Source organism: Abramis brama (assembly GCF_963993115.1).
Source record: "Abramis brama genome assembly, chromosome: 8".
Classification (NCBI taxonomy): Eukaryota; Metazoa; Chordata; class Actinopteri; order Cypriniformes; family Leuciscidae; genus Abramis; species Abramis brama.
In genome coordinates this window covers 6,604,696-6,737,091 of record NC_139970.1, presented here as the reverse complement: position 1 = coordinate 6,737,091, position 132,396 = coordinate 6,604,696, and the positions used below count along the sequence as shown (strand labels likewise).

At 38.9% G+C, this 132,396-nt stretch overlaps 4 protein-coding genes across 5 annotated transcripts; 1 reads left to right on the top strand and 3 right to left on the bottom strand.

The window, feature by feature from the left end:
* Positions 1–25,005: 25,005 nt before the first annotated feature.
* LOC311088929 (sacsin-like) lies at positions 25,006–60,247 on the bottom strand. The gene is made up of 8 exons (XM_084123314.1): positions 59,720–60,247; positions 58,048–58,102; positions 52,378–52,465; positions 52,148–52,259; positions 51,004–51,150; positions 36,557–37,982; positions 36,371–36,459; positions 25,006–36,265 (listed from the first exon to the last, which is right to left on the bottom strand). Exons 2-8 carry the CDS (start codon positions 58,080–58,082, stop codon positions 25,392–25,394), a joined length of 12,771 nt encoding a protein of 4,256 aa, XP_083979440.1. The 5' UTR covers positions 58,083–58,102; positions 59,720–60,247; the 3' UTR covers positions 25,006–25,391.
* Positions 60,248–60,394: 147 nt separating this feature from the next.
* LOC311088930 (uncharacterized protein) lies at positions 60,395–65,484 on the top strand. Its single transcript, XM_084123315.1, has 2 exons — positions 60,395–60,522; positions 62,477–65,484. The coding sequence occupies exon 2, from the start codon at positions 62,504–62,506 to the stop codon at positions 63,512–63,514; it is 1,011 nt and encodes a 336-aa protein (XP_083979441.1). The 5' UTR covers positions 60,395–60,522; positions 62,477–62,503; the 3' UTR covers positions 63,515–65,484.
* Positions 65,485–73,895: 8,411 nt separating this feature from the next.
* On the bottom strand, positions 73,896–85,701 carry cd101 (CD101 molecule). Of its 2 annotated transcripts, XM_084122197.1 has the most exons (12): positions 85,531–85,701; positions 84,251–84,616; positions 83,556–83,972; positions 82,928–83,326; positions 82,305–82,688; positions 81,786–82,160; positions 79,546–79,929; positions 78,451–78,843; positions 77,553–78,350; positions 76,997–77,380; positions 76,005–76,388; positions 73,896–75,106 (listed from the first exon to the last, which is right to left on the bottom strand). In XM_084122197.1, exons 1-12 carry the CDS (start codon positions 85,622–85,624, stop codon positions 74,895–74,897), a joined length of 4,590 nt encoding a protein of 1,529 aa, XP_083978323.1. In that variant the 5' UTR covers positions 85,625–85,701; the 3' UTR covers positions 73,896–74,894. The 2 variants fall into 2 exon arrangements, with proteins under 2 accessions (XP_083978323.1, XP_083978324.1); XM_084122198.1 differs by lacking the exon at positions 76,005–76,388 and having other exon boundaries at positions 85,531–85,687.
* Positions 85,702–93,113: 7,412 nt separating this feature from the next.
* LOC311088111 (prostaglandin F2 receptor negative regulator-like) lies at positions 93,114–130,381 on the bottom strand. The gene is made up of 8 exons (XM_084121769.1): positions 129,960–130,381; positions 123,040–123,411; positions 118,275–118,691; positions 111,948–112,370; positions 108,946–109,350; positions 107,398–107,505; positions 99,444–99,740; positions 93,114–94,746 (listed from the first exon to the last, which is right to left on the bottom strand). The coding sequence occupies exons 1-8, from the start codon at positions 130,012–130,014 to the stop codon at positions 94,580–94,582; spliced, it is 2,244 nt and encodes a 747-aa protein (XP_083977895.1). The 5' UTR covers positions 130,015–130,381; the 3' UTR covers positions 93,114–94,579.
* Positions 130,382–132,396: the final 2,015 nt, after the last annotated feature.

The window sequence follows — 132,396 nt, the reverse complement described above, 5'->3', positions numbered from 1 at the left end:
TAAATTGTGTGAAAAATACTGTGTTTTTTTTACACGCGAAACATGAACACATGTTATATTGCACACTGTAAACACAATCAAAGCTTCAAAAACACACGAAAAACGGGACCTTTAAGAATCTGTTCTTAACAGACACAGATCTAGCTTCAAGATCAATATATCAAAGAGATTGATATATCAAAGAAATAAACCAGTTTTCACTCAAAATAGCTCTGTTTTTAAATAATCCAGACACTTAAAGGGTAACTAAACCCTAAAACAACTTTTTTTTTAGTTAATGATCTGTAAGACTGGGGCTTTATTAGTGCTGTCCATTGATTCGAGTGAATTTTTTGACATTTAGGTATAAAGTGTTTTAATTCTACATTATATGGTGTAAAAACGTCTGAGTGCTGCCCTCTTCAGGTGACTACTGCAGTTGAATTTTCCTATTGGATGTTGCGGTACTGCGTGACTTAAGCAGGTACGAGCTCACCATGCACTTGGCAGCCCCTGATATAAAAGCATCTTGCTACGTCAAAACCACTGTAGCGAGTCAGGAGTTGGAATTGCGAGTATTGAAAACTATCAGGATAACGTATATTAGCATCTAGTTAGCATAGCATTTATATAGTTATTTAGATTATTTTGTGTAGCCTAGGTAAAATGGGCTTCTCCAAACAGCTAGCGCTGTAAAGCGACGCAGTGCCAAACGCTGCTCCTCCTGCATGGACTCCATCACTGCAGCGGCGTCTTGATGTGAGTGGGCATATATTTTTTATCACAATTTATGTTCCTTCCTATTAGGCTAAAGTTAACCCTCTGGGGTCGACAAACGCGCCGGCACATTTTGCTGGATTTTGTCAGTGTCACATAGCAGCAAATTAGACTTAAAATACTCTGGCATTTATGGTCAAACAGACTTATGAAATATGAGAAAAAAAAACTGTTAAATGTCTACTTTTTTATGTGTCTACTTAAAGTCGAAACAAAACATTGTGCTTTTGTAAAATAAAGAAAATAAACAGGGTGTGCTCTCTGCCTCTCCGTCTCCGTGAACTTTTTTTCTGGAGCACGTCTCTAAACTTAAAGAGGCTATATGCGTTTTTCTGAAATTTAAACTCGCGACTGACACCTGTGGCCAAAAAACAGAACTGCTCTTCCTTTCTGCTCGCTCTCGTACGTGCACACTTCACAAGTCATCTGCTGCAAGGAGGTCAACATTATGTTTACAGAGGTAAGAACAGTCAAATACATATATTGTTTGAGATAAGTGTTCTCTTACACTGATAAGAGTAAGTTTCTCCATTGCACTGCTTGTGAGTGTAGGCTACTTGCTGACTAGCGGTGGTGGCAGACAGAGTGATCTGAAACGTTTAACATGAACGCGCTTGACGTCACATCCGCAGACAGCGCGGGAAAAATCCGACCCGACAGAAAATAGGAAAAATAGGATACAGGCTTATAGGTGCACCCACTGTGAGCGGACAAGGTGTCAGTATGCTCATCAGGAGATGTTTGAGTCATAAATGGTAAAATAAAAAGGCTATTGTTACGTTTATTTTGGGGGAAAAGTTGCATATAGCCCCTTTAAAGCTACACTGTGTAATTTCTGTGTATTTTTTTTTAATATTTTTATAAACATTTAAGTCTCTGCTATTAAATTATCCAATTCAAAATGAAAACAAATATTCTCTGTTTATGTAATCTGTATTAAAAGATAGAGATGTTAGTCGTTCTCATGGCAACTCATTATCTGCTAATGTAAACATGCCTACAGAGAGCTCGTGCTTAGGGCCCTTTCACATCTACCTTGTTTGGTCCGGATTTTCGGACTTTTCAGTTTGATCCGAATCAAAACGTGAACGGGGGATAGCTCATACTTCATTAATTTGGAGAAAAGTTTGATACCAATGCCAGGAAAAGATAAGAGGTTATTAGACAACCTACGACCCATAACACTAAGCGCTTACTAAAGCACTGGTTTCTCGATTGAATACTGGAATATCGCAAATTATATGTGTGTTTCAATCAGGATTCTTAAAGGATAGGTCAATTCATAACAATATCAGGCTAATTTTTGATTTAATTGTTTATGGTCATCTAATTGAAGAAGATGGTTTCATTTTATTTTTGGATTTCTATAAGGCCTTTGACATGGTGGAACACTCTTTTATTTTTCAAACTCTTTAACACTTTGGTTGTGGTCCTACGTTTATAAATATTGTTGGAATGCTTTATAAAGACATAAACAGCTCTGTAGCTCTTACTCAAGATACATGTCCAAGATTCGAATGGCAATTACACCTAGCACTTCATTTAATCAAGATTTTCTCAGAATAAGCTTCAGGTTTAATGCTAAATATGTCAAAATGTGAGCAACTGGCCATTCATGATCATCCTAATATAACATTGTACATTATCCCAGTTAAAAATTAAGTTAAATATTTAGGTATCTGATTATCTAAGATGCAGGATAATTTAGAAACTTTTAATATTGATAAAAATTTAGAGAAATGTGGATTAATAATGAATGCTTGGCTGCAGAGAGACATAACGATTTTTGGAAGAATTTTATTGACCAAAGTAGAAAATCTTTCTAGATTAATCTATTCATGTTTCTCTCTAGCAGTTTCTGCTAAAAAGATAAAAGCAATTAACAAGTTAAATTTTGATTTGATATGGTAAAGGAAGAGTCATTATATACGTAAAAGTGAAGATTATGAAGAAGGTGGTCTTAAAAAGATTGACTTTGATATTATGAACGGGGTCATCAAACTTAAATGGTTACAATCTTTCATAAATAATGAGTCCTCGTTCTGGTTTGAGATTCCTACTGCTGTATTCAAAAATGTGGTGGCACAAGTTTTTTGTTGCAATGTGACTTCGAACTTTCTAAACTCCCTGTAAAACTATCTGCTTTTCATCAACAAGTATTATTACACTGGAAATTGATTTTCAAGCAAAATATTAGTCCACATAACTTGTCAATCTGGAACAATAGATGTATAACAGTGAACAGGAAATCTTTAACCCTAAATGTAAAGAGGTGCACTTTAAATTTTTTAAATTGAATCATATATACGCTGCAAAATAATTTTTAAGAATAAGATTTAATGTTGGGGTTTCAAATATATGTCAAATATTCAAGTTAGAGATTGAAACGGTTGAACACTCATTTTTTTGTGTAATTTGGTAAATGCATTCTGGAATGATGCATTTAGCTGGATGCAACAAAAAATACCTGTAAGACTGATACTGTCATGGGAAATTGTTAAATTCGGTTTGTTAATTAAGGATAAAAAGGTATCTTATGTAATAAATAATCTATTGAAATTTTACATACACAAATGTAAATCTTTCAAAATTCCTCCACGATTATTGTTTTTTAAATTTATTTCTAATATATTTGGAGACACTGAGTGGGATGAAAAGTCATGTCAAAGCAATGTATTAGTACTCTTTATTGGAAGACTTTGGCTTTATTTAAGGAAACAAAACAACTGTTTCACAATGTTCACTTTACAAACAGCATTTTATTTTTATTTTCTCAAATGACAAAACAAACAGTACCATTGATATTGCTGCTTAAGTTTAGTTCATACTTTCATTTGATTTCACCAAAAAGAGTCCTTGATTCACAATACGTCTCAACACAAATGAAATGGCTTTTTTTTTTCAAACTCAGTTTATTAAATTTCAACAAAAAGAAAGGGGGGGAAAAAAAACAAACAAAAAAATATCCAACAAGCGATTGGTGAGTGTGCGTGTGTATGTGTGTGTGTTGACTGCGTAAAGCAGGCTGCGTATTCTTCCGTCACTTTGCGATCACACCCGGTACTCTAAGGGCGCTTTCACACTGGCAGTTTAGTGCGGACCGGGGCACGGTACGCACTAGAGTACCGAACCCGAGACTACCTGGAGGAGGTGGTCTGAGCTCGGTTGCTCCCGAACCGTGGCGCGGTTCGCGTTAATGTGCAAGCAACACGGACTCGGGTGCGCGCTTGTTCAGGAAGTATAGTATCCCGCGCATGCGTATCACTGTCGATATCATTGTTTCCTCACACACGACAACCATGAGTGGCAGGGGAACGTTCACTGCAAACGCACCTGGGTTCGATACAACTAATTGAGTGTGAAACCAGACCAACGCTGCGGGGGGCGCCGGGAACTAGCGCACTCGGGTTCGGACCGCAGCAAACAAACCCAGTGGAAAAACGCCCTAAATGGCAGGGACTGGACTTCAGACTAACGTATGTCCCACTTAGCATGTTTTGACTTTCTTTGGGCGATGATCTCTGTCAAGCCATGAATCATGAGGAGTCACTGAGAACCAATGAACAAGTGTCTGTGGGTATTTATCTGATCTCTGATCAGTTTTATACATTTGTAGAAATTTTAATTAGACATTAGTATAATTAAAATGAATAATGGTAGATAATTCAACTGTTTCAGTGTTCCACAAAGCCTTGATCTGCCAACCACTACCTTTAACAATGAAAGCTTGAATAAACTGGGCTTATATATATATATAGGCAGAGTTAACAAGGTTAATGATACACAGCTGACAGCAATCAGAGATGATGAGTGAGTTCTGGGAAATGTAGTCCATGTTAGAATGACAATGAACAAGAGGGAAGTGCTTTCTGGTGGATATCAAGGGCACTTCAGCTGGTGGTTGTGACAACAATACTCCACTAGATGGCATTGGAATGTCACCGGCAAAACTTCTTATGGGAACAAGGTTGAAAACCAAACTGCCAACTTCTAACAAAATTGTTGAGTCGAAAAGGAAGAGGAACAATTGAGACAAAAAAAAAAAAAAAGTCAAACAGACACAGTCAAAGCAAAAAATGTACTATGACAAAAACACCAGACAGTTGTCGGAAATATCGCCAGAAGACAAAGAGAGAGTACAGCTAGGACTAATCTGAAACCCTGCACCAGTTCTGAAGAAACATGATTCGTCAAGATCACACATTCTTTGCACACCAGATGGAAATATCTACAGAAGGAACAGAAAACATCTGTTAAAGACAAAAGAACAAGAATTTCAATTAACAAGTGATCAAGATGACTTAAACAATGAGTCAAACACAAGTGCAACACTGGAGAGAGAAATGAACCCAGACTCTGTTGTGGTAAAGCAAACATGTCAAGAAGAGTCAGAGCAAGCCAATCATCATCACCACAAGATCAGGAAGAGAGGTTCAAATTCCCTCACGTTTTAGAGACTATAAAATGCACTAGATTAGTTGCTGAGTAAAATGCATCAGAGTAAATGTTTATTGACATAGTTGAGAAATAATGCTTATGTTGGTGAATGCATTATAGAATGTTGAGATAATAGTTGAATTTCAAAAAAAAAAAGAAAAAAAAAGGTGGATGTATGTATTCTACTGTAATATGTATTACGTGATAATGTAAGCTGTACAGAAGTATGTAATAAGGAAGTACGTGATATACACGTGTTGAGTGAGTGCTAGATAAAGCATGTCAGTCCAGTAACCTCCTGTGTGTCATCTGACGTATTCATGATAAAAACACAACAATGCAGATATCAGGCACAGGTACACCCCCCATAGGTGGGTACAGTTATTGCAGGACCCTTGAGTCATGCTCAGAACCAGGAAAGCCTACAGACATCCAATAACTTTCATTGGTGGTCACACAGCCTGGCTCTGTACTGAAAAGAAGAGTTTATTGTTGAAGTAACAGAGGTGACTGATGGGGGCTTAATTGAAATGAAATGAAAATCTTTTATTGTTTAATTTTATATTAAATGCAATTAGCTGAACTTTAGTGTGTGTTTTGACCCAATTAAGCAGGACTTAAGTACATATGTATATGATATATAATATGTAAATCATTTCATAATTATTTTGTCTTTAAAATATGGTTAAAGTGTGCTGCCAAATGTTACAGCTGACAAAAAGTAGACAGTAATGAAAAGGTATTAGCGTATGCCGTGTGGTTGATGTTCTCGCTAGTTGAGCAGAAATACATAATCATGTTTCTCTTGGTCTCCTCAAAGTTGCGTTGGATTTTCTCCTCAGCGTAAAGGTTAAGAGGACCATCTATCACTGTTTTACATGTTCGTAGAGTTAGTTTCTGCAGTAAATATATAGGCTATAATAGGTGTGTTTACACAGCTATTTTAAAATGGCGGATGCTGGTGTTTCACGTGCGTTCGGCCAATCAGCGAACACTAACGTCACTGTAGTTCCTGTAGTGCTGGTTAAGACCCGATTCTGAAGTAGGAGCTAAATTAGTTCCCCTAAAAGGAGTTCCTAGGACTAAAATCGCTCCTAGTTCCTGCGGTGCGAACACGCCGAAAACCGGGAACTTCCGCCAATAGTTCTAGGAACAATGAAAAGGTTCCTCCAGTGTGAAAGCCCCTAATGGCTCCGACTGCCGCACTGAAAACAGGAGAGCCTCTCAGCCTGACAAATCCTGCACCCACCTCCTCTAGCTCGTTACTATGCTTTACATTCTGAACGATAAGCAACGATATCCATTTCTGTCCGCCTGAGCCCCGTGAAGAGAACCAGTTCGGCTTCGCTGAAGAAGCCACCATTCTCTGTCCGCCTGAGCCCCGTGAAGAGAACCAGTTCAGCTTCGCTGAAGAAGTCACTATTCTCTGTCCGCCTGAGCCCTGTGAAGAGAACCAGTTCAGCTTTGCTGAAGAAGCCATCATTCTCTGTCCGCCTGAGCCCCGTGAAGAGAACCAGTTCAGCTTCGCTGAAGAAGCCACCATTCTCTGTCCGCCTGAGCCCCGTGAAGAGAACCAGTTCAGCTTCGTCGAAGAAGCCACCATTCTCTGTCCGCCAGAGCCCCGTGAAGAGAACCAGTTCAGCTTTGCAGAAGAAGTCACCATTCTCTGTCCGCCTGAGCCCCGTGGAGAGAACCAGTTCAGCTTCGCTGAAGAAGCCACCATTCTCTGTCCGCCTGAGCCCCGTGGAGAGAACCAGTTCAGCTTCGCTGAAGAAGCCACCATTCTCTGTCCGCCTGAGCCCCGTGAAGAGAACCAGTTCGGCTTCGCTGAAGAAGCCACCATTCTCTGTCCGCCAGAGCCCCGTGAAGAGAACCAGTTCAGCTTCGCTGAAGAAGCCACCATTCTCTGTCCGCCTGAGCCCCGTGAAGAGAACCAGTTCAGCTTCGCTGAAGAAGCCACCATTCTCTGTCCGCCTGAGCCCCGTGAAGAGAACCAGTTCAGCTTCGTCGAAGAAGCCACCATTCTCTGTCCGCCAGAGCCCCGTGAAGAGAACCAGTTCAGCTTTGCAGAAGAAGTCACCATTCTCTGTCCGCCTGAGCCCCGTGGAGAGAACCAGTTCGGCTTCGCTGAAGAAGCCACCATTCTCTGTCCGCCTGAGCCCCGTGGAGAGAACCAGTTCGGCTTCGCTGAAGAAGCCACCATTCTCTGTCCGCCTGAGCCCCGTGAAGAGAACCAGTTCGGCTTCGCTGAAGAAGCCACCATTCTCTGTCCGCCAGAGCCCCGTGAAGAGAACCAGTTCAGCTTTGCAGAAGAAGTCACCATTCTCTGTCCGCCTGAGCCCCGTGGAGAGAACCAGTTCAGCTTCGCTGAAGAAGCCACCATTCTCTGTCCGCCTGAGCCCCGTGAAGAGAACCAGTTCAGCTTCGCTGAAGAAGTCACCATTCTCTGTCCGCCTGAGCCCCGTGGAGAGAACCAGTTCAGCTTCGCTGAAGAAGTCACCATTCTCTGTCCACCTGAGCCCCGTGGAGAGAACCAGTTCAGCTTCGCTGAAGAAGTCACCATTCTCTGTCCGCCTGAGCCCCGTGGAGAGAACCAGTTCAGCTTCGCTGAAGAAGCCACCATTCTCTGTCCGCCTGAGCCCCGTGGAGAGAACCAGTTCAGCTTTGCAGAAGAAGTCACCATTCTCTGTCCGCCTGAGCCCCGTGGAGAGAACCAGTTCAGCTTCGCTGAAGAAGCCACCATTCTCTGTCCGCCTGAGCCCCGTGGAGAGAACCAGTTCAGCTTCGCTGAAGAAGTCACCATTCTCTGTCCGCCTGAGCCCCGTGGAGAGAACCAGTTCAGCTTCGCTGAAGAAGTCACCATTCTCTGTCCGCCTGAGCCCCGTGGAGAGAACCAGTTCAGCTTCGCTGAAGAAGTCACCATTCTCTGTCCGCCTGAGCCCCGTGGAGAGAACCAGTTCAGCTTCGCTGAAGAAGCCACCATTCTCTGTCCGCCTGAGCCCCGTGGAGAGAACCAGTTCAGCTTCGCTGAAGAAGCCACCATTCTCTGTCCGCCTGAGCCCCGTGAAGAGAACCAGTTCGGCTTCGCTGAAGAAGCCACCATTCTCTGTCCGCCAGAGCCCCGTGAAGAGAACCAGTTCAGCTTTGCAGAAGAAGTCACCATTCTCTGTCCGCCTGAGCCCCGTGGAGAGAACCAGTTCAGCTTCGCTGAAGAAGCCACCATTCTCTGTCCGCCTGAGCCCCGTGGAGAGAACCAGTTCAGCTTTGCAGAAGAAGTCACCATTCTCTGTCCGCCTGAGCCCCGTGGAGAGAACCAGTTCAGCTTCGCTGAAGAAGCCACCATTCTCTGTCCGCCTGAGCCCCGTGGAGAGAACCAGTTCAGCTTCGCTGAAGAAGTCACCATTCTCTGTCCGCCTGAGCCCCGTGGAGAGAACCAGTTCAGCTTCGCTGAAGAAGTCACCATTCTCTGTCCGCCTGAGCCCCGTGGAGAGAACCAGTTCAGCTTCGCTGAAGAAGTCACCATTCTCTGTCCGCCTGAGCCCCGTGGAGAGAACCAGTTCAGCTTCGCTGAAGAAGCCACCATTCTCTGTCCGCCTGAGCCCCGTGGAGAGAACCAGTTCAGCTTCGCTGAAGAAGCCACCATTCTCTGTCCGCCTGAGCCCCGTGAAGAGAACCAGTTCGGCTTCGCTGAAGAAGCCACCATTCTCTGTCCGCCAGAGCCCCGTGAAGAGAACCAGTTCAGCTTTGCAGAAGAAGTCACCATTCTCTGTCCGCCTGAGCCCCGTGGAGAGAACCAGTTCAGCTTCGCTGAAGAAGCCACCATTCTCTGTCCGCCTGAGCCCCGTGAAGAGAACCAGTTCAGCTTCGCTGAAGAAGTCACCATTCTCTGTCCGCCTGAGCCCCGTGGAGAGAACCAGTTCAGCTTCGCTGAAGAAGTCACCATTCTCTGTCCGCCTGAGCCCCGTGGAGAGAACCAGTTCAGCTTCGCTGAAGAAGCCACCATTCTCTGTCCGCCTGAGCCCCGTGAAGAGAACCAGTTCAGCTTCGCTGAAGAAGCCACCATTCTCTGTCCGCCTGAGCCCCGTGAAGAGAACCAGTTCAGCTTCGCTGAAGAAGTCACCATTCTCTGTCCGCCTGAGCCCCGTGGAGAGAACCAGTTCAGCTTCGCTGAAGAAGTCACTATTCTCTGTCTGTCTGCGCCCCAGCGAAGAGAAGCAAGCCAGTGCAGTGTGGGCTAGCCGCAAGAAGCCGAAACCTTCCTTATTTTTAATTAGTATTTTTCAATTAAATAAAACCTTTTTAAATCTTATTTATTTTGTTTGACCTTTGTCTGCCTGTGTGCCCGTAGTGTCGGCTCCTCACAGTGGTGTCCCAAATTCAAGAGGGGTGCGGCCGGGTCCTCTTCTTGTAGTTGCCCACCCCGACCTGTGACATATTTACTAGAATATATATATATATATATATATATATATATATATATATATATATATATATATATATATATACAGTATATATATATAAAAATGATGCATAATTACATGCAACTAATCCTACAACAATACGGAAAAGTGTAGTATGGAATTGGCTATTTAGTCCATAACAATAAAAGTCAATGAGAGTGAAGTCAGTGATATATGCAATGTCCAAGAAGTGTCCAGTCTCCACAAGCTGGTGGTCAGGTCTTCTGTAATGCTGGGTGAAACTCTGAGATGAAGGACAGCAGGATCGAGAAGCAGTAAAAGTTTTATTCAAAATAAAAATATAGATAATTCAAACCAGGAACATAATCCAAACAGGGGAACCAGGAACCAGGAACCAGGAAACCAGAAACACAAAAACAAAACATCTTTGTCATGCTGTTGATTACCACAGACAATGTGTACTTGTATTAAAATACCTGTTTATCTGGAACAAATGCTGTTGTAATTTGTCATCTGTAACCTCTAAAGAAACTTATGACAGAAAACTACATGACTACTGGCCAGTCAAACACACTACACAACAGCTGTAACACTGATAATCCCTCGTGAAAAAGAAGTATACTTTAGCATACTTTTGAAAATAGTACTTACAATAAGAACAACCTTGTGTAAACTGAATGTAATGTTTTTGGACACTTAATTGAAATTAAATGAAAATCTTTTATTGTTTAACTTTAAATTAAATGCAATTAGCTGAACTTTAGAGTGTGTTTTGACCCAATTAAGCAGGACTTAAGTACATATGTATATGATATGTGAATATATATAAATCATTTCATAATTATTTTGTCTTTAAAATATGGTTAAAGTGTGCAGCCAAATGTTGCAGCTGACAGAGTCAAATGTTAGAAAGAGTAACACAGATTTGTTTAAGTTGCATGTAAAATAGATTTGGTGGCTTGATGTAATCTAGGCGAATCAAAAACACTTTCCGCATAACACAAATGCTGTTGATCAAGCTTCACTTAATAACTGGAAGCATTCTTTAAGACTTCCTTAAGATCGTATCTTCAGTATGAATATCTTTCCGTATGAAATTTGACTAAGCACATTTGTTTCACTGGTAGATTTTGTATTTGGTTTATTTTTCCAACAGCCATATTCTGCAATGTAGATATGTTGCTTTTACTACATAAATACCAGTTGTGTTGTTTTAAAATGAGGAGGCAAAGCCTGCACAGTTTTTATATACTGTATATCAAAAGTAAATGTATGTCAGTTACACTTAATTTTCCTGGTTAAATAATCATTACAATTCTATTTAGTTTTTTTTAAAGTTTTTTTTTAAAAGAGAGATCAAATGCAATGCAATACAATTTTTTTTGCAATACCTATGTAATATTCTTTTTATTAAAACCAAGTATAAATTACATCACGTTTAATTTACGCATTTTACATTTATTCCAAAATAATAACTAAAATGTAAACAATATATTATTTGTGAACTAATGTTCAGCTTTTCTTTTTAATAGTCATCTTATTTTCAGCAGTCATCAAGCTTGAAGACTCAACACACTGGTCACAGACATGAAGATGTAACTTAAGAATAACAAATTTTAAGAATCTATTTCAGATATGCTTCCTTACATAAACCTCATGGTGAAGAATTCTGATTTTAGCATTTGAGGTTTTAATTTAGATTCCAATATAAACTGAGAAAGTTTAGTAGACTGATAACAGATGATTATTGAGTTTCCAGCCAGAGATTCCTGCCAGACCTGTTTTTCCATTGTAAAGTTAAATGAGTCAGATCACTGAGAATCTCACCTTTTGTTCTGCAAATGGCTTTCGGAGCCCAAATGGCTCTTGGAGCCAAAGTCCCAGCTCCAGACGTTGAATCGTTAGGCTGATTGGATTAGCAATGCAATAGACTGTTATGCTGATTGAATTAGGATTGGCCAGACCCTCAGTCTAGGGTGTGTTACCTAAACCTGTATACTCATTTACATGCTTTGTTTGAATTTGTCTCCAACTTCAAAAGTCCCTCCTCCTAAAATGCCTATAAGACACAATGTAAAGTTATGTTACTTTAGATTGTTGGATGACTGCAGCAACGTACAGCGAAGTTCTCAATAAAGAATAACTTCTGTTTGAACGCGATCCCAACGTCTCCTGGTCTTGCATCGATGAAGGAATAAAAAGTTCCCTACAATTTGGTGCCGTGTGACCCGGATGGAGAAAAAAGGAAACTCAACAAAGAACTTCTAGCTCAAAGATCTGAATATTGAAACTTCAAGCTCAAAGATCTGAATCTTAAAACTTAACCCTCTGAGGTCGGCAAACGCGCCGGCGCGTTTTGCTGGATTTTCTTCACATAGTAGCACAATAAACTTAAATTACTCCGTCATTTATGGTCATACAGAAAAAAGAAATATAAAAAAAGAATCTGTGATATTTCTACTTTTGTATGTGTCCACCTACAATCAAATCAAAACATTGTGCTTTTGTAAAACAAAGAAAATAAACAGGGTGTGCTTTCTGCCTCTCCGTCGCGGTGAACTTTTTTTTCTAACTGAAAACAAATATTCTCTGTTTAAGTAATTTGTATAAAACCAACAAGATGTCCAGCTTCTCAAACGCTTTCTAATTATTTTTAATTTGACCACGCCCACGAGCGCAAAAGAGATTCACATGCAAATCTCCAAATGGAACGTGAACGGGCTCATTACCTCAACAACAAAGCACGAAAAAACTTCACAAGTCTCTGCTTTTCGTCGAGTTTGAAAGGCGCACCGTGAGCTTACATTGGATTTACCTCAGAAGAAGAAGAACGCGATTTGAAGACAAGAAAGATGTAAGGTAAGAAATTCTTACATAGCCTATTAGTTTGTTATTGTTGCATAAATTTCACATTGCAGTTGAACTGTTGCTAGATATATGGTGAATATTATAATATTTAGACCCGTGTTTACTGTTACTGTGTTTGTGGATATATGCTCAAACGTAGATATGTATATGGTAACCATAATGTTTTATATTTGAGCGCGATCGCGTTTGAATGTATCATATTTTGGATCGCGATCGCGTTTGAAAAGCAAAACGCACCAAACGGCTTCATGTTTTTACTATTATCTCATTTCATATCATCATAACGAATGGAAACATTTGAAGTAACATGATAATCAATATATTTTTCTCTAGCTTAGTTGTTACTGAAATCTTTTGGAAGATTTATAGGCTGCTATAGGTTATTGTTATTATTATTTTATCCAGCACTGCGCATAGCCTATGTTTACAAGGCACAACAAACCTGGTGTTCATTATATTATATATTGTTGGAAAAATTTGTGTGTGTGTGTGTGTGTATTCTGTGAATTTTAAAAAGCAATTTTAACCAGAAAAATCTAAAATTTATTCCCAAAATCGTGCAGGCCTTTCTCTTGATATCAGTATGTTCACTTTTTTTTTTTTCAGGGCCCAGATGCCACTGAGTCCTGCTGACTTCAACATTCACATGAGTCTCTGTATATGAACATGGTAAAGTGAAAATCAAACACCTTGGAAATTAAAGGTATGTACATTGTTTTTAGGAATGGCACAAAGGTCTCTGTCTTTGGATCATTGTTTTCAATAAGTGCTTTTTTGTCATTTGTTGTGTATCTTTGGATTATGTTGTGTTGTAAATAAATCCAAACAATATAAAAGCCATTCTTTTTTAAATCTCCTCATTCTTTGTGCAAGGTTTCTCAGAATGACAGGGCCTGATAGCTCCTAATAGGGCCGTTAGGGGAGGGTCTTTGTCTTTCTCAGGTGTGAAAAGCTTACATATTAATGACCTCCCGCATAAAGCTTTCTCACACAAAACACGTCATAAATTTTTTAAATCAATATATTGTCTTATCTGAATGAGCAGTCAGGGTGATTTTCACATAGTTTTAGAGCAAATATTCTAGGCTACGTCATACAATTTTCAAAAGTCTTGTGAAGAAATAATCAGTATGGGTTTCATGGCCTTATTTCAGTGAGATTTTTTTTTTTGTATTTTCACAAACCACGCATAAATGTCATTATCTCAAAATTACAAACTTTTACATACATGCTGCTGATATATTATTGTAGCAGAGTTTGTGCTGAATACAGTGTAATTAGACTTTAGCCATGAAAATGTCACAAGTAACAGAAATAACCACAAATGTCAGAGCATGTCCGAACACCTCCAGGGCCCAGAAAACAGCTCAGACCCCAGAGGGTTAAAGCACAAAGAATCTCAAAGACTGAACTTTTCCAGACGGAATCTTCAAGAAACAAAGAATGAACTTTTCTGACTGAGTTCCAGACTGAATCTTGAAACCTCAAGACAACCACAAAAGATTTGGTGAGTTTCACTCCATTCAAAGAACCGTTGCAAACCAGTACAAATTTGTGTCATCCTCTGAGCCGTCAGAGAAGAGTTAACAGACAGCTGCAGGGTTTTGTTAACTAAGTTATCCTCTATAAGTTTGCTTTTAGAGATGAAAGCTGTCCTCTGCCAGGCAGGGAAGATTAGCATTACATGTTAATATTGTTTTATCCTCTTGCTAGAGAAGTTTTATCCTCTGTAAAGTTAGTGAAAATTTATCCTCTGCTTTATCAGGGACGGTTAGCATCATGTGCTAATATTTTGTATCCTTTGCTTTAGGCAGAGAAGGATTAGCTTTACGTGCTAGTTATTTCTGTTTATCCTCTGTTCTTGTCGGCAGGGAAGTTAAGTGTGAAGTGGTGGTAAATTTGAAAGTTTACAAGTGTACCATCTGTTGAACAGATAAGTTTAGTGTTTGTTTGTGTGGTAACAAAGAAATTCACAAAATGTTTAGGAAAAGTGCTAGACTAATCCCCACAACTGAAAAAGGTGGTCTTGCGACTCCTTTATGGACAGACAGTGAGTTCAAATCATTGTTAGGACAGCACATGGACTCCATAGTGACCAAATTGGATTTGACCAAGAAATTTGGCATTCATCCAGACAAAGTATGGTCAATTGAAGATTGTAAAAAGATACTAGGAGCAAGTATTCGCAAGAACAATGTGAAAGCCATTATCTGTTGTCACAGAGAATTTAGCTTATCCATTGCACAAGAACAAGCTCAGTGTATTGCTAAGTTAAAAGAACAAAACAAACAATTGCACACTCAAGTGTCCTGTCTCAAGAAAAAGGTGGGCCATAAGGCCTCATCCAAATGTGACTCAGAAAACCAACAGTCAGATGAAAGCTATCCTGATTTACAGTCTTTTGATAGAATAGAGGACAATGTCAATACTGGATTGATGAAAGATGTAAATGCAGTTGAAGTGTGTGGAGCAAGACAAAAGGCTCAGAGTAGGGGAAAAGGGGTTGATCCAGTTCCATCTGCAACCCCCATACAAGCAGTCAAAACATCTTTAGGTCCTAAAGATATTGAGAGATTTGTTGAAAGTTTGCCATCAGTGCAAATAAATTTTTCTGAGTTTAGGAGAGAATTGTCCAAAAAGATGCGGCTCTACGATATGTCTCTAGCTGAAGTCACCCAGCTGGTATCACAGATCTTGACTGAGTCAGAATTCAATGATTTTGAAAGTGCTGTAAACAATTCTGAGTTTCAAAATGCCAGAAAAGATGAATTGAGAGAGGGAGTTCTAAAGAGTGTTAAAGAACATTGTTGGACCGAACGTGGACTGGTCGAAGCTCACTAGTTGTTTACAGAAGAAGGGTGAAACTGTTTGTGAGTACACAGAAAGATTTTGCCAGACCGCTGCAGCTTACAGCGGGATTGCTGACACTTCAGAGAAGGTGCTATATGATAATGGTCCCCTAGTTCGCGCATGGTTTTATGGTCTTTTGTCAGAACATAAAAATGCATTGCCTTACTTAGAATTAACATGGTCCAGTAGAACCCTGCAAAACAACTTGGACAAGTTAGCTACTTGGGAAAGAGACTCTGATGTCAAGGCAAGAGAAAAATTGCAGCAGCATCCTTTAAGCTCAACACAGAGAATCAACAGAAACGCAAACGTCCTAAGAGAGAGGGCAGCTGTAATTACTGTAAAACTGGGCATTGGATGAAAGAGTGTAGGAAAAACAAAAAGTACTTTAAAGAAGTTAACAAGGTTACTCAGCTTCTGCTCAGCCTGCTTGATACTCTGAAGCAGCCCCTCCCCTCCTCGTTAAACTCATGGGGCAGCTTGATAAGGTGTTAACCATTTGGGCTGTGAGTGCTTAAATTTCCCCAGAAACAACAACAAATATGAAAGACTGATTTTTTTGTTTAACCTGTTAACCGTTGCCAGAGCGCGGACGCACTGAAGCGGTTTTATTTATATATAGTTCAAAGTTACTATCAGATTTAATGTTATACCTTGACAAACTATACATCATTAAAAAGATATAAGACTCAAGTTTCAGAATTTGACCACTATTGTATTCTGAGAAACTTATAGCGACAGTTATTTCTTAATTTGTTTCAGGAGTTATGAAATGAAAAAATTAGTCGATACCTTTGATATGAATTATGCGCGTCAGCCGCTTTCATTCATAAAAAAACTCCCGTGCCGTCGTCATGACAGCGATACACAAAACAACGTGCCTCAGGGCTTTAGCTCAAAAATGTGCAGATTTGGAGAAATATTGATATATTCTCATAGGTTTACATCAGATTTCTATAGACAGGAATAATATTTATTGAATTTATACCCAAATGCGTCGATGTAATCATTATGAGCGTTTGCATAACTCTGATACTGTGTTTTGAATTCATACCAATAGCCTGAGGGCGCCCTCGCCGCCCTGTGCACAGTATTAGAACATGAAGAAGTGCCATAATCATGTGACAATCCAGGAAGCCTCGAACACACACAAAGCTAACAAGAGATCGCGCTGTAACTATGGCTGTAACATGCAGTTTTGAAGACAATAAACATGTTTGCTATGATATTTGAGTTACCTGTGTTTTTCAATCCATGCCAGGTATTTCCATAATAATAGATTATATTTATAATGTAATGCTAATCTATATAGAATCGTTGTGCAGAACACTATCCAATAGTATATTTTCTGTCTGATTTTTTATCTGAAGCCAAATTAGATCACAAAAAATTATTTAAAATACTCGATTTGCTTTATAAAGTAAGTTTATAAGCACAAACATGGTTTTAATCTCATAAATTGTCGTGTATTGATGGTGTGCTAAGCTAACATGCTAGCTAGCCCTAGGTGCACCTGCCACCTAGAAGTTATATTTTTATTATTTTTTGAATGCTTACTGAAATGTTTCTTTATTCAAGAAATGCATTTGATACAGTTTAAAATGTAAGGGTGAACTTTAAGAAAAGAAATTAGTGACTGAAACCCTATGAATAGCCTGTGAATAGCCAGTCGTTAGTAACTATAATGCAGACAAAAGAAATGCATATTTAGAGCCATAACTAGGCTGGAGAGGTGTGAATGTGTGCAGGGGGAGACTGAGACTGAATGGGGCTCGTTTGCACCACAAAACAATAAAGACAATATACTGGATAGATGGTTAGAAGATGACAATAAACATCAGTAGCATTTTAGCGTCAAATCAAAATAAAGTCACATGACATGGTCTTGAAAAACATTTCACTAAATACAGAGTTTTGGACTTATTATCTTAAGATTTTAAACATAAAATGTTTAGACATGTGGCATTAGCTGTAGTGCATTTCTAGATTGCTCCAGTGCCAACTTCAATTTTTTTTTCATGAGGATGTTTCATAAAAAATAATTTCTAATAACTTTACAAAACTTTGAAGCTATTTATAACAATTTTTGTCATTATGACAATAATTAATTCTACATTTACAATAAACTGCCAGGTGTCAGCTTTCAAATGAGATCATACTTGTGCTTTTAGTACAAAGGGTTCATGAACTGTATCTGTTTCAGTTTGGGTATGTCATTTCTTGGGATTTTTCAAAAGTGGGGTTACAGCTTAACAGGTTAATAGATCAAAAGGAAAGTGACTGTCTCAGCCTTCTTTTGGGGAACCCTGGTTAAGTAGACTCACAGCCTTAAATGTTATACCACAGAAATATTCCAGTCAGACCCCCATCCTCTATTATGATGTCTATTATGACTGATGTTTCACTGGAGAATGGAAATGTGCCAATTTTCTCACACACTGTACAGTGTGTACACCACCTACAGCACATGTGTCAAACTCAAAGCCCGCGGGCCTATTCCGGCCCGCCACATTATTTTATATGGCCCGCGAGAGCATATGGGTGTCTTAAAATTAGGGATGCAACGAAATTGAGGTTGCCGAAAATCTTCGGCCGAAAATAACATTTTCGGTTTTTGGCCGAAAGATACTAAAAAGCCGCCGCGCCCCTCCGTGTTCGGCGATGGTTTGACTCTGGCTCAGCGTGTTTTATGACTTTGTGTGCGAGTCCGCTTCCGAAGATGCATAACTTCGAAGCGCGTTCCGCTCGGTTCCGTTGTGTGTGCGCGCTGTGCTCTCCGCTCCGTGTTCACAGCGCGTTCTGCTCAATGTTCCGCAAGCAACCTCCGTGCGTGTGTGTGTGTGTCTGTGTGTGTTTGTGTTGCGAGCTCTGCTCACGCTCACCGGAAAGGCAAAGTCCGCTAAAAAAACGTGCCGACATGAAATTTCTCTGGACTTGTTTCTTTTTCCAATAGCACTAACTTACTGTGCTGTAACGTGTATAGCCATGGTGTGTATAGCCGTGCTGGGCAACACTGGTAAAATTACACAAATCACGATCCTCTCATTCACTGGTCCTCTCCCTGCTCTGCTCATGCTCTGATAAAAATAGCTTTGTAGGACTATATTTTGACAATTGGTCAAAATATAAATCTGTTAAATCTGATTCTGCTGCATAGAACCGATTGAAGAATAATATATTGATATTTTATATTATTTTAATATAATAATATATTTATTTAAATATATTAAATAAATATATTAAATTACATAATATTTAATATAATATGTACCAGTATTATCCTTTTCACCATTTGTATCACTCCGCTTGTCTGTGTTTGCGCCACTTGCATCATTAAGCCAGTAGGTGGCGACAAGTGACTGTCTTTATGAGTGAACAATTGAACTTTAAACTGATTAGTGCCAAAAACATTGATTAACTCAGGAAAGAAACAAGTTGCTGAAATCAATCTTTAATGCTAATATAAATTGCTCATTTGCCTCTGGACACAAAAAGATTGCACTAGTTTTTGATTGAAATGTAACATCTATGCAAAATAATCCTTGAAAGATTTCTCATTTAAGGCCATTCGCCTTTGGAATATGTGATTGTGTATTGTCAACAATAAGCAGAAACATTCTGCATTTCCATTTTGTAGTGTGGATCATTCATTGCAACATTTATCCTCATTCTCATTTTTAAGAATCTGTTATCTTGACAAATAATTTATGCTACTGCCCACTGACATGCTTTTAAAGCTATTGTTATCCAAATTTTCAGAGTATTATTTGACTGTTTAGTTGAAGTTTGATTAGAATCTGAAGTGATGAAGAAATGAAAATGAGCCAATCACGGTCCTTTATCAGGCACTAATGTTTGGGTAACGACAAACTGTTATTAATCAATGGAGTTTAATGACATGTGCTGGTAGTTTTCATGCAAAATCCCTGATGAAACTGATTTGTTTCCTCTGTTGCTCTCTTTATGGATCAGAACCCACGCGTGGGATTGATCAGATTGCTGTTCTCATCGATAATCAAAGCGCGTCACGTGACACGGCTCAAATCTGCTATTTTTAACCTTTAGGATTAGCAAATACTTCAACGAGGTTACGAAGTAGAGATTGACTGCTCATAACTTAGGTCGGCTATTGATTCCAATTGTGCTCATAGAATGATTATTGTACAGGAAACGAGCCGCACATTGATTATTGGTGGATTTGGCACTGATGGATTGCTTACGCTTCTGGTTGGATCCGTTTATAGTGCGTGAAATGAGGTAAAATCACGAGAAATAGAAAATCTCAAACGCTCTTGAGTGTAAATATCGGCTCGTGCGCACTTTACTCAAGGCTTTACTGACAGTGAAGAGGATTCGTGAGATGCTGTTTAAACTGATGATCTTTTGGCTTTTTGAGTGCGCGTTACATGCAGACGGGAGCGCGAGTTGAATTTCCCGGGACTCGCAAAGGTTCACAAGAAAACTTTTTTTTTTAACTTGCCACAATAAAAACTGTTAATTGGTCAAATGTTATTTATGCTACTTTATCATTTCAATGTTGCATACAGTAAAACGGGTTTTTATTAGTGCTGTCAATCAATATTGTAATACTTTCACATGGAATCGCCAAAAATCATAGGCTATAGAAACAACAATAAAAATTGTTAATTGGTAAAAGGCTATTTATGTTTCCAAATTTTTTGGCCTTTAAACACCTTAAAATGCACATATGTAGGTCCGAGAAATCCAAATTTTATCGGGGGAGCATGTCCCCGAACCCCCCTAACTACCTCACATTTGAATACGCATGACTGTGTGGTAATGTGTGCTGGTGTGGCTACAGTGCCAAGGCTGAATTTTTGAGCCAGTTTGCCCCTGCATATATACAATATACATTATTCTCTGTATCAAATCATTATTACCCAGCCCCTGATGTTTCGGGCTCATCCCCTGATGTTTTTAAAACCTAGAAACACCCCTGCAAATGCATATACAATATTGTAACTTAAACAAGTAATAATCAAATAAAGAGACAATATATTAACATTTTAAAAGTCTTACAGTTACAATCGGCCCTTTGAGGGCAGCCATAATGCTGAAGTGGCCCTCAGTGAAAATGAGTTTGACACCCCTGACCTACAGGGACAGAATAGGACACACAGACCAGTGCGGAGCCCATGGAAGAACCGAAGTGCAACAGGCCTCGGGGGTCAGCCATGTGGTGAAGATTTCCTCATTCCCCCTCTTATCCCCACTGGTCCATAGGTGTCAAATCAATTAAGAAATAGGGAAAGAATGAAACAACAACAGCAGACTCTGAAAATGCTACAACCCTAGTGTTTGAACAAATACTGCTCTGTCGTGTTTTGTTTTCTTTCTTCCTCTGTGCAGATACCACTTGATGGCTGTCCCGAGACCCATATGCAATGACCGTCTCACATGCATATGAAGCCACAACCTCAAGAAAACAACTAGACCCACTGCCGAGCCAACCAACACAGAAGAAAAATACACAACGCAGAGACTCAGCTACGGGAACTTCAGTCATCCATCAGAGAACTTGAATAAAATACAAGACGACATTCTTGATCTTTCAACAAAATTACACCAGATGACTGAAGATAACTTTTCATGGTTCGGAAACCTGTTAGTATAAAGTGTTTCTTTCAACAAATGATGCCTCGCACGAGAAAATGACTGGTCCAACCATAAAAGAATATTACCCGTAAAATTCATGGACCATAATTGCATGTTTGTTTCTGTGTCAGCATGCAATTACAGATGAACAACACAGATCATGCTATGTGCCTGTAACTATGACACGTTACAAGAATGAACTTGCTATGTGCCTGTAACTTTTTCAAGTTACAAGAACGAACTTTTAAGTGTCTAAATTTGTATTTTGTGATAGTTTTTAAGAACTCTCAAACGGGGGACTGAAGAATAACAAATTTTAAGAATCTATTTCAGATATGCTTCCTTACATAAACCTCATGGTGAAGAATTCTGATTTTAGCATTTGAGGTTTTAATTTAGATTCCAATATAAACTGAGAAAGTTTAGTAGACTGATAACAGATGATTACTGAGTTTCCAGCCAGAGATTCCTGCCAGACCTGTTTTTCCATTGTAAAGTTAAATGAGTCAGATCACTGAGAATCTCACCTTTTGTTCTACAAATGGCTTTCGGAGTCCAAATGGCTCTTGGAGCCAAAGTCCCAGCTCCAGACGTTGAATCGTTAGGCTGATTGGATTAGCAATGCAATAGACTGTTATGCTGATTGAATTAGGATTGGCCAGACCCTCAGTCTAGGGTGTGTTACCTAAACCTGTATACTCATTTACATGCTTTGTTTGAATTTGTCTCCACCTTCAAAAGTCCCTCCTCCTAAAATGCCTATAAGACACAATGTAAAGTTATGTTACTTTAGATTGTTGGATTACTGCAGCAACGTACAGCGAAGTTCTCAATAAAGAATAACGCGATCCCAACATCTCCTGGTCTTGCTTCGATTGTAATAATTCCTGTCTTGTGTTTTCCTCGTCTTGTGTGGACTTTAGTTATTTCCTGTTCTGTGTCATGTTTTGTAGTCCTTTGTAGTTTTTCTAGTTTATTAGTATCCCCAGGTGTTTCTAATTAGCCACACCCCCTTGTTATCTTGTTTAGCTTGTTGGTCCCTGTGTATTTATAGCCCTTGTGTTTCACTTGTTACTTTGTCAGTTGTTGTACATGTAAGGGTTGCTTCTAGTCTTGTCATTCTCGTGGTTTTGTTTCTTTATCCCTGAAGTTCTTTATTATTTGTTCTATGTGTTATTTCATTAAAAACCTTGCGTTTAGATCCTCGCTTCCGCCTGCTTTCTCCGGCACATTACAGAACAACTGACCAACTATGGATCTAGCAAGTACTAGCTGGGACCCACTGAGCAAAATTTGTTCTATTTATCAAGATGATCGCAGCATCGAAAGTTATGTGGAGGAGTTCCTTTTTTATAGTCATCTCGTTCCTGGGAACGAGGCTAGGCTGAAGGACTGTTTCTGGAGTGGACTAGAACAGGACATTAGCTTAAATTTACCAGAGGAAGACCCCAGCTGGACCCTGGTACAGTACATTGACTTTGTCCTGCAGTTTTGTGGTTCCCCCTTCACTGTAGGGGAGGTGGAGAAACTTCACGCCAGTCCAGCCGAGCCTGCACTTCACGCCAGTCCAGCCGAACCTGCACACGTCATGCCAGCTGAGACTGTTCACGTCGCTTCTGCTGATCCAGAGACCGTTCATGTCGCTTCTGCTGATCCAGAGACTGTTCACGTCGCTTCTGCTGATCCAGAGACTGTTCACGTCACTTCTGCCGATACAGAGCCTTCACCGCTGGTCCTGCCCAGCTCAGAGTCCTCTTCGCCGCTGGTCCCGTCCAGCCCAGAGTCTTCACCGCTGGTCCCTTCCAGCCCAGAGCCTTCACCGCTGGTTCCGCCCAGCTCAGAGCCTTCTTCGCTGCTGGTCCCGTCCAGCACCGAGCCTTCACCGCTGGTTCCACCCAGCTCAAAGCCCTCTTCGCCGCTGGTCCTGCCCAGCTCAAGGCCCTCTTCATCGCTGGTCCAGGACTCTTTACCGGGGAGCCTCCCCAAGAAAATTTTGGGAGGGGGCAATACACCTCCGGACCAGTCTGATCCGCCAGGACTGCCAGAGGGGTGGTCTCCTGCTCCGCCCTGGACGTCCGAGGGTCCATCATCTCTGCCTTGGACGCCCGAGGGTCCTTCAGCTCCGCCCTGGCCGCCTGAGGGGTCGTCTCCGCCCTGGCCGCCTGAGGGGTCGTCTCCGCCCTGGCCGCCTGAGGGGTCGTCTCCGCCCTGGCCGCCTGAAGGGTCGTCTCCGCCCTGGCCGCCTGAAGGGTCGTCTCCGCCCTGGCCGCCTGAGGGGTCGTCTCCGCCCTGGCCGCCTGAGGGGTCGTCTCCGCCCTGGCCGCCTGAAGGTTCGTCTCCGCCTTGGCCGCCTGAAGGTTCATCTCCGCCCTGGTTGCCTGCACAGCCTGCTCTGCCCTGGTTGCCTGCACAGCCTGCTCCGCCCTGGTCGCCTGCACTGGCTGCTCCACCCTGGCCTCTCGTCCTGTCGCAGTCTCCAGGCCCTCTTCCGTTCCATGGGCCTGGCCCTCCATCCTGCCCCCGGATCCGCCTCCGACCCACCACCCTCCTGGACTATTGTTTTTCTGAGGAGTGTCTGGAATCCACTCCTTAAGTGGGGGGCTATGTAATAATTCCTGTCTTGTGTTTCCCTCGTCTTGTGTGGACTTTAGTTATTTCCTGTTCTGTGTCATGTTTTGTAGTCCTTTGTAGTTTTTCTAGTTTATTAGTATCCCCAGGTGTTTCTAATTAGCCACACCCCCTTGTTATCTTGTTTAGCTTGTTGGTCCCTGTGTATTTATAGCCCTTGTGTTTCACTTGTTACTTTGTCAGTTGTTGTACATGTAAGGGTTGCTTCTAGTCTTGTCATTCTCGTGGTTTTGTTTCTTTATCCCTGAAGTTCTTTATTATTTGTTCTATGTGTTATTTCATTAAAAACCTTGCGTTTAGATCCTCGCTTCCGCCTGCTTTCTCCGGCACATTACATCGATGAAGAAAAAAATTCCCTACAGTTGTTTACTAACTTTTTAATTAGATTTATTGCATGAACCAATCATACCCAATCATAACCGATCATATCCAATCAAAGTGCAATGGAGGCATAGACTCCTCTCATGTGACTTTCCCCCATTCATTATCAATTACCCCCCACTAAAACCACTGCACGCTTCGCCGCCTGTGGTGAAAATCCAGGTTTTAATGTTGTTTACATGTCTATGTGTTGTTTTTATAAATCTTTAAAGTTTCTGACGTCACAAACTACCTTGTAACCAATCAGATCAACGTGTGACCATCATCTGTCTGAGCTGTGAGTGAGTGGAGGCGGGGCTCATTTGCATATTCATAGAACCGCGTATACTAAATGAGGCAAGGGTTACATTCAAGTTACATTCAAGCTATTTTAAAGGACAAGTTCGGTATTTTACACTTAAAGCCAGATCGTTTTCAGATCGTTTCTGATGAAATAGAACGGTTAAGATTGAAATTTGGACACATGCTGCTGTCCCGAGAATTTTCGGTTTCTGTGGTAGCACCACCCCCCCCCCCACCCCCACCCCCACCCCCACCCCAGATTTTTTTAAATATGTAATATGGGTGATCAAAGATGAGTTTTAAGGGATAAAATTATTGACTACAGGGGGACTTTAAGTCAATGGAGCTCAGAGAAGGCAAGAGAGAAGCCTCCCGCTGTAACTTCACCTGCGGGTGTCACCGTTGGACACAGTTACTTTATAAATACAAGAGACTTTAACACTTTTTAATGTCACATTTTGTAATATTTGTGTTGTTTTATTTTTTGTAATATCGATTATTTTCTCATCAATGGGCAAAGGACCACCTGATGCCAAAAGCAGGATCCAGATTCCAGGACCATTGGATTTTCAAGGCCATGTGAAATGAAATAAAATGTGTAATGCATTTCATTTCACAGCATTACCTTAAATATTTTCATATCCCTTTGCATTGTTTGTAATTTGTATTTCAAATTCATTCATTTTATTTACAGTTCTGTCATTTAGTGAATATTTGGTTGACACAGCTTTGGACTTCTGTTATTATTTTTTAATAAAAACCATGCTTTTAAATGATTTACATTGAAATTTTAATTCTAATGTCAATTATATTGCACATTTTGCATACATGTTTATCTAAAGTAACTTACATTGCATTCAAGATGTACATTTATTTCATGCTTCCCCTGGGAATCAAACCCATTACCTCAGCATTGCTCTACTGTTTGCTACAAGAATGCCCAGTATACAATAATATAAATGCTAAATAGGCTATAATAGTAAGCAAGAAGAGAACCAGACTTAGAATGATCAAAACATGATTACAAAGAGTTAAGAACTTTTGAGTATGCATGGTAGCAGTACTAAACAGATAAAAAAAAGAAGATCAGCATTGTTACTTGAAAAGATCCTCATGATCGTCTCAGTGGAACATAGTCAATTTCAAGCTACTTCAAGAAATGTATTCTTCTATTTTTTCCAAAAGCTTTGTTGCAATATCCAGTGCACTTCTAGCATCATAAACGCTGAACTGCTTGTTTGGAATGTGAGGAAATGGGTGATAGTTTGGATACTGAGTTTTTTTGCCATCAACACCAAGTTCAGTCAGTTGTCTCACAGTGTTTGGTAAAGAAGTAAACTGTGAGCTGTAATGGGACACCTGCTGAGCAAGGCTAGTTATTGAGCAGCTTTTGGGATGCTCTCCACTTCTCCTGTACATTGCTGCTATCAGGGCTTTTTCCACAGCCTGATGCACCTTAAACAGACACCACTCTGAGAAATCTCCTCCAGTGACATTGTGAGCTGCTCTGATGTCACATTGAGCCTGTTCATACCAGCGCTTTGCCTCTCCTGTGTTTGGCCTTGGTGTTTCTCTGTGGTATGACCAAAAGTTATAGTGTCTTCTAGAGTAGTTCTGATAGAACCTCTCGCGTCCCCTTCTGTGTCTTCGTGCCTCTGAGTTCCACGTGTCATAGAAATTTCGAAAGTCTCTCCAGGTTGAGGATGTGCTATCTGCAGTTTTCCCTTGTTGTAGTTCCTCAATTCTGTTTTGCAGGTATTTGAAAGCCTCATTGGCAAGTTCTTCATTGCCTGGGTTTTTGTCTGGATGCCACCGGAGGTAGAGACGTTTGAGGGCTTTTTGTTTGTCCTCACTTGACATATTCCAGATTTCATTTAAGCTTTGGTCAATTTCTTTTCTGATCTCTTCAAATGTCCGCGGAAAGACTGTTTTGGGTGGAGGCCTGGACGTCAAAAGACGTTCTATATCTGTGCATGTGGACCCTGTTGACGCAGTTGCCTTCTTTTCCCGTTTAAATTGGTAAAGGTCAAGAGCACTTACTTCAATGAAATCATCACTACCAACTTGTATTTTATATCTGGCAGGAAATTGTCTCATTTGTCCCAGTGGATCATCCAGTCGGTTGATAACAATGGCATAGAAATATTCACCGGATTCGTCCTTGCTGAAGCCAACATACTCTTCACTTTCAAAGTTGTTGAGGAAGTTCATATCAAGGCAGTCATGCCATTCTTCAGGTATGCGACATCCAGGTTTTGGTAACGTATCATATCCTTCCTCGAGGCCACTATTATGAATGCCATGATTCGACAATGTTTTCTCAACATCCTCCATGTTATCACACAACAGAAGTTGCCCAAGGACTGGAAGGCTTGAGGTGGTCAGACAGTTCTTTAGAAGAGCATTGATTTCTTTAGTAAGACACATATTTACTTCATTTACTACTTTGTGGGCCATGTCATCATTGTGTTTCAAGTAGAAACTACATCCATCTTTCTTTCTTTTTACATAAACATCTGTTTCAGCCTTGCTACCTTCAAGTGGCTCATGGTTTAACAGAAGTTCAGTTTGAAGAGTTTTGCAACAGATAATCTGAATCTTAGAAAAGATTTCTTCACACTTTCCTGCAGCTTCAGACTGTGAAACCCCACCTTTGCTGTCTTCTCTGATGAGACAGACTAGTCCATGAAGAAATGCAGCAGAAGACAAGTGTTTGTCAAACCAGCCACTAAATTCACATCCCCCTTCATCACAATATTGGACACTTGCTCCCTCCAGGTTTTCAGAAACTACATCCGAGAGAAATTTGGGGCGAACTTGCTGTGGAAGGAACTGCAACAATCTTTGATGTTCATAGTGATCATTTCCAAGATGACAGCAGTTTAACTTTTCCAGCAATTTCAGCTTGGTTTCCAAAGGACCCTCAAGTCTTGCAGGCTGGAAGACTGTGTCGTTGAAAAACAAAGTGTTGGATTCATAGAGTCTTCCATCTATTGATGGAAGATAAAGTTGGTCATTTTGGAAAGAGGTTTTGTCCTGATCCTCTTTCAGCAGGCAAAACATCTGTTGTACAACACGCTTCACAGCTTTCTGCTGATTTGCCTGAAGGCTTTCTTTGTCAGAACTATCAGAATAGATTTCTTGAAGAACAGTGATATATTGATTGACGGTGGGCCTCTCCTTTACACCAATCTTTTTAAAGAAATCTTCAAATTTCATATAATTCGATGGTATGCGGTACAAATAAGGCCTAAACTCAAGATCATCATGTAGCACAAGTGCTGTCTGCTTTGACTTCACAAGTTTTGTCCTGTTTTCCACCAAGATAATGGGGAGGTCTGAGAACAGAGAGGCATCAAAATTTATTGACTGAAGGTATGCGTATGACTTGCTAAATACTGTGTTTCTTGTTTCTAATAATGTGTCAGTGTCACACTGAGACGTACAGATGTTTTTCAGATTAACAGCTATTTGTCCAAGGGGTGGAGTCTCCAAGGCTCCGGCATCCTTCATTTTCTTTATGTGATGTGAAGAGCAGAGTTCTGAAGGTAGGATTGGCATAGATGTCCATATCAGATAATGGTGATCAGTGTCTCTGTCAAGCAATGATCCACTGATTGCAACAAACTCCCTCTCTTGAGCAAAGGCCTTGTGATAATCACAAAGTTTTTGCTGAATTTGCACTGGGAAGATGAATTTAATGTCAGCAACTCTGTTTAGTAAATTTGAGTTTTTGTCACTGTTCTTTGACAAAACACTCATGAGCAAAAGTTTTGATCTTTTCTTGAGAACATCTAAAGGAGTGCTGCCTCTAGTTTCAGATTCAAATTGTTTTGCAAACTGAATGATTTCCTCATCAGACACTTCATGTTTTAATCCAAGGCCGTTTAAGAGAAAACGTGCTTCAGTACGTTTACCTTGGAAAATGTCCCAAAACCTTTCTGGCACAAATCTCTCTTTTGGAAGCATTGCACTGTAAAGGGATACACTGTCATCATAGAAGTATGAAGCCAACTGAAGAGAGCCATGGATGTCTCTAATAAATCGAACATCTCTCAATGCAGAGACAATCCTGGGGTCCACTGGTCCAAATTCCACTAAAAATCGCATTAATTCAAGAAGCTTGGCCTCTTTCATCATGTGCACAGAAGGAAGAATAAACTGTACACAGAACTCCAGATCATCTAGAATCTTTATGTTTAGACATTCTGCCAAGTCTAGGTTCACCAAAGTGTTCTTCAGGAAAATACTGTCACATCCATCAACATGGTACAAGTTTGGAAAGTCATTCTGATACTTAGATTTCAGAATGAAAATCATTCTATGTAAATCGATCCTTTCCCGTTTTCCTGTTATTGACTCAAACAGGGGCAAGGACTTGAGCATACCCACATGTCCACTTTTCTTTTTGGAATCTCTGATCCCATTCTGTAAGAAGCGTTGAAGATCTACACATTCATCTTTTGACAGCTCCTCAAACTGGGAATGAGGTACATGATAAACCTCTTCTAAGACAGCACTGCTGTCTCTTGTTTGCAGGAGCTCTGGATTCATATACATGAAACGGAACTCAAGAATGAGACCAATGAAAAAGCTGGAGTCTAATTTCATGAACCCGAGTTTTATGAGAATGGAAGCTATTTTTTCATCTGGCTTCAGAGTCACTTCTTGATACTGAATCACTTTTGATATGTTTCCCAATGTTTGTAAGAAATGTGTGTTATTTTGACTGGGACAAATGACTGGTAAAATAGGACTGTCATCAAAGTGCTTTTTTATCTCACTGAAAACATTCATATTTTCATTTTGGTAGAATATCTTTTGATCATCAAAGAAGCTCCATAATGTTTTCAACCATTTGATCGTCTCTGCCTCTGCTTTGTAAAGCTGGCACCTTTGATCAGGTATTGACTGACTGAGGAGTTGAGCAAGTTCTGGTTTCAAATACTGTGCTGCTATGTCAATTGTTAAGTCCTTAATTAACTTTCCCTGACACAGAATTTGGAGATGGTGTCTATTGACATCACTGTCTGCAAACATTTCCTGATGTCCTTGGAAAAGACTGTTAAATTGTGATATCAGCTTTGGGGATGTAGAGTCAAAGACTCTTAACATCTGATCTTCTGTGAGGAGAAGAGGCAGCCCATTGAGGTCATGGACATTTTTCTCATTGGCATTTGTCAAGCAGAAGCTCAGAAGTTTTGAACATCTTGTTTTGTTTTTGATCAAGGTCTGGTTGATGGGCAAAGGCAAACTACTGGTTGTCTGAGAAGGATCATTCAGCGATCTTTGCTTCAAGAAGTTCATCACTGTTGAAGTGCTGACTTCTGTCACATTCACACCAGCTCCTTTAAAATTCTTTTTTATTTCATTAATTTTGCAGGTGTTTGGCACTAATTTCATCCCGATGTCATCTAAAATTTGGAAAATTCTTTCATGGTCATCAGTTGAAAAATATGGACAATCTGCTGAATGTTGTTTAGATGGACTGCACCAGGTAACTGTGTATTTTTGTTGTGAAAGATGTGATGACTCAACAGACACACCATGTACAGTGGGTATGACTGGAATATCACGTTGGCTGATTGATCTATAGACCGCATGGATCATCTCATGCCAGCCTTTGTTTACATTCTCTGAAATGCATGGAAAGTAATCAAGGCAAGAAGTCTCCAGTTCTAACTTGAGGGATAGAAGAAATTTAGGTGTATCCTTCTTCATGACTGAACACAGATGTAACAGGAGGTCAGCATAGAGAGGTGAAATGATGTTTACTTTCAGTGACTGGTTCCACTCTGTCTTCAGACTATCACCATCCTCTTTCCACAAGTCCCTTCTTGAAGAATCTACTTCAAAATTTGCATTCACATGAACTGGTAAACCAGTTTCTCCAGGTAATGGCAAAGAACAAAACGCCTTGCCAGTAAATTTGTAGTTAAATGAGCTTTTCCTACATGCAGCCAAAGCAGCTTGAGGAACTTTCAAATTACCTTGCTTGTTTTTTTGCTCATAGTTTTGTCTTGAAAAGCTAAAGCACTCTGCAATGACCCACTGACTTTGGTTATTTCCAGATGAGATTTGCATGTCATAGATGGTTTTGCAGGGTTCAGCTGTTCCTGACATGAGGGATTCTCGAACATGTCTGTGAAAGTTTTCCCTGCTTACTGTGTTCTTCTCTGTTTGTTTTTTTTCAATAAGGAAAGGAACTTTTTTCCCTTTTTCATCTTCACTGATCTCCAAGAACTGAATTTTTGTGATGTGTTTCAAGAAGAGAATTAGTCCTTCAGGATCTTCAGTCAAGGCAGAGTAAAGTTCGTTCATGTCACGATCTGTGACGGTCTGTCTAGATATTTCAGATTGTTCTGCCATTTCCTCTGTTCTGAGAGGGAGCCTGAACATGGTTCCAGAATTGAGGGCAAACATTTCTGGAAGAAAGGTATGATAAACATCCTCAAAAGAATTTTTTAATTCATCATCAACTGAAAACATGCAGCCTGGGGACTGTTTTGTTATACCTTCCACATATTTTAGATTTGGATCAGAAATGCAGAGCCATTTGTCACCGGTCAGTATAGATGGACAATCTGTCAGATGATACACAGAATTGAAGCCAAGTCCATATTTTCCAGTTCTGCCTAAAGTGCCATGTTTTCCTCCTTCCCCCAGCTGCTGAATCCCCTGCAGATCATCATCAGAAAATGTTTTGTTGTTGTACACACAAAGAGCCGGGCCTTGAACCAGTTCCCATTTCTTTCCAAATATTTTTTCACTCTTATGTTTTCTTTTGTCCCACACAAAGTGAATTTCTGTTGCCTCTGCATCATCAGCATTTTGAATGAGCTCTTTCAGAACATCCTTTTTAGAGGGATATGCATCAATTATATTTTTTATTCGGACAGGTAGTTTCTCACTTTGTCCAAATTCTTTGGCATGAAGGGAAAACTGACTGACCAAATGTTTATTCAGAGTATGGTGTCTTGTTGTCTTAACACCAAAATGACAGGCCACAGGCCGAGATATCAGATCATGGACGAGCTTGACACCAGCTGAGACAGGCATCCATGGGCTGTCATTAAATCTCAACTCTTTAGAAGATGTCAACACTCCTCTCTCATCAGGTATGAGACAGTTTGTAAGATTTTCGTCTTTGATTTTGTATAGCCCTTTCATGAGTATTGTGACACACTTATCGAGGTCTGACGTGGAAAGAGGTTGAGATTTATTTAAATTCTCAATTTTATTAAGTGCAGCAACAAATTGCTCTTTTGTAAATTGTTTGGTGACACCAAGGCAGTCCCAGAGCCTCTCAAATTTGGAGAAGATGACTGGAAGCACATAGAGATATGGTTTCTCCTCAAATTTTGTACTTCTGGCCACTGACATCACATTTACAAATTGATCCTCAATGAAAATGAATGGAAATGATTTTGCATGCTCAATAATGGGAATGGGATCTTTCTGTTCCAACAAGTATTTGTTGAGATATTCATAGCAATACTGGGCAATGTTGAAGAGAGCTGTCTTTTCAAATGCTTTGCAATGTTGGTGTGCTTTTAACAGCTGCTGAAGAACTGTCTCAACAGGTGGATTTGTCAGTACTCTCAATTTTTGGAAAACTGGATGATAATTGTGTATTTGAAGGTTTGAATGATCAACTGTGAATTCTGTCATGCTTACTAAATTGAGATAACTGTCACTGTAAACTTCAGAGGGTTTTTTAAGAACGGTGGTGTTCTTGTTTTGCTGAACTAAAGGAACTAAGGCAGGAAGGAATGGTATTTGAGACAGTGTGTGCCAGTGCAGAGAATTCACATCTTCTGAGGAGTCTTTCACTGACTCCACAAGGCACTGAAGACGTTTACGATATCCAGATTTATCATGTTGCCAAACACTGGTTATCTTCTCTGCTCTTTCTATGATGTCTTCTAAAGGGAGGCGGTCACTCAGCATTCCCAAATCTGAAAGCCGTTGAATCCTTTTTGGTGACAGAAAGTCATTTTCTGTTCCTTCAAGAAAGCGTCCTTCCTTAAGTTCATACAAACAAGCCATTTTGCCAGAAGGATTCACAAGTCGCTTGATTAACTGAAGCTTCTTACAACTCTGTGTTGGAATACAAGGGTAGCTTTGCAGTAGGTCATCAACAGCTGGATCATTCAAGTCAGTGGCATTCAGCACAAGATTATTTCTGCTGTGTGTATCCACAGAACTCAAGTTCTCAAAAACAATGTTGTAAAACTCAGGCCAGTTGATTGTTCTCTGTTTGATCTCTGGCTCAAAGCCACAATCGATGAAACTCTGTCTTACCCATGATGGGAGAGAAACAACACTGGAATATGAAGCTCCCAAGCTCAAGAACACTTTCATGGCAATGTCTCCGATTACTCGGTTCTCCTCAATTTTTGGATTCAGAAATCTCACGTTGTCCATAGAACACCAATTATGTCCATTGCTGAAAAGCTCCAGAGATTTGCCATTAGCATTCTGCACAACTGCTGAGTAGAATGACTCAACCATGGGTAAAAATGCTTTGCTTACTGTCTCTGTGTTAGGCCAGAATGTATGGAAGGAATAGTTCTGGATATGTCCACTTTGGGCCATTTTTTTCAGCTCAAGCAGTGTAGTGATGTAAGCAGAGGTTACAGCATCTTTCAGTAGAGCTTTGTTCCACTCAGATTTCACTCCTTTTTCCCAAAGACCTTTCCTATTAGATGTGACTGCAAAAGTTCCATTGACATGGACTGGAAGACCTGTCTCAATTGAGAGCGGAAGAAAGCAAAAAGCCTGGCCTTCATGCTTCAGGCTTTCATCAGGAGACCATGAATTATTTTTTGCCTCTCTGTGCAAAGGTACAGCTATACCTCCAATTGGAAATGAAAACACATGTTCTTGTTCATTTCTTCTCTGGAACATTTGCAAAGAATCATGCGTCCCAAAACATGAGTACAAAAGCCAGTACTGAGTGAGAGATTTATCTGAGTTCTCCTGAACTATTTTAACGATGTGTGCTTTGTTGACATCAATAATGTTGAGGCATTTGATATCACTATTTCTGAAGGTGTTCGCGATCTCTTGGAGACGTGTGTCATTCGAGACAGCAAATGAATTCATGACTTCTCTGGATATTTTGAGAGGAGTCTGAATCTGATCATTCCATGGAGGAGTCGATGCGTTTTCAGGGACAATTTGAAGGGACATAGATGTAATGCTCTTCAGAAATAGTAGGTGTGTTTGTGAATTGTCAGTCAAATGATTTTTAAAACTCCTAATTCGCTCCTCATCATATACCTTTGAACTGATCTCTGACTTGTTGGCCTCCTCCTGAGTGCGAAATGGTAATTTAATCAAGGTGCCATTGTAAGCTTTCTTGCTGTTTTGCACTGACAAATCACAATCAAAAATTCCTTCATAAGATTTAAACTGTCCAGGAAACCTTTTGAACAGTCGCTCCTGGAATGGGTCAAGTTTAATTCCTGGGTTTCCTTTGCTGAGAATGTGCTTTTCCAAATGGGTGACATTTGGATCAAGAATGAGAAGGGTTTTACCACTCAAAATTGAGGGAATATCACTCACATGGTAAACAGCATTAAATCCAAGGCCAAACTTTCCAATCATCTCGACTTTTTTTTCCTTTGATGCTGACCCCACTTTGACAATGTTTCTCCAGTCTTCTTGTGAAAAAAGCTTGTTGTTGAAGATCCAAAGGCATGGTCCAGTGCAGAGAGCCATTCCATGATCAAAGAGTGTTTCAGGGGGGTCTTTGTGTTTTCTGAAGTCAAGGAGGAATTTACATGTGGTTGCCCCAGCATCCTCAGCATTTTGTAGGAGTTCTTTGAAAATGTCACTTTCTTCATCATACTCTTTCAGAATGTTTTTAATTCTTTGAGTAATTGGTTCAGATTGTCCACACTGTTCTATACCAAAGGACTCTTGTCCTGCTTGTATGAGCTGTGGTTTTAAGATGCGAGTACTTAAGAATGGGACTTTCAACCATTTTGCAGTGATGGGTAGAACTTCTTCATGAATGACATAGAACTCCTCATTGTCTTGTTTCAGGTCATCAAGTCCTTCAGCACTGATGTCACAGAAGACTGTTTTGGACAAAGACTGCAGAGTAAAGTTTTGATTTTGTGCCATGACAGGCACAGGGGTACTGTCCTTTAAAAGCTTCTCATTCTTTCGCATCCAGTCAAGAATGGCAATTGACACTTTACGTTCTGTCAAGTCTCCGTGAGGAGGATACCTGCAGTCAATTCTTTGTTTTATGTCATGGAGTATGTCTTCAATCTCTTCATCGGACAGTGTTTTCTTCACCCCAAATTTTGTTAGTAGGTTTTCAAATTGCAAAAACTCTTCAGGCACTTTCTTGATGTAGGGGCTTAGATCCAATTCAGGTGGATAGGCTAAAACTATATCTCCTGGACAGACAAACTCACTTTTATTCCATATCCAGGGGATGCTTTTTGTGTCCATTAAATCTGTGAAATTTCTCACATTGTCTTGCATGAATTTGTAAATACTGTGCAACTCGGTTTTAAGCTGAAAATCTGAATTTGGGTTGACCATTGATCTTAGTGCAGAGAGGTTCTCCAAGACTTTTTCAGCAGGAGGGGGCTCATACAGTCCAAGATTTTTGCAGACATGTCCTGTTAACTCAGAGGTAAGTGGCATTACATATCCAACAATTGAAGAATACTTTGCATCCCGTACTTCAGTTGGCTTATACAGACCTCTCTTAAGATTTCTACAAATGCTTCCATTCAAGAACTTTGGATTTTCACAGGGCACCCACTGCCTTTGCTTCAGCTCTTCTATCTGCGCCTTGCTGAATTTTGAAAGGAAATCATTCTCATTCAGGACTCGAACAAGAGTATGTGCTTTTTTGAATGCCTTATCTGGTGAGTGGGCGAAAAGCTTTTCAGTATGATTTATGACTTGGAGTATATTTTCTGTTGATATTTCTTTTTGCTCTGTCCTTAGGCCAAGGCGCCACAAACTCTGAAGCATTTCCTCTGTCTTTGTGTAAATAAGTGGGGGAAAGACATCTGCCTCAAAAAGGTCCTGAAATGTCCTGTTTCTTGGATCAAAAACATCTGAGGCTCGTTTGCATTCTCCTTGAGTTGTCTCAATAAAATTGAGATGTTTGGTTTTCGCAAGAAGCTGCTCACTTTGTGAGAGTAGAATGCTACCATTAGTCAGTATCCAGGTCATTACTGTCTGTTTCTCACCTTTTTTGAAAGAGGCCGTCTCAATAGAGTTAACCAAACAAACAGCCAACTTCGCGGCATCTAAGAGTTCAATATTCAGAAGAGTCAAAAGTCTGCGATCAGCTTCATTTGCACACTGTACAATGGTCTCAGGCATTGGCAGATCATTTGGAATGGCTGGTTTGGTGGTTGAAACAACTGCTTGCTTTGATTGAACTGCAACATATTTCCCAGACATCAGTCTGAAGATTGGCAACATGGAAAGCAGGATCTTTTCAGCATTTGAGAGAGAATCCAAAGAAGAGAGGTACACTTTCAACTCCTCTTTTTCCTGTGATGAAGCAGAGGCAATTCCTTTGATGACCTGATCTCTGTGTGAGTTCACAAAGACTTGTAGAACACTTCTTGGTGAAGAAGGAAGAATATACCTCTCAATGTCATGATGTCTAAGACAATCATCTCTTTTTATGACTGTACACCCCACCATCCTTAACACTTTCTGAACATGATCTGGCAAGCTAGACACTGTGCTACTCTGAAAAATCAAAGTTGTGTTACTCTGCAACCTTGCTAACAGTACAGAATTGCCTGAACTATTTAGAGGCTCCAGTGGTATTAAAGGCACATCAATAAAGTTGTTTAACTCAATCAATTCAGTGCTAAGAAATTTCCAGAATTCAGCCAGCCAGCTCTTTGGTGGATGATGATCTTCTGCTGTTTTCCATGTCACATGACCTTGGGTCACCTTCCAGTCCATGGGTAAGTGCTTCTTGATGAGCGCAACAACATCTTTAGCATCCAAATTGATTATGTTGTATATGTCTGAAAAAAAGTTAAATGATTGAGACCAAATTTCACAAACATGTATGATATTAATTCAATATTTTATAAGCATCACCGATAAAATATATGAAACAGTTTTCTTACTCTTTGTTGCTAGTTTCCTTAGTTGCATAGTGCAAACATGGCTCAGATCGTTGGGTATAAATCTTTCTTTACAAAATGGCAGCAATGTTCTAAACATAGAAAAAAATGATTATTAGTACTTTGAAAACACAATATAAACACACCAAAGAATTCAAGTAGGAAAGAGACAACTATATCACACCTTACCTTGGAAACTTCTCATTGTCGATCAAAACTTCTAAATGAACATTGCTAAATGAAGTGAAGGTTCCATCACTGAGAGGCAGAAGCTTAAGACCTTGTAGCTCTGTGTGCTTCTCATCACTGAGAGCAAATTCAAGAAGAGAGTATCTGTCAACTTTGGTGAGGTTTTCAGCCTCACTTCTGTGAAGGACATCTCTAACATAAGATGGAGTCACCCATGTCAAGGTATCATTTTCAGGGAAGATTTCTTGAACATCATTCAAAATATTTTCTGGGACTGTGACCAGATTCTCTCCTTCAGCAATCAATAATCTTGATATCGCAGACATTGTGTCACTACATATATTGTTAACTGGAAAAACCGCATCTGAGGGAGACAGCCAGGTTTTCTCATCTTTGGCAAGGTGAAAGATCTTGTATTCAGTTAGACCCCTCAGAGTATCTGTTGCAACTTCATGCCATCTGTCTTTATGTACAGTCTTGGATAGGTCAGGCCAAAGATTGTACACAGTGGCAGCAGGCAGGGTTGAGTTTCTGGATAACTGAATGGCATCCAGGATCATCATAATATATACAAGAGAAAGGATATCTTTTATAAGTAGCTCATTCCACTTTGCAGACTCGTCATTCTTCTGATCCTCCTCTTGCCACTTAATGAACCTCCGATTATCTGTCAGGCCAAAGCAAGCATTGATGTGAATGGGAAGCCCAGTTTTGTTTGAGTCATTATTTGGAAGTGGCAGAAAGCAACTTAGTCGCCCATTGCAAAGTGATCTGTCTTCATCTATTCGAAAAGCTGCATCAACTTGAGGGTAGAAGCTCAGCTTACTGGCTAGAGAGTCAATCTCTGGTTTATATCCGTGTTTCAGAAGGCAAGTTGTCACAAGCCACTGGGACTTTGTTTCTTCCATTTGATTGGAAATGTGTGACACCGTTTTCAAACAAGTTTTTTTGTCAAACGATTCCTGCTTGACATGAGAAAGGTCAGTGTAAAATTGATTTGACGCTGAAACTTTTAGCCTATTGCTGCAGAAGCCATTGGTGTCAATGTGCAGCAAAGTAATGGATGACACATTTCTCAGGAAAAGAAGACTGATGTCTGCATCAGCAATGAAACTGTCAAAAAGCTGTGTAACTTTTGTGGAGTCATACAAGTTATCTGAGATCTCAGAAGCCTCATTCCGCAGAGGGAAGCGGAAAAGCGTTCCTTTGAAGTATTGCTCCTCGCTGATGACCTTCTCCCAGGAACAACTGATGACATGACTGACTACATTTTGAAAGGGCTGGAACTGATCTCTCAAGTTCAAAAGGCTCTCTCTGTCCTCCTCGTCATTTAAAGACCATCGATAGCCTTCTTCATCATCTCCAAACACCTTCTTTTGTGGGTCAAAAATGGCTAGGTGTTCAGAACTGAACACACATGGCAAATCTGTAAATAAACAATAATAATAATTATAAATATTGTTAGCGTCGCCAGTTTTGTGCCAATTTACATGTCAGAATCCGACACCACAAGTACCCTGAGGGGCATTTATTTGTAAAAACTGATGTTGCAGCTGATTAGGGGTGTCATGTATAAAACTGTGTGCAGGATCCTTACTAAAAGTGTACGTGCCTTCTGTGTGAACGCAAACACGTCCCGGAATTGATGCCGGGATCTATGCCGGGATTGGGACCTATAGTAAAATTGCCAGGATCAGTCCCGGAACGTGCCCTGTGTGAATAAAAGCCAGGACCAATGCCGTAATGGGTGTGGCGTAGTGATGATGCTCGCCATCGCAATATCATCCTGACGCCACGTGTCTTTATGGGATCTTTATGGGATGTGTGTGAACGCACTCACAGATTCCGGAAAATCACTGGCAGTGTGAATGAACCAAAATCAAACAATCCCGGGACAAATCCCGGGACACATTATCTGTGTATTTTCCAGAATCTCTGTGTGAAAGGGGCTTTAGAAACACAATGAAGCTGAAGCCACAAGTTTACTTGAGTTTACTTAATTGAAACTAAATTAATAACTTTTTTACAACAAAAAAAGAACCATAACTGAACTTAAAAGGTACAATATGTTAGAATTTTATATCAAAACATCCAAAAACCACTTGCACAGTTTTATATATTTCTTTCAATTGTGTACTTCCATTATCCTAAATGTTTCCAAGAATTTGTAAATTCAGAGAAATTCACAATTTTAAAAATTGCCTGTCCCTGTTCACTGTCATGAACGTAATATCCGTGTTATCCCTGGTTTCCACTCGTACTGCCACGGCGACAGACGTGGACAACTGCGTAATGCGTTACGTCTAGTGGCACGCTCATGCTGTTGTTGTTTCTTTCAAACATTATGGACCATGGCAGACTTGGACAAAAGGAGGACTAAAATGAGGATCAATATCAGCGTGGCGTTTTCGAGATGCTGAGAGCTTCACGTCCGCGAAAAACTTGGACTTGACAGAGACGCCGCTCTTGCATGTACTTTATTAGACAGGTGAGCGAATGTACATAAAACTAATAAATTTATATCTCAACATGATGAAATGTTAGAATATGATCAGTATGTTATTCTAATGTTGATCTAACTTACTGCTAGTCTCATACAGACAAACTAACACATAAAACAACATTGTAATTTTCAACACACTCAAATGCTGTTTAATATGATAGTGTAACGTTAGACTAAATGAAACAGTGTTTCAAGTTTCTTTCTTCAAATAAGCTGATCTGTGTGAGTAGTAATTCAGCACTTGCGGGTAACTTAGTTCGGCAGAATTAAATGTCTTTATTCCTTTATATCCACGGGACTCGCGTGTGCCGCTGATATCTGTCTCTCATTAGCAATCACACCCTGCTTCATTCCACAGTCATGTTAAAAACTTCAATGTATTCACTCATCCATAAACATTAGGGACTGTTCGTTTTTTATTTAAGGGGCCACCGGAGGAGTTTTGAGATCTGTTGTCAAAAAAGACATGACCCTCCCTTCGCCAGCAATACATTTTTCTATGACCCTCCAAAATGATTGTGAAAAAAGGCATGACCCTCCCCGATAATTTATTGATTAGCCTACTTCTGTACTGGTTTGCGCTTGGCAAAGATGTTCAGATAGCCATTGTTTGTTTTTTTTTGTTTGTTTTTTTAAACCATAAACTCTTGCTTTCTCATTTTACTAGGGCTTCAACGATATACCAAACCTACGATTCGGTTCGTATCACGATTTTTTATTTTAGATTTGAAAAAAATCATGTTTTCGGTGCTGATGCGGTGTGACTCGTTCAACATGTGGGTGGCGCTGCCAACAAAGCATCTAAAAGCTGTCACAAAGAACCGGCAAAAGTAATGATTATTAATATGTCAAATATAGCAAGCATACATTTTAATTGTTTATTAATAAACAAGTGTTTTCTGTGTCGACTGCAAAGATGAAGTTGCCGATGCGTCGCGATCTTCTAAAATGAACCGGAACGCGCCAGAGAGAAATGCACATTTCATAAGCAGAAAGCAGTCTGTTTTCCTTCGTTTTGAATTGTTCTGTTTAAAAGTAGACATTTCAAGCTTTCTATATATGTCTCAGGTCTGTGAGGCAAGTAGCATACCTTTCGCTGAGTTTCGTTTCATTTATGAGACAAGAGTCCAGTTCACTCGCCCGCGCCTCCGTGTCATGATTATCTATTTTCTACTATATTTACTTCTTATTTATTAAATTCAGATGAAACATTGATTAAAATTAAGATACAATTAATAAAAAAACGAAATTCACTTTAAAGAAAGGCTTTGTGCTTTCTGTTTGAGGTCTCTGTGAATTTTTTAAAGTCGCTTTCAGAGCAGTCATGTCCGTAATGGAGAACTGTCACGCCCGTAACATTGTTTTTTTTTTTTTTTTTTTTTTTTTCACATAAATGCGAACACGAAAAATAAAATAAAAATAATATTTTATGTTCTGTGGAGGCCGATCTTTATTCATCCGGTGGGTATCTTTTGGTTTGCACAGTGTAATTTATAGAATTACTAACATATATTTTGCCACCTAAAAGTTAAAGATTTTTTGTGTCACGTCACATGTGTATTTCCCTCATATTAAATATAAAACGCATGTGTAGACTGATATTTTTCTAATGTCTTGACTCCTTTCAGACGTTTCAAAATATTGGTATTACATGCATTTTCTGAGAATTTATATTTCAAGTTTTGACTGCAAATGTCACGACCATAACACTGGAATCGCCCAATTTTAACGAATTTATATCCTCAACTAGTTTTTGTGGTGTAGGTCTACGTATTTTATTATGTTAACTTAAATAATACTAATAGTAATTTAAAGATGTGGTAGCCCAACATCTTACACATCGTGGAAACAAAATAAGAATGGAAACTAAAATATGGTAGTATCGCGCTACAGCGCACATTCCATCAGCTGCAGTTCTGGCGTCTCAGTCCCTCTCGACGTACATTCACATCACATGTTAATGCAGTGGTAGAGTTACACTCACAGGACACTGTGCACTTATTCGCAATCACAAAAGTTCATATTTGCTCGTGCTTTAAAGCTTTGCCGGGTAAACATTTCTTTGGCATTCTGTTCTGACCAAGCGGCAACCTCCCCGTCTCTCTCTTGAAACCAACACGGAAGTGAGTTAAACTGCAATTCGTTGACTGGCCGCTTGAGGCTGTTGTCAGAAGTGAGTCAAATCTGTATCTCCCCCATGTTAAAATGCCAAATTTTACAGCAGAAAAAAACGTGTTTAAAGCCTGGTGTCTGTATGTGGATTTGGTCTATACAGCTAATTTTGCCCTTCATAACAACTGTGAGGGGGGTGAATTATTTTATAACTCGTCCGTTTAGTTGATTAATATTTAAATTTAAGGGTGTGGCCAAGCCACTTGAGTGACAGATGGATTGCCGCTGTCAGTGCTAGCCGTTTGTCTGCTGTTACTAGCCGTCACTTCACCTCAGCAATGTTAGCTGCTGAACTTGCCATCTCTGCAGTGTTTGTGCTTTTTTTCGGGATTATTATTTCATACAATTTAATACTTGGGTAACGTTACAAAGCCCACGTCTTTGGATTCCGTCGTTATCGTTCGAGAGAACAACCAGCGCTGTATTTCAGTTGTTTTCCTCTGTGAACATGCACTAATGGTTGTCTGACAATTTCGTTGCTTTTTGGGGTTTTCAAATTTAAAACGTCAATAAATGCTCGTTCGTTCTGCTCCCATGGAACAGATGGATTATAATATGCTTATGTAAGTTACTGTCAGATGAAATCATGCAGGCGTCGGCGCTTTCTCCGTCCGTGCAATAAATGCACATGAATGAGCGCGGATTTTCTAGCGCATTTACTTGCACTTCAAAGGCAATATATCTATGGTTTAACGGTTAAACCGTAACCCATTTGAGAGACGGCCAACATCAGAATTTAAAATAGACTGAATAAGCTCTCTACGAACTTGAGCGATGCCGCGCTGACGGACCATGAAAGAGTGACTGACATGCATGCACATAAATCACTGTCATACACAAACACTCTCGAAGTAATACACAGTCTCACTTGTAGCCATGTCTTTTAACTATTATAATATTTCGAAGGGCAAAAATAGGAACGTTTAATTGGCTTTACATCATCAGCTAACTCGATCACGTCGAGCTAGGTGATTTCAGATAGCCAGGCTCCTCAGCTCCACTCACGCCCCGCCTGTTTGTCTATTTTCTGTTATCCGGGAGTGATGCAAGGCCAAGATGGCGACGGCCGGCTCCGCCCACTTTAGGCTTCAAAAATGCTCTTCAGAAACCTACGGGTGACGTCACGGACACTACGTCCATATTTTTTTACAGTCTATGGTTCTGACATGATGCACTTTTTCTAAGCGTGCGCACTGTCAAACAGCGCCAAACTGGATTTTTGTTGGGTCAGACCCATCTGATATCGAAGGGGGACTGATAACGCGAGATCAACATGGACCTAAATGGAAAAAAATAGCACCAAACAAGCCACTTTGAAATGTTGCTGTTTTCATGAATATAAAAGTTGGGTGACCCTCCCCCTAGACTAAAAAAAGTTGGATGACCCTCCCCTCAACAAAGAATAAAAAGACATGACCCTCCCCTATTTTCCTCCGGTGGCCCCTTCCATAAATACCGAACGGTCCCTTATTAGATCCATCGGCATGACGGCAAGTTCCATAATTCCACTTATCACTGCGTCATCAACCTACGCCTTTGTTATTGTAAGAGGTTAGCAGTGGTGGAATGTAACGAAGTAAAAATACTTTGTTACTTTACTTAAGTACATTTTTCACGTATCTGTACTTTACTTAAGTAGAATCAATAGTGCATACTTTTGACTTTTACTTTGTTACTTTTTGCAGCAATTATTATACTTTCTACTCCACTACATTTCTACAACGTTTCGTTACATTTTCGTTACAGTTTTTCTTTTTCCCTTTGCCAAAACAGGGATTGAAAAAAATCTCCATGTTTTCGGTGCTGACGCGTTCATGTAACATGTAACTGTGGCGCTGACAATAAAGCACCTAAAAGCTGTCACAAAGAACCGGCAAAAGTAATGATTATGAATATGTAAAATATAGCCTAACAAGGAGACATTTTAATTGATGCTGATGCGCGATCTTTGCAGTGAATGTGCCAGAGAGAAATGCACATTTCATACTGATTACATGCAGAGAACAGTCAGTCTGTTTTCTTTCGTTTTGAATTGTTCTGTTTAAAAGTATACATTTCAAGCTTTCTATAGATATATACGTCTCAGGTCTGTGAGGCAAGTACAGACCTGAGTTTCGGTTCATGAGTTATTTATTAAATCCAGGCAATTGGTTGATGAAAAACATTGATTAAAATTAAGATACAATTAATACGAAACGAAATTCACTTTAAAGAAGGGCTTTTGAGGTCTCTGTGAACGTTTTAAAGCAGTATTTTAGTGCCGCTTTCAGAGCGCTCACGTGCGAAACGGAGAACTGACACGTCCGTAACATTGTTTTTTCCTCATAAATGTGAACACAAAAAATAAAATGAATATTTTATGTTCTGTGGAGAGCCAGCCCTTCTTCATTCGATGGGTATATTACTTTTGGTTTGCACAGTGAAATTCACAGAATTACTAAAAAATATTTTGCCACCTAAAAGTTAAAGATTTTTTTTGTCACGTCCGTTACGGATTTATATTTCCCTCATATTAAATATAAAACGCATGTGTCTGTAGACTAGTATTTTTCTAATGTCTGTACTTATTTATTAAGGGAGTATGGGAGTATGGATATATAAACAGTTTCAATTGGTATTTGAGAATTTACATTTCAAGTTTTACATTTCAAGTTTTTACTGCAATTGTCACGTCCATAACGCTGGGATTGCCCAATTTTAAAGAATTTATCCAGGTCTACGTATTGTATAATGTTAATTTCAAATAGGCTAAGGGGTGTGTCGCGATTCTGCCTTCTCACTCACACCGCGACACAGGTTCGTGGATCCGAGTGTCGCGATTTCGGTGTCATATTGCATATTATTACAGCCCCAATTATTAGGATATAGACATTAAGAGAATAAATTGTTATGAAAGTACTTTTACTTTTAATACTTAAAGTACATTTAAAATCAGGTACTTTTTACTTAAGTAGGGTTTTCATTGTGGTACTTTTACTAAATGTCTCTGGTTATTTGTACTTTTACTTAAGTACTGAGATTCAGTACTTCCTCCACCACTGGAGGTTAGCGACCCCTAGCGATGAAAAAAAAGACATATTGTTGAATTATTTTCCTGTTATCTCTGTAAAGCTGCTTTGAAACAATCTGTATTGTAAAAAGCGATATATAAATATAGGTGACTTGACTTGATTTGACAAGTGTGGTAATGCTTCATTTAAAATCTGAGGATGTTATCTCTAAAACTATGAATTTTATTAAACATTTTCTAATACCATGTCATGTGTTTTTTTTAGAGAAGGCAAATAAAAAAGTGCCCCCTGTAAGATCCCTGTAAAAAATAAATCTGCATTGTTTATCCTTTTGATCTTTAATTTAAAAAATTGCAAAAATCTAGCCTTTCATTGAACTAAAAAAATGAAAGTGGGGAGGAAATCACATTATGAAATAAATGTTTTTCTCCAAAACATGTTGGCCATAATTATTGGCACCCCTAGATTTTTTATGAGTAAAATATCTCTGAAATATATTCCCATTAATATTTACCTTTATTTAGCACACCAGGGTGACTAGGAACATGAAATTGTCCAGCTATGACTTCTTGTTTCACAGGAGTTTAAATATGAGGAAACACAAAGGCTGAATTCCCTTAATCATCATCCATCACAATGAGTAAAACCAAAGAATATAGTTCTGATGTGCAGCAAAAGATTGTTGAGCTTCACAAAATAGAAAGTGGATGTAAGAAAATAGCTAAATAACACCCATTTTGACCATCATGGTGCGTTCACACTGGACGCGAATAGCGCGTCAGGCGCGAGTGATTTCAATGTTAACGGTGCGTGTCCACTGGCACGGTGCGAGCGGAGCGGAGCGAGCGTTTTCAATTCATTCCTATGGAAGTTGAGCTTCACGCTCGCGCAATGCATTTTGGGATTGACAGCGGACCGGAGAAAGCGTTGAGAGCGACCGAGAGCGTCAAAAGGTTGGGCAGTTCTCGACTTTATGCAAATATCAAGCGAAAAACGCGGTCGGCAGCCAATTGCTGTGAGGTTCGGGAAGTGACGTCTGTTTTGAGAGTTTAAAAATATGCAAATTGTGCCGGAGTTTATGCTGGATGTAGTGCGTAAATCATTTTGTTTACAAATTAGACACTTAGCAGTTGTTATGTATGTTACATATTTTATTTTGGATGTGTTCATTGTGATTACATATGGCTGGGTTTATAAAAGTTTATAAAACTGAAAGGATATCTTTGCTTGGTGCATTTGGAAACAAAGCTTTGTCTATTTCTAAATGTATCGCGTGCATCGCTGATGATTATACTGTCCGTGTGTTGAAAAAAACTTAGATCAAACACACTCGCAACAGACACACCCCAAAGCGGAGGCGTTATAGCGTTGCCAGCGGCACTGAGTGGACTTTTGCCGCTGTAGTGGACACGCACCGTAAGTCAATGCAAAGACGCGTTACGCGCGTAAAAAATTCCTGCGGCGCGAATGACGGTGCGTGTCCACTGGCACGGTGCGAGCGGAGCGGAGTGAGCGTTTTCAATTCATTCCTATGGAAGTCGAGCTTCACGCTCGCGCAGTGCATTTTGGGATTGACAGCGGACCGGAGAAAGCGTTGAGAGCGACCGAGAGCGTCAAAAGGTTGGGCAGTTCTCGACTTTATGCAAATATCAAGCGAAAAACGCGGTCGGCAGCCAATTGCTGTGAGGTTCGGGATGTGACGTCTGTCTTGAGAGTTTAAACATATGCAAATTGTGCCGGTGTTATTGCTGAATTTAGTACGTAAATCGTTTTGTTTACGAATTAGAGGCTTTGCAGTTGTTATATGTTAAATATTTCATTTTGGATGTGTTTATTGTAATTATATTGGCTGGTTTTATAAAAGTTTATACAATTGAAAGGATATCTTTGCTTGGTGCATTTGGAAACAAAGCTGGTCTATTTCTAAATGTAATCGCGTGCATCTCTAATGATTATACTGTGTGTGTGTTGTAAAAAACTTAGATTAAACACACTCGTAACAGACACACCCCAAAGCGGAGACGTTATAGCGTTGCCAGCGGCACTGAGCGGAATTTTGCCGCTGTAGTGGACACGCACCGTGAGGCGTTTAGCGCGGCGCGGTAGACGCGAATTCGCCTCATTCGCGCGTCAAGTTCGCGCGAATGACGCGAATTGAGCGTCTGGCGCGTTAAGCGCGAATGATTTTATAGTGCTATTTGTGCATTCAAGCGTTTGACGCGAATTCGCGTCTGCCGCCCGAGTTGAAAAATCTGAACTTCTGCATCAATTCGCGCCGCGTTAACCAATCAGGAGCCTGCTTGCATGCTGCTGTCACGTGGTGAAGTGACAGTTTGTAATGTTATTTTATGTTTGGCCTCAATAAATTATTTTGTAATATGACTAAAATGCACAACAAAGCAAATCTTTCACATAAAAACTCGATTTCAATATAGAGATACTCATTTTGCAAAAATCTAACCTTTCATTGAACTAAAAAAATGAAAGTGGGGAGGAAATCACATTATGAAATAAATGTTTTTCTCCAAAACATGTTGGCCATAATTATTGGCACCCCTAGATTTTTTATGAGTAAAATATCTCTGAAGTATATTCCCATTAATATTTACCTTTATTTAGCACACCAGGGTGACTAGGAACATGAAATTGTCCAGCTATGACTTCTTGTTTCACAGGAGTTTAAATATGAGGAAACACAAAGGCTGAATTCCCTTAACCCATTTAATCCCACTGGTTACAATTGTGACCACAATTTTTCTTTGCATATTTTAGTGTGAAATTCAAAAGTAACTCATATTATGAAGTACATATTCATATATAATGAAAATGTAAGATGTCTATAAGAGTTTATGGCAGGTCTAACATGATTAGTTTGTTTGGTTATGTGACCACACACATTTATTTCTTGGTACTGTCGTCTTAACGAAAGGATGACATAAAAGCTCAGAAAGGACAGGTAAGAATACTAAGTTCCTTTTTGAATAGCTTATACATTTTTTGCACATATCATCATGAAAGGGTTACCTATACATACACATTGAAATTAAATTAATACATGCTTTATTCTGTTGTGAAACTGCAGATAAATGAAGACGGTTACAATAGTGACCGGTGGTAGAACACAGGGAGTCTATGTTCCCCATATGTAATTCTGTGTTATTTTTATGAACTCTCTTTCAGACTGACTTTAAGTCAAGTTTTGGATTCACTTAATAATAATAATAATAATTAATAATTTGTTACATTTATAAAGCGCTTGGGTACTTTAAGCGCTTCACATATGGAAGGGGGAATCTCCTCAACCACCACCAATGTGCAGCATCCACTTGGATGATGCGACGGCAGCCATATTGGTGGTGGTGTGGCGCAATGGATAAGACACATGCCTTTGGTGTGAGAGACCCGGGTTCGAATCCACTGTGAGACACCAATGTGTCCCTGAGCAAGACACTTAACCCCTAGTTGCTCCAGAGGCGTGCGACCTCTGACATATATAGCAATTGTAAGTCGCTTTGGATAAAAGCGTCAGCTAAATGAATAAATGTAAATGTAAATATTGGACCAGAACGCCCACCACACACCAGCTTACTGGTGGAGAGGAGACAGTGATGAAGCCAGTCAGTATATGGGGATGATTAGAAGGCCATGATGGACAGAGGCCAAGGGGCAAATTTGGCCAAGATGCCGTGGTTACACCCCTACTGTTTTTCGAAGGACATTCTGGGATTTTTAATGACCCCAGAGTGACTCTCTGAGCACCGTTATTCTCACCCGAAGGACGGTGCTCTTTGGCAGTAGTGTCCCCGTCACTACACTTGGGTGTTAGGACCGACACAGACCACAGGGTGAGCGCCCCCTGCTGGCCTCACTAACACCTCCTCCAGCACCAACTCCTGGTTTTCTCAGGAGGCCTCCCATCCAGGTACTAACCAGCCTCAGCCCTGCTTAGCTTCAGTGGGAGACCACTCTTGGGCTACAGGGTGATATGGCTGCTGGAGCTGCATATGCTCTGTCTTCCAGAGACTGGGTTAGGTCATGGGCCGAGTGTAGTGATGGGTTTGGCTGAACAAGCTGGTGTTCCAGGTGGATGCAACTTCAAGCATGACATGCCTGGACTCTACACAGTGCTGTGATCAACAGTTGGCTGTTCCACAGAGATGTCATGAATTGTGACTATGATCTCCTTGGATTTCAGCAAGTAGTTGCCCAAAGTCTCCTGAAAATATTTGGTACTGCACCAAAAGGACAAGGGAGGCCATCCTCAATGTCAGCTGCTGTGACTGATATACCCAGGTTTGATGGTGTTGCCCACTGGCTGATAAACACAGGTAGGCAGGACACAGTTGTGATTTAAAAAATATATATATAATTCCACTGTTATTTCTTTAGGAAGGTGATATATAATGAGTTCCACACCAGCACACAGTTGTGACTGTTGATTGATAATTTTTGTGATGCTTTCCTGTTATTCATGAATTGTTACATGTTCCTTGGCATTGTTACATGTTTCCTACCATAGGCTAATTTTTAATCATTTGTTTATTTTAATTTGTTTATTTTAATTAATTTATTTTATTTCTGTACGTTTTTTTCTTTTCATTTTGTAATTATAAGTATTTTGCATCATTTATAATGATTGCATTCTAAGCAATTTCCTATAATTTATTATTTCATCATAATTTAATTAAAATATTTGTGCCATGTTGCTGCATAGGATTGCTATTTTGTCATTTTTTAAACTGGGCCAGACAATGTTTAACTATTTGTTAATCGAATAAATCACTTCAACAATTTAATTCTGTCTTCAAACTAATTTCTGGAGATTTTTAATTTATTATATACCCCATAGACTTAGACTCCCTGTGTTCTACCACCGGTCACAATTGTGACCAGAGATAAAACTCTTATTTTCATGGACTTTTCAAATATTTTTTTACATTATTGACATTGATTGTTTAATATACTTGCAAATACCACACAAACTCATAAATTTCATCTCTGGGAAAAATTTGGGATTAAATGGGTTAATCATCATCCATCACAATGAGTAAAACCAAAGAATATAGTTCTGATGTGCAGCAAAAGATTGTTGAGCTTCACAAAATAGAAAGTGGATGTTAGAAAATAGCTAAATAACACCCATTTTGACCATCAGGGCAATAATTAATAAGTTCCAATCAACTAAAGATGTTACGAATCTGCCAGGAATTGGACGTGTGTCTATATCGTCTTAATTGGGGGTCAGAAAGCCTAAAAAAATGATCAAACAACCCCTACATCACCACATGTTGTTTGGAAGGTTTTCAAGAAAAATTCTCCTGGCTCCTCCAAAAATAAACTCCAGCATATTCAGTTGTCAGACACGACTGGATCTTCTAAAGGGAACGGATTCTGTGGTCAGATGAAACAAAAAAAAGGGCTTTTTGGCAGCAAACCCATCAGATGTGTTTGGTGCAAACAGGGATGAAGAGTACCCCATGCCTACGGTTAAATACACTGCTGGATCTTATATGTTGTGGGCCTATTTTTTCTGCTGGAGGTCCTGGACTTCTTGTTCAGACACATGGTATTATGGATTCTAGCAAATACCAACAGATAAATAATCAAAACCTGTCCGCCTCTGCTAGAAATCTTATAATGGGCCGTGGTTGGATCTTCCATCAGGACAACGGTCCAAAACAAACAGAATCAACACAAAAATGTGTAACTGAGCACAAAATGAAGCTTCTGTCATGACCGTCCCAGTTCCCTAAACTAAACCCTATAGAAGAGGAGTGGGCTGAACTGAAGAGAAGAAGCATCAACATGAACTTGTGAATCTGAAGGATCTGGAGAGATTCTGTTTGGAGGAATGGTCTCTGATCTCTTGTCAGTTATTCTCCAAACTCATCAGGCATTATAGGAGAAGACTCAGATCAGTTATCTTGGCAAAAGGAGGCTGCAAAAAGTATTTAATAAAAGGGTGCTAATAATTGTGGCCAGCGTGTTTTGGAGAAAAACATTTATTTTATAATGTGATTTCCTCCCCACTTTCAATTATTTTACTTCAATGAAAGGTGAGATTTTTGCGAATTTTTTGAATGAAAGATCAAAAGGATAAACAATGCAGATTTATTTTTTATAGCCATTTTTGATCATATTTACCAGGGGTGCCATTAATTCTTAAATATATATATATATATATATATATATATATATATATATAAGCTGGAGTCTTAAATATTTCTAATGATATTCAGTTTGTCCAGATCAAGTAAGAGTGTGATGTTTTAATATGCAGTGAATGTTGAACAACAATTATCTGGGGTCCTCTGCGATCTTTGTGTATAAAGTGTTTTTTTTTTTAAATGCTGTAAGAGAACGAGTTACATTTATTACAATTCTCCACTATTTTGCCTAAATAGATTAAAGATAAAACTAATATAAAACAAATTGTTTGTAATGCTTCAAATGAATTTAGGAATCAGAACATTATGTACTGTTTTGATATTTATTAAATATTATATTCAAGAGTGTTATGTTCTTTTAGTTTTATTTAAAGATTAAATTTAAATTTAAATTTAAGCGAGTGTTACAGTAGATGATGGAAAAGAAAATCTAAATGTAAAAAAATGGGAAATAAGCATATACATTTTACTATTAATAATAGACTAGCCAATAAAAAAGGTTACTGTATTCTGTAACAGTCTATTTCTGTACATAATTCTATTAAGGTTTGCATTTTAGTAACTTAGTTTTAGTAACTTGTAAGTCTAGTTCACCTGTAATATGATAAACAGAGTTGAAGCCGATCCCAAATCTCCCGACTTTTGTTGGGTCATCCTGCTTGATGCTTCTGCCAACTCTCTGGATTCCCTCCCAGTCTTCCTCTGTGAAGGCTGCATCATTGAAGGCATAGAGAGCCGGTCCTGCGATCAAAGATACAAACAGATGATCAAACAAAACTGACCAAACAACTTTGAAAATAACACACTTTGCCTATAGCGCAGAAAAGACTTTCAGTATCTGGACAAATACTGGTCATGACAGAGAAGAATGAGTTATGTCTCCCATACTGTATTTACTGAATTCCCTTATTTCCAGCTCATTTTATTTTATTTTAGGACAAAACTGTGATTTTGAGATACAAAGAGTTTTGAGACACAATACTGGTGACTGGAGCTTTTCAAGAGAGAAGCACAGATGTCAGTTATTAATGGCAAAGTGGGTCTAATTTATTATTTTGGTTGCTCTTAAATCAGCTAAGCTGCCAATTATAATCAATGTCCAATCAACAATCACTTTTGACCTAAATTTCCAAAAAACCCAAAGTTCCACCTTTTGCCGAACTCGCTCTACTTCCTTTTCCCATCGCACATCAAATCGGAAAGGCATGTATATTCAATAAAAATGAAGACAACATTCGAAAAGCGGAAATAAAGTGTCTAACTTGTGTTTAAAAATAAAGTGTTTAGGGTTAGGGGTCGGTGTAGAGACGGCTTTATTGTCCCAATAAGGCAGCATCCATTTAATAATTTTAATAAATATAATAATTTACACTCTATGTTATAATTGCATACCGTCTAAATACTATGTACACTTATTGTAGTGTAATTAGAATCTATTGCTACTTGCACGGTGTAAATATCATCTATCGCTAAGAAATTATGCTATTTTCACTCAGTGCAAAAAGCCGCTGCCAAAAAGTTGTTTTTAATATAAAAACATACTGTAAATTTCAGAGCTCAAAACTCGCTTCCCATTAAAAAAAGGCAGAAGGTGTAGTTGCAAAACTCTTCATGGTTGTGACATATGAATGAGGACAAATGTAAAACCCTAGACTGTAATATCCTTTGTGGCGGGCTCTACAGTAATTTTATAAAGTTTAAGTCTAGTGTGATTTAAATCTGTTTGCAACACAAATACCTTGATACTTTCCGAGCTCTTCAGTCCACAGGCTCTGAGTCTCATAATGCCTCTCGTCATGAATAAACACCACACGTGAAGCTCCTGCATCATCTGCATTCTGGATCAGCTCCTGGTACGTTACAGGATTAATATTAAACACAGATACGATGAGATATTTAAGATACATACCATTTAACAATGTTGTGAAAGTATTCAGGCAATATGTAAATGTTGTTTTTTTAGCCTACCTTCAATATTTGTCCTCCATCTGGGTACCTTCTCAAAATTTCTTTCAAGTAATCAATGAATGGTGGAGACGTCGCACCAAATTTATTTCTGCATTGAACAATGTAAAGTTAATCACAAACTGCACAAAACACATACAGAGCAAATTCAAGGTTCATGTAATTGTCACGTCTATTCAGTTTTGTTAGTTCTTAGTTTCTGTTTTCCCAGACTTTCAGTTTGTTTTCATCATTCACGTGTTTCTTTGTCTCAGTTTCCCACCAGTTATCAGTTGTCATGCACAATCATCTAATCATCACACCTGTTCGTTATCATCTCTTATTACATGGCTTGGTTGAATTCTTATGTAGAATGCGGTGTGTTATTTCTTGATAACAGACGCTGCTAAGTATAAAACACGTTGCCATGAAAAACAGAGCGTTGCTATGGACGCAGGATTCTAACCGTAGAGCCGGAACGGACTATTTTCTTTAGCGGAAGCAATACAATCGTTTTTAAATCAATAAACTCCTTTTTAAATCAATATTTTGTGTCAAATTATTGATTTATTTGGTGGGTAGCCATGTAATAAGCGGGATAATGTAGAGTGAGGCGGTTGTTATAGCGAATACAACCCCTTCAGGCTGATTCAAGCTCCGCTTCGCGTCAGGGTCCCGATCAGCCTGTCGGGGTTGTATTCGCTATAACAACCGCCTCGCTCTACATTATCCCTTACATCACGTGTCAAACTCAAGGCCCGCGGGCCAAATCCAGCCCGCCACATTTTATATTGCGAGAGCATATGGGTGTCTTAAAATTAGGGATGCAACAAAATTTAGGCTGCCGAAAATAATATTTTCGTTTTTTGGCCGAAAGATACTAAAAAGCCGCCGCGCCCCTCCGTGTTCGGCGATGGTTTGACTCTGGCTCAGCGTGTTTTATGACTTTGCGTGCGAGTCCGCTTCCGAAGATGCATAACTTCGTTCCGTTCCCCTCGGTTCCGCTGTGTGTGTGCGCTGTGCTCTCCGCTCGTTCTGCTCAATGTTCCGCAAGCAACCTCCGTGTGTGTGTGTGTGTGTGTGTTGCGAGTTCTGCTCACGCTCATCGGAAAGGCAAAGTCCGCTTAAAAAACGTGCCGACATGAAATTTCTCTGGACTTGTTTCTTTTTGCAATAGCAGTACTGTGCTGTAACATGGTGTATAGCCATGCTGGGCAACACTGGTAAAATTACACAAATCACGATTCTCTCATTCACTGGTCCTCTCCCTGCTCTGCTCATGCTCTGATAAAAATAGCTTTGTAGTACTATAGGCGGCAGGCCTACTTTATTTTGACAATTGGTAAAAAAAATTATGTTAAATCTGATTCTGCTGCATAGAACTGATTGAAGTATTATAATAATATATTGATATTTTATAATATTTTAAAATAGGTACCAGTATTAGCCTTTTCACCATTTGTATCACTCCGCTTGTCTGTGTTTGCGCCACTTGCATCATTAAGCCAGTAGGTGGCGACAAGTGACTGTCTTTATGAGTGAACAATTGAACTTTAAACTGATTAGTTTTAAAAAGATTGCACTGGTTTTTGATTGAAATGTAACATCTATGCAAAATAATCCTTGAAAGATTTCTCATTTAAGGCCATTCCCGTTTGGAATATGTGATTGTGTATTGTCAACAATAAGCAGAAACATTCTGCATTTCCATTTTGTAGTGTGGATCATTCATTGCAACATTTATCCTCATTCTCATTTTTAAGAATCTGTTATCTTGACAAATAATTTATGCTACTGCCCACTGACATGCTTTTAAAGCTATTGTTATCTAAAAAATTTTGGCCTTTAATCACCTTAAAATGCACATATGTAGGTCCGAGAAATCCAAATTTTATCGGGGGAGCATGTCCCCGAACCCCCCTAACTACCTCACATTTGAATACGCATGACTGTGTGGTTATATGTGCTGGTGTGGCTACAGTGCCAAGGCTGAATTTTTGAGCCAGTTTGCCCCTGCATATATACAATAATACAATATTATCTTTATCAAATCATTATTACCCAGCCCCTGATGTTTCGGGCTCATCCCCTGATGTTTTTTAAAACCTAGAAACACCCCTGCAAATGCATATACACTATTTGTAACTTAAATAAGTAATAATCAAATAAAGAGACAATATATTAACATTTTAAAAGTCTTACAGTTACAATCGGCCCTTTGAGGGCAGCCATAATGCTGCCTTACATCATCAGTGTGTATTTAAGTTGCTCTGTTTCACTCTTCAGTTGTCGGTTGATGTTTGTGTGTGTGTTCGTGTTTGTTGTACGCATGCACTGTTGCACCTCGAGTTTGCTTTATTATTAAAAGACATTTGGTAACACTTTACAATAAGGTTCGTTAGTTAACATTAGTTAACTACATTAGTTAACATGAACTAATAATGAACTGCACGTATACAGCATTTATTAATCTTTATTAATCTAATAAATACTTTATTAAAATCTTGTTAACATTAGTCAATGCACTGTGAACTAACATGAACCAACAACAGAAAGCTGTATTTTTATTAACTAACGTTAAAAAAGATTAACAAATACAGTAACAAATGTATTGATCATGGTTAGTTCATGTTAGTTAATACATTTACACTCCACTCCACCATATTAGTAATGGGATTAAGCATAAAACTGTCACAGCGTGGCTGTAATGCACGCATGACGATGGAGATAATAATCAAAATCTTTAATCAATTCCTTGTTTGGATGTAATAAAGATTTAGATTATTATCTTCTTCATCATGTGCACATTACAGCCACATTGTGACACTTAGGTATCTTCAGGAAATATAACACAACCACAATATAACAACGACGATATTTTTTTTTACTTTTAGTAAATCCAAAACAATGACAAAATTCACATTTAGAAGATATAATTGTCACATTTTAGAATAATGTTATGTCATTAAAGAATAACTACACCGTACCAATTAAATTACGCATTATTAACACTCTAGTAACTATTATAAACTAACAAGAAACTCTGATGAATGAATTAGTAAGTAATAACACCCAGTTGAATGAGGTAGACTATTTGTTACTAAAAACTACTATATACAGGTTCTTAATTAATGTGAATAATGCACAATGTATAATTAATGATGACTCAAGTATGACCAAATCCTTCAGAAGAAATTACTAATTATTTCAATCAGTATTCTAAAGTGAAAAACACATGATAACTCTCTAGTTATTACTGAAGTCATTGTAAGCTTCATCCAAAAGCTTCAAAAGCTTACAATGACTTCAGTAATAACTAGAGAGTTATCATGTTTTTCGTTTTAAAATACTGTAACAAATAATTATTGATTAACTTGTCCACAATAATGTATTAGTTAAGCATGGACACACTAGTAATTGATGATTAACTTAACATATTATAATCATTATTTACAATTTATTAAACATTTAAAGTATCCGCATAATAAGCTAGTAATTAATGATTAACTGAATGTACAGTAAACGCCTTTTAGCCATTATTTACAACTTAGCAAACCATGTATTATTTTTGTGCAGTAATGTACTTTATATTTCAGTGATTCACCATCTATTAAGTTAACTGAATAATATGAAGCTAGTAACTATGTTTACTTTGTGCTGCTGAAAGTTATTTTATATATTACTGTTTGTGTCCCACGGCAAACAAAATGAGTATTACATGATGAATAATGTTTAAACGATTACAGAAATGTTTTTTTTTAAGGTTTTAAAGTGTAGTTTTGTTTAACATAATCCTTCGAAACGAGTTTGCAGCAGAAGTCACGAACAGAGTGAAATGTTTTTTAGTGCTTTTTATATACGTTTCAGTGTATGAAAACAGGTAAATGTATGTGAACCACACTAAAATTAATATTCTCATGAGATCATGTTGCAGAATAACTTCTAAACAAAATAAAAGTGTGAATAATAACCTTTAGAACATCTTTATTAGTACTGTATTAGTGGCAGTTTAGCCATGATTATTTGCTTATTCGGGTTAATAAATCCAATTATCACTCAACTTAAAGTGCCATAATTAATGAGTATATAACTTTCACTTTAGAACAGGGGGTGAAATTATCTGTTTATTTGAGAATTTTAAAACTGTAAAAACAGCACTAATTAAACATAGTTACTAGCGTCATATTGTTCAGTTAACTTAATAGATGGTGAATCACTGTAATATACATATACAGTATATATTACAGTGTTTATATATTTACAATATACAGTACATTACACACAATTAATATATGGTTTGCTAAGTTGTAAATCATGGCTGAAAGGCCTTTATATCATCAATTACTAGTGTGTTTGTGCAATTTGCATTTAGAAGCTAAAGGCTAAGCATTCAAAACGCCTCGGTTACATCTGTAACCTCGAGACACTGCGTTGATCGACGCTGAGGGAACGCTTCGCATGATGACGTCTTGAAGCACATGTAAAATCAGTCCAATGGTGTGACGGCGCGTCAGAACCGGGTGACATCATGAACCAGGAAGTATAAAGCCTGCCCAAAACAGAGCCGCGCTAGCTTCGTAAATGCCTGAAATAGTCGCTGACAGCCACGTAGGAGATATGGAAGGTGACGCAGTCTCGTTCCCTCTTTCAAGGGAACTCACGCTGCGTCGATTGATGCTAAGGGAAGGTTTACACCAGTACCACCATAGCGACAAATGTCTGTCCAGTGTGAAATCGCGAGAAGCAGCACTAGGACGAGAGCACCTGAGATCCCGGTGTAGAGTCCAAGTCCAAATTGTAGAACCTTACAAATGTGTGCGGTGAGGACCACCCTGCCGCATCACAAACATCTTGGAGAGCAACTCCTGTCATAAGGGCCTTGGAGGCCGCATACTCCTAGTAGAATGGGAGCGGACAGCCATAGGGGAAGTCTGTCCGACCGACTCATAAGCAAGTGAGATAGCTTCAAGCCTTGTGCTTCAAGATGTCGTCACGCAAAGCGTTCCCTAAGCGTCGATCGATGCAGCGCGAGTTCCCTTGAAAGGGAACTTATAGCCTCTCACTTCCTCCAATATGGATCAATGATTTTGATGACATCACTGCACTTCGGCTTCTCATCAGATTTTCTGTCCAATCAAATGCTCTCTAGAATCTGAAGCTCCGCCTCCTACACTATAAATAGAAGCTGCAGCACATAGTGCACTATAATTTAGGGGATAGGGAACGATTCAGACTGTGTAAATATGCTTCTCATTGGGGCGAATGAAGTCTGGTTTCACATTAGTGTTAGACACACACAGTCTGCTCCGGGCTAGAGACACGATACACAGAGTCGGCAAAGACCAGAAAACTTACCAGACCCATTTGAAATCTGCACAGAATGCTGTATTTTAAAGCGATTTGAAGGAGATTAGCAGGAGAAACGGTTATTTAGCTGTGATTTAAACTAAACACTACTGGCTATTTAAAAAAGGGGAGGAGCTGATCAATATGTTTCAGTGGACATTAGGTCAACACATTCAAGACACTCAGTGGGACTTTAACTGCAGACAGGGCTAATTAACATAACCAGGAACACAAAACATGCAGACATGCAGTCAAAAAACATGCAAACTAGCAAAGGGGAACACAGGCAAACAGGAATAAAACTGGACATAATCGTAACAAAAACATGTAGTGAATAAAACCACATACTTCTTTTTCTTCTTTTGCCTCGATGCTGAACTCATTGTTCTTCTTTTACATTCTCCTGTGTGGATACATTTTTTAACTGTTTAAAAAACTATAATTTACTTTAAAATTCACCAAATTATTAAAAGAAGCCAACTTTTTGAACAGTTATTCTGTGGAAACTGTTACAACACTGCATTGCTTTCTTGGGTCTCCTGTGGCCTCCAAAACACAGTTCTGCTCATAAAATTAAGATTGTCTGCTAAATGTTAATCATTAAAATTAGAGGATCATAAAAATTGCATTTTGTTCTTTATTTTGTACTGCCCTGAACAAGCTAAACAGCATAACAGATTTTTCCATATAGTCCACAAGAGAAAATAATTACTGAATTTACACAACTGAACCAGTTCAGAAGTTTACATTCTGCACACTTGAATCTTATACTGTGTGTTGTTGGTTGATCTACGACTGTTTTCATGTTTTGTGATGGTTGTTCATGAGTCTAGTAGTGAAACTGTCCGCTGTTCTTCAGAAAAATCCTCCAGCACATTCTTTGATTTCCAAAATTCTCTGATTATTGGCACCTTTCCAACAGTGACTGTATGACTTCCCTAACTTCCTCCCTAACTTTGAGATCCAACCTCGTGCTCTCTCTCTCTCTCTCTCTCTCTCTCTCATCGGTTTACAACAACAGCACCCTAAGCTCCACCCCCAATATCCACAGTGCTCCCATTTGGCTCTTTACCACTTGCATACACACATTCAATGTTCAAATCATATGTTCGATCTCATTCTGAACACCTTTTCCTCAAGAACCAGTGGTTTCAATCAAAATTTTACATTTTAAACCAGTTTTTCTCTGCAAAGCAAAACCAGTGTAGTGCAAATCATTCCATTTCTGTGGTAAATTAGCCTACCTGAAATTGCTGAAATCTTTTATTTTAATCTCTGATTAATGTGCTTACGTGGTTGCTAAATACAATATTTTTTAATGCATGTACTTAAAGGAGTAGTTCACTTTAAAATGAAAATTCTGTCATCATATACTCACCCTCATGTTGTTTCAAACCTGTATGAATTTCTTTCTTCTGCTGAACAGAAAGGAAGATATTTAGAAGAATATCAGTAACCAGACAGTTTCTGGGTCCCATTGACTTCCATAGTATATTTTTTTCCTACTATGGAAGTCAATGAGACCAGAAACTGTCTGGTTACTGATATTCTTCTAAATATCTTCCTTTCTGTTCAGCAGAAGAAAGAAATTCATACAGGTTTGAAACAACATGAGGGTGAGTATATGATGACAGAATTTTCATTTTAAAGTGAACTACTCCTTTAAATGTCTTAAAGCACTTGAACCTCGACAACAGGTAGGTAACTATTAAAAGCATTTAAAGATGGTTTGTAAAGACATGTTTCCAGAAGACAAAAAAAAACAAACAAAAAAAAAAAACAGAAAAACAAAACAATTGTGGACTATATATAAAAATCTGCTATGTAAAATAGTTTATTCATACTTGTGATAAAAAAAGCCATTTTTATGAACCCTATTTTGTAGGCTACTTATTAAATAAAAATACACATAAGTTATGCTATATTGTTGAGTTATATTATTGCCTATTACATTATAGTATTGTATTATATTAGTAACATTTAAAAAACTTCTAAACTTCTACATGTGGCTATCTCCTACCTTCACTGGTCCTGATGCAGAGTGAATCCAGCGATCAGAATGAGTCTGATAATAAACCGCTCAGCGCGAGCAGATTCTCTAGGTTTCTGTTCACTAGAAAGATCCTGTTTAACGAAAACGAAACTTACACCCCTCCTTCACTAGTTCATAAACCAGTTTTCACTCAAAATAGCTGTTTAACCACCATATCCGTTTTTTGTTGTTTTTAACTGTTCGTAGTAAAACCATGGATAATTTCGAGGAAATGAAACCTAGATCAGGCGGAAAAATAAAGAACAGGCTTATACTAGTCACTCTTCAAAATCGAAAAGAAAGAAACAAGGATTCTGAAAGCTTTTTAAAATGTTAGAAAGAGATCCATTTTTTTATGTATTATGAGTAAGCCTACCTTACAAAAAAACTGTAAAAAATATAACATCCTGGAATCTGTATTTACTCAAGGGGATTTATAGGCTAACTACCTTAAATATAATTATAAATAATTAGGCTACTTTTATTTTGATAGCAGTGTCCAGGCTGCTTTCTGTATGGCTTCCACCATGAAAGAGAGTAACTGATTTCCCTTTGTTTACATCTACTGATAATATCGCTGTCAGCTCGTGTGATTTTCGCCAAAAACCTGAAAATGCTGACGTGTATTTCATGGCGCCATATTCTACATCCATGTCCGTTCATCTGTGGTGAATTAGCTTATCTCACCATAACCAGAGTCTGACTCTTGTGCACTGAATAATGTAACGAGATACTCTGTAAAGCTTCAGTTCAGGGAGTGATGGTGTTCTGTGCGGAAACTGGTGAAAGCGGTGAGTCTGCATTTCTGTATTCTTGGATGTTGCGTAACGTCAATCACGAACAGGGTGAAATGAGGAAATCTGTATCAAGTATTTCAGCCATCAAGAAATGTTTCCTCTGGCGTAAGTCATGTTTGCTTGTCTTTTGTGGGGAAAACATCTCTGTTGGGCATACAGACTTTATTCCACGCCCAGTTATTAGCGGACATACTCAGCTAAGGTTATTTGCTGCATCATGTTTTGGATGTGTCAAGACAAGTCGCGGTTTTTGAGGCAATTTTCCAGGAAGGAAATGTGTAAAATGTTGTCAAACCTGCTGTCCTCAACCATATAAAACTATAATATGTTTTTAAGGCAATTTTAATGATCTGGTTTTGCTACAGATTATTCTATAAAATATAAATAATGCGTTATTATCTTTCCAAGTTTCAAACATATCTCCAAACTTAAAATGAATGGAGATCCTCATGTTGGCTACTGTGTGTAGAGTAAATTAATTCTCCCCTCCTTTATTAAATCATTTATTAATTTTGAGTTATTTAGTGTTTTAGCTAAATTTGAAATAAGAAAGTCTATGTAATATTATGATACTGTAACTGCTGCCATTGGCAACAAACAGCTGAGACGTCAAATGAAGCAGATAAGGAAAAATATTTCACACTTTTAAGAGCCCTTCATAAAAAGGCCACTGGTTAAACATCTGACTATGTGATGAAATATTTGCAATTTAAATGCAATCATAATACAGTTACATAAATACCAAACCTTATGTTTACATCAAACTGATTGGTTGGAAAGATTTATCCACCAGCTAACAAAATTATGTCCTAAGAACGTTTTGCTAACATTCCCATTAAGAATAAACTTTATTTATTCATTTTCTATGAACGTTCAAAACATCCAGTTTTTCTAAAATGTATTTTCTTGGTTATGCGAACATTCAGAGAACATTACATTTCATCACTTTTCAAGCAGCGTTACTTTTGAATGTTCTCTGAACGTCCCGAAACAAAAAATGTTAGACAAACGTCCAACCAAAACCTTGGAAACGTCTCATAAATGATGTATAAATTATGTTTTTGTGCTTATGTTTTGAGAACATTATTAAAGACCAGATAAATTTAAACTAACATTATATTAACATTGGAAGTTCTGCGAACGTTCCCTGTTAACTGGATTATTCCATTGTTATTAGTTATGCAGGAAAATAATATTTGTTTTCTATTTTGGCAGAAACAAATGATGTTGCCTCATTTGCATATCTCTTTAAATCGTTCTTATAGTGTTGTCAAATAGTACTGACTTCTTGGTACTGAAATTTAAAAATGCGATGATACCAGCATTTCCCTCTAGTATTTTGAGCACTGTTGAACTGATTCTTAAACACATCTGATTGGCCATTACGTTCACATGCTCAACATATGTCTCTGATTGGCCATTGCGTTCTCATGCTCAACAGATATGTCTGTGATTGGCTACAATGATCAGCAATAATATCTTTGACGCTCTTCACCGAGCGCTTACTCAGATGCACACATGTAGCGTTTAAAAGCAGGTGTCTATCAACTGATCCCCAATATATCTACTGATAGACGCCGCTTTCAAACGCTCTGGTGTGTATCTGTGCGTCAAAGACAACATGTGTTTGAAGCGTTGATCATTGTAGCCAATCAGAGGTGTTTAAGAATCCGTTCAACAGCGCTCAAAATGCTAGAGGGAAATGCTGGTATCGTCACATTGTTAAAATGTTAGTAAAGTAGGTACTTTTGACAATTCTAAGTTCTTATACATTAGTATACATTAGTAAAGAGTTGATTATTCCATTTGCTCTAGTTCTCAGACTTGTTTAGAATAAATTAGTGGACATTTAGACCGCCAATGGATGCTGACTCTCAATTACACCTGTAATACATCTTGAACTCACTGTATAATCATTGGTTAACTCAGGCAATGTTTTTGTCATTAGGTGTGATGGACTTTTGAATCATTCGGCATGTCCCACTCGTCCAAGCCTCGATCTCACCCTTGTGGCCTGTGTGACAAATCTTTTACCCAGATTTCCATGCTCACCAAACACCAGCGACTGCACACAGAAGACAAGCCCTACAAATGCCCCTACTGTGACAAATCTTTCTCTCTTTCTTCTCGTCTGGTCCTGCACAAACGCAGCCATGCCGGGGAAAAGCCTCACACCTGCCGGCTTTGCTCCAAGACCTTCATCTCTTCGTCCCACCTGTCTCTGCACATGCGATCGCACTCCGGAGAGAGGAAGTACAAATGCAGTGTGTGCTCCAAAATGTTCATGCAGTCGTCCCAACTTCTGCGCCACAAGACCATCCACACCGGCGAGAAGCCCTTCAAGTGCCCCGACTGCAACAAGAGCTTCGGCCGTGCCTCGCACCTGAAGACCCATCGCAGGCTCCACACCGGCGAGAAGCCCTTCAAATGCACACAGTGCGACAGGGCTTTCACACAAAAGGCCGGGCTTGTAATACACCTGCGCTTGCACACAGGCGAGCGCCCTTTTAAGTGTGACAAGTGTGGGAAGGCCTTCCGCACGTCAGCACACCTGCTCAACCACCAGGCTCTGGAGTTGGGTGAGGGCAGGTTCGTGTGTGCCACGTGTCAGAAGGGCTTCCGGTCGGTGTCCATGTTGAAGCAGCACGAGAAGAGCCACCAGGGCGGCGGGACGCTCTGTTGTAGCGTTTGCTCCGGGACCTTCGCTCAATCCTCTTATCTGCAGCTCAAACTGCACTTACACAACGGAGAGCAGCTCTTCCACTGCAAGGTGTGCAACAAAATATTCGTGAAGATGTCCACCTTTGAGAAACACTGCACAAAACATCAGATGGAGATGGACGACGAATGTGAGGACGAGACCGTAAAGGAGGAAGATCCCCCATTTGAGCTGCATTCTGCTGCGTCCCCGACACCATCAACATCAGAGGTCAACACGCGCTCCAAAACAAGAGCCAAAATTAAGAGTACAATGGACAACTCGTAATCATGGACTGACAAGCTTTTTGCAACATTAAAGAGGACCTATTATGCCCTTTAAGTCTTGATGTTGTTTCAGGCTCTACTAGAACATGTTTTCCTGCTTGAATGTTGATTATTTTCCTCATATTCTCCATTGTTGCGGCTCCTCTCTTCCCAGTCTGTCAGTAACGCTCTGTTTACTTCCTGTCTCTATGAAGCCCCTCCTTCTGAAAAGCACACTGTGCTCTGATTGGTCGGCTGGATCAGTGTGTTGTGATTGATCGAGCGCTTCGAGTGTGTTTGGGAAATGTCCCGCCCCTTACCATAACCGCCAGTTTAACACACTACTAACTAACTCAACCAGGCCCCGCCCCTTTATTCTGCGTATGAATTATCATAATGAGGAAAATTGTGACGTGTTCGTTCCCGGAAGAAACTCAAGACTACAATGGAGGCGTTTCAGGAGTTCAGAAACACTGACTCTGATATAGAGAATAACTCAGAGCTTTTTCATCCTCAAACAGCAACATTACACACTGAAGAGAGATGAACGTGAAAGGGCATAAGAGGACCTCTTTAACATAATGCCCTACTGTATTTATGATTTATGATATAAATGATGCCTTCATTTGCGCATATTTATGAACATCTCTCTGCACTCATACAGACCTGTGGATCATGTGCAGGTGTACAAAAACTTGTCTTTGCAGAGATTTTTGCACTTAATTTAGTTGTTTTTTTTATCCATCATACTTATCAAAAAGTGGTAAAGCACTATAGGAACAAGCTCAGTACAGGTATAGGAACAAGCTCAGTACAGGTATAGGAACAAGCTCAGTACAGGTATAGGAACAAGCTCAGTACAGGTATAGGAACAAGCTCAGTTGGACTCTGCATGGCAGTGATGGCACATTAATATCTTCAAAGATGCCATCACTGCCATGCATTATCCAACTGAGACAAGCTCTTTTCTATTCCTATCCAATTCCCTCATATTTAATTCCTTGAATTTGAATTGAGGTGGCAAACAGATTTAAATTCTACCTTAATATTTGTATTTATTTTGAATGTTGTATATAACCTGAGGGTGGAAGGACACTTCTTTTCTATGTTGAATTTTACTGCATTAGAACTTGTTGCACATTTTGATTTAAATTCAATCTCAATCTAAACTGGAACTAATTCTTCAGTTCTGAATTTTGCACAAACCTGATTAATACAAAAAAAATCAAAAAAATACAGACAGATGTAAAAGAATTGAGACCTGCATAAAATCTGCACCACTTTCTGTATTTTCTCTGTAGATTTCCGCAGAATTGAAAGGCCTGTCATTTGTAGCATTCTACACATTTCCACTCCTGGAGAGACTATTTATTTAAAATAATAATAATATTTTACTTCTAAGATTGTTGTAATCTTGGCAACAAACTAATCTCAATTAAATGTGTAAAACCATTACTCAGAATTCTGCAGACTTTCCCTCAAAATCAGCAGAGAAAATGTGTAAAAACATTCGGGCTGTGTTTAGTCATATTGCACAAAGCACATCTTAGATTTCATAAAGCACATGAGGTTAAATCTGAAGTCAAGGAGGATGATAAAAGAAAATATAACAACAGTAATATGATTTTTATTGTGTAATTTCAAAGAGCTCAAGTAAGGTATTATTGACAGTGGTCAGTTGAATTATGTAATATAATGTGCAGTCCGCTGATTTCATATCCACAGAGAAACAGTACATAAATGCTTTGTATATTTATGCAGAGTTGTCATATTCCTGAAGTCTATTATGAAAGTATACAATGTTGTTGATTGGATTACATGTGTTAATACTGTGTAGATGTTTATTTATTTTCTTAGTTTAAATGCAAGATATTGTTAAAAATGTGTATTCGATTTACTGTTAAATTTATACATTATTATGTATATGTTGTTATAAAGCAATGCAAGACAACATCTGTGATTGGCACCTGAAATAAAACTATTCATTTCTTTAAAAAACATTGTACTGACCCCGAACCTTTGAACAGTAGTAGTGTACAAGCGAGAACAGTTTCATTTTTAGTCGCATACATTAACCATGGTGTCTAATGTGGTACATTTTTCCCTAAACCTTACTATCTGGGTCTCGTCTACAAATCGACGTCCCTGAACGTCTACTGTCGACCTTTAGTCTATCTGGCTCTCGTCTACAAATCGACATCCCCATTCAATAATAGTCACCTAACTAACTTGTTCCCCTAAACTAGCTTGCTTCCTAAACTAGCTTCCTGTGCAGGAATAATTGACAAACAGACTCAAGCAAATGTCCTTTAAATGCTTTAATCACGGCCAGGAGATCTTCCCGAGCAGTTCTCAGGGAATCTCTCCCACGAAGCAAGACCGGAGGATCTCAGACAAATTCCATTGAAAATCCCACCAGAAAACACGAATACAACAGTTTTCATAGAATCGAGAAAACAAAATAAGACTAACATGTTACCTTCAATATGATTGGTTCAATTGGTTCAAAAGCCCCAACCTTTTCCCTCTGTCACTGGCACAAGCAAACTCTGTTTTTGTGATTATTTATCACAAGGTTTGAGAACTAGTCATCTGTCTAGTTTCACTTCCCCTTTCTGTTATTTACACAGACACACACACACACACACACACACACACACACACACACACACACACACACACACACACACACACACACACACACACACACACACACACACACACACACACACACACACACACACAAGTTTTCCCCAAAGAGTTTGGAAACATTTAAAAGCATATGAATGTCGTTTCTGCAAGAAAAACAAATGTTAGTTGATTAATTAAACTTGATTAATTAAAAAATCCATCACACTAACATTAGGACAGGTGTGTAGAACACATTGGAGTAGCTTTAATGGTGGCTACTTTTTACTTTTATGAGAAATGTCCTTTTTGCAAATGTATAGTGTATTGCGTTATGCACTAATAATGTTGTTGCTGTATATCAACACTAGATGGCGCTGTATGGCTGGTAATGGGGAGAGCTGAACTGGGACTCGCTCTCTCTGCTGTACTCTGGTTAAACTGGTTTGCGGTGTTCTTGTGGTTTCTCCAGTGCTCTGGTGTTTTAGTGCTTATTTAGACTGTTGCAAACAGATCCTTTTCTCGCCTTGATTAACCAGCCCGTGACAAAAATTGTTACCAATTAAAATTCTGTAATGTTTTCACCCTCATGTTGTTCCAAATTCAACTGATTCTGTCTTTAATGAAACAGGGGATGTTTGCAGAGGGTTTTTGCATATTTGGCAAATAAAGTCATGGTTTTATATCAGGGGTATATCAGCCCCTTCAGCTTAAACCTTAAAGGGTTAGTTCACCCAAAAATGAAAATTCTGTCAGTAATTACTCACCCATATGTTGTTCCAACCCCGGAAGACTTTCGTTCATCTTCAGAACACAAATTAAGATATTTTTGATGAAATCTGAGAGCTGTCTCACTCCTCCATAGGCTTCTAGGTAATCTCATCTGCCGGCCCAGAAAAGTTAGTAAAGACATCATTTAAAATAGTCCAAGTGACTACAGTGGCTCAACCTTAAGTTTATCAAGCAACGGGAATGCTTTTTGTGTGCAAAAAAAACCACACAAAAATAACGACTTTATTCAACTATTTATTTTCGTCTATGTTTATCTGAGTGAGTTCCTGTAGTGTAACAGCGCAGCGCTTCTGGGTTGTACGTCAGAACGAAGGCTCACTATTGGCCGACGCTGGTCATGTGTGTGATGCTGGCCAATAGTGAGCCTTCGTTCTGACGTACAACCCAGAAGCGCTGCGCTGTTACACCACGTGAACTCACTCACATAGTTTAAGTCTGTTTTTTTTTTTTTTCATAGTGACTCTGGACACTTAGAAGACTGAAACCAGAGTCATCTTGACCTGCGAAAGTAACGTCCACTAGAGGCAAGTTTGGAGAACCCAAGCTTTATTCAAGAAATGATCAAACATAAAACAAAGGCGTGGAGTGGCATGAAGCTCAACACATGAACTCACCAAACAGTGGGAACAGGAAACAATACTTGACAAAGACACATGGCAAACATGAGGGCGTAAATACACAATAGAGGTCGACCGATAGTGGATTTTACCGATACCAACTAGGTTTGACCGAACTTGCCGATAACGATTAATCAACCGATAGTTTTTAAAATTGATACTGGATAAAAAAAACAAAAAAAAAACATAACACTCAAGTAAAACAGTGCTAAACATTATTACAAAAATAAAAAGAACAGTACAGGACTTCCTCTTTTAGCTACAGTTTTCCTTTTTCAAGTGTTTCTTCAGACGCAGAGGCACAAGCTTTGTATCCGGGATCAAGGAGTGTTGCTAGGACCAGAATTTGTCTCTTCTACCTTGGAAAACTGCTTTGTCAGGCTGTCAAGCATGGTCTTTCACAAAGTTTTGATCCCTATTGATGATGGACCCTCTGCCTGCAGCCTCAGCTTCAGAGCAGACTCACTGGGGATAATGCTGAAGACTCAGAGTTGCTCATCTCCATTGGGACTACTTCGATGGGAACCAGTGTGTCAATAAGGTTACAGACGATGTCCCACTGTGTAGCAGATAAGCAGCTGATATGGCCATGTTCACTCTGTTCATACACACATTTGGAGCATGTGTTGAGTTCCATCGAGTTGGGACGGCCTGGATGATGTTGTGCTTCGGGAGACCCAGCTCCTCCTGAATGGTTCTTAGCCTCTGTTTGGCCAGTACAAAGTGGACAAAGTGAGTTGCACAGCTTTTTAATATGGCAATAATGTCCAGGACAGCTAGGACAAGATAGGCCATCGTTAATAATGAGCTGAAGGGTGTGAGAAGTGCAGCTTAAATCAGGAAGTTCAGCCAGTTTCATTCCTTTTACCATGTTGCTCCTCCATCTCTTAGGACAAGAACAGTGTGTTCTGTTGCAATATCCCAATCTCCTAACATGTTGAGGAAGATTTCTTGAATATAACTGGCCATGTGTGATCCAGTCATGGGCTTGACATTTAGCACCACTTGCTTTCTAGACCAGTCATCAGAAATGAAATGCCCAGTTAGGCTCATCCTCTGTAGTTGAGGACCAACAGTCAGTTGTGAAGGCCTTGAATGGGGCCTTGTTTTTCGTCACTACACTTGACTTTTGTCAAAACTCTGGAATATGTTTCATCAAGCATCTTTGTTCTGTAGAACTTCTCATGTGTAATCCGGTACCTGGGTTCCATAAGGGACATGAGCCTCTCAAACCCAAGAGTTGGTGTGCGGCCATCACACAGGCACGGCTGACATGGTGTGAAGAGGCTCAGGCTTGGAGGGTACTGTGGTGTTGTGGGGCTTCTTGTCTGCAAAACCCACAGTAAAAGTTGAGCCACTCAACAAAAGAGCATTGTCAATATATTGCGCAAGGGAGAAATGAGTTTTCCCCTCAGGCAATCCGAAGCGCAAGGTTTCTCTTAACCCAAAGCGAAAAATGTCCTTTAGAGCCACGCCGTTAAAATGTACCTGGCAGCACAGTCCACAAAATTCCTCCACATACGTCTCCAGGGGACCGTTCCCCTGGCGTAGATGCAGGAGGGCAACCGCTGGGTTCATAGTAGCTCAAGTATTCTGTAAGTAACATCCACTGGAGAACCCAAGCTTTTTTCAAGAAATGATCAAACATAAAACAAAGGCATGGCGTGGAACTCAAAACATGAGCTCACCAAACAGTGGTAAGAGGAAACAATTCTTAACAAAGACATGTAAAACATGAGGGCTTAAATACACAAGACTAATGACTAGACAAGGGACACCTGTGAACAATGAAACAATGACAACATGACACAGAACACATGGCAGGATCACATGACAGACCAAAACGTGACAACCTGCTTGATTTGTGATTATTATTTTTTTCACAGCAAAACACTTGTCTGTAAACCCCTATTGAGTCCGCTAGTCAGGAATGTGAAAAAAAGACGTTTTTCATGTTTAATGTCTATTTCCAATAAACGCGTAAATAAAAAAAAACCTGAAGTGAAAACTTTCACAATCACATTTTTCTCACTGCTCCGTCTTCTTTTTCTTGTGAAATAATGACAAACAGGCTGTCAATGAACAATGGTTCAAGCCATTAGATAAATCAGCTTATAAGCTTAAAAATGGTCATCTAGTCAGGTCATACTAGGCTCAGATAGACTTTTTGTGATTTGTGAAATATTTCATGAAACATTTTTGATCAGTTAACCCTTTCTTGAGTCCTTAACTTTACTACCGGTATTCTGATTTGTGAAAGATTTCACAAAATACTACACAAAGGTAAGAGTAACCATTGTTAGCATAATTGTTAAATAAGTTTATAAGATGTATTAATATGTTCTTGTTGTATTTAGGTAAAAACTTTAATTTGACTAACGTGATATGCCAAGGGTTATGGCAGTCGACCTGATCGCATTCCCCCTTGCGTTGTGGTTGGTGTCTTTGGCCACGCCCACAACACAAAGCTCCGCCCACTAACCCCTCTTCTTTCTGATTCGTCTAGAAATGTGCCATTTTCCTAACAAAAACTATTAAATTAGCATGCCTAGCACCTAGCGCATTCATAGGGTGTTTCTCAAACAGAAGGCTGCATCCTAGTGTTGTGTACTTCCTAGTCCAGTCCTCTGGAGGCGTGTAGGCTGTGCTGCATCCCAATTCACCTACTTATACTACGCCCTAGAAGTATGTACTCTTTTTGTGAAGAAAAAGTACATGATTTTAAATGTGGAGCTGAAGAGTAGACAAGTTTTGGGACAAACTATCATGTCATAAAATTTCTTCTTTAACGGAAGATCTGTAACATAATTACTTGTATCCTGTCACTGTAAACTGGCCTGTCAATCATCTTGTCACAGTTAACAACCTCCACATTTGATTTAATTTAATTTCCTACTGTACTGGAGAGAAAAGAAGTAGCACGTTGATCTGCCAGTCATGCGGAGAATTCTACTGTGAAATATAATGAAATATAACACTTATAAAATTAAATAAATATTTTTTTATCAGGTTAAATGTTGATTATTAGTCACTCAAACCCCTTTATCTAAACCTCTCTACTTAACCGTCGGTTTTGCAAATCCGCCATGTTTGTAGTTTTTAGACACTTTTTACTCGTGTTTGTAGTTCTGAACTGGATCCTCCTCCAAAGTGCAATGGGTTGTGGGTAATATTAGCTGTTATAGTGAGCACGGATCCGCACTTCGAAATAGTGGACCACCGGGGACTTCTGACTTACTCTTTTCAACATACTATGCCTAGGGAAACACTTATTCTAATCCCACAGACTGTTTAGGATAGATGGACATTGGGATACAGGGCTGGAGTTAGGCTGAGACAGCCTAGTAAGTGTGCATGGCTGCGTCACACATGTTCCTGCCCCACGCTCGCAGCATGAAGATATTATTAAAAATTGGAAAACACTTTGTATTTTAAAACCTTTATACTAACTGGCTAAAAAGTGTCTGTATGTTATTGACAGTTTAGTGTCCAGTGATTAATTTACACCAAAACAAAAGAAAAAATGTATGCTTTCATCTCCAAAAACATTATTTTTGTCTTACATTTCATAAGGAACTCAGATAACCTTAGTGTCGACTCGTTTTTCCCGTCAGTTCTTTTTTGTGACTGGGAATGTGTGCAAAGGATTGTGATTGAAAGACACGAAGGATACACTTGATGCATCCTTCAAAATCAGCCGAATGAAGGACACGAAATTAAGGACGTGGCAGCCGATACATGCAGCCTTCAGTCCGAGAAACACCCCGTTAAAAGTGTCTTGGTTTCCGCTTCTGAAAGCCGCTCTTGGTTTGCATGAAGTTAAAGAGCTCAGAGTCTCTCCAACGGTTGATGTCGCCAGAGATCGCCAGCTTGCTGTTGAAAATGAAGTGGTGGTGTGAACAGGGCTTTATTTTGTGACACCAGGGATCGTTTATCATCAGTAATATCTGTGTACATATGCTATCCAGGTTCCACAAAATAAAGAATTGTTTGCCCATTTCTTTGTTATGCTAAAAAAAAAGATGCATTATATGGTTTAATGATTTTTAAAATATTTAACGACGGCCTTTAGTCTCTGAAATCTTTAGGTCACAACACTTGAACAGTAGACCTGAATATCACAAGCTGTATTTACTGCCTTAATATTGCGAAAGAGAACATAACTTTGTCTAATTTAACATGATTTGTACTTTCTTGGAACTAAATTGTTATACAGTTTTTATATGAGTTTTTCTCTTGACAAAGTCGCCTCTGACTGCTCAATGTGGCTCAAAGAGATTAAAGCAAATTTAGAGAATTAATTACTTGTTCATCCAGGCCTGGTGGCTGGACACGTGCATTTTCTGTAAAGCTGATTTGAAACAATCTGTATTGTGAAAGTGTGGGGAAAAATATAGAAAATAAGAAATTTTCTGATGATAATAATAAAACTAAATTGCACTGATATTTTTTTATTCATTCTTCATTCACATTAATTATGAAAAAGACCTGCAGCAACAGTCTTAGAGAGAGAGTGGACAAGAGACTCATAGTTCAGATCTATGCATCATTTCAGATGACTAAGTTGTTTTTTTAATTGATTATTTGATTAAATATAATTTTATATGTCAAGTCAACAAATTAAAACTTAATTACTCATAACTTGCAGTAGATTATAGTGCGCATGTGATGCTCAGCACAGCATGAAATCATTGGATGTCTGAATGAAAGCCACTTTTCACCAGTAGAGGGCGAAGTTGACCCATACCTGGACGATGACATCACTGTTTTCTCCAGAGCTTTTTTTACAACAGAAATGATGAAGGGCCTGGGCCCGAAACGTTACACATGGTGAGCAATCATTAAAATCGCTAAGGAGCATTTTCTGGTGTGCGGACTCATTGTTTACCTTTGCAACTACTTGTCTGCCCAGCACCCAGTTTTATTGTTTTGGATGTGCGTGCTGTACTTTTGAACTCTATTACAACAGAAATGAACCATCACTGAACTCACTTAAGCTGGACTGTGGCAATCTTTTCTTCTAGATCTGCTGTACAGCAGAAACAATTATTTTCCTGTTATCTCTGTAAAGCTGCTTTGAAACAATCTGTTTTTTAAAAAGAGCCATATAAATAGAGGTGACTTTATTTGACCTATAAATGTATCCTTTATCTTTTACAGTGTGTGTGTGTGTGTGTGTGTGTGTGGTTAGAACTGCAAATTGCCTGCAGATACAGTGCTGTGTGAATGACGTGAAAAGTTGTTTCCTTTTACAACATTTGAGGCCATAGAGATATAGGAACTTTTTTGGGTAGCAGGTGAAGGTGATTTAACATGTATAACATAAAATTTGACTTTAAATATTTTATTCCACAAAAAAATCTTTGGAGATGAATTTTTTTCTCTCCTTGGGAAAATGTAAGTAGCTTACACCTCTACATTTAATACTGTATGGCCCTCTTCATTAGAAAAAGCGGTAACACTTTACAATACGGGTGCACTAATATGCATTAATTCATGCTTAACTAATGCACAGATAGTTAGTGTATGACTCATGAAGAACTAAACCATTAATTAATGATTACTGCATCAGCAACTAATAAAGATTCTATATGATTAATAGATTAAGTAATATATGAATTGTTATTAATTAAATGTGTCATAATGTATTAATTCCTTAATAACATATTTTATTAACTAATAGTGTAAATTAATGCGTCAAATTAGTGCAACCGTATTGTTAAGTGTTACCGAAATAGCTTCTTACTGTGTATGTGTTTCTTATAATTGTCGATAAGTCTTTAATTGTATATTTGTGGACGGTTGAATTAAGCTTTAGTTTACAATATTACTGTTTTAACTGTATATGTGACCAAATAAATGCTATGTTGGTGCTATAATGGTAAAATGTTACATTTGCAGTGTAGAGAGAGGAAGAAGACAGTTTTATGTGAAGAATGGCAGTCCTAATCATGTACATTACCTATTAGAAATTCACCTTGATTCTCAAATCCATCATTTAAAGATGGATTATAAAAACACACATTTAAACACATGTATAATAAACCATAACATGACTTTCCCCTAATACAATGTTTCCATATAACCATTTTAGTAGACTTTCTTCCTAAACCAAATGTCTTTTAGTGGTTTCAGTCATGCAATTCATTTTTGCAAAGAAAGCGTTTTCTCTGTGCCTTCGTGAGATCAGCCTAACATAAGCAACAAAAACCACAACCACACACCATTGTGATTGTCAAACAGATCTCCTCAGAGCATCTCAACTTCCCGTCTACCATGGAAATGTCTAAGTGTGTCGTGATCTGACTCAGTAACCACAGCGGCTGTTGCTATGTTGCTCAAGTGAAGCAACTATAAAGAGAGGAATGGAGCGTAAAAGCCATTGATTTTAATTGAAAATATAGCATCATCATAACGGTAACAATCAATACATGTGTTTACAATGCACAATTCCAATGCGAACACTATAATACTGTGCAATACAGTCGCAAATTATGCAGTTACATGGAAAATGTGTCATAGGTCCGCTCTGTCATTAACTTCACGTCAAAGGCTGTGCATGCAGACAAACTATTGGCCAATTTTTTGTATTTTGTCAAAAATTCATCTCTCACTCAGAAGCATGGGCAGGCTGAATGACATGTTCATCCTCATAAGCCATGAGCAAAATTAAGCAAGGTAAAATACAAAATAAAACACAACAGAACCTACACTGCATAGAAGATGGGTTTAAAGGAGATTAACTAGGGTTTGTGCCCACTATGTAATATTTGCAGTGAATTAATAGCTGCAAAGAGAATACATCTAAAATCTAATTCAACGAACATTTACATTTAGAATTTTTTTTTTTTACAAAACATTTAGAAAAAACAAAACACTTGAATATAAAGACAAGTCTGTTACATCCATCATGGTCATACCAAATTATCAGTAATAAATTATTATTAAAAATAATACATTTCGATGCGCAGTTTAAGGACATTCTTATTTACTTTAGCATTATTTTGATTCTGTTTTAGCCACGGGTCTGTTTGGTACGCGTTGAGTCCACATGTACCGGATCTGGGCCGACACTGTCTGGGTGGCAGACACTTGATGTGAAATGTAAAATCAGGGTCCTGAAACACCAGCTGAGGACAACTGCTTGAATATCATGTATGTATATTCTATTTGTCTTGCCTATTGAACTTATTTAGAGTAACATTAATCATATAATACAAAAGAGATAGTCTGGTTAGCATTAGCATGAATGAACGAGTAAATAAACTTGGCTCTGAGTTAAAATAGATAACCCTCAGTAACAGTACGTTGTGTGTGTCACAGGCCCGCGTGATTAATACTGTAACTGTGGTAAACAGGTTCGGATCAGGAATGATCCGCTTCAGGAGAAGGGACCTCCGGCACAGGGGTAAGAGGGTTGTTTTCAGCCCACAGACAGGCTTTCTTTTTCTTCAGCTCACAGTTCCTCTTGTGCTCTCTTCTCAACAACAATATTATAACCAATACAAGCAAACAGATCAGAGGAGTAGTGATTCCCAGCGCTGTTCCTAACGGGTTTGACCGTTTTTCAGGATCACCTGAGGAAACAAATCAAATATGTGTTGTTTTGTGTATACATTAGATTTATGGTTGAATGTGCTGAAAGAGATTTTTAAAATAAGGTTAGGGTTAATGTTGTCATGATGTAATTTCCTGCAGCTCTAGAGTGATTAGTCATTTATGACTGAAGTGCTTGCCTCGAAATACATATGTGTGCCCATAATGTGTGTGTGTGTGTGTGTGTACTTCCGGGGGATGTTGCGGCCACTAAGACACTGGCATTGTGATGAATGGGAATGAATAGCTCTCTCCAGGTTTATAAGATGTCCTTGGAGTTTGCTGACTTTGCATTGAATGTGTCTTTGTCACAGGGGTCAACAAGAAGGATGCTGATCCATTAACATCTTCTACTGTAGTGTAGTTGAAGGGAGTAATTTAGTGACTAAAGTCTAGTGGAAATTATCAAAAATGGCTCCAATCACTTACAATAGGGGTTCCCAAACTTTTTTGTCAGACAAACCTCTTAGACATAAAATATTTACTTGGACTACCCCCTGAGATTTTAATTTAATATTAATAATTTATAGACACATTCACATGTTCAAGGTTATCTAATGACAGTTAATGGACACATGACATGCAAGTAAACAGATAAAATATGTCATGTTTTTTTTAGTAAGAGTTACATTTTTATTGTTTTAATTTCAAAATAATATATAAGGCTGAATAGCTTGGCCAAAAAATACATTGAGATTATTTAGTCAAATTTTGCAATTTAAAGGGATACTCCACTTTTTTGGAAATAGGCTCATTTTACAACTCCCCCAGAGTTAAACAGTTGAGTTTTACCGTTTTCGAATCCATTCAGCCGATCTCCGGGTCTGGCGGTACCACTTTTAGCATAGCTTAGCATAGATCATTGAATCGAATAGTTACCTTCAGTGTGGACACGGACAGAGAGCTCTCCAGATTTATCTGAAACCAATTTCCTCCAGTTGTCAGCAGTTGGAAGATACTCCTCGACCTGACAGTAGTATTGCCCCACATCAGTGGGCTGGATCTGCAGCACAGTCAGTTTGTAGTGTGTGGCAAGTGGTCGTTCAAACACCAGATGTTTATCACCGATTGGACTGTGTAAGGTACCATCACGCCTGGCAGTGTATATAGCGACTGGTCCGTCCTCCTGAACCTTGAACCAGGTGACCTCAAAAGTAGACTTATCACTGGACTGTGACTCAATGTCACAGTCAACGGTGAACCCAGCCTGATGATTGGTGATGTTGAGCATTCGGTTCTCCTTCTTAACACGCAGTTTACTTTCTGTTTAAATCAAACACAACATCACAGATCAAACAAGAATGAAACAGAATACAGTGACACCATTAAAGATGGTCATATGTTGGTAGCCATAAGCTATATGACAGGGTTTCTTAAGTTATTAATAAGACGACTAGTTGACGAAAACTGTATGAGGTGTAAATGGATGTATTACCAGTACTGTGAACCGTGACGTTAGTTGAGCCTGACTGGGCTAATGACAGTTAATGTACACATGACATGCAAGTAAACAGATAAAATATGTCATGTTTTTTTAGTAAGTGTTACATTTTTATTGTTTTAATTTCAAAATAATATATAAGGCTGAATAGCTTGGCCAAAAAATACATTGAGATTATTTAGTCAAATTTTGCAATTTAAACTGTGCTGTGACAGTGGATCCCCAATGAAAATGAGTTGTATTGCTTCGACTGCTGCTGAGACTTCCAGGACAAAATAACAAAATAGTATTGTAGTAGTAAATAAACACTGTATTATAAGCTGTACATGTGTAAATTACCACAGTGCCACACTTCACTCTGAAACTCTTACTCTTAAAGCACCTTTAAAGTATCTTTAGTATAAAGACGTGTTAGTTTGTAAATAGTTACCTTCAGTGTGGACATGGACAGAGAGCTCTCCAGATTTATCTGAAACCAATTTCCTCCAGTTGTCAGCAGTTGGAAGATACTCCTCGACCTGACAGAAGTATTGCCCCACATCAGTGGGCTGGATCTGCAGCACAGTCAGTTTGTAGTGTGTGGCAAGTGGTCGTTCAAACACCAGATGTTTATCACCGATTGGACTGTGTAAGGTACCATCACGCCTGGCAGTGTATATAGCGACTGGTCCGTCCTCCTGAACCTTGAACCAGGTGACCTCAAAGGTAGACTTATCACTGGACTGTGACTCAATGTCACAGTCAACGGTGAACCCAGCCTGATGATTGGTGATGTTGAGCATTCGGTTCTCCTTCTTAACACGCAGTTTACTTTCTGTTTAAATCAAACACAACATCACAGATCAAACAAGAATGAAACAGAATACAGTGACACCATTAAAGACGGTCATATGTTGGTAGCCATAAGCTATATGACAGGGTTTCTTAAGTTATTAATAAGACGACTAGTTGACGAAAACTGGATGAGGTGTAAATGGATGTATTACCAGTACTGTGAACCGTGACGTTAGTTGAGCCTGACTGGGCTTGTGCCGTGAGTTCCCACTTGCCCTCACAATCGAGCTTGTGCTGCTCAACTCTGCACTGGTAGCTTCCACTATCAGCTGTATCTGAGTTTAATACAACCAGATTGAAAGTACTAGAAGAAGGTCTAGAGAAGCGTAACCTGTCCTTGTTTTCTGCAAAGTACTGTAGACGACCATTATAAGAGTATGACAATAAAGGTATCCCGCTAGAAGATTTCAGGCTATTAAACACCCATCTGAGAGTGTAGTGACGTGTCGGATCCTCTTTTTCTACATCCAAAGAGCATTCAAGCTCAAACTGCTCTCCTTCTTTGATGTTAAGATGCTTTTCAGTCCTGTCCATGGTAAAGCTGTCTGTTTTTTTGCTCTCCGCAGTGTCCACATGGACGGATAGCTCTCCAGACTTGTCTTCACCAATCCTTCTCCACTTGTTCGCAGCTGTCTGAATCCATTCAGCAACCTGACAGTAGTAAAGGCCAGTATCAGTGGGGTTGATGTTTGGCACAGTCAGCTTATAGTGCATGGCACTTGGGCGTCTAAACACCAGATCTTTATCATCGATTGAACTGTGTAAGGTTCCGTCACGGCTGGCATTGAAGATGATGATGGGTCGTTCGTTTCTCTGACCCCTGGACCAAGTCACCTCAAACACAGATACATCACTGGACCGTGAGTCAATGATGCAGTCAACGGTGACCCCCTCTTGCAGATTGGTGATGTTGAGGCTTTTGTCCTCCTTGTGCACATGCAGTTTGTTCTCTGATTTAATTTAAGAAAAGAAAAATCAGCATAAATGATCTTCTAAATAAAAAATTTGTATGATTTCAGAACTCTAAATTAAAAAATATAGAATACTCACCTATAAGCTGAACACTGACATTTGTGTAACCTGACTTGTCGCTTGCCTTAATTGACCATTGCCCTTTACAGTCCAGCTGGTACTGATCAACTTGACAGTAGTAGCGCCCCCTGTCTTCCTGGATGGCTCTATGTATAGCCAAGTGAAAGACACCCACTGCTGGGCTGGAGAAGTGGAGTCGTCCCTCAAACTCATTGCTGTTGAATATCAGACGGCCATCATAACTATAGGTAAGTGTCACACTGGAGGACTGATCTCGGTTATACCACCAGGAAAGGGAATAGCGAAGTGTGGAATCAGACCCAGTACCCTCCACTGAGCAATTCAACACCAGCTGCTCTCCCTCTTTAACCTTCAGCTGAGTGTTAGCTTTATTCATTCTGAAATCACTGGCTGAAACATAAGAGAAAAGTACAACATCAGTATGTGAGTTATGATATGAGTTTTTTCTGAATTTCTGAATTTATTCAAAAATTCATAATTTATATAAATACATACATGCAACAATTTGAATAAATCTCTTGATGTTTTAATTTCTGAATTAAAAGTAATTTTGATATTTTTGGTGGCATAAAGTTAAAAATGTGGTAACAACTTAATCCAAAGCACTTTCATGGCAATTTGTAACTATTTAAAGTTTTAGTGAATTGGTGGCTAATTCGTATTCGAGAATACTTATGTCCCACTGATGATAATGATTAGGGATGGGGTTAGAGGTGAACCTTCATGCTTACTTTTTTCTAAAAAAAAAAGGGGGCATTTATTTACAACTTACATTGTACAACAACTCGTTCATATGAAATCGCTACATTGTTAAATAGTTATGTTTTCTCATTAGATCGGCTTGCCTGAATCTCATTATATCATGAGAATAAAAAGGTCTCATTAAAAAAATAGTATATTGTATTATTTCTTAGAAAAAGTTTTGTTAAAATTTTAAAATATTGGAAACACTTTTTAAACTAGACTTTTATTTGACCCAAGTAAAGAAGAGTTTTCTTAATCATTAAAAACGTATTTGTGTGAAGAATATTGCAGTTCAGTGAAACGACCATTGCAATGAAGTGCAATGAAGTGTGTGTGTGTTTTCTTTACCTTTCTCTTTGACAACAAGCTCTGTGGAATCAGACATTTTCTTTAGGGAATACCAGTCTCCAAGAGGATCCTGAAGCCACTCTTCCACCTCACAGCGATACTGTCCACTGTCAGATGTTCTGACCTGATGGAGAGTCAGCTGGAAGATCTGTTTCTGTCTTACTTCCATGCGGATTCTCTGGTCCATCTCTAGTCCAGCTGCGGGGCCAAACTTGACAACAGCATCTAGGTCCATAGTTAAGAGCATCTGGGACCCAATCATCCATGTAATCGTGAAACGAGAAGTATCTGTGGTTGTCGTCAGGACTGAGCATTCAATCTTAGCATCAGTGTTGACAGTGGTTTCCAGGCGAGGCTTGAGTTTGGACAGGCTCATCTTGCTGTCTGTTGGTAAACATAACAAAGTTAGGAGAGAGAGAGACAGAAATATTCAGTAAATTGCTGAATCTACAGTTATCTAAATGCTTTATAAAAGCAGTGGGATATGATATTTCACAGCTCTGTGAAAGGACATGTACAAATGTTCTGTAATTTAATTTACATGCTTGAAACACAAACACACACAATGTTGGCATATGTGGTCACATGTGTTTGTTCTGTCTGAGCCATGGTTAAGTTTCCAGTTCTCCTTTTCAATTTATATTTCTCGTTTTTAATTTGTCTTCTCATTGTAAAAGCTTTATGTCCTGAAGTGACAACATAAAATACAGTTTAAATATATATTTCTAATATAGTCCCAGGTTCAGGAAGCTGTCGTCTGTAAAATGCACTGTACACAAGCTAACTTTTGGATTTTACTGGTCAGGAACAGCGTTACAAATAAATCTTAACAACTAATTTGTAATTTCATTTTCAATTTGCGATTCCTCGCGCTGTACAAGGTCCAACTGAGAAGGGAGGTCGGTAAAGCAATTACATGACCTCAGATGTACCTATACACAATACCTGCACGAGTAGAGCTCTATTCGGACAGGACTAGTTTAACATGGAAAACTGGGGTAAAGCAATAATTACAAGAGCTTCTCTGTGATTTTAGTCCCGTCCGAATGTGCCGTCTAAGTAATCATTACGGACAATGTCAGTAAAGATTACAGCAACTTTTACCTTCAGTAAAAAGGTCCGTAAAAATGACCTCAGGTGATACTAATCCCATGCGAATAGACCCGCTGTAAATATGTACGTAAATATTTCGTCATTTCCTGTTTAAAAGTAGTTTTCTGCGTTTTTTCAAGTATGGAGGCGCTTAAAAAAGCATTCAGTTGCGTTCTAGACGCTGGGACAAGTCTGTGGCAAAACTCAAGTGTTTTCAACATACTATTCAGATCAAAAAGAAGATCGAAAGCACTTGTTAGAGGCACGAAACATCTTTTAGCTTTAGGTAAGTGCCTATTACCAATCCAATCTGAAAGTTAATTATACATTGTTCGACCGGACATAAATGTTTTATAAATATAGATTATGTGTTTGCGCACGTGATATCAGGAAGCAATATGCACATGACGACAGGAGGGTGATGGCGATGCGCAAATCGAGTTACTCTCCCACTTCTGCAAGTATTAATGAGATATCTTATCCCGTGCGAACTGGCCATTAATATTACAATGACAAGCTTTACGGCTGGTAATTTCTTTGGTTGCAGTGAATGGCCAGGTGTTCTTCAGTACTCCAGCTTGTCCTATACACTCCACAGTGTGCTGCTTCACCGCCTTCCTGACCATTGGACCATAGTGGTTTCATTTACCTGTGCGGTGTAGACTTTACATGTCTACACATGTATCCCTACACAACTATCCCTGAATCTAACCCTCCCCTAAATTAATAGTAAGAAAATACTGTCAATTAACATTACCAAATACATATTTGTGTAATTATAAAATAATGTGTGACCAGGTTGGGATATGGGTAGGGTTAGAAGAAGGGTAGGTTTAAAAGCAGTGTAATTGTTGTTTTAATTTCAACAGTGTGACTGCATGTGCAATTATGTGCAGATACTTTAAATATAAGTACAATGTAACATGTTGTATGTACATATTTTATATATATGTACATAGTAGTTAATGACACCTAATGTAACATCAGACTAAACAACTTATATTTGTCTACAAAACTAATTTTAAGCATTTCAGCATAGGCCTTACGATCAAAAGATATGAGAGTATGAAGACTAATGTATGTTCAAATGTTTGATGTAGAATGTACCTTCTTAATACAAGTATGAAAAAAAAAACAGCTGTATTTACCAGGTTTTTGTACAGTCACCGCCAATGGGTTGGAGTTCTTCGTGGCTTTCTGTACATACTTTTGATAGGCATCAACTTGGCACTGGTACTGTCCTTCGTGTTGCTTGCTGGCTCGTGGCACAATGAGCAAAAAATGTGTGGCTGACGGCTGTGTCTGAATGGACAGCTGATAGTTTCTCTGATCTGCTCCCCAGGTGATTTCTCCAGTGTGGCGTATGGATAAAATATTCGTTTGTACAGTTGAATTGGGGGGCCGAAACATCCAGTGCACAGCCAGAGACACTTTAGGCCCTTTGACTATACATAGTAATTCTATTGAAGAATTTATATGCACATTTGTTGTACGACTTTTCAAGGTCACCTGCATTAGAGATTCTGAAAAGAAATGTCTGCAGTGATTATTCATACTCTGGTATCAGTAACATGCAGTAGAAATATAAGTAATGACAAAGAATTTATGTCAGCACATCTAGACAGTTTCTCTGATCCTGATAATAATGTGTGATTATATAACCTTACCAACAGAATTAACCAAAATGGCTTTTTGCTGAGACTGAGTGTTGGCTTTCGTCATCTCTCCACTGCTCTGTACGGTCCACTCAGACACACTGCACCTGTATTCGCCACTGTCAGATGTTGCAGATGCACCAATCTCCAGGGTAAAGTTTCCAGCTGGAGAATGGAGTGTTTGAACGTGTCTGCTCTGATACTTTGTCCCAATATCTTTCATCACTCCCTCATGGGTCAGACTGATGACATCACTGAAGGAATCCCCTGAGTCTTTCTTGTGTTGCCATGACACTGATAAAGGACCTTTGGATCTGGACACCGAGCAGGTGACCTGTAGAGTATCTCCCTCCGTCACAGCATCCTCCATCACCATGACCAGCGTCAGATCACTCTCTGACCAGACAGGCAAATAAACAGGCAATGTCAGTGTCTTGTGATGCAATAACATATAAATGATTTATTTTTATCTGTGTATTTATATATTTGTTATAAATAATAATTATAAGTCTCATTACACGGTAGATGTCTAGGATGTTCTTGACAGTGGAAATGACCAGAACACCTAAGCAACTGAATTGCAACACAGTAAAGTCCACTTGACTGTAGAGGAGAAACACTGTAGCATTATTTACCTTTGGCGGTGATGCTCACAGTCTCTGGACTGGACAGTTGTTTTTGTATTTTTCTGAAGGTGCCATCATCATTCATGTCTTCCTGCCATACTTCACACTGGTATTGGCCCTGGTCTTCAGCCCTAGCCGAACGGATGGTCAGCAAGTAGTCCGTGCGACTGCTTTTCACTGCTCTCATCTCCGCTGCATTCTCTCTCTCTTTATAGCTGTCAAACACGGTGAGCATCCCAGAAGATCCAATCTGAGCCACGTTCTTCTGGTCCTTCAGCCAGGTCACCGAAAATAAATGACCAGGAAGACTCTGTGCCTTCACACTGCAGTGGATGTCCAGGGCATCTCCCACCTGTAGGGCCTCCTTTGAGGCCTTCATATTGACACTGAACGAACCTGCCTCAGCCACTTATGAAACACAGGAAAAAACAGGAATAATTGTACTGTAAACTATTGACAGCAGAGAGCATAAAATTACTGAAATTTAAGAGACATTTAGAAAAATGTGTAGATAAATATGAATGAATATCAACACTTTTCTACTCTAAATTCTGTTGGGTCACTAGGTGTAAAGTCTGGGTCCTGAAGCAAACCCAGTTGAGAAACTCTGGTTTAAATTACAAAATATAAATCTTACCAATTTGTTTGACCTCCACGTTACATGGTGTGCTGGTTTTGTGGGCAATCTGTGTCCAGGAACGGTCTGGGTCTTGGATCCACTCAATGGCTTTGCAGTAGATTTTCCCCTGGTCTGACTGCTGCACTTGCAACATCTTCAGTCTGAAGGTTGTGTCCTCCACCTTATCCATGCTGATAATACCTCTGTGGTAGCGATCCTCAAATCCAGCTCCTGGCTTTACAGTCAGATCTTTGTCCAGAGTGATGATTGGTCGGGGGTTCTCATCCGCTTCACTGTGGAGAAACCAGCTGACCGACAGATGGGTGTGCTGATAAGTTTCACTGGAGACCTGGCACTCAAGCTGAAGAGGATCGCCTTCAGACAAGCTCTGAGAGGAAGAGCCAGAGTACGATGCCTTCAGGGTGTCCTCAATCACTGTGGATTTTTGCATCGAAAACATTAGTAACGAGTGGTCGACCATTATGTGTTTTCAATACCAATATCTAGAGAGTAACTGATGTCTGATATAATAGTGATTCAAATAAATATATGTTCAACTTCAGCTTATAACTGATCATCTTCTTTTGGGATGAATGGAAATGTAACAGATGGATCTCTCTAGATATAGATCTGCCAATGAAATGTCAGTAATCTCAAAATAGCCAAATCGTCTGATTAATCACCAAAACACTCAAGATAAAGAAATATCTTACCATTAAGTTTTGTTTCTGCTTCATAACTTCCGAAATATCTGCCGTCTGTGTTTGGGGTTTGACAGAAGATATCACCAGCATCCCCTTCCAGCAAATTTTTGATCCTCAAGAGAACTGAAGATCCTGACAACCTCTCAATCTCAATATCTTTTTCCCTTACTCTCTTGGAGTACATTGCCCAGGCAAAGTCTGTCTCTTTAGTACTGATGATATTTTCCATGTTTGATTTCTTGACCTTAAATTCAAAATCCTGCTGAGATGGGCCTTTAAACCCACTAACATTACAGGATATGGAGATGGGGTATCCTTGTACTCTATACAGAGGACCTGCCTGGATCTGGACCAGACGCTGGCCGTAGCACAGATCTGTGTGGAGAGATGCATTAGACAGGCATATCTTAAATACTTCACCCAAAAATGGTTTGTCATCATTTACCTTCCCAAACATGTGTGACTCACTCTCAGTGTTTTTATTTTCACACAAAGTGAATGGGGGCTAGGGATATTAAGCTACAAAAATTAAAAAAATAAAAATAAAAAAAAAGATCCTAAAAGTGATCCATGCACTGTATAATAAGTCAATTGAACCCATATGATAGATTTGTGTGACTGCATTAGTTCTCTCTCATCTTTTCACACAGCAAGACTGAATATGTAGAAGTGCAAAATAAGATTTAAGAGCTTCAGCAGAGTGATTTTATTTGAGTAAATAACACTTAAATAGCCCAAAGCCATTGTTTAGATTCAGAAGTTTGAATATATATATTTATATTGTATAAAGCTGTGTAACTTTATGGTATTATTTTGTCATTTTTAGACTTGTAAGTCGTCACCATCCACGTTTCATTGTATTAAAAAAGTACAGCTTGGATGTTTGGTAAAGTTTTTCGTTCCACACTGCATTCCACACACTTATTGTGTTGATTTTGTATTGCAAAACACTTGTGCTGCTATCGCGGTTGGATACGGGTAAGGTTAGGACAGGTTTCGTAGTATGGGTAAGTTTAAGGGTCGGTTAAGGTGTAAGATAAGGGTCAACAGTGTAATTATTGATGTAAATATAGATATTAATTACAGCTGTAATTACATTCAGATATTTATTTAAACATAAGTACCGTGTAAAAACATGTATGTATACAATAAGTGCATTGCATCAAATTATTAATTTAAATTTTAGTACATAGTAGTCACCTAATACAGTGTCCAAGTGGAACCAAATTATAAATTCAGTCTATATATTTGTAATCTTTATGATATAATGAAATGATATTCAGTCTTACCCCCCTGCAGGAGTCCTGTGAGACACAGCAACAGCGGCAGGTGCCAAAAGTCCACCATCCTTAATCTGATCAATCCTTTCGCTTTCTCTCTCATCTCCTCAGTACAAGTTAATCTAGGTTTCAGCAAGAGAACCTAAACCTGATATATGCTCGTTGACGCAAGTGACTGTGACACATCAGATAAAAAGGAGGAAACGAATGCACTGAATATTGGTTTCCTGTTGTCTCGCACAACTCTTCACACTTGCTTCATTTCCCCCAAGTTTTCATAATTACATTGTGAACAGTGCTTTATAACAGACCAACAGTCTATATGGAGCATGACTGATATTATACACTGACTGAAAATCGGCAGTTTTGTGCTATTTCATTTTTGTGCTATTTCACCAAGTGGTGCATAGAGAGGAGGGTCAAACTTGTTTGTGAAAATTACTTACTATAAAATTACTTACCTTACCACTATGTTGTCATTTGGTTATTACTGTGATTGTTTCATGTGAGGTACAGGATGCTGGGAGAGGGGGACTGAAATTCTCTGGCCATTGACAACCTGACTGCCCAATAACAGCAGGAAAGGAAATGCGCAAAAATTGGCATACTTTTATGACCATATATGGTATATTCTGATGCCTGTACACGCATATAATCATCATATTTGTATAGACCTAAAATTGAATTTGACTTGCATGTAAAATGTGCTAGTGTCAGGATTATGTTTAGTTTTCTTTTTTTTTCTTTTTTTATTCCGTCACTATTTTCCTGAGTTCTTGTTGCTAGTTTGTCTCCATGGTTTCTGATTGAGTTACGCACCTGTTTTTTGTTCCATTAATTATTCCTGTGTGTATTTAAACCCTCAGTTCCCTCTCAACCAGTCACGTTCGACTTTACTTCGGACTGAACTGACGTATTGGGATCTCGCCTGAGAGCCCAATCACCTTTGCAGGGCTAATGCTAGGGGCGCAACTCATCTATAGTGGCACCAAAATGAGTGAATTTCTATTTTTTTTTTTACGAATACTATTTTAATGCTATTAATTCGAAATATGATCAAATTAAGCAAAAAAACAAAACAACAAAACCCCAGACTTATCCCGGTCCGCCACATCAATCTTCCCCCACCCAGCGAGTGCTTGAATTGCATCAGAAATAGAATGCACGTTATTTATTTATTTTAAGAACGCGCATTCAGTTTATCATTGGGAATTTGTTGTCGCATCTCCTCTCGCCACATCCAGTGTAGACAGCATTGCTTTCGTTTGTTTTAGGGAGCTTCATACACTCGGGCTCCCCAGTAGAAGCGGGCCTGGCCACTCACGCCAGGTCTAGACACGGTGAAAGTTACCTGATTGTGACGGATAGCCGAATTCACATGACACATTATAAATTAGCATTATAGTATACCATAGATAGCCTACTGCAGTGTCTGATGCAGGGAAGAAGGAGAGTGTGAATGGAAGAAGGATAAAGTGATGTAATTAATTAAGAGTTTATCTAATTGCATAGTAGCCTACTATATTTTCGATTGCCTTCTAGTAATATTTGCTAATTAATGGCAGTTATATGCAGTTATCTTTATGCAAAAGTTAAACTTTAACTTTTATCAGTTCTCCAGAGGCCCAAAACTTGTGATTTTTGTAACAATCATGTCAGTTTTTTAAAACGCTTGTAATATCACTTTTTTATTAATGTTTTTGTGCAGATTTTGGGGGATATATGGCATTTTTTAATGCCATAATGCCGAAATAGTAATGATGTTTATATATGGATTCATTTAAAATAGCAACATTTTATGTTAAATTCACATTAAAGAAGATCTACATTTCTCAGTTTCATTCATGGTGAAAACGTGAAACATTAAAGTCCCCCTGTGGTGAAAATCCAGCTTTTAATGTTGTTTATGTGTCTATGTGGTGTTTTTAATGTGCTTTAAGACAAACCATGTGTAAATTCATAAGTCGACAGCATTGCTGAGTATTTTCTCCTTAAAACTGCAGTGAACCAAAGACAGTCTCAAAAACACGCTTTGAAATCGCTGGTGTTTCTGACGTCACAAACTACCTTGTAACCAATCAGATCAACGTGTGATCGTCAACCAGTGGATCTCTGAGCTGAGTGAGTGAGTGGAGGCGGGTTCCAAGACTCACTTTCCATAGGTGATCACAATACATCAGTTCAGTCCGACGTAACGTTGAACGTGGCTGACTGATAGGGAACCTCTAGGTTACTAATGTAACCCCCGTTCCTTGAAGGGGTGAACGTCGCCACAACTCCTGTACCTCCGTTGAAATTGCCGGGACCCAATTTGTAATTTCAATCCGACATAACATCTCCGTTCCCTCCTTCAGGGAAAAGGGGTTACATTAGTTACAAAGACGTTCTTTCTGCTCATTGTTCGGTGTCGTCTAAAGTTTATGTGGTTTGCTATTTATCCTACGTTTCCTTTGAAATCTTCTGAGTGTTAAGAATTATGTACAAAGACTGTTCATTGTGCTACTCCTTTGTCCAGCATGCTGCAGACCACTCATGACAGAACACTGAACCCAAAGGCAGACCACACTTAATATGTGTTAACGTGTCTTTTCTTCTCCACCTGTTTTTGTTTGGCTGACCCAATGAGCATTTCACTATCCAATGGTCATGCCTTAACTGCAATTTCTGGTATTGCATTAGTATTGTATCCTTGACTTACAAGTCTGAGTTAAATCTCTTTTTTTTGGCTTATTTTATCTGTAAAAGAAAATGTGCCTAATAATTCTGCACACCTGAATGTAAGGCGTTTTTCATTTCCAGCCTTCATGAACAATTATATATCACTTATAAATGTTTAAATACAAAATTAATAGTAGTTATTAAGATTAATGTGGTTTGGAATTGGTAAAATGTGCCTGGAAAAAAATATGACCAGGAAATTAACATGCCTAATAATTCAGCACACACTGTATGTAAAATAACTTTACCATAAACATTAAACAGCATATAAATCAAAACTGCATAATGTTACTGAATGAAAGTCGACCCAGGATGAGCTACAGGACTGTGAAGCTTTGGGGTGTTGATGGACTCGATCTACTCCATCTGTGTTTTGATCATTGTTTTGATTCCGATCTGGATGTGACAAAAATGTGGTTTTCTTAGCTTCTTGCTGAAAATGTTGCTTTTTTTTATTAAACTTACCCACATCCAAGTGTTGATAAAAAAATTATGCATTAAGCTAGCTTTTTATTTTTAAGTAGAGGCTCTGTTCTTTCTTTTGATATATTGCATGTTCAGATATTCATATAACAAATTATTCTGGGGGCCATGAAGTTTGGGAAAATGATCAAAACTGCTAACAGTGGCTGGCAACTTTAAAAAAAAAAAAAAAAAGCTTTTTTAAAACTTTAAAACTATGATAATATAAACAAATAAATGCAAATCCTTTTTGTGTGATTTTTTTATTACAACTGTCCTTTAATTACAACTTCCCTTACCACTGATAAAGTATGTTCAGAGGTTAACATATTAGTTTACAAAGTAGACAACGGTGTCAACGAAAGGCCTGAGATTAAATATGTGATTTATGATTTGTATGATAAAAAAATAAATAAAAAAAATCAAGTTGTTATTATTCTTTTTTGCACAATTTATAATCAATGGAACATATTATATTATAATGCTGTCAAGATCGAATGTGTCAAAGACCAATCTAAGAGATCCACCCCAGATAGCATACATACCCGGGCCTCAACTGGGCCAACTATATATGCCTTCATTCCATGCGGTATGTGGGCCACAAATGGGCCAGATGTCATTTGATATCTGGGACAGTAGAAATATTCCTAGATACAGAGAGCAAAAAGATGTTAGTGAAATGAGTTTGAGACACAACTGCCTACTTCTGCCAAAATAGACACCAGGCACTAGGCATTTAATTCACTAAAATAATAGAGGAGGAGACACTGGCGTCTGCTTGTCTGTGGTTATTTTATCCAATTGTAAACTGACCAGTGTCTTACACACAGGGGCAGAAATACGCCGCCTCAACCATTTTAAGCAGGGCTGAACGGCTCTCCACAGCGAAGTGAATTTCTGAAACAGTCAAAACCTCTCCAGTAATGTTGTCTGTCATTTCAACCTCACAGGAAAAGAATTTAAACCAAATTTGATGTTCAACCGTGTTAAATTTTACAGTGTTTTTTTTAAATATTCAAAACTACTTTAAATGATATGCTTATACTTTGATATATTAGAGAAATGTAGGAAATAAACATATCTTTACTCAACAAAACACGTTTACTGTACGTGTTCTGTCTCATGAACAGAAACCGCAGTGGGTTGATCTACAGAGGAAGAACTCACTTTTGTGCTCTCAGTGTGCTGAGCTTGACCACAATGTGAATGTGAATATAAATATAACAAGGAAATGCTGATAAGAAAGTTCTGCGGCATTGTAACTGCATACTGTGCTCACCCCAGCCATTAAACTAACATTATTTTACAAGTCTATTGTTCTAGTGTCATTACACCTAGGATGGGTGTTGAAGCACTGAATGTAGCGTTGAAGGAATCACTCTCTCCAATGCCATATTGTTAGGACGCCCTCTTGTGGCTCAAACACTTCCAAACTGATTTTAAATAAATTAAAAAGTAATCGTAAATTCATTCTTACAACAATCAATAACAATTATTCAATCCCCCTGATCTGCAAATTATTCTAGTGAACAAAATTTTATGAAAACCCATCAACTAAAACATAAGTAAACATAGTAATCTGAATAGACATCAGAGTGATTCTGAGAATGTAAAGTTGATTAAGATCATATTGGCTCTAAAAAAGGCAAATCCAAAATTATTCAACCCCCAGTGGTCAGTATTTTGTAGAGAATCCCTTACTCTTAATAACCCCCAATAAACATTGCTGACAAGCTTATGACTCTACTGGAATCGTAGATCGTTCCTCAGTAAAAGCTTCCAGATCACTGATATCTGTTGGTTTCTGTGCCACTGCTTTCTTCAGTTCTCACCAAATGTTTTCAGAGGGATGTGAAACTGGAGACTGAGCAGGTGTTATCTGAGCAAGCTTTGGTAGATTTGGATGCATGTTAGGATCATTGTTCTGCTGGAAAGTCCAATGATCATCGAGCTTCAGTTTACACAATAAAAGCATCACAATTTTTGCCAAATGGCCTGATACTTCAAAGAATCCATCACGCTGGTCACATGGGCAAGATTTTCAAAGTGGGCAAGGGGCAAGAATCGGGACAAACAATTAGCAGATATAGACATCAAACAATAATACAGTAAAATAATAAATATTTTGACGTAGAGGAACATAAAGTTCTATTTTTTTTATTTTTTTTAGATATTTGTGCCAGACATACTGCTGATCCATGAGACCAAAGAGTTTCCAATGGCTTAATTGTGTTTTATCACAATTTTATTACATCATATATTGACATTATCACTTTCAGTATGCGCTTAACTGATATGTATTTTATTAATAAATAAATACATATGGACCTTCATTAAAGCTTACATTTGTAAATTGTTACAGTAAACACTTGATTTTTTAAATATATTTTTAAAGCCTAGAGTATCGAAAACAGCGCCATCTGCTGGCTTGTAAAATGCCATTTTTTTTGGCACGTAATTTCTTAAATAAGTAGATAAGCCTTAGTAAAAATGGTAGCCAAACATCAAACCTCCAAAAAGTTGTCAAAAGTTGAAAAACTTAGCTGACAAGTTAGACATATAGCATAAACATTAGTAGTATCCTTCACTCCACACAATTCAACCAGTCAGAAGTGAGCAAATGTAAGTAAAGATATAACACGCAAACCTGCTGTGGAGTCAGCTTCCCGGTGCATTCAAGTCAAGGTCGTATTTGAGCAGAATGCACATGAACGCTGCCACAAAATCATAATTGCGAGTGGGAAACTGGGACATTTCTTTAAGCCCAGAGTTTCTGAGTTGGGGTAAGTGTAAAAATACGGCAGACACAACAGATGCAGAGTCTGTGTTGATGGTACATTTGTACCTGATGTAGTGATTACGATTTCCAACAATACATGGCTTCATTGAAATTGCGCTCTGTACCCGATAGGCCTACATGCGCTGGAGTCTCAGTGTCATATGTAAAAAAATTCTGAGTTTACAAAAACAAATAACTTAAAGAGAATGTTCCTGGAATTTTCGGAGTTGAATCTGAAACCACAACCGAATGTGAATGACGTGCTAATGCTAAGGAAATGCTGGGAAAGGTTTGCATTTGCTCTCAGTGTATTTGTCTTCAAACATACACTTTAAGCATATGAACCCATTGACACATGAAAATCAAAAGTATACAAAGTTCTTCAATGTCAAATTCTAACGCTAGTATTGTCACCTAGAGCAAAGACGAGAATATGGCAGCCAAGTCTGACACTCGGTACACACTAAGTTAATGTGATTTTACAGCATGGCACTATGGTTGATGTAATCCTCACCTGTGTCATCCTCTGTACGTGCTTGTACAGATGTAGTTCACTTCACAGGCCTCCTGCCAAGTACTGAGAAACCGGTACTTTCTGGTGTTGGTCAACCATCTGTAGTGATGTAGTGTAGTGCACTTCACTTTGTCATATGAGACATTAATCATGTCGAGGTATGTACAAGCCCTCCACTGATTGTTACTGAAACTGCTATGATTGGTGGGTATTTCCCTTAATAGTTTCAATGGGCACAACGGGACGATCCTGACTGAGGGAGTAAGAGGAAGAGCAGATCTGATGTCAGTTTGTTTACACTGTTGCCATGGCGAGCACGTTATCAACAAACACCACCACGCCCCTATTCACCCTCTCTCAGATAATCCTAATGTGTGCCAGAGCTGTTCTTACCTACTCAAAACATCAGTACTTTAGTAAAGTATGTACTGTAGGGTCCGGGCTGAAACCAGAGTGCATAAAGATGTACAGCACGAGAATGAACCTTCTCAGATAGTCCAGAGTGTGATAAAAAGACATCAAATTTCATAAGAAACCAATTGGTTCAAATGAAGAATAGAGATGAAAGCCTATAGACTTGCACATCAGGAAAACGAAAGCACCTCTTTATAAGCACGTGGCTCAGGGTCGAAGGTCAAGGCCCCTCAAGGCAAGACTGTTTACGTTAAACCGGTTCAGACGCTCTCGAAATAAACTCTGCCTGACGTCACAAAATGACGTGTGACTGAAAACCTTCATTAGCATTCATGAGGAGAGACAGGGAATTCCCATGCTGAGACTTGTTGAGGGAGTTACATAAGTAACACAGAAGTATTTGTTGAACTGACGACAAATACATGATTACACAAATGAACTTCAAAATGGTATGTAATATATAAATGGGTGAAAGCCTCATTCACAATTTAATACTCTTCAGAAGATGAAACTCATAACATGAGTGCTTATTAGATCCATTCCCTGCAAACAGACCCGGTCAAACAGGAAGATGATCTGTGTATAAATTACTTCTAGAACAAAACGTCATCTCGACTACATTTAACACGCTTTTATAGTGGGCTTTGTCCCAAAATTATTATATTATTTTAATTATTGAAATTATCTGGAGTCACAAAAAAACATGGTGTGGTTAATTAATTTAATGTAATCAATAATACAGGTTTCTGTTAATAAAGCAAGCCAGCAGCTTTTGTCATGATGAAGGAAAGAGGACAAATGACCAGGAAGAAGAGAAAATGAAGGAAAGTACAACTGAAATTAAATGAAAAAGAGCCAGTCGTCAGGAAAGGAAAGAAATATGACTGCATTTTTATGCATATAAAACAAATCTTCATTAATATTTAAAAAAGAAGACGGAGGCATTTCCCAGGGGCTTCTCGTCAGATTCGGGATAAACAGAAAGCTCAAGTCAACACAGTGTTATAGTTTTGTTTTATTAAGAAATAAATTGTTGTCGGTTTGCCATTGTGAACTGGAGTGAGTCACTGAACACAAAGAGAAAATACTTATTTCCTCTTAGCAAAAAAAAGATGGTTAAAGCGCATAAAATTTCACACAATTTAAAATAAAACATAAAAAAACAAAACAAAACCATTTTAATATCTATAACGGGACTACTGTATATAAAAGTAAAACATCTTGTGGACACTGGTCTATGAATGAGGCTCTGAACAGCTGGAAACTCTCTCTCAGAAAATACTCCGCTGACCACACGGTGGATAAAGACAGCATTTTCACAGAAGGATCCAGCATAATAGTGTCAGTGCGGGTCAGTGTGTGAGAATCGGCATGATGAGTGGATTCTGACAAGAGGCGGAAAAAATGCAAGGATGGATACTGATAATTCTCGTTGTTTGTGGGCAGGAAAGTGAAAGTGAGGAAAGAGTTAATGCCAACAGTGTGTTGGTATCAGTTATCAGAGCCTTTGAAATGCCAGACAAGCGTTCTTTAAGGAAGCCGAGCCACGGATTGGCGGTCAGTTGGGTCCGTTCCCTCGAGCGCTCACTTCTGGATCCCAGACGGATGCAGTCTTGAAGCCCCCATCCATCAACGCTACGCCACCGAGAGGAAAGGTCAGTCATTTTAGGTTCATAACTCTGACAGACGGGCAGGGTCACAGTGGACCTGACAAACCAATCCTCTGGGACCGCAGCGGTTTAAAAGGTCAGTCTAAAATTGGAGTCTCTGCCACAGTCATAACTGAGAGATTCTTGGCTCTTTCCTTAGAGTCCTTCCTATTAATTGCTCAAATCAACTGTACAAACTCTAACATTGCTGGTTTGGTCATAGTGCAGTCACACGTTTGTACCGGACGACAGATTTCATTCCTGATGCTCTCATCCTATCAGCAATCTGGATGTGTTACAAGTTACAAGTGGGGAAAAAAAAACATCGGGATTGGGCCGTCAGTGCTTTATTCCTGAGAATAATAAGTGTATTGCTCCCGAGTTGGAATATGGAGCCGTGGCTCAATCCTCGGAGTGCATTTTATCAGGTTCTCCGTCTCATGTTAAGCAATGTGCATATCCACATCCAGTCCCAGAGTTGGTTGAAGTGTTTTTGGGCAGGGTCGGGGACGGAGGGCTGGTTTAGTCCATCTCCAGGTCCATGAGCTTGTTTCGGGGGCGAGGCGTGTGCAGGGGGTTCCTGGAGAAACAGCAGTGTGCGACGACAAGACCCAGCAGCACTGAGAGGACACCAGCGATCACAGCAGCAAACACGCCGTATCCCACCGGCATCTTCAGAGACTCCCACACTGCAGGACAACACACACAATCAGCACTGTCAATCACCAATGCTCATGATGACAACCACATATGGGACAATATGGTATTCAAGATTCTTCATCATTAAATGCACATATTCTGAGCCTTCTAAAGTGGGTATTGCAGCATATGAGGATGCGAGGTCAGCTATGGAAGCAACGTTTGGGAGGAGCGACTGGGGATGTAGATTTCTGAAGAGATGTCGTAGACTTAAGGCCAATTCACATCGCAAGGACAAACGCCAACAAACACCAACAGTCAGATCAGTGTGTTACCCCTGCTGGAGTTTGCTGGCGTTGGTGGAGGTTTGTTTTCACTCGACTGAACAAGTTCATTCACGGTTTGTCGGGTCTTGGAATGTCTGAGCAGTGTGACAGGACTTTCCAACAAACTCTAATGTAAACATCCCTTTATTGATGTGAAAATAGCCCAAACCTCATGAAAATCACATACAAATCATATACTAGCCTATCGTAATCGTGTTTATTAGCTTCATGTTTCATCCGTAGAATCATTTCTCTGAGAAGTGAAAACACAAACAGACAGCGCAGGAAGCCGTCAATTGTTATCAGAACGCATAAATCAGTGGATAATGAATAGAAATTATGATTCTGTTTAATAAATATTAAGTTAGCTTATATATATATATATATATATATATATATATATATATATATATATATATATATATATATATATATATATATATATATATATATATATATATTAAAAATTCTTCAAGTATGCGGACGCTGTTCAGTGCAGCTGTGTGAACACAAACCACAGCAGACGTGACTGAATATGAATGTGTTTCAAAATATCATAAGTTATGAATTGATTATTTTGCACTCCTGACATAAATTTAAAAAATACCGTCACTGCAACCAAATTTTAGCATAAAAACGGAACAAATATTGAAGCTGGAGTATTTAATCTTTCTATTTAACAGTTTGTCCGGATCAATTGCAGTTCTCTGCATCTCTCCTGTCGCAGCAAACACGGCTTCACCCTCAACCTCTTTCTTTTATACGCCCTATTTTCGGGCGAAAAATGACACGTAAAGACATTCTGACTTGAAGTTTGTGTGAATTGGCCTTTACACTTGGCACAACATCTTTTAATTGTGACAGGCCAGTGGTTCTAAAATAAAACCATGGCAGACTCCCAGAAGTCTTCAGAAATCTCCATCCCCAGATGCTCCTCCCAAGCTTGCTTTAATAGTAGACACCGTGGAGACCTTCATCTAGTGTTTGATAGCTGACTGTCCAACTATAACATGGGTGTCCAATCCTGCCTCTGCAGAGTTTAACTCCAACACACCGGACTGGAAGTTTCTAGTCATCCTGAAGACCAGGTTCAGGTGTGTTGCTTAGGGCTGAAGTTAGCAGGATTGGACACTCCTGGGCTGAATCCAAAATCGCCCCCTAAACCCTCAATCACCATTCCTTACGTTAGTCCACTAATACAGTTCACTTTAAGGAGTGAATGAAAACAAGTTAGCGAATTATTATTAAATATTTACACAGCCCAAACACACCTATATACATATATAATGCTGCATTAAACAATTTCGTAAGGGGAAAAAATAAATAATAAGTCTACACAGTATATCCTGGAGCAGGGCTGGGCAACTCTGGCCCTCGAGATCTACTTTCCTGCAGAGTTTGGCTCCAACTCTGATCAAACTCAGCTCTCTGTAGCTTTCTAGTATTCCTGAAGACCTTGATTAGCTTGTTCAGGTGTGTTTGATCGGGGTTGGAGCAGAACTCTGCAGGAAAGTGGATCTCTAGAGCCATTATTGAGGTCTTCTGTAAGACCCAAACTAATAAAGCTTTCTGAGACTACTCTGAAGAGCGTGGAGTCCAGAAAGTCTTTACTTGCTGGCTCACTTCACACTCATCCCAATGTATCCTCCGGAGATCAGGACGATACAGGGGGAATGTGTGGTTGCCACAGGCCAGTGTTTTCCAGTGTTGCCATCTTATTCTCATGTGTATTCACCATAACCTCTGTTTTTGACCCTTTCTGGCAATTGTCTCCATTAGGTTTTGCATAGCATACATAAAGTTAGATATGCTGTCTAAGTAAATGTTCACATTTTTGTTTAGAGTGGGAATTACAGCTACAAGATCAACTGTGGAAAGTAATAACTACTTCTTCTCACGGAAAGATACTGTTGAACTTTTCAAAAAACCTTGGCAAATAGTGCAGTCATATTGAATACTTTTATGGTGATTTCATGTTGTTTTTTGACAGACTATGAACTGTGTCGGATAGAAAGACATCTGCGTACAGGTTATTTCTTTAAGCTGTGACAGTTTGTTTAAGGAACCGTACTCATTAATGCAATCAGATTCAGAACCAGAATTTAAAGAGGTCATGAAATGGCAAATCTAAATGCTTTTAATTTTTCCATATATAATAAAATCACACTGCAAGTTTCATACTTCAAAGATAACTCCCTAGTTTAAATTATGAGTTTTTGTTTTCCACCCTTCTGAAACGGCAGGATTTAAAATCAGCCCATTTTTCCTTCAGACGTCCTTTAACATGCAAATGAAGCAGGTGTGCTCTAAATAACTCATGTCTGTCCATCATCACAAGAGCAATAGTGCTGTTCGAGATGTCGAGAAAGATAAGACTGTCTGATGTTGGTCTGTCCCTGAGCTCCTGAAACTGCACATGCCTTTCCAAAAGATCAGGCTATTAGAAATGCATGACTGAAGTTTATTGTTTTAATGGCGTGCCTGAGCGATTGAACGAGAATGTTTTTGTTTGTTTGTCTCATTTCACAACAGACTCTTTTCTTAAAGTCCCCCTGTGGTGAAAATCCAGCTTTTAATGTTGTTTATATGTCTTTGTGGTGTTTTTAATATGCTTTAAGACAAACCATGTGCAAATTCATAAAAAAGTATTTTCTCCTTAAAACTGCAGTGAACCAAAGACAGTCTCAAAAACACCCTTTGAAATCGCTGGTGTTTCTGACGTCACAAACTACCTTGTGACCAATCAGATCAACGTGTGATCGTCAACCAGTGGATCTCTGAGCTGAGTGAGTGGAGGCGGGGCTCATTTGCATATTCATAGAACCGCATATACTAAATGAGGCAAGGGTGTCGAGTTACACTCAAGGTATTTTAAGGCATGACGAAATTCACGTTTAAATATGTCACTTTGGTGATCAAAGATGAGTTATTATTTATAATTCTCAACATGCTGCTGCTTTTTCCTAAATATCTTGTATCGAAAGCTCTGGCAGTGTCAAGTACTTTGTCCTCAGGGGGAATCGTTGTGGTTGCATTGGTTCGTTTTAATTTGACTCTGGCTCAAACATACACGGCTCTATTACAGCGCTCTCCATCTTGAATGTCAAAACATACATGACACATGCTGAGGGGGAGGAGGGCATGGATACGGCACGATGAACTTGGCCAATTACAGCAGAAAGCGGTAACACCTCTTAAGAGGAAGTGTTTGTGGCAGAGAGCAGGGGCGGAGCGGGGGGGTGGCTAATTGGGCTTAAGCCCCGAATGTTTTGTCAAAAGCCCCGAATCTTTTAGGTTTTTTAAAATAACTTCAACTTTGTTTCATTTCCTCTCAGTCTTTCTGACTGGAGCGGCAAAAAATGAAACAAGCTACCGTGCGTGGTGACGGACGGTAATGCATCGCGCATCACTCAGCTTGTTTGCCAACTGCCAATAAAAACTAACCAAGAAGAATATAAATCTTCTTCTTCGTCGTTGTCATCAGGGGCTGGCGGGCTGTTGTATGTTTCACCGGCGTCGTAGCGAGCTTACTGGCTAACCGGCTGAAGTTAATATGGACAAAGTTTTTTGCTCACAGCTTATGGAAATCAAAACTGCAGTACGCCTATCTCAAAATGTATTAGACTTTTAGAACAAAGAATTTTTTTATACGACCTGACAAGATCTCTAATCAGCTAATCAACTCAAAACACCTGCAATGGTTTCCTGAGAATTTAATCTGTCATTCTTGTTCTGGTGGTGCAGCACAATGACCTTTTCCACAATATTCAACATTTTTGAGATGCGCCTGTAATAATGTAATAAACGTATTAGTATTTACATAATTAAAGGAATTGTTATGGTGAACAGTAATAATGAATAAATAGTAGCAGCAGAGTATTGTTAATTAAATGAATATCACTGTCCACAATTTTATATGTAAGCTTTTTGGACAACGCATCAGATTGATGATATTGTGAAGATATTAACTTAAAAATAGTCAGATAATGGTTGCCTCTTTTTAGTTGCTAGGGGTGAAAATGAGTCATCCTTAACATTTTTGGTGTTTTGGATTCACTTGCAGGCTCTACTGGGTGATTTTTTTTGTTTTTTTTACTGAGTAACTATCATCATTTTCCCAGATAGTGTATAGATTTTTAGGCATTCTATTTTCTCAAACAGCCTGAAAAATAGTGCATTTAGCTGACGTAAATGGGAAAAAAATCTCCCCGGGGGAGTATGCCCCTGGGCCCCCCTAGGTTTGGGCTAAGCCCCGAATGTTTACATCGTCTGGCTCCGCCCCTGGCAGAGAGAAAACGAGGATGGAAAATTACCATTTTACACTTTGTTTTGAGTAAGCTATCCTCCAGAATATCTGAAAATGCATTTCATGACCCCTTTAACAATCCCATCCCTAGACTAGATTCCCATTAGGATCTTACATTGCATCTGGACCGAGAGGAATGTTGAAGACGAGGTGAGGTCCTTCTCCTTGCTCCAGGCTCCAGTAGCCGGGGACAGGAGCCAGGGAGTGGCGCTACAGTGGTACTCTCCCGCATCTCTGTCCTGCGTCTTGTGCAGGCTGAGGACAAACGTGTGTCGGTCGGTGCGCTCCAGGCTGCTGTCGTTGGAGCTCTTCTTCACCACCCCCCAGCGGTCCATGCTGATGACAGGCACTCCTCCGTTATCCACCGCCCAGCCTGAGCCCTGGAACCAGCGGACGTCGAACGCCACATCACCTGTGGACACACGGGGGGAAACTGGTCAAGTCAACATGCAAAAAATGACATTTAAACACCTGCCTTCACACCACTGAATTGTGCTGCTCTACACATTTTGTCATTGAATAACATGTTTTACTCAGAAATATGTCTGATTATGGAAGTCAGATGGGCTCTTTATTCATGAGAGGTACACTAAAGGTCAAACGTTTTGAATAATTAACAAGAAAAAATAATATGACTTTCAAAAAAAATTCTCAGTTATAAATGAAAATAGAGAACCAATATTTTAAATTGTAATGATATTTCACAATATTTGAAAATGTAATTTATTCCTATGAATGCAAAATAATTACTCGTCTTCAGTGTCACATGATCCTTCAGAAACCATTCTGATATGATGATTTGATGCTCAAGAAACATTTATGATGATTATCAATGTTGAAAACAGTTGTGCTGCAAAACATTGAAAAAATATTTATTTTTATCCAGCAAGGATGCATTAAATTGATCAGATGTGACAGTAAAGACATGTATAATGTTACAAAAGATTATATTTCAAAGAAATGCTGTTCTTTTGAACTTCCTATTCATCAAAGAATCCGAAAAGAACCTGAAAAATAAAATGTATCAGTTTCCAAAAAAAAAAAAAAAAAAATTTTCAACACTGATAATAATCATAAATGTTTCTTGAGCATCAAATCATCATATTAGAATGATTTCTGAAGGATCATGTGACACTGGAGTAATGATGCTGAAAATTCAGCTTTGATCACAGAAATTAATTACAGTTTAACATATTCACATAGAAAACAGCTGATTTAAATTGTAATAATTCACTGTTTTTATTGTATTTTCAAATAAATGTAGCCTTTGTGAGCAGAAGAGACTTCTCTCAAAAACATTTAGGATAATCATAATTACTCCTAACTTTTGACAGGTGGTGTATCTCATGTGTGTACGCAAACGAAACCAAGCTAAAAAGTGTCTTTCAAGTGGCTGAATAGCACTACAGCTCCAGGTAGGAGGCAGGAGACTCGGACAGGCCTGTACACGCCGGCCCACTGCTATGTGAGGAATCTCAATGAAGGCCATTGGGTAATCAGAAACTGACAACCACGATCACCACAGCATTCTGGTACTCAACTCACAGCCCAGCTGATGACTACAAGAATCCCATGTGAACTGCACACAACTTATGACTCTCAAACTGTCATATGGATCTTAACAACTCCGGAGTTCATGACAATTTCAGAATTTTTTAGCTATATATTTAGCTTTTTTTCAATATCTTAATATTGATTTTGTTTGACACTGGCTTTAAGGTTACACATTCTGCCCCTTTTCACAAGATTTAATATAAATCTCTGGTGTCCCGAGAATGTGTCTGTGAAATTTCAGCTCAAAATCCCCCGGATCATTTATTATAGCTTGTCAAATTTGCCCCTTTTTGGGTGTGAGCAAAAACGCACTGTTTTTGTGTGTGTGTCCCTTTAAATGCAAATGAGCTGTTGCTCCGCCTCCGTTCAGAAGAGGGCGGAGCCTTTACACGAGCTTCAGAACTCCAGCAATAACAAAACACACCAATCTCACTCATCCAGTCTCAGAATAACCAGTAGCGAGTGCAGCTTTACAGAGACTCTTTCACTTTTACACACACCTGGACGTTTCTGAACGCTTAGTGGAGACATGGATGTAGTTGTTGTGGAGTTACATTGATTAATCTCATCATCATGTTTAACTTTTCCACAAGTTGGTCTTTATAAGACAGCTGTGACATGTTTTGGTCAATAGTGTTCAGTGCTCGTCTGTGCTCAACGCATTGGCGTCGGAAGAAAAAAAAAAGTGGGTGGGTCCTCCCCCAGAAAAATGTTACTGGAGTAAATACCATTTCATTCTGGTGCCTTTTAATTAAAACAAGTTAACTAAACTCCACTTAACGTCGGGCGGTTCTTTGCCTCCACGTCATGCATTAAATGCACAGTTATCCGTGGATTATCCCCCTAATACGGTAATTTGCCAGCAATGACAACTTAAAGCTGTTATTGATGTTTGCAACGCAATATTTGACTGGAAAGGTACAACGGGCGGTTACTTTCGTCAGTTGCGGCTCGTTGAGAAATATAATGTAGCGATTCAGCGGAAATGGAGTTTAATTTATTAATTTTAATTAAAAAAAATATTTATTTTAATTCCTCAAGTGGAATGGATTTGACTGACGGCGCTTTGAAAAGCGAACAGACAAATGCGCTGAATTAGAGACGTTAAAAGTGAGTGGGTATAATATCATTAATCTTAAAAAAGTGGGTGGGTCCTGTCCCACCCATATACAATGGTTCCGACGCCCATGGCTCAACGACAGAACAGTTTCATGCTTTGCTGGATCTTTTGCCATCGCGTTAGAACTGGTCACTGTTGTCACTTGTGAAATCAAATGATGGTAATATTATAATAAGATCCTCTTCATACGTCAGATGGGGAGTGAAATCTGATCGGCTTGTTTTTTGACATGTTTGCAGAGAAAGGCTTAACAAAACAAAGTTACTGGGTTACACTGTTCATGTTTTCTGGGTTGCTAGAAGCACTGGAGACCTGATTATAGCACTGAAACACGGGAAAAGTCCCCTTTAAAAGCGTTTTTAGAGGAACCATCATTTCAACCAAATGTTTTATATACACACACACACACTCAAGCATGTTAAGATCATTTTTTTCTGCTATATCGCCAAGTCCTGCTCTCTTCAATACAGCAATCGATTACCTCACAAGCCAATCTCCAGTTAAGATTCAGTCCAACCATGATGACAATAGTTGGGAAATGAAGGAAAGCCTTTGGCACTGCAGGGGTCCTGATCATCTTTACTGTATATGTTATATGATCATCAGTGGATGACATGTCCGAACTAGCGCTCGCTTCCGGGGCCCGAGGGTGGACGACCGGCTGAGCCGACTGTTCCCTACATTCACTGGATAATTGTGACAGGCCAGATGCGGGTTGCGTTTTGAGCATCACTGCTTTATTAGTGTACAAAAAATGACTATACGGGTGGTGTTTCCCACACCTCAAACACTTGCCCTGTGAAAAGAGATATTTTTATGCACGTAAAAAGAGATTTTCATAGCCACAAAACATCTCTCACTGTTGCAAATGCCTAAATAATAAATAAAACCCCTGTTTTCAAAGTAAAAAGGTTTGCTTCATAGCTTCCATAGTTTGCATAGGACTGCTTCTGATCTCCGGCACAGGCGTTTTCTCTGAACCGGAGCTCGTGTGGAGCCTGAGGGAGCCTGAGGGAGCCGTGCTGGCCTTATTCTCAACCACTGGAAACAACTAGGCCAAAATGAGCCTTAAAACAATGTTCTTTCTGCAGAATAAAAGAGGAACTGGTGAGTAGCTCCGACTCTTTGCTTTGGGTTCAGATTGTCCTCGCGGGTCCCTTCCTCTCCCGGCCCTCGCTTCCCTTCAGCCGAAGCACATGTTCTCGGATACATTACTGGAGTACATTAGTCAGCCTGAGCACAAGAACAAGCAATGCAGGCATTAAGATTTATGAGTTTAATTAAAAATTAAACACTGTAATGTGATTTCACACTACAGAGCTGTAGAGGAATAGTTCACCCAAACCAAGGTGAACATGTTGTTCCCAACTCGTATTCTATTATTATGGGGTTTTTGGGAGAAAAAACCCCCCCAAAAGATCTAAAAAAAAAAAAAAAAAAAGTACCCACCCATAGACCCTCAGGACAGAAGTGTTTGAAAATGGACAAAAGAGACGGATTAAAACACCAGGTGTAAACGGGAATGTGTCTCCCTCGTCTACTTGTGATCCGATCAACCAAAACACATCTTAATTCCAGGAGTAAACAGGGTTTACTGACACAAGACTACATCTTTATTTCTTCTGTGTGACATAAAAGAAGATATTTTGAGAAATGTCTTTCTTAAAGGTGCGTTGTGTAATATTTAGGAGGATCTGTTACAGAAATGCAATATAATATACATAACTATGTGTTCAGTGGTGTATAAAGACCTTACTTAATGAACCGTTGTGTTTTTATTAGCTTAGAATGAGCATTTCTCTCTACACACACCGGGTCCGCTTACATCGACATGTTTCTACGGTGGCCCTGAACGGACAAACGCGTTTCGTCACTATGTTGTTGTTCTTCATGTGAAGAAGCTAAAGCTAAAGTCAGCGGATAAAACACTGACACGATGAACACGTAACAATAATATTCGCAATAACATCGTTTTACTGAATAATTAAGTAAACCTAATTTCCTAATTTATCTTTGTATAGTTAACTGGCTACTCTCTGCTGTCTCAGACGACGACATCACTTCCTGTCGGCCATCGTAACTTCTGTTGGGTGCAATTCACAACCTCACCACTAGATGCCGCTAAACATCACACACTGCAGCTTTAAGTCCATAAAATGGAAGTCGATGGCCTTCAGTGCATTTCACTGAGGGCGAGTTAATGATTGGACTCTCCCTTTAATTTGCTTCATGTTCTTCAAACAAAACGTACTGCGTGTGGCTTCAGAAGCCTTGCAATACAGTGCATGAGTCATGTGGACAATAAGACCGGATGGGAATGACATACGGTGAGTAAATGATGACTGAAGTTTCATTCTTCGGTGAACTGCTCTTTAAGAACACAAATCCTCAGAGACACTGTACGGTCTGCTGCTGTCCGACTCCCTGGGGATTACACTTAAAGAAGCACAATGGGAACAGAAACCTTTTCCTTCAGGGTGACAATCTTTTCAGAATCCGAACAATAAAAGCAGCACAAAAACATCTCTGGTTTCTCTATACTGTGCACTGAATAGAGAAGTGTGAACATTGTGTTGACATGTATCTATGACTTCAGCAAGTGTGTGCCTGTCTGTGGCTCAGACGGATGAGGGAGGAACGCTTCACCTCTTATGCTCAGTATTACACAACATTCAACCTCAAGAGTGCAACATATCTGACTGATACTGATCTGTATGTTCCTCGACATGTTCAGGGTCACTAAACAAGCACACATCCAACCACTGACGTCCAATAGGAAACAGCAGTGCTTGAACGGCAGCAAAATAACAGTTTTAGGTTTTAAACTGCGTTTTAACCATGTGAGCCATTACATTATACCAACAACAAGCAATTTGTCTGTCCAGATCAAACCAGCCAATCAGAAGAGTTTCCTGAACTTCCCTCTCTTTTCAACTACTGTACTGGGTGGGGGTGTATTAGGTTTCGTATTAGATGTTTATTTGCAGGTCATTTTCATGTTTTCTACTATTTCAAACAGAACTAAGACTTCTAAAAATCTTGTTGATATCACAATTAATAAGCTAAAACACAATTTACAAACAAGTGGTTGTGTAGAACTTTAAAGTCACCATGAAATCAAAATTGTTCATTTTAATTATTTTGTGCAATATTGTTATTTATACGTGGACCCAACATTATTGTTTTAAATTCAGAATAACTCCCCCTCCCTCTTGCAGCATCTCTTCTCTGATGATGAGGGCGGGGCTATAACCTGTCACTCACATGAGATCCGCCAATAGCAAACCACAACCATCCAATCAATTCCACACAGACAAAATCAAGCCCCGCCCACATTTGTTCTTGTTCCAGAAGCCGTTTCACTCGGATATACGGCACAATTAGGCGTTTGCAGTATATTGCCTACTATAATATTGTGATTGTTGTTTTAACAAGGTGTGATCTGACATTGAGCATGTCCCTCACTTTACAGAAACACACATAGAGTGTTGCACACATACATTACGTGATGTAGTCTAGTAGGTTAGACTAGTGCGCTTGTGCATTTAGAGCGCACGCTTTCACTGTGTGATTTAGTCTAGTAAAATGCATTTATAATGTCCTCAATATTCAAGATAAGGGCCAAAAATACCTCTGTATGTATTTTATATTTGGCATTTAATCAAGTTAATCAATATCACACAAAGAGTCCTACTTTTTCTCCAAATCAACATTATTGCAATTGTGATATTGATTGAAATGTATAAAATCAATAAGTATTTAATAGTGACTCGATGTTGCAATATTGCCTGTTTTTGCTCTATTTCACCATGAAAATAGTTCAATCTCTGTTATTCAACGTTTTATGTTTAAGACATCAAAACATTATTTATGCATGTGTAACTGCAGGTTAAATACATTTACGTCCCTCTGAGCTGCATTAAACAGTGTGTAAAAGGATCTAAATCCACTTCAGATGCAGCTTCTGTTTCCTCTGCATTGCAAAGATTTTTTTTTTTTATGGCGATTTCAATGAATTGATACGAAATTGAATTTATTGATTAAATGTACGAATTTTGACAAAATATGATGCATACATTTAATTAGTTTAGAAAAATAGCTTTAATCTATTGAAACTTCACCCCAATTGAACAGACCACTGCACAGAACATAAACTTTAGGAGTCTCTGTCCTAAACCTGACAAGGTACCAACACAATAAACACACTCAGCAAAATATCATCATCGCGAAAATATGATATTTTTTGTCAATATCGCACACCCCTAGTCACAATAGGTTAGAAAAGATGAGAGCAACTTCCGTTTCATGTCGACTTTAAATGACGGATGTTCCAGTTCTGCCAAAATCTGAAGAAAGGACCAGTTTACCACAAGGACCCTCAATCATGACATTTTACACATTGTACGGTTTGTTTATTATAGACTTTGGCTAATTTGATTATGCTTTCAGCTACTAATAAGAGCAGTGATTTCTATTAAACACATTTACCAGATTTAAATAGATTCCACAGATTTTCACAAATGTGTGTACAAATGTGTGTACAAATGCCAAAACGCCTACTTTTTAATAGTTGACCAATAAGTAATAGACGAATGCAGTCTCATTTGTGAAGTTTAAGCACTAAAGTCTTTAGGCATTATAAAGAAGCACTTCAATTTACTACCCCTTATAACAGCTCATACCGTATTTATGAGTAACTATTAAGCAACAGCAACAAAAGGAAAAGACGTGATACAGGATGTGACTCAGGGGGCGAAGTTTAGGTAATCATTTCCAAATGGAGGCATTAGTTTATAATATTGTCTGTGAATAACTGCAAAAACCCCATAAAACATGAGCAACAGCATGTGACTTCTAAAGAAAAACATGACTCTGGTGCTGATGAATAAACTGAATACTGATGCCTTAATCAAAAAGTTACACCTGGATACTGATATTAAAACATGCCCTCCAGAGAGCGGATTACGGCCAAGACTGAACAGAGCATCCACACTAAAATGACTGGACAAAAGCTAAAAAGTGTTTTACAAAAAAAACGTTAAATAATTAAAATACTTAAAGCACTCGGCTACTTTTGAGGTTCTGTTCGTTTCTTACATCAGCGCTTTAAGCAGAATGTGACATTGTGAATTGAACAGGGAGATTCAAGTTCACTGTGGGGGAAATTCACAAAACCCAAAATACATTCCAGTGCAATAAAACCTTATTCTCATTACTTAGAAGTATATACTTTATAATAATTTGGACATAAACCAAAATCAAAGTGCAATGTCACTGGATTAGATAAATTATCAAATTATCAAACTAGAATTAGACATCAGAAGGTTTGAAATTATAAAAGAGAAAAACTATTGTACTATATGTATATTCATTATGGTAGTATCTCAGCACTTGCCAGTGTTAGGAGAGATGTCCAGTGTGGAAATGATGCACTTCATCTGGACTGTGTCTCCTGGTAACACATTGTGTGCTTCTGAATGAATGGATATGTTGAACACTGGACCTGCAGACGGGGAAACACACACACACATTCACACATTAAAGTCTACCTAGATTTCATAGTCTTTTAGTGGATGTTGAAGACTTCTATAAACATTTCAAAAATCAGTTTCTTCATAATTTTGTTCTAAACCATAAAAAAAAAAAACAGAGTAAGAGAGAGAGAGTTCCAAAGTTCCAAAGTGAGAGAGTTCCAAAGTTCCAAAGAGAAAGAGTTCCGAGAGTTCCAAGGTTCCAAAGCCGAATTAGAATCTCAAAAGTGATTGAATTGTAAAATTCCTCATAGTGGAACTCATAATAGCACTTTGCATGAGAGCTTCACCTCTCAATTGATTTCAAAAGTTGTAATGATGCAATACACTGCATATTAAAGTGCATAACACACACAAATGTTGGGTATAATGGTCCATTTTAATCAGTCTGAACTATTATTACAGATACTTTATCAGTTTTCAGAAGACAAAAGTGTCAAGTTGTTGCGGCGTCCTGTCATTTCTGTCTAGATGTGTTTCCTTCTTAAATGTGTCATAATAACATAAAAAGGTGCTGCTCGTTGTAATCCAGATTTTCTCATGGCAAAACAAAATCACATTTAAAATAATTATTGAAGAGTTGTTAAACATTAAGAAAATTGTATTTACAAGAATTATATATTTCCCTGGATATGAAAGGGTGGGCAAGCTGTCAAGACCCACCCATAGATCCACGCCTCACATTTTATTCTGTGACATATACAATATACATCGTTAAAGCCTCCTTTTAATTTTTAAAGCTTTTACTTGTCTTGAAAAAGACGGTTGCCATCAAGTGTCTAAATGTGACTACAGAGGTTATAGCCTACATTTAGCTTTTTACGTCTGGCCTCGTATTTAGGCTTCAAAATTCATGAAAGTTGAGTTAATTTGTGAAGGTTATCAGGTTAACAAAACGTGTAAGAATCAAACATTTGTTTGGTCACAGACCATACTGGGGTTTTTGTCGGAAAAATAGGGTGATTCTAACTTTTGGGATGTTCTACAGAAATATGTTATCACTGCAGCGCTCTATAATCAACATTTCATTTGTTTGTTCTGCCATGTTGGATTTTTTTTTTTTCATTAAGAGACAGCCGTCATTGTGAAGGATACATGCACTTTTGCCTTAGTATTTGGCTTTAGTTCAGCTTTTGGAACAAGCTTTCACATCAGGAGTGTCTATGGTGTTTTAAAACGCTGCCTATGAACGAGAGAGAGTGAGTGATTAAGAGAGAGAGAGAGGAATCTGCCCTGAGGGAAAGACTATAGAGCTCTAGTCATCCAGAATCAGACATAAAGAGGGAACTACAGCATTAGTGTGTGTGTGAAACATGAGCTCAGCTGTAAACACACCTACAGGCAGTTCAGCATCACTCCTCTGAGTTCAAGCTCACTGTATTCTGAGGCTAGTCTGGTTAGCAGTGTAATACCTGTGTGTACAAAGGCAATCTCGATCTTGTTGGACTCGGCGCTGATGGCTTTGACCCACTCTTGTTTCTGATCCCGAGTCCAGGCCGTGACGTCGCAGTAATAGAAGCCGCGATCCGTGACCTGGACCCCATACAGGCGGAAGCGGTACTCGAGCTGCCCGGTCTTCTCCAGAACCACGCTGTCGACCCGGCTCGGCTCGCCCCACTCCTCCGACTGCAGAACCGAGTCCTGGCTGAGCGACAGCACTTTCCGGGACTTGCTTCCCGAGGTCTCCTCGAAGCGGATGAGGACAGTGTAGCCGGGGCTCCTCAGGTTCTGCCCCGTCACCTGACAGGTCATCTCAAACGTGGATCCACCAGTCGAAGCTTCTCTCACACGATGGGCTACGACTCGCACAACTGGAACTGGAAAGACCACACAAAAATACATCAAGCAGTTGTAAAAATACAGTCCTTAAACTTCCCTCAAAGAGTGTTTACTCATCTAAAAAAGACAGGCATGTATTTTTGTACGTATATCTGAAAGCAAGAATAGCGGGCTTGAACCAGATAGCCAGAACCAATTTTAGACCAAGACATTCAAAAGTTGAGAGCAGATATAAATAATTTTACAACTTTGACCAGTAGGTGAGGTACTCACTAAACAGATCTGAAGAACAACTTTATCTAATAGCTGGTGGACAGAAAATGTAACAAATTGGGGTACCAATGAATTCTGTTTAACTCAAGCAATATGAATAGACTTCAGTGCGTTACGTTATACTCATTGTTTTTCCGCTGTCAGCAAACTCTCACAACATGGTGGCAATGACACAAAGCTTGTCTGGAGGTAGAGGTCTGTGTGGAATGGATTTTCCTGCAAGATTTCGCACAAAATATGTGCTTGCAACTTTTATGTTTTTTCCCGATCCCTTCTAATGTAGATTTTTCAGTCCCAATCCTGTAAAGATCACACCAAGCTGACGGCTTGGGGCGTTTTTGAGCGTCGGTAGGCTTGGTTCTCTCTGTGTGTTCCTGACTCAAGTCGGATGCCGTGGGTTTTTTGGGGGGCCAATTCATGTTGAATCTGCGTCGATGAGCGAGATAACTCTGATTGGCTGTTCAGCTTAACGAACGAGTCAGTGCACGAGAATAAGAACAAAAGTGATGAAGGCGAGCAAAGAAGTCAAGACTGAATGAAGACTGTGATCAGTGTGATTGGTGTTCAAAATAGTGAGCAAGCACTGCTTTGTTTACAGACTGCATATCTACAGTCCTAGTTTCGGTTCCCCTTTCTGAGTGATACCTGCTGCTGATATAGACAGATATTTACTTCCACGCAGGCGCAGAACGCATGTGCTAGTTGTCAGTCACCTTTTGTTCTTTCGGTGTGTTCAAGCACAGCTTTTTGGCCGAGACACAGTCAGCTTTCATCACCGCTCGTTCTCTGATGTGGGCTTGGTGTCCCGAGCTTTAGATTCAGTCTCCTGTGGTGTCATAGGCTACTCTTTCTTATTCCCCAACACACAGACCTCACATTGTTGCATGTTATGTCACAGCAGTCAACAGAAAGGTACTCTGCCTCACTGTTGCTTGCAATCGAAAGACATTGAAAATATCAATCATGTAAACTGCTTATTTTTTGTGTGCAATGGATGAATAAATCATATAACATTCTGCACTTTAAAAACTAATTAATTGAGTTAATTATTTAGAAGAAGGAAGGAGTGCAGACCTCTATTTAGAGGCTCTCCAGTCAAATTTGACAGAGATTGATTGGAAATCTTTTAAAAATGTTTGACGATTCATCTGAAGATAATCTGAGCATATTTTGGTAAAGACTTGACAAACTTTGTAGTTTGGGAATTTTGACAAAATTCCATGTCTAGATAACACCGTTCATAGCTAATGAGCTGTTGGTGGTGCTAGTGGATTTAAGAAAGAGATCTCAAAATCGCCATGTTTAGACGTTCCTCAATTAGTGTGCCAAATTTCTCCACTTTTTGCCATACGATTCTTCCATAAATGGTAAACAAAGAATACTAACAGACGCCATCACACCTTACAGGTGCTCGTCACCTAACAAGTATCAGAAACGTACATTTCGTTGGCATCAGATACAGTTTCAGAGCACAGCATCAGTGAAAATGCTGTGGAAAGCGCCCAGTCCCGGACAGAGCGGCCATTGTGAGCTAAATCTGTCTTCACAGAGAAGACGCCATCACAGACACAATTAAACTCTAATCCCTTATTGAGCGCTGAAAAATGAGAGACAGTGGAGACTTTCAAACACCGAGCTTTGATGCTTTTTAAAACAGCGCTATAAGTGGTGCAGCGGTCACAGATGCTGGGAGCTCTTAGCTCATGGGGTAAAAATGAAATATCGGGAGAGCGACTGAAAACCTTGAAAGGACAGGCTGGGCTGAACACATTCAAACATACTTGCTCAGAGTATATTTCTGGCCAAAGACATGCTTCATGGCTAACTTTATCAAATTAGATGTAATCCTAGCGGTGTAACGGTATCCTCATGTCACGATTCGATACCACGATACTGAACTCACGATACGTTATTATTGCGATACACCAAGACATATGATAAAAGGTTAACAAAAAATGAACTGTTGATTAAAATGCTAAATTTGGTATTACATTGGGGGTGTAAATGAATAGACTTAGAGCTGATAACCCAATGGAGACACCAGAATAACAATATTCATGATTCTGAAGCTGAAATTATTGTAGATGTATAAGCTTACACTCTGTCACTGACTAGATATATTTAAATAATGTAGGCAAATTTTTACTGGTAACATAAGATATTTGGCATTATCAGGACCCACAAATATTCCCCACTGCATTATTATACATGATATTCAATAGTAGTTTAATGTAGTACTGACACTAAAACTCTGAAAACTTGAATTTTTTCCTCACACAAAATATTTTATTTTGGGTGAACTTGCATGTTTGTATTGCGCTATATTGTAACAGACAATAAAAGGAAGGGATTTAGTGCTTACTCTGTGGTGCCCACTGAACAGAAACAGGAGTGGACTGGACCTCCTTGGCTTTTTCCCATCCAGCTTGCCGGGTGGGCATCCATGCACTCACCGCGCAGGAATAGGAGCCCATGTCTGCGTCTCGAGTCTGAAGCATTCGCAGAACGAAGACGTTAGACTCTTTCCTGGTCACCGCTATGTCCCCGCTGTCCAGTCTCGGCCGGTACTCGTCCCCGGAGGTTAGGACTCCTTGCTCATTCAGGGAGGCTATTGTGATCTTCTTCTGGGATACGTCTCCTGGTGTGTTCGTGGAGTACGACCAGGTCACGGCCAGGCGGCCATCTTGAAGGTGGAGGAGGTCGGCCACCTGACAGAGCAGTTCAGTGGGGTCACTGGAGGCCTGGGGGTTCAGAAAGGCCGTGAGGGTCACCTTGAACTGCAGATCTGCGGGAGAGGGAAGAGAAATTAACACAATCAGTCGCACAGAATCAGCCACAAAAAAGGCATTCTCCCACATCTACAGCTATACATTTTCAGATATATTTCCCTCCCTTCAAATGTGCCGTTGGTCAGATAGTCCCACCTCAAACCACTGTTCAAACAATCAAAGCAAAGTTTTAAAGAGGGCATGAAACGACAGTAGTGATCGTCTTTTCTTCCCTATTGTGACGTATATCTGAGTGAAGCGCTTCTCATTCAAGAAATAGTCCCCAGACGTCGATGCAAGATGGAGAGGTTATTTTGATGAATGATTTTGAGGAACATGAATTTAAAACAATGAGGTTTTAATGCCGGAAAACTGCCAGAACCATTTACCAGTATGTTTGGAAAGTCCTGTTCACACGGTAGAGACTGTGTTGTGTGAAAGGAGCAAGTGGTTCATTTAAGCCTTCACTCAAAACCATTACTAAAGTCCCCACACTGCAGTTCTATTAAAGAGATTAATACATTTATTCATCATGCATGCATTAAATTGATCAAAAGTGTCAGTAAAGATTTCTATTTCAAAGAAATGCTGTTCTTTTGAACTTTCTATTCACTAAAGAATCCTGAAAAAAATATGACCGTTTCCTCAGAAATATGAAGCAGCACGACTGTTTTCAACACTGATAATAATCATAAATGTTTCTTGAGCATCAAATCATCATATTAGAATGATTTCTGAAGGATCATGTGACACTGAAGACTGGAGTAATGACGCTGAATAAATTACACTTTACTATATATTCACATAGAAAACAGATGTTTTACATTGTAATAATATTTCACTATTTTTACAGTATTTTTTCAGTATTCAAGAAGAGACATGAATGTTTGAAAAAATAAATCACCCATTTGACATCAAAAATATATTAAAAGAATGAAAAACACTGCGATACAATTGTAGTAGGAACAGGCTACATCACCCAGGCTGTAGAGGTATGCTAGTCGACCTAGTTTTATTAGCTTTGCTGTGGGTGAGAAGGGAAGGGCAAGGGTGCACATTCTCTCCATTTTCAGCTGTCATTGTTCAAGCTATGGTAAGCTCTCACACACACACACACACACACACACACACACACACACACGCACACACGCACGCTCACTGGAGTCACTGTCCCAGCTGTTGTGTGCTTTGAGAAGAGACACCTGTTAGTATGTTTAAGAAAACACCTTATGCGGTTCTCTATTGTAAGTACTGTTCTAATAAAGACAAAAGACCTGAAGTGATAAAATTAGTCTCTGAACCAGTTTCTCTGCTTCTTATCTTACCCTGACCCACATCCCACTGTATAACAGCCATGCACTTGCTCTAGCACTGCTGTGTCCTCAGAAACACACTGTAACCACTGTCATAAGACCAGCGAGCTCTGACTGCGAGGCGCATTGCGTTCAGAAGCACAATGTGGCAAAGCTTTGAATATCCTGAACATGGAAATTCCCCGAGCTGAATTCACAGCGCCGTTAGAATATGCAAAACACTGATTAACATTTAACGTTGAGGGAGACGAGACTTCAAAAACAAAGCTGCATGTTGCACGGAGATCCTTGACATGATTCTTCTCTCACCAGCGGCAGAACAAGCACGCAACCGGCGGCCTGAAGACTCGACACAAGCAGGACAGTTACATGAGCTGTGAAGTTTCACAGTGAGCCTTTAGTCTGAGAGACGGAGGAGCATTCCTCAGAAACGAGGCTTTAATACAACACATCTCGCCATGATACCGTCAAGAAATGAGTTTCTCTCTCCATTACGGTCCATTCATGCAAAATATTACATCAGGGTACATTTCATGTCACGGTGGAACATCTGGTGCTGTAGTGTGATTGACATTTTATTATTTAAATACAGTATTTGTGTGATCCAATTAGATAATTAGGGTATGACTCAATAATATTACAAGTAATAATCATCGAGTCATGTGGAGTGAAAATCCACTCGTACTTGAACAATCTATTGGGAATCCCTGAAAATGATCCCAACAGGAGAAGCTCATAAAGCTACTACTACTATTAATTAAAAATGTATTCGTTCTTGGGGTGTGACGCCTCCACATAACAGAAAGAAAGAATAATAATTGCTAATTTATGCTTATTAACTTTTATTAACGTTCCCTTGAAGCACAAGCACTTAACTAATGCACATCTGTCTGTTTCTACTGTATGCGTGTGTATTAGCGCACACTTTATGGACGGCAGATATGGTTTGCTCTTATTCTCTGTGATGTTCCTCATTTTAGGCTGCTTTGGATAAAAGCAACAAATAAATGTAAATGTAACTATTGGAAACAGTGTCAAATAGCTTAATAATAGCTTGAAATATCCTCTGGTGTGACACATGCCATCTCCATGTTGTACTTTTCACTATTTTGACACAACACAAGGCCGTTTATAAAATGAGCTAGAAGAGAGTTGATTAAAACTGGTTAAACTTAAGTCAGCGCATCAGAACATACACATTAAATATAAAATATATGAAGTCTCAATGAAAACAAAAGATCATGTCCATTTGTCAGCTTTACCGTCCAGCCCTACTTTACATAATGTTAAACAGGAAATGTTTCGCTTCTCTTTCTATCTTTTGACACAGTAAAGCCTTATACAGTGAATATTCTCTCCCTGTCAGTCCAGTCCAGCAGGAAAAGGCCAGATCAATCATTCACAGACTGACAGCAGATTCCAGATTATTATTATCACCTCCGCTGAGAGTGAACTATGATCAGACATGCAGAGATAAACTTCTCCAGCACCGACTGAACAAAACAGAGTAGATTCCACTCCAGTGATGTGGAGTCACTGTTACACTATCAGACAGAAGCTGGAAATAATGATGAGTCGTTTTAAATGTTTTTGAGAGAAGTCTTTTATGCTCACCAAGGCTGCATTTATTTGATAAAACTATGAAATATCACTGCTATTTAAATCAGCTGTTTTCTATGTGAATATATGTATTTATTCCTGTGATCAAAGCTGAATTTTCAGCATCATTACTCCAGTCTTCAGTGTCACATGATCCTTCAGAAATCACTCTAATATGATGATTTGATGCTCAGGAAACATTTATGATTATTATCAGTGTTGAAAACTGTTGTGCTGATCCATATTTCTGTGGAAACTGGGATACATTTTATTTCTCCAGATTCTTTGATGAATAGAAAGTTCAACACAACAGCATTTCTTTGAAATAATAATAATCTTTTGTAACATTATAAATGTCTTTACTGTCACATCTGATCAATTTAATGCATCCTTGCTGAATTAAGGTATTAAATCTTAAGCAGCACAATATTAATAATCAGAACTGTTTCTTGATCATCAAATCATCATATTAAGAGTGATTTCTGAAGGATCATGTGACACTGAAGACTGGAGTAATGATGCTGACAATCACAGGAATAATTACATATATTCACATAGGAAACAGATAAATGCACCCTTGATGAACAGAAAAGACTTAATTATTCCAAGCTTTTGACCGGAAGTGTGTGTGATGCAGAAGTCTTTATAACAAGTCAATAAACTTGTTTTGGTGTTATGAAATCCAGCTTTCTAAAGCAGTGTGACGAGATCTGCTCATGTGTGAAGGGTGAAGTGTAGGCGACTGAGATGGAGCAGCAGAGACTCAAACATCGCTCACACACACACACAGACACACACACGTCTGGAGGCCGGTGAGAGGGTCAGGAACCGAGATAACATCAGGGCCAACACACACACACCAGTGTTAAAACTGCCTGCTCTCAACATCTAGTAACATTGCATAGTTTAGAGGTGATGTAGGGTACAGTACTTTACATTTACGTTCATGCATTTGACAGACGCACTGCGTTTCAAGGTATTTACATTCTTATCAGTTCTTGCTTTCCCTGGGAATCGAAGCTCATCAAGTAGAGTATGCTGTTGGGGGAAAGTTTGCTCGTCTGGAAGTGTTTGGGACTTTCTGTTCCCTGAGGGAGTTTCTGATCCTGTGAGATTAAAAAACCAGCAACTATCATCTAAAGTTCTCTCTCAGTTTGTTTTCCATGCATGTTGTGTTGTCAGTGAAGTGTATCTAGCCAAATCTAAGATGCTGTGATCGACACGCCAGAAGAATGAGGCCATCTGAATGTGCTCAGGATAATGAATGGGAATACAGATACAGAACAAAATCACATATATATAGTATGACCTCAGAAGACTCGGGTACGAGTATGGACTGCTTTAATGGTACTTTAACTGTACTTTTTGGTGCAATATTCTGGGCATCCTTAGACAATCTGACTCTGAATATGATTAGTCATTGCCAATTTCTGTAGGCCTCTTTATAACTTCAGATTAAATGAGCACTTTACTGAAGCGAGAGCCTCGTGAAAGAGCTCGGATAGGCAGGAGGGTTTTAATAAAAGGTCACAGCTACAGTCTAGAAATCCCTTAGACTTCGGTATCATTGTTCATAATGCTTCATAATAACAGGGACTCAGAAAGCGCCATTGTCTCCCGTCTGATGTCTGCAGGCAATCATTGCACTTACAAATCCCAGCGTAAATTAAAAAGAGTTAAAGTAGCAGTTTGTGTAACCCAGACAACTATTATGATCTCAGACTGTCTAATGCATATTGCACACAAAACACACATAGCCGAGTGCAAAGATCTGAGTTTTATGTTTTTAATTAGAAACAACAAACAACATGTTTTAAAAGGTCTCATGTTGATATTGAGTGAGGTTGTGCTGTGTCTCTCTTAGCATACTCTAAATTCTCTAAATTTTAAAGGAACTATCTAATGATTAAAAAGGAAATAGTCATAATTTATGTAAATTAGTATGAGCAGCAATGTGCAGATTTCAATAGTGAGAACTTCTTAGTGGTGACGGTCGAACATTGGGCAGCTCAGTTTGATCCTGAACCTTTTGAACAGTTAAAACCACTATAACCATCACAGCTAGTCTTTACTTCATCTCAGGATTAATATTTGTTTGATATTCAATATGGAAATGTATGTGCAAATTGCGATACTGTGTTCACCTACAAAAGCAGACAGCTCGAGTTTGCTTTTATAAAGCTAGAAACACTTTAAATCTCATATTATTGCATCTATTACTGAGGGTGAATACCCATAATGCCTTGCACTTGCATGGTTTAATTTTGTGTGTTTGGTCCAAACATGGGCAAATATGAGGATGTGTAGATTTACAGGATTAAGGGTTAAAACATCTATTTAGTGTTTTGACGGTGTTTTATCTTTAAAAAAAAAAATGTTAGTATGATTACTGTTACTTTTTGGATAAGTTTGCTCAGTTACACTGCAGTGGACCAAAGACAGTCTGAAAAACACGCTTTGAAATCGCTGGTGTTTCTGACGTCACAAACTACCTTGTGACCAATCAGATCAACGTGTGATCGTCAACCAGTGGATCTCTGAGCTGAGTGAGTGAGTGGAGGCGGGGCTCATTTGCATATTCATAGAACCGCGCATACTAAATGAGGCAAGGGTGTAGAGTTACATTCAAGGTATTTAAAGGTATGAAGACATATTTTTTTTCAAGGAAATTTTTTTGAAATATGTAATTTTGGTGATCAAAGATGAGTTTTATGGGATAAAATTATTGACTACTGGAGGACTTTAAGAACCAAGGCCATTTCTTTCTGGAAATGTCGTCACATCTTCAGTATCTCAAGTCATCAAAAATGGAGAACAATCATATTTCGTGATAGCACTAGACATTACTCAGGGCCTTTATAAAACAGCATAATACCAGCTTCATTATAACACTTAACCTCATAATATCGCAGGGAAAGGACTCATCAGTTTCCCAATGTTTCATTGATCAAGTCCCATAATCATAGTCACATACACTACAGCCTGAGAAGAGAATGAGACAGGACTCACCTGTGGGCGTAACCAAGACCTTCCCCATCTCCTCAGACTTCTCCTGAATCTTCCTCCAGTTTCTTCCTCCCTCTCCCTGCCTCACCCACTCCTGGGCCGAACACACATACTCCCCTTGGTCTGACGGCTTCGCTCTCTTCAGGACTAGTCCGTAAAATCCCCCTCCTCGAAGGTCCAAGCGAATCCCCCCGTCTGTGTAGCGCTGCGTGTAGTTGCTCCCTACTTTGATCTTATCATCCGGCCCGAATGTCAAGATTTCCTCCAACAGTCCGCTCTCTTTCTTGATGGACCAGGACACGGAGAGGAAGGTGTGCTCTGTGAAGCCCCGCGTCGTGTTGCACCGAAGCTCCACGGGTTCTCCCTCGGACACCGCGGACTTGGGAATGGCTGGTGAAACCTTCAGACTGTCCCCGATCACTGGACACAACAGAGGACACTTTAAAAGGTGCGTTGTGTAATATTTAGGAGGATCTGTTACAGAAATGCAATATCATATACATAACTATGTGTTCAGTGGTGTATAAAGACCTTACTTAATGAACCGTTGTGTTTTTATTAGCTTAGAATGAGCATTTCTCTCTACACACACCGGGTCCGCTTACATCGACATGTTTCTACGGTGGCCCTGAACGGACAAACGCGTTTCGTCACTATGTTGTTCTTCTTCGTGTGAAGAAGCTAAAGCTAAAGTCAGCGGATAAAACACTGACACGATGAACACGTAACAATAATATTCGCAATAACATTGTTTTACTGAATAATTAAGTAAACCTAATTTCCTAATTTATCTTTGTAAAGAAACCTCATTGCTGAACTGGCTACTCTCTGCTGTCTCAGACGACGACATCACTTCCTGTCGGCCATCGTAACTTCTGTTGGGTCGCTAAAACTTACACACTGCACCTTTAAAGCAGGCGGGGGAGGAGAAGTGCTTTTTAAAGGTGAAGTGTGTGATTTCCACGTCACCAGACTTGCACAAATATTGTTTTCAATACACCACCTGTCTACCATTGCTAGGACAAACAGATAATCGCACACAAGTCTAACATTTTTGGCTTAGAACATGTTATTTTCGACCCTGGCTCCTCAAAAATAATGTAATTTCGTTTGTTGCCAGTGGTGCAACATGTGACACTGAAGACTGGAGTAATGATGCTGAAAATCCAGCTTTGATCACAGGAATAAATTACACTTTACTATATATTCACATAGAATATTTTTTATTCTAGAGTTTTACTGTTTTTACTCCGTATTTGTTGAAATAAATGCAGCCTTGATGAGCAGAATTTTTCTGATCTCAACTTCTTTTCAGGCCAAAACAAATATCTTCAAGAAAATGATCAGAAAAATGAAATTTATTGTTCATTTTATATGTGGATGGAGAACTGCATCTTTCACTGATTCTGCATCTCTTTCAGATGAACATTGACACACACACTTAGTTGTCAGGTCTGTCGTCACTCTCTATACTGGACGTCCTCCTCATTAACATACAGAAACAAGAAGACTTTCATTCTGATCTCCTAAACTCATCATCACATGAACAACAGACTGGACACTTTCAGAGAAAAGAACATTTCGGTTAATGTCACTCGTTTCCTCACACTTTCGACTCAAGTTTACATTGTTCTGCTAAACTGTGGTTACTAGCATCTCAGCACAGGCCGAAAGAGCTGCTTGCTAAGAGGCGGTTAGCGTTTGACCCTTGACCTCTCTCACGCTCTGTGTCTGTCAGTGTCATCATCTCTTTTAGTTAAAGTTTTAGGGAAATTCCTGATGGTGACGGCTTCCTGAACGCTCTTCTCGATCTCTAAATCTAAATCTACAAATGAAAGGGAATGTTCACTTAGACGTGACGATTATGTCATTTACTGACTCAGAAAACCTACAGATAACGCAGTATCAGTCAGACGTAGCGGAAGATTTTTAATCAGTAATCATCACACAAGGCTATCAAGTGGCTTCAGGATGTAGAAGTTAATATTGACTATTATATTGTACTATTACAGTGTCAAACTGTTGAAAATAGCTAGATTCCTCAATTTACATTCACAAAAATAACAGCATATCGTCAAGTTACAGCAAAGTGAGCGAGTAAATAAAGCTGTTTTATTTGATTTTAATGTGAAATATTTCTTTAAGAAAGAAAAAAAAAGACTCCAGTTAGAATTAGCAGATATGTTTTATAAAGTAAAGCTGTTGTTTTTCTTTGTTGGTGCGGATGAGTTCATTTACTCCATCTCCAGAAATGGAGCGGAGTGATAAAATCAGCACATCATCTTAAAACAAGCTTCAGAGCTCCTCAGACTTTCACTCTATTCAGCAGAACAAAGAATACGTCTTTGTATTTCTGTGACACTTCAAGCCTCGCAGCGAATCGCATTCCTTTACACTTCTAGTTTAAACATGTAAAGCCTACAGTATCTGACACGCTACAGGACTCTCAATGATCAAAACTGCTGAAGAACCTGTCGTCTCAACGTCATCTGTTCATCTCATCTTCAGCTTGAATATTTAACACTGAAGAAAAGTAGTTCATGAGATCAAATGAAACTGGTTAAAGTTATTTAACACAAATTTAATGGAATTTACAGAATAGGCAAATATCAGTAATTTCAAATTTTGAGATTCATTGAGATCAACCCTATGAAGACTACTGTATTTTATTTGATACACACATTTCTAAGGCGTCTAATGATAAAGAAGCTGTCGTCCTCCAGTTCTTCTGTCTCTGACTGATAGTTCACACTGTTTTATCCAGTAAAACTCTTCAGTATAACTGTACAAACGCCCTCCTTCAGCTCGAGCTTCACGAGTCTTTCTGTGTCAAATCTACTCTGATTTTATCAAGGAAACGCAAGAATAACTTTGATATTGTTAGTAATATTACAAGATGAACTCTTACTGAAGCAGCTTTACTTGATTATCATCATTTATTAGATCAAATATGATCATCAGGCTTTTGAGGAAGGTTTATTGTTCATCTCTCAATCATTACTGTATGGCATTGCATTGTTTTAATACTACAGAGTTTTGATCATAAAACTAAGCATTAAATATCATATTACTAACATTATTGGCAGATATAGAGTGATGATTTTATGTCAGTATCTGCTGTACTGTTACGAAGATATTATTGATTTAACATGATAAGCATCTGCAAAGGGGCTGAAAATTTCCAACAGTTTCCAAACAATCCTGGAAAGTTCTGGAAAGTGTCTGGAAACTTTGCAACCCAACTGCATCAGACTTTTATCTTACTTTTTAACCATATAAACAGGTTTATCAGCACAAAATTGCATATCGTTGCTCAGTTGGGCCTGTTTTTTTCCTCTGTATTCTATATATTATAAGACATGGCCCATAAAAGCCTGATGTTTGTTCATATGTACCAACTATGATACTCAAAAAACACATATGCAAACTTTCTTTTTTTGTTTAAGGGTTCAATAAACTGCTCCACTGGGGAAAGGGGGAAACAGATATTTCTCATATAGGATTAGCCTGCTTTTGTCACGATTTGGTTTTGTTTCATGTTCTTGGTTCATGTCTGTCATGTGATCCCCTGTTTTAGTCATGTGATCCTGCCATGTCTTCTGTGTTGTCATTGGTTCATTGGTTCAAGCATTGTTAGTGTAACCACTGATGGTGAGCGTTCTAGTCTAGTCCATGAGTTCATGCCATTGTTTTATGTTTGATCACGTTTTGATTATTTGTACATAAACTGCACTTGGGTTCTTAAAACTGGACTAATCATTTCAGCGTTCTACTTTTATCAACTCAGTTTGGTTTGGTTTATGTTAGGTGTTTAGGATACACCTCTGCTGTTTAATTTACATTCGCATTAGATAAGTTATCCCTATATTGTTCCCAATCAGTCGACCTATAAGGGCTTGTTAGTGCCAACACAGACTTCTAGAGCACAGGCAGCTGATATAAAGGCTATACAACTCAAATTAACTATAACAAATAAAAACATATCACTTTAAATAACTTAAAACCATTGCGATACTAATATTTACCCTGTTCACAAATGGACAGGTTTTGGCAGTACGACCACTTCTGAGTTATTGACTGATAATCTCCAAATGCCAAAATAGCAGTCGATATACAAGTGTATCAATTTTCTCTTTGTATATTCTAAAGTCGTTGCAACATTTTTATTATAAAAAAATAAATGATTTCAGTTTGGTCTGGCAGGTGGAGCGGGAAGTCTTACTTCCAGATGTTGAAGTCTTGCTTCCAGATGGAGCATAATATGAATAAATTAACCTGCTTTTCTCCCGCACAAGCTTACAAGGGGCTTTCGCACCGGGGAGTTTTAGGAACTCAGTTATGGGAACTCGCCACCAGGGTGGATCCCCGAGAACTAGTGGTTCCCTTAGGAACATTTTCCTGGTTGCATTCGCACCGGCAGTGTGATCTCTGAAGTGACGCAAGACAAGCTTGATGTTGTGACTTTTATTTTGATGGCGCTGAGAACGCCAGAGCCTGAGCTCACAGTGCTCACATTCACTGTGTTCATTAGTTTACGATCTGTCTAATACGTTATTAGATAGAATTGTTATAGAAAGAAGACCGTAATGAAAAGGTATTAGCGTGTGTCGTGTGGTTGATGTCCAGTGATAAAGCCAGAGGTGTGTGATAAAGCCAGAGGTGTGTGATAAAGCCAGAGGTGTGTGATAAAGCCAGAGGTGTGTGATAAAGCCAGAGGTGTGTGATAAAGCCAGAGGTGTGTGATAAAGCCAGATGTGTGTTGACTCACCTTTGAGCTCCACATCGGCGTGGTAGTTCCCGCTGATGACGGAGTCTGTGCTCGGGGTGCTGCAGCGATACACACCGCTGTCTGTCGCTCGCACCTTCTTGAACCTGAGCTCCACTGAATTATCGCCCAGCTTCTTATAGCTGATGTCCCCGCTGTTGACCCGGTCCCTCACTGTGGGGTCCATGAAGGTACTGTCAAAGGTGGAGACGAGAGGGAGCAATTTATCACCGGACTGGATCATGGACCACTCGAAATCCTGGTCCCGGGGCCCCTGGTAGTCGGACACATTGCAGCGGATGGAGACGGCATGTCCCTCGACATGCACCAGAGGACTGAGCGGCACCTTCACCACACGGCCCTCGCTGAACGCCACTGAGACAAGAAGACACGAGAGATCACATATATAGGGAAACACTGAGGGAACAGTAGGATCACGTATACAGTATCAGTGTGCATCTACACATTATAGAATACAAGTACAGTCATCAAAACTATGATATAAATGCAAGTGATCACAAAACTATATTTTGTCAGCATATAGTCGCCACTCACGCAAAGCATCCTGGAATGCTTTTAAAACAATACTGTTTGCATGCCAGACACTTTGCTTGTTTTTTTCCTTCACTGCCCTGCTCAGCTCATCTATTTAAGCTCATCGCTGCAGCTCGCCTTGTCTTCAACGAGCCCAAAAGGGCCCACGTCACTCCTCTGTTCATCTCTCTGCACTGGCTACCTCTCGCTGCTCGCATCAAGTTCAAGGCATTGACGCTTGCTTAAAGATCTATCACAGGCTCAGCTCCCTCCTACTTCCACTCGCTCCTACGAGTCTACATCCCTACCAGAAGCCTACGATCGGTCAACGAGCGACATCTCGTGGTTCCATCACAGAGAGCCACAAAATCACTTTCCAGAACCTTCTCATTCACAGTTCCATGCTGGTGGAACGCTCTCCCCACCCTCATCCGGGATGCAGAATCCCTGACAACATTCAAAAGACAGCTGAAAACCCATCTCTTCCGTGAGCACTTAACCACATAAAAAAAAAAAAAATTCTTTCCTTTTCCTTTAATCCTCCCTTATCGGGCTTATGCTACTCTGAGCAATGCCTGAAGTTCATATTTTGAGCAATTTTTGCGTTGTTTTTGACACAGATTAGACGGCCACAATTTATCTGCCACCATATCGGAATCGGCAGATAATATTCATTTTTAATGTTGTCGTTATCGACCTGGTAAGAAAATAAGTCTGATATATTATTTCCTTCAGCTGAGACACTTCAGATGTTCACTATGATGGTTTTGAATTGCTTGAAATACGATTGGAATCACTTCAAAAATGGAAAATACAGTTCAGTGCAACATGTGTCTGTCATATCGGCTACAAAATAATCATAATGAGAACATTATAATTGTGTGTTTGGGACATGGCTTTTAATGCTGAGACATTTCTTTTTGTAATCAGGTTCTCAATTATATAAAATTTGGATTTAGATTTATCAGCCAATATATCGGTTATTGGCTTTCAAATGTAAGGAATTATCGGTATCGGACAATTTTCATATCGGTGCGTCCCTAATAAAAACAATTCCAAAGTGTCAATTGGACATCTATGTTAAAAGAAACCACTTTATTTCTTTTACCTCAGATTTCTGAATGTCACTTTGACATTTAAAGTTTGCCATTTATAAAAGCTATAAGCCCTCAGATCAAAAGACCAACCAAAATCATTTAAGCCTGGGTTTACAGAAAGGGCAGGGTAAGTGTACCCATAAAGCCCATGTACCCTTAAATTTAAGCCCACTTCCAACTCTGAAGTCAAATATAAAAAAAAGAGAAAATAATATTTTATGCTGCTTATTATTTCAACAAATCCAGTGATTTGTTACCTCCCTGGCATCTTTTATTGCATACCAATCCCATTTGGCAATGTTGAGTTAACCCCACCCATGTGCAAGCTGTCTCTGGGGACCTCACACAGTCACCCCAAAACTTTGGTGTTTCGGGACCCTTCAGAAATCAACACATTTCTGCAATTTTCAGCCATTTCTTTGGTAACTACATTGATATTATGTCAGATAAGAGAAACATTTATTGTTTTTTGGGTATGAACAAATAGTACTTCATCATTTTATTTAATAAATAAAATTATTTATTTATAATTTTCCTTTAAACTGAAAGATTTCGAGCCCACCCAGGGCTCTAAGCTAATACTTCCCTGTCACTAAATAAATATATTGATGTTTTACTTCTTTAAAATCAATTAAGTTTTATATTTTGTGAATCAAAGATGATGTGGGCTTATTTGGAACACATGCGGGCTTAAATGGTGCCAAAGTACCAATTAAGCCCATGCCAGACTTCTGACTTTATTCCTAAATTATCTTAATTTTTTATTCTAAAATGTACATCAACTAATTAATGGGTCAATGACGTGACGCCTAAATTTTCTGTCCGATTGCATTTTTTCAGGCAAAAACGGGTTTAAATGCATAAAAAGATACTGCATATTTGAAGTATCTCTCCCATGTATGTACTCACTTTAACTCATCAAAAACCTTTACTTATTTGTTATTTTTTTGTTATTTAAAGTGTTAAAACATCATGTGGTGCGACCTGCCGGCCATAACTTCTGTTTTGAAAACGTCTTTGAAATTACTCTGAATGTATTCAAATTTATTTTCTGCACTATTTGGCATGATTTCGAAAATGTTTTGTAATCCTTTAAAAAAATTCAAAGCATTTGTATTTATATTTCCATCATAATATACAAACTTTGTCCGATGATGTCCATTTTATGAAATATCATGTGGTGTGACCATCAAGGAACTACCATTTTGGGACTTTTATGTTGAAAACTATTCAAACACAGGACGTTACATCATATACCAATTTACCAAGGACCCATGGAAGCAGCAAGCAGGTTTGTAATTCTCTCAAATTGGAAAAAAAATAAACCTCTGTAATGGTTGGTATGTAGTTGCCACATTTGGATGTCATGTGGTATGACCTCAAAAAAAATTTATATTAAAGTTATTTCTACAAATATCTATTTGTATTATAAATTTCATAGTGACCTTTTTTTGGGAAGCTAGCTTGTTTTGTTTAGGTGGCCAATTCTGTGCCTGTAAATTTTGAATGAATTTGAAAATATCATGTGGTACGACCAAATATCATGTGGTGCTACCACTGCAGACTGTTTTCCATGATAGATATATGTCCTAGATTGGCAGTTTTATGCTTTTATATTCAATTGACAGTTTATATACAAAAAATACTTTAATTTAGTATCATTTGGAATAGATTTTTATGCAATTTGGGATATTTTCTTCATATATTTCAAGTTTGTTTACTCTTTGTACAATATGAGAAAAATGCAACAACAAAAAAACAGAGCATGTAATTTCAGTTTAGTAATTATGCATTTATTAGTAGTGTATTTATTATTGCCTATTTATTTATTTAAAACTATTTGAATCCATTTTACCAGATGCCACTGCCAAGCGGAAAAATTCTGACCCTGCAACAAGTACAATGATAGGAGAAGAGTGAAATATTATTACAGTATAAAATATCTGTTTTCTATGTGAACATATAGCAAACTGTAATTTATTCCTGTGATCAAAGCTAAATTTAATCTTCAGCATCTTTAATCCAGTCTTCAGTGTCACATGATCCTTCAGAAATCATTCTATGTAACCCTGGACCACAAAACCAGTCACATGGGTCAATTTTTTTAAATTGAGATTTATACATCATATGAAAGCTGAAAAAATAAGCTTTCCATTGATGTATGGTTTGTTAAGATAGAACAATATTTGGCCGATACAACTGAAAATCTGGAATCTGAGGGTGCAAATGTATTGTTGGCTATTGCCACAAATATATCCTGTGCGACTTGTGACTGTTTTTGTGATCCAGGGTCACTAATGATTTGCTGCTCAAGAAACACTTCTGATTATTATCAATGTTCATATTTTTGTGGAAACTGTGATACATTTTATATGTCAGGATTATTTGATGAATAGAAAGTTCAAAAGAACAGCATTTATTTGAAATAGAATCTTTCGTAACATTATAGCTATTATTACATTATTTTCGTAACATTATTATCTTTACTGTCACTTTTTATCAACTGAATGTGTCCTTGATTAATACAAGTATTAATTACTTTAAAAACTATTGACCCCAAATGTTACCTGTATACAATAATTTATGAAATAATTTATATCTATAACATTATTTGTTAGAAAGAAATTCTAAGTCAAGTTAAAAGAAATGGTGCACTTGTGTTTGTGATGTGATTTTTATAAAAAAAAAAAAGTTTATGTTCAGGAAAATTCTGTGAAATTTGTATGAAATCTGGTTTAAATCAATTTTTTGTATAAAATGTATTGTTCATTGATCTCTTTAAATAGATTTTTAACTATATAAGGTCTTCCTGTCATTTGGAGCGACCACTTATCATGTGGTGCGACCAATAAAAGCAATCACTGTATTAAATGTAAAATAAAATATCTTATTTATGTGGCTGAAATATGAATCACTGATACAGTATGCTTTAGTAAATGATATTTTTAAAACATTTATATCAATTTTATGTGATTTACAGGAAAAGTAAGTCTGTTAACTAGATTTAAGAAGGCAACTCAGAAATTATAGAACAAAAAACGAGATAATTATTTACAAAAACTCAAAAGAAATGCAAAACTTGGTTTCTAAACAATTTAATTTCTAAGAACTTGTACAAAAAATGTTTAAGCATGTTAAGGAAATTAATTAATTTTAAGATAAATCACGGTCGCACCACATGACATTTAAGGCTATGGACAATTCATCTAGATGAAAAAACACTAAAATCACTTAAATTAAATTTTTTAAATGAATTTAGGTGTACACAACATCCTTAATGTTTGAACAATTGCAACAGGTATTATTTTTTTTTTGTATTTTAAAATTGACCTGTCGAAAATCCTTATACGTCATTGACCCTAATACATTTTCAAATAAGAGATAAATCTAGCATTTTAACAAATTATTTTTCTTATAAACTATGTCAATATCTATGAAAAAACTTACCAGACTTAGATTTTTGTGGGCCTAATGGGTACTCTTACCCTAGATTAAATCAGGATTAGACCTTAGTTCAATTAGGACATTTATAGCTTTTATAAATGTGCCTTAGAAAAAAATATTGGTGCATCTTGAGACAAAACAATGGCACTGAAATATTTTAAGATATATTGCTTTCAGTTAAAACTGCTCAAACACACATTTTATTAACATGGTTAAAGTCATAAAAACCAAATTCAGTCAAGTTTGTCCAAACCATGTCAATCAAAAAAAGCAACCATGAAGACAGAAAGTGTGTTGACGTCAGAGGAAATGATCAGTCCCGAGTGCAGGATGAGTCATCAATATGTTTGCTCTGTTTTCCCAAAAGAGAAAGACTGTTCATTTTCAAGGTGTGTATCTGTTAAAAGAACACCTCAAAGAGTCTGTTCATGGAAACGTTCATTGTAAATAACCATATTAGGTTCAAAGCACTGGAATAAAAACATGTGGGCGCAACTAAAGGTGAATATTAACATTTTATTGGGTTAGGGAATTAAGTGCTGTGAGAGGAATTACATCAGCATGGCAGCCGAAGACATTACACAGGAGAAAAACCCACAGACAAACCAGAAGAGGAGAAGAACAGAGGGACAGAAACCTAAACTGAGAGAAGATGACATGTAACAACTCGTTTCCTCCTGAGGGATCGGTTGTTCTCGTAAGGTAGAGGACTCAGAAGACAAACATTGTAGACACTGGAGAAATATACGGTACAATAAAACCTGCTGTCAAGCAACTGAGGTCAAAAGCTACTTCAGTATTTAAAGCAGGACACAGTGAAAGTGGATCAGAGCTGATTATATGAATGATTATGAATGTGAGCCAGGGAATGAGCTGGATCAGACAACACAAAAAAAAAAAAAAAAAAAAACTTATCGGCACAGTATTCTAGTATGCGGATCTGAATTCAGAAAAACTTTACAGTCCTTTATAGCACAAATTCATGTCAGGTGGTAGAAATTTTCAGGCAGATGTTAACATTTCCTCATCCTCAAATCAAGCACATAACCAAATATTCAAGAACGAAGGGACCACAGGTAGTCTATTTGACAATGCAAACTCATATTATTCAGAGATCAATGTTCATGGAGGCTACAACCATTTGAAAACGAATAAATAACTGAATTATTGTATGTCGAGAGCATGAAAATTGACATTTAAGATACACTTTGAAGCGTATATTGTTGGACTCATACGGTTCATAGTAGCCTAATATTCATTTAATGTTTGATTTTAAGGCCATTTTTGAATGGTAAACTACTTTGGCGCTTGACTCCTGAAGCAAAACCACTGATCTAAACATGATGCTTGAAAAACAGGTTCACTTTATGTGCTTGCAGTAAACACATTTACACCCAAACTAACACTGGATCACTTCACTTAATGGATCATGTAGCCAATATTAGACAACTGAGACCTGGATTCACACGTTACATCAAACATACAGACTAAAGGAAACAAAAACGCAAGCTCATTAACTAACAGACTAATGTTGTATTGTTGAGTTAACAGACCAGTGATAAGGAGACATTGTAAACCTTCTGCTATCTTTTGACGATAATGTAAATTTGAGGTCGATCTAAAACACAACAAGCTCATTTTCATCATAAAATAGCCTATAATAAGATTAAACAACCGAGTACTATTATAAACTCGTCATATGGTTGTTTAGGCTATTTTATGATGAAAACGAGCTTGTATTTAGAGGAAATTAGTTGCATTCTAACTTTTTTTGTTGTTATCTAAACTAATTCAATACAAACACGCGTTTTATAAAGGCGTTTCTTAATCAAGAACTAGTCAACTTACCAAGAACAAAAAACAAAATCGCAGGACGAAGGAGTCGTCCCGTTCCTTTATCCATTTTGTGAAGGCGCGTGATTTTCCCACGGGATCGCCTTTGTCACTCAAACCGGGCAGAGAGTGAGGAATCCTGAACGAGTCTCTCCCACGAGCGCGGATACTTTAGTCCCCACGAACTTTAGTCCTTTAGTCCTTTAGTCCTGTGAACTGGTGGATCTGCGCGAGCTGCATGATAAAACCCAGCACTGAGGACTGGATTGGCACAGTCGTGTCCGGAAGTGAGTGTGTATGAGTCAGTGTGTGTGTGTGTGTATGTTGGATGAGGGAGGGACTCGCCGCAGGTGAAGTTCCGCCGCACCCGAGCGAGTGTGTGTGTGTGTGTGAGTGTGAGTGTGTCGTGACGGTGCAGGCAAAATACAGGCACTAATTATCTCCCAGAATAACTCAAGAGTCCAGAGAGACCCCGAAACACCCACTGATATCCTCCGTGTTCCCAGAACGATGCAGAATGAATCATTTATGGCGAGAAATCGTCCTCATTATTAGCCTATCTGTCCTTTCATCTCCGAGAGAGAGAGAGAGAGAGAGAGAGAGAGAGAGAGAGAGAGATCGAGGCATTGTAGGAGATTTGCTCTTATCATCACACACCTGAATGAAGACATTCATGCATCAGTACAGTGAAGGCTAAGACCACATGGATTTATTTACATTTTACACACATTAAGCGTGTTTGGATTCTGACATTATTAGAAAGGAAAGTTATGCTGTAAAATGAATATGAATTTTATGTTCTGCACTATTTCTAGGTCACTAATCAAATGTTGCATTGATCATGTGAACTCTTTGCAGTGATATCAGATTTTCTTGCTTCTGCTGAAAAACCCCCGTAGAAAACCACTTTGAAAAATATTTTCTTTCTTTCTTTTTTTTTTTGCACAGTGTATTTAATTCATTCTCAAATCACGCTGCATAACATGATCATTGGGTTTTACACACATCTGTGGCGCTCAGGTGCTAATGTCATTATGCATTTTAATTTTAGACCCCATTGTAAATGCAAATGTATGTATTCAAACACAAACTCATGGCAGTTCTTAACTATTTTACATTTTGTTGAATTCGTATAAATTCATAAAATCTCAATTGTATGTTTTTGTACAAATTCTCATCACAGAGATTCACATCATGACACAGTTACACTGCATGTTCCTGTCAGATCAGGTTGTAAACACACATACATTTTACAGTTTTTTCCAACTGCTAACACACTAAACTGACACACACAGCACAGTTATTTACACTGACACACAGAGGGCAAAACCTTCTCAAGTCTCCAAAAGTCGAAACACATTTTCTGCTTTACACACATTTAAACGCACTGAACACGCTTCTCTGCATAACACACAACACTCTGACATAAAGTCATGATTGCCATTTCAAAACACTGCCATTCAAAATGATGTAAATATTTCTGCTGTGCATATGTTGCACTGACTTGTTTGGTGAAGAAAAAAAGTTTTGACAGCATGTGTGTGTATCTGCAAATATTTCTGCGCATGTGAACAATCTGAAGAATTTTCTATGATTTGAAGTATTTTAGTATTGTGGCGAAGCACACTAAAGATGAGAGTGCTCTTCATGACGCCCAACAGTGTGTAGTTGATTAGACACAAATCTGCTAATATGAATGAAGTGTGCGCCATTTCGTGCAAAAGTTTGATTTTGATAATGCTATGTGTAGTTTTGGCTGCAGTGCTTCATTTTGCAGGATATATGAGGTATTTTGCAGTTTGGGTGTGTGTGGTTGTGTGAATTGTGTTCAGTATTTTGATAAAACCAGACAGTTTGTAAAAGTGTGTGTTAGCAATTGGAAAACACTGTAAATGCTAGTGTACATACAGACAAACACACTTTACTACACGATTCAAACGTGTTTGTTTGTGTGAATGTGTAGAGAAAGATCTGGGCAGAGGTCAGGTGGTGACTGAGGGTTCAGGGTCAAAGGTCAGTGTACCTTTTGGTAAAGCCACTGTGATTAACACTTGTGTTGAAGTCATTGTGTGACTATTTTTACTTGTTGATGCAGAGCATATGGTTGCAGTCAGACTGCAGTGACCCACTGCGACACACACACACACACACACACTCATGCACGCGCGCACACAAACTCTCACACACACGCGCACACACACACACACACACACACACTCTCTCTCACACACACACACACACACACACACGCACACACACACACTCACTCTCTCTCTCTCACACATCACAAACACGCATGCACGCACACACACACACACACACACACACACACACACACGCACACACTCACTCTCTCTCTCTCTCACACATCACAAACACGCATGCACGCACACACACACAGACACACACACACACTCTCTCTCTCTCTCTCTCTCTCTCTCTCTCTCACACA

Excerpts from the sequence above, each read along its gene's own strand:
- LOC311088929 (XM_084123314.1), bottom strand. The coding sequence starts at position 58,082 with ATGAGTTCAGCATCGAGGCAAAAGAAGAAAAAGAA. Across the intron at positions 52,260-52,377 it reads ATGGAGGACAAATATTGAAG|GAGCTGATCCAGAATGCAGA; the intron begins GTAGGCTAAAAA and ends GTAACGTACCAG. Across the intron at positions 36,266-36,370 it reads AAGGAAACTAGCAACAAAGA|ACATATACAACATAATCAAT; the intron begins GTAAGAAAACTG and ends ACTTTTTTTCAG.
- LOC311088930 (XM_084123315.1), top strand. The coding sequence starts at position 62,504 with ATGTCCCACTCGTCCAAGCCTCGATCTCACCCTTGTGGCCTGTGTGAC.
- cd101 (XM_084122197.1), bottom strand. The coding sequence starts at position 85,624 with ATGAGAGAGAAAGCGAAAGGATTGATCAGATTAAGGATGGTGGACTTT. Across the intron at positions 84,617-85,530 it reads CACAGGACTCCTGCAGGGGG|ATCTGTGCTACGGCCAGCGT; the intron begins GTAAGACTGAAT and ends CTCTCCACACAG. Across the intron at positions 75,107-76,004 it reads TGTCCGTGTCCACACTGAAG|GTGATCCTGAAAAACGGTCA; the intron begins GTAACTATTCGA and ends TTGTTTCCTCAG.
- LOC311088111 (XM_084121769.1), bottom strand. The coding sequence starts at position 130,014 with ATGGATAAAGGAACGGGACGACTCCTTCGTCCTGCGATTTTGTTTTTT. Across the intron at positions 107,506-108,945 it reads GATTGCCTTTGTACACACAG|GTCCAGTGTTCAACATATCC; the intron begins GTATTACACTGC and ends CCCCGTCTGCAG. Across the intron at positions 99,741-107,397 it reads GGACATCTCTCCTAACACTG|GTGATGTGGCGTTCGACGTC; the intron begins GCAAGTGCTGAG and ends GTGTGTCCACAG.